Source organism: Manis pentadactyla, chromosome 14 (genome assembly GCF_030020395.1).
Source record: "Manis pentadactyla isolate mManPen7 chromosome 14, mManPen7.hap1, whole genome shotgun sequence".
NCBI lineage: Eukaryota > Metazoa > Chordata > Mammalia > Pholidota > Manidae > Manis > Manis pentadactyla.
The window spans coordinates 65,165,345-65,301,718 of NC_080032.1; the positions used below are offsets into that span (position 1 = coordinate 65,165,345).

At 39.2% G+C, this 136,374-nt stretch overlaps 4 protein-coding genes and 2 long non-coding RNA genes across 7 annotated transcripts; 3 read left to right on the forward strand and 3 right to left on the reverse strand.

Annotated features, from left to right (window-relative positions):
• Nucleotides 1-1,500: 1,500 nt before the first annotated feature.
• On the reverse strand, nucleotides 1,501-61,112 carry LOC130680820 (uncharacterized). Its single transcript, XR_008993868.1, has 5 exons — nucleotides 61,021-61,112; nucleotides 59,739-59,871; nucleotides 54,661-57,793; nucleotides 53,613-53,692; nucleotides 1,501-3,946 (listed from the first exon to the last, which is right to left on the reverse strand). It is a non-coding gene; the product is annotated as an uncharacterized LOC130680820 (long non-coding RNA).
• Nucleotides 61,113-61,400: 288 nt separating this feature from the next.
• On the forward strand, nucleotides 61,401-65,680 carry LOC130680821 (uncharacterized). Its single transcript, XR_008993869.1, has 3 exons — nucleotides 61,401-61,530; nucleotides 62,823-62,913; nucleotides 65,066-65,680. It is a non-coding gene; the product is annotated as an uncharacterized LOC130680821 (long non-coding RNA).
• A 9,859-nt stretch (nucleotides 65,681-75,539) lies between these two features.
• On the reverse strand, nucleotides 75,540-84,262 carry LOC118924825 (proline-rich protein HaeIII subfamily 1-like). Of its 2 annotated transcripts, none has more exons than XM_057492316.1 (4): nucleotides 83,955-84,262; nucleotides 83,117-83,391; nucleotides 82,222-82,330; nucleotides 75,540-76,225 (listed from the first exon to the last, which is right to left on the reverse strand). In XM_057492316.1, exons 1-2 carry the CDS (start codon nucleotides 84,245-84,247, stop codon nucleotides 83,244-83,246), a joined length of 441 nt encoding a protein of 146 aa, XP_057348299.1. In that variant the 5' UTR covers nucleotides 84,248-84,262; the 3' UTR covers nucleotides 75,540-76,225; nucleotides 82,222-82,330; nucleotides 83,117-83,243. The 2 variants fall into 2 exon arrangements, with proteins under 2 accessions (XP_057348299.1, XP_057348300.1); XM_057492317.1 differs by lacking the exon at nucleotides 75,540-76,225 and adding an exon at nucleotides 82,503-82,630.
• LOC118924777 (lysine-specific demethylase 4D-like) lies at nucleotides 76,232-78,943 on the forward strand. The gene has a single exon (XM_036909880.2). It carries the CDS (start codon nucleotides 77,372-77,374, stop codon nucleotides 78,941-78,943), a length of 1,572 nt encoding a protein of 523 aa, XP_036765775.2. The 5' UTR covers nucleotides 76,232-77,371.
• A 16,164-nt stretch (nucleotides 84,263-100,426) lies between the features above and the next one.
• Nucleotides 100,427-107,061, forward strand: CLEC4E (C-type lectin domain family 4 member E). Its single transcript, XM_036909943.2, has 6 exons — nucleotides 100,427-100,621; nucleotides 101,485-101,577; nucleotides 102,162-102,251; nucleotides 103,211-103,362; nucleotides 104,020-104,135; nucleotides 105,163-107,061. Exons 1-6 carry the CDS (start codon nucleotides 100,585-100,587, stop codon nucleotides 105,338-105,340), a joined length of 666 nt encoding a protein of 221 aa, XP_036765838.2. The 5' UTR covers nucleotides 100,427-100,584; the 3' UTR covers nucleotides 105,341-107,061.
• A 1,124-nt stretch (nucleotides 107,062-108,185) lies between these two features.
• CLEC4D (C-type lectin domain family 4 member D) lies at nucleotides 108,186-117,312 on the reverse strand. The gene is made up of 6 exons (XM_036909944.2): nucleotides 117,052-117,312; nucleotides 115,545-115,631; nucleotides 113,279-113,383; nucleotides 112,382-112,533; nucleotides 111,175-111,290; nucleotides 108,186-110,896 (listed from the first exon to the last, which is right to left on the reverse strand). Exons 1-6 carry the CDS (start codon nucleotides 117,077-117,079, stop codon nucleotides 110,749-110,751), a joined length of 636 nt encoding a protein of 211 aa, XP_036765839.2. The 5' UTR covers nucleotides 117,080-117,312; the 3' UTR covers nucleotides 108,186-110,748.
• Nucleotides 117,313-136,374: the final 19,062 nt, after the last annotated feature.

Genomic DNA, 136,374 nt, shown 5'->3' on the forward strand with positions numbered 1-136,374 from the left:
AAAGCTCAGTATAGACTAGCTTGAGTGTTAAAAATTCTGATAAGGATCAGTTTCAGGGATTCTCCAGTCTTTCTTGAGTTTAAACTTAAGGAGCCCTATCAGGTTCTTACTTTAAGATCAGAGAAAAATCTCTTGCACCCAGTGAAGGAAGGGGAAAAGTAACCATTTTGAAATATGGACAGAGCTCTCTGTTCTCCTTAACAAGGTCTACTATTCAGGTCATTTTTTCATTCTTCAAAGGATACAGCTAAAAGATTGGAAACACAATTATTTCTGGGAGAAAATAATTGTGCATCATATGTTCAATAATAAACTTGTTCCACAATAAAGAATTCTTATAACTCAATTAAAAAGGGACAAAAATATTTGAACAGATACTTCTCCAAAGATGTACAGATGAAAATTAAACATATGAAAACATGCTCAACATCAGCAGCCATGAGAAATGCAAATCACAATGAGGTGCCCATACACACAGGCAGGAACAGCTAAAATAAGGAGACTTGAGAATGCCACATAATGGCAAGGATGAAGAGCAACTAGAAATACCACATGTTCTTTAAATGTAAAATGTACCACCATTTGGGAAACAATTTGGCAGTTTCTTAAAAAGGTAAACACAAATGAACCACATGGCTTGGAGATCCCACTTCAAATAAAATGAAAACTTTTGTTCACACAAAAGCCTGTACATGATTGTTTATAGGTAGCTTTATATGTAACTATCCCAAACTGGAAGCAACCCAAATATCTCTCAACTGTCTAATGGATAAACAAGTTACAGTATATCCGGTCAATGAAATACTATATAGCAATAAAAGGAACAATTATCTATACATGCTAAGATATTGATAAATCTTAAATATGTCAAGTGAAAGAAATGAGACCCAAATATTATATACTGTATGAATCCACTTATATGACATTCTGAAAAATATAAAAATATAGAGACAGAAAACAAAGGACATGGCAGAGGAAGAGTTGATTACAATGGGGCACAAGGGGATTTCTGTTGTGATGAAATGGTTCTACATGTTGATTTTGATAGTGGTTATACTACTGTATGCCTTTGTCAACCTTTATGGAACTACACATTAAAAAAAGGATTTCCCTATATTATGCATTAATACAAAGTATAAGAAAAGGTAAAATAATAAAATTTCAGAAGAAAACAAACATCTTCGTGATATTGGAGTAAGTTGTTTTCTTAAATAGCACACAAAACCCACAAACTTGACAGTTGACAGGAAATAAACACAAATTTCAACCATATTAAGATGAAGAATTTCTGTGTGTTAAAAGACACTATGAAGAAAGTGAAAAGTCATCCCTCAGAGTGGAGGAAGATATTTGCAATTCACATATCTATGAGGGACTCATATCCAGAATATATAAAGGACTCCTATAATTCAATGAAGAAAGACAAATAGCTTATTTGTGAAAGACAGGCAAAAGACTTGAACCAGCACTTTACAAAAGATGATTTTCAAATGGCCAAAGAACATTTGAAGTTTGCTCAACTTCATTAATCAGCAAGGAAATGCAAATTAAATCCACAGTGCAATGCAATTACATACCTACCAGAAGAGCTACAATGGAAAACATTTACCAGCTGTTGGTGAGGATGTGTAATAAATAGATCTCTCACACTTGTGGTAGTGTAACTAATAAATCAAAAGACATGCACCAAGCTGTCATAATGGCACTCTTCATAACAGTCCCAAACTGAAAATTAAACTGAATTTTTAAAATGTGGTGTATTCACACAATGGAATACTACATAGCAAAGAGAATGAAAACCACAGTGATAACTCAACAATTTATTATAGATAGAGCTAACAAAAAATATATAAAAATCAAACAATCCAGACACAAAATTTTATATACTTTATGATTCATTTATATACATTTCCAAAGCAAGTGAGGTATATTGTTGGAGGTCTAGATATTGGACACATCGTGGAGAACAGTAACTCAGAAATGTACAAATGGGGCTTTGGGGACATTGATACCATTCTTGATCTGGAGGACAATTACTTGAGTGTGCTCATTCTTTGGAATTCATGGAGCTGAATAATGTAATGTGTACTCTTTTGTTCTATTTACACTACAAAAATAAGTTCAAAGCATACTAGGAAATCTACTCAAGAAGCTAGAAAAATAATTCAAGTAACCTAAAAAGTTAGGAGGGGATACTGGGAATATTTCAGTATAAATGCATCTTGTCTCCCCTCCCATTTTAATTTCAGTTTGTTGCCCTCTCCTAAGCTGAGCAACAGCTAGAATCAGCAGTCCAGTAGGCCTTCAGCAGAACCAGTAAGTCTTCAGGCTCTGTAGGAATCCGCATAGAAAACACTGATGCCAGCCTGAACTTCTCTGTATTAAATGACACTATTTTCAGAGAGTTCCAGGGCAAGTATTAAGCCTAGTGTGTTCTAGGAAATGCATGGCTTTCCAGGATTGTGACCCCAAAGATGAAAGGAAAGCCCTGCTCTCTGTATGGCTTATCTCCCCAGCCTCCAAAGATCTGAAGAGGATTATTGCTAGTTGCCTTTTCCAGAAGCAGATGTTGAGACAGAATTGAGGGTACAAAATATTTATTAGGGATTAATACCTTTGAAGGGAAGCAGGGCAGGAATATGTGAGATAAAACTGGACGGAATAAAGGAGGCAGGCCCCCAAATGTTTCAGCCACCTGGTAGGGAAGGCTGGAGCAAGTATTGACTGTCAGAGTATTATAACAATAAATTGTTTCTAGTTCATAAGTGAGAAAGTGAATTACATAAAACACAGAAGTCACAGTACACTTACTGAAAAAGAAAGCACTCTTCACACCACCAGAGCTGTAACTAAAGGCAAAACCTGACACATTCAAACTCATTTTCTTTAATTAGAACTGTGTTTATGCTCAAGATATCCATGAATCAGTGAAAATTTCAAAAGTGCAGCAGAATGTAATGCAAATAAGAAATTTAAGCTGTTCCCCCAGTAGAAGGCGATTACATATCCATCCATCCATCTTGGTTGGTGAATCAGAAACAGATTTGAGACTGGCGATGGGGTTTAGAAAGGTTGGGTTCAGGAGGAGCCCCAGTCGACCAGTCAGTCCAGCTCCCCAGGCTCAGGCAGGGACATCCGGGAGACGGGTGGCGGAGACTCACCTTTAAGCACACACACTGAGATCCCCCTGGGGACTCTATGACAGCTGGAACTGTGCTCTTGGCTAGAGTGGGTAGATTGTCACAGTTTGGTACATAGATTATAAAAAGAAGTAAATCACACAGAGTTTGTGATGAGAGCAAACGGGACAGATGGCTTCACACAGGGCTCAATGAATTAACTGTGGGAAGAGGCTGGGAAAGGAAATGACATAGGGAGGAGAGACTGATATGGGAAAATTAGAAAAAGAGTAAGTGAAAGAATGAGAAATTTTATTAAACAGACATATTTCTTTTGGACACTTTCTCAAACTTCCGTTGGAGTTCTCCTTTGAACTAACACAACTGGGACCCTCACAGAGAACACCTACTAAGCAAACAGCAGGGACTGTAGAAATGGACTAAAATACAGTCTTTTTTCTTCCTAATGCTACTTTGCTTTCATTTTCCTAGATTTCAAGATGGCTGAGAGCACGAGGTTCTGGGGTATGGTACCCACCATACTGAAGATGAGCAAAGACCCCAACAAACTTCTATATAGAGCGATCTCCTGGCTTGATCAGGCCGAAGACTTCCAGGGTCACGGGAATATCTCCAAAGCCTGTGCCGCTGAGTGCTGTGGGAATCCCTTCACGAGGCCTGTCCTGGGAGTTTGGTAAGTGATTGGCTTTGTCTTTTCCTCTTTTTTGTGATGGAGTTTTTGGTCTCGCAGAGTGTGCATAAGCAAATCAAGATGTTGAAGAAGCAATCTTTAGAAGAGGAGTCCAGCGACACTGACTATGAAGATCCTGTTAAGAGAAAAGATGATGAAATCTTTGACTTATCCCGGAAAAAGCCACTGTTGGCAATGCATCTCGTCTACTTTCTCGCACAGTTGTCTGTACAGGTGGTCTTGTTGGTCATCCTTACTCACTATCACATGCCACTGATTAAAAAACCTATTTGGTGCAGTACCCACCTGTGTCAGGGCCCTTACACATATGTGATAATGGGGACACAGGAAAAGATGATGTCCTTGGTAATTCTGGCTAGTTTCTCAGTGGTTATCGTGGTTTTCTGCACCATGTTCTTCCTGTACACTGCTGAAGTCTACCTAGTCACAGGGAAGAGTCTTGTCTAAGAGACACATAAGCTCTATAAAATCCTGACAGGAGCCCTGCTGATCATCACTGAGTACAGAACATGGCGTGGATGGGAAAGAGGCCAACAGCCATCTTGCACTGAAATAATACATACTTAGTTCATGTTCCCAGAACATCTTTATCGTAGAAAATAAAACTTGGAAGTGCGACAAGCCTGCTTTCTTCTCATATGGGTGATCGTTTTATTTCATAAAGAAAAAAACTGGAAGAGGTTCCAGAGTATTTTAAAGTGAGGGCATTTCTCCCTGCCAATTTTGATATCCCATCACAATGAAATTTTAAAGTTTTTCATTTAGTTGATTATTAACTTAAGACTGGGGTTAAGAGAATTTACATAATAAGAATTTTAGAGGAAATGACACAGTGGAAAATTACATATGATCAAACATTATAGCTCCTTAAATATGTTAATACAGTAGCTATTGCCACTTAGTGTATTCTTAAAATAAGAAAATACAACTATAATCTTCTAGGGGTTCTTACTTAAGTAAACCCCAATGTGGATGTTTCAAAAGGGGGTGATACCAAATATTTTGTATAAGTAGAGAGGGTAAATGAATAAGAGAAAGGAAATAGTGTGTTTTCAGAGCTTCAAAGGAAAGGATTGAGTTTCAGATATGCATTAATGAAAGGAAAAGAAAGACAACAGAAACAGCAAATACACTGCTCTGCTTGAACAGCATCTATTTCCCTTTGGCACTTTATTTCATTATTACCAACTATGTTTCAGCAAGCTGAACTCATAGATGTCAAAGTGTTTAAAATTTGAAAAGCCAGTTCTTCATAGAACAATTGATGATTCTACACTGGCAGAAGACTTAAGTTGTAAAGATAGCCACAGCTGCTCTTAGTGGGGCATGGATACATTTGGGGGCCAGAGAAGTATCATATGGACATTCAAAGAGCAAGAGAAACAGCTCCTTATGAACCAGGATGATTCATCACAAAATAGCAACTTAGAACACAAGATTATATGATATTGTATGGATATACATACTTGTAGAGGTAGGCATTGACATGCAGTGTTAGAATGGCAGCCTGAGGACCCCTTTTAATGTGTGGTGAACTCCACCAATGAAGTCAATGAGTTCAATTGGCAAAGTCGTCTTCTGGTGATTGGTGTGCCCCTCCCACAGGCTCCTCTCAAACTAGCTATGGATTATGCTTCAGATGATCCCAGATGTCTATAATTTGTGACACAGAAATACAAGTCACAAGCAAAATGGTATCTGTGGCCCATTTCAGAAGCACCAGATCATATCTTCTCAGTAGAAATTAAATACCTGCCATGTTATGAATTTTCCATGTGTAGGTAAATTCTCCTCAGATCTAATATCTGTCCAGTTTTTCCCATTCAGTCCTTAGTATTATGTGATCATATCTCACTGGATTTCAGTAACAGCTGCCTGTCCTCGACCCTCCCATTCTCCCCACTGCTGCCCCAGGTTTTCTGTGGCAAACATTGTTTTGCCACTTCCATGCTTTGGCTCCTCGTCGTTCTAAGCAAAAACTTAAACTCTTTTAACATGACTTATGAAACCCTGTTTTTAAGTCCCTTTTTAGCAATCCGATCTTACATTTGGCCATGACCTCCCAACAGGTCTACACTTCCTGCTCCGACTGTTGGAGCACCTTTCATATGCAGTGTTCCCTGATCTCTCAGCTTCCAGGCATGTGCTTTACTTTCCAACTGTGATGCTTTTCAGAACGACCCTCATTCTAACTCTCTTTATCTACCTAACTTCCACTAATGACTAATTCTCAATTTACATGTCACTTTCTGCAGGAGGACATCCTTGCTCTTCTCAGTCTGAATTAAGAGGTCTTACTCTGAGTTCTTATCCAAGTCACAGCACTTACAACAATGCCTGTTGAGTTGCCTCTATCATCCACCAAGACACAACTTCTTCATAATAAGGAATATGTCTAATTTGCTTCCTCACTTATATGCAAGGCTAAAACACATCATATATGTTGAATAACCATTTGCAGATAAAATTCTTAAATGAAACATCACTGTTGCCCATGGGATAAAAGTGAAACACCAGTATTTCATTTAAAGAAATTAGTAGATGAAATAATGTTTTAAAGTTCCATATACACATTAAGAATACTGATTGAGATCTTAGAAGCCAAAATTCACTTACATGGCATGGAAAGGGACATATATGGGACCTAATTGCTTTTTATGTTTTATTTGTGTTAGCATATATACATTCAAATTTACTCTTTTTCATGTACAGTTCTGGGTGCTGACAAGTGTATAGAATGGAATAACTACTATCATAATCAAGATACAGAACAGTTACATTAGCCCAAATATTTCTCTCATGCTGTCCCTTTGTGGTTAACCTCTCTCCCCACTCTAAACAATTGACAATTACTTATCCATTCTCCATACCTATCATTTTGTCTTTCCCAGAATGTCATATAAATGAAGTAAGTAAAGTATACACTGTTGAGTTGGGCTTCTTCTACTTATCATAGTGCATTTAGGATTTATTTACATCACGGAGTCTTAAGTTTGTTCCTTTTTAGGGATAAATGATACTCCACTGTAAGGATGAATGGATATCCATTCAACCAGCCTAAGTACATTTTCAGTCACATCCAAAGGGAGCCATTATAAATAAAGCTGCTACAATTACTATGAACACTCATGAACAGGTTTTTGTGTGAGCATAAATTTTCATTTTTCTTGGGCAAACACTTTAGAATGGGATTGTGGAGTCATTTATAAATATATGTTTAACTTTATGAGATACTGCCAAACTGTTTTCCAAAGTGGTTTACCATCTTGATCTTCACTAGCCATATATAAGAATTCCAGTTCCTTTGCATCTTGCCAAAATTTGGAATTGTTAATTTTTTTACTTAGTGATTCAAATAGTTGTTCAGTGATATGTTATTGTGGTTTCAATTCATGTTTTTCCAGTGACAAATGATATTAAGCATCTTTTATGGGCTTGCTTACCTTCTATTTATTTCTCTAACTAAAAAATTTTCCCCCATTTTTTTTGGATTGTTTTTTATTGTTATTAGTGAGTTTTGAGCATTCTTTAAATATCTTGGCTGCAAGTTCTTCATCAGACACATAATTTGCAAATATTTTTCTTAATCTGGCTTATCTTTGTATTCTATTAACAGTGCCTTTCACTGGTTCATAACTACCACTATGAATGGCCAGTCATGGCTGTTCTATATACTTTCACATGTAATTTGGAACATGCTTTGGGGCAAAAATAAAAGCTTAAATAAATTTTATTGGTTCTGAGAATCAGGAATGATTAGAAAACATGGAAGAGAGGCTAAGTAAGCCAGAGTTTTTTCCTGAGTTTACAGACCAAATTTGGTTGGGAAGAAGATTGATAAAAGTAAGTTGAAACAAGTGTACTGTTTCTGAAGTTTTATCCTTTTATTGACCTTTTCCCCAAAATATTTAATATTTTCTGTCACACAGCACTATATTTGAGAGACAATATATTGGAGTGGTTAAGAGCTAAGCTTCTAGCATAAGATTACAGGTCTAAATTCAGTTTCTAACATTTTGGCTATATTAACTTGGCAAATTGCTAAGTTATTTAACTGCAAAGTGGAAATGAAATAATAGTAACTCCGTACTTGTAACTTTGTAAGATTTAAATGATCACATATCATTTGTTAGCATACTTGGAATATAGCAACAACTATGCAAGTACTAGCTACTATTAATACTTGGATTGTAATATCTTCAGTGTAAGACAAAATAGTATTTTTCATTGTTATATTTAGATATATGTGAAATTTTATTATGAACATTTTTTATTATTTTACTAAGAACACTAACATGAGATTTACCCTAGTAACAGTTTTTAAGTGTACAATATAACATCATTATAAAACCACAACTAATTTTTTGTATGTAGCTTTTGTACCCTGCAACACTAATGAATTTATTAGTTCTAGCAGTTTTTTGGTGGAGTCTTTATGGTTTTCTACATATATGCTCATGTCATTTGCAAATAAAACAAGTTATTTCTTTCTGATCTAGATACTTTTTATTTCTTTTTCTTGCCTCAGGCTAGGACTTACAGTACTATGTTGAATAGGAGTGGTGAGAGTAGACACCATTGTCATATTCTTGGGCTCAGAGGAAAAGCTTTCAACCTTTCACCATTGAGTATGATGTTAGCTGTGGAATTGTCATATACGGCTTTTATTATGTTGAGGTACAATTCTTTATACCCACTTTCTTGAGAGGTTTTGAATCATAAAAGGATGTTGGATTTGGTCAAGTGCTTTTTATGCATCTATCAAGATGATCATATGATTTTTAACTTTCTATGAACGTGGTGTACCACATTTATTTATTTATATATGTTGAACTGTTCCTCCATCCCAGGGATAAATCCCCCTTGATCACAGTGTACAGTCCTTTTAATGTGCATTTAATTCAGTTTACTAGAATTGTGTTTGGAATCTTTACATAAAAATCATCAAGGATATTGGCCTGGAGTTTCTTTTCTCGTAGTGTCCTTGCCTGGCTTTGGTATCACAGTAGGGAGTGTTCCCTTCTCTTCAATTTTTTGCAAGAATTTGAGAAGGATTGACATGAATTTAAAAAATTTTTTTGGTAGAATTTACTTGTGAAGCTACCTGGTCCTGGGTTTTCTTTGTTGGGAGATTTTTATTATTGATTCAGTCTTCTTACTCATTATTGGTCAGTTAAGATTTTATATTTCTTCATGATTCAGTCTTGGTAAGTTATATATGTATAGGAATTCATCCAATTTCCTCTAGGTTATCCAATTGTTAGCATATAATTTTTCATAGTGATCTCTTATGAGCCTTTATATTTCTGCGATATCAGTTATAATGCTTCCGCTTTCATTTGCAATTTTATTTACTTTAGTCCTTTCTTTTTTTCTTGGTAAGGCTTGCTAAAGTATGTCAATTTTGTTTCTTTTTTCAAAAAACCAAAGCTTAGTTTCATTGGCCTTTTCTATTGTTTCTGTATTCTCTATTTCATTTATTTCTGCTCTTATCTTTGGTATCTTCTTCTTTCTGCTAACTTTGGGCTTAGATTATCCTCTCTTCTAGCTCCTTCAGGTATAAACTTAAGTTGTTTATTTGAGACCTTTCTTTGTCTTAAATGTGAACTTTAGAACTATAAACTATGAAACATTTTAAGAAACACCTTATAACAGTAAATTACTTGAAAATTTTACCTTGAGAAAAAACTATAATGTATTAAAATAAAGAAAGAAATAAGAGCTGGCAGAGCCAAGATGGCGGCACGAGTAGAACAGTGGGAATCTCCTCCCAAAAACATACATATTTTTGAAAATAAAACAAATACAACTATCCCTAAAAGAGAGACCAGAAGATACAGGACAACAGCCAGACCACATCCACACCCGCGAGAACCCAGCGCCCCATTAAGGGGGTAAGATACAAGCCAAGGCCTGGCAGGACCCGCGCCCCTCATCCCAGCTCCCGGCGGTAGGAGAGGAGTTGGAGCGGGGAGGGAGAGGGAGCCCAGGACTGCTAAATAGCCAGCCCTAGCCATCCACACCCAGGCGTGGAGTGCTGGAAACTAGGGAAACAGGACAGTAAGACCTGTGAGTGGGTGCCCGCAGCCGGCGCCCCTGGGACAAAGAAAAGCAAGTGCTTTTTGAAAGTCTTAAAGGGACAGGGGTCTCACAGCTGGACAGAAGCATCCAGGGATACTTAGCACAGCAGCTGGAAATCCTGGGGAACTCCAGACACACTAACCCCCTGGGCAGCAGCTCTGAGACCCCTCAAGGCGATAAACAGCACCCCTCGTCTGTTCCCCCTCCGGCACCCCGCTATAGCAGAGCAGTGGCCTGAGGCTGGCCATACCCACAGCAAGCAAGGGAGCTTCCTCCATAGCGGCTGGGCAATAAAACAGACCCAGTCTACGCGCAACTACCCAACACAAACCGCTAGGGGTCGCCGTTGTCCCAGTAAAGAAAGGCCAGGAGCAAGTGGAAAAGGCGTTGGCTCTTCCAGCTGACAGACAAGTCAATAGCATACCACTGCATCTATCAACATGAAAAGGCAAAAAAATTTGATTCAGACAAGACTAACCCAGACAGCTTCGACATCCTCTCCTGAGAAGGAATCTGGGGAGGTAGATTTAACCAATCTTCCTGAAAAAGAATTCAAAACAAAAGTCACAACCATGCTGATGGACTTGCAGAGAAATATGCAAGAACTAAGGAGGGAGAATGTAGAAATAAAACAATCTCTGGAAGGACTTCAAAGCAGAATGGACGAAATGCAAAAGACCATTAATGGACTAGAAAACAGAGAACAGGAACACAGAGAAGCTGATGCAGAGGGAGATAAAAGGATCTCCAGGAATGAAAGAATATTAAGAGAACTGTGTGACCAATCCAAAAGGAACAATATTCGCATCATAGGAGTACCAGAAGAAAAAGAGAGAGAAAAAGGGATAGAAAGTGTTTTTGAAGAAATAATTGCTGAAAAATTCCCCAAACTAGGTGAGGAAATGGCCTCTCAGACCACAGAAACACACAGAACTCCCATGACAAGAGACTCAGGAGGGCAACACCAAGACACATAATAACTAAAATGGCAAAGATCAAAGACAAGGACAGAGTATTAAAGGAAGCCAGAGAGAAAAAAAAGGTAACCTACAAAGGAAAACCCATCAGGCTATCATGAGACTTCTCAACAGAAACCTTACAGGCCAGAAGAGAATGGCATGATATATTTAATGCAATGAAACAGAAAGGCCTTGAACAAAGAATACTGTATCCAGCATGATCATCATTTAAATATGAAGGAGGGATTAAACAATTCCCAGACAAGAAAAAGTTGACGGAATTTGCCTCCCACAAACCACCTCTACAGGGTATCTTAGAGGGACTGTTCTAGATGGGAACACTCCTAAAAGAGCACAGAAAAAAAACCCCAACATATGAAAAATGGAGGAGGAGGAATAAGAAGGGAGAGAAATAAAGAATCAACAGACAGTGTTTATAATAGCTCAATAAGTGAGTTAAGTTAGACAGTAAGATAGTAAAGAAGCTAACCTTGAACCTCTGGTAACCACAAACTTAAAGCCTGCAATGGCAATAAGTACATATCTTTCAATAATCACTCTAAATGTAAATGGACTGAATGCACCAATCAAAAGACACAGAGTAATAGAATGGATAAAAAAGCAAAACCCACCTATATGCTGCTTACAAGAGACTCACCTCAAACCCAAAGACATGTACAGATTGAAAGTCAAGGGATGGAAAAAGATATTTCACGCAAACAACAGGAAGAAAAAAAGCAGGTGTTGCAATACTAGTATCAGACAAAATAGACTTCAAAATAAAGAAAGTAACAAGAGTTAAAGAAGGACATTACATAATTATAAAGGGCTCAGTCCAACAAGAGGATATAACCATTATAAATATATATGCACCCAATACAGGAGCACCAACATATGTGAAACAAATACTAACAGAATTAAAGGAGGAAATAGAATGCAATGCATTCATTTTGGAAGACTTCAACACACCACTCACTCCAAAGGACAGATCCACCAGACATAAAATAAGTAAGGACACAGAGGCACTGAACAACACACTAGAACAGATGGACCTAATAGACATCTATAGAACTCTACATCCAAAAGCAACAGGATACACATTCTTCTCAAGTGCACATGGAACATTCTCCAGAATAGACCACATACAAGGCCACAAAAAGAGCCTCAGTAAATTCCAAATGATTGAAACCCTACCAACTAACTTTTCAGACCACAAAGGTATAAAACTAGAAATAAATTCTACAAAGAAAGCAAAAACGCTCACAAACACATGGAGGCTTAACAACATGCTCCTAAATAATCAATGGACCAATGACCAAATTAAAATGGAGTTCCAGCAATATATGGAAACAAATGACAACAACACAAAGCCCCAACTACTGTGGGACGCAGCGAAAGCAGTTTTAAGGGGAAACTATATAGCAATCCAGGCATAATTAAGGAAGGAAGAACAATCAGAAATGAATAGTCTAATGTCACAATCATCAAAACTGGAAAAAGAAGAACAAATGAGGCCTAAGGTCAACAGAAGGAGGGACATAATAAAGATCAGAGAAGAAATCAATAAAATTGAGAAGAATAAAACAATAGCAAAAATCAATGAAACCAAGAGCTGGTTCTTTGAGAGAATAAACAAAATAGATAAGCCTCAACACACATCAACAGAATCAGAAACGAGAAAGGAAAAATCACGACGGACCCAACAGAAATACAAAGAATTATTAGAGAATACTGTGAAAACCTATATATGCTAACAAGCTGGAAAACCTAGGAGAAATGGACAACTTCCTAGAAAAATGCAACCTTCCAAGACTGATCCCGAAAGAAACAGAAAATCTAAACAGACCAATTACCAGCAATGAAATTGAAGCAGTAATCAAAAAACTACCCAAGAACAAAACCCCCGGGCCAGATGGATTTACCTCGGAATTTTATCAGACATACAGAGAAGACATAATACCCATTCTCCTTAAAGTTTTCCAAAAAATAGAAGAGGAGGGAATACTCCCAAACTCATTCTATGAAGTCAACATCACGCTAATACCAAAACCAGGCAAAGACCCCACCAAAAAAGAAAATTACAAACCAATATCCCTGATAAATGTAGATGCAAAAATACTCAACAAAATATTAGCAAACCGAATTCAAAAATACATGAAGACGATCATACACCATGACCAAGTGGGATTCATCCCAGGGATACAAGGATGGTACAACATTCAAAAATCCATCAACATCATCCACCACATCAACAAAAAGAAAGACAAAAACCACATGATCATCTCCATAGATGCTGAAAAAGCATTCGACAAAATTCAACATCCATTCATGATAAAAACTCTCAACAAAATGGGCATAGAGGGCAAGTACCTCAACATAAGAAAGGCCATATATGATAAACCGACAGCCAACATCATACTGAACAGCGAGATGCTGAAAGCTTTTCCTCAGATCGGTAACAAGACAGGGATGCCCACTCTCCCCACTGTTATTCAACGTAGTACTGGAGGTCCTAGCCATGGCAATTATACAAAACAAAGAAATACAAGGAACCCAGATTGGTAAAGAAGAAGTTAAATTGTCACTATTTGCAGATGACATGATATTGTACATAAAAAACCCTAAAGACTCCACTCCAAAACTACTAGAACTGATATCAGAATTCAGCAAAGTTGCAGGATACAAAATCAACACACAGAAATCTGTGGCTTTCCTATACACTAACAATGAACTAATAGAAAGAGAAATCAGGAACACAATTCCATTCACAATAGCATCAAAAAGAGTAAAATACCAAGGAATAAACCTAACCAAGGAAGTGAAAGACCTATACCCTCAAAACTACAAGATACTCTTAAGAGAAATTAAAGAGGTCACTAACAAATGGAAACTCATCCCATGCTCCTGGCTGGGAAGAATTAATATCATCAAAATGGCCATCCTGCCCAAAGCAATATACAGATTCAATGCAATCCCTATCAAATTACCAACAGCATTCTTCAATGAACTGGAACAAATAATTCAAAAATTCATATGGAAGCACCAAAGACCCCGAATAGCCAAAGCAATCCTGAGAAAGAAGAATAAAGTAGGGGGGGTCTCACTCCCCAACTTCAATGAACTGGAACAAATAGTTCAAAAATTCATATGGAAACACCAAAGACCCCAAATAGTCAAAGCAATCCTGAGAAGGAAGAATAAAGTGGGGGGGACCTCGCTCCCCAACTTCAAGCTCTACTACAAAGCCACAGTAATCAAGACAATTTGGTACTGGCACAAGAACAGAGCCACAGACCAATGGAACAGAATAGAGACTCCAAACACTAACCCAAACATATATGGTCAACTAATATTCGATAAAGGAGCCAAGGACATACAATGGGGAAATGACAGCCTCTTCAACAGATGGTGCTGGCAAAACTGGACAGCTACATGTAAGAGAATGAAACTGGATCACTGTCTAACCCCATACACAAAAGTAAATTCGAAATGAATTAAAGACTTGAACGTAAGTCATGAAACCATAAAACTCTTAGAAAAAAACATAGGCAAAAATCTCATGGACATAAACATGAGCGACCTCTTTTTGAACATATCTCCCCGGCCAAGGGAAACAAAAGCAAAAATGACAAGTGGGACTATATCAAGCTGAAAAGCTTCTGTACAGCAAAGGACACCATGAATAGAACAAAAAGGTATCCTACAGTATGGGAGAATATATTCATAAATCACAGATCCGATAAAGGGTTGACATCCAAAATATATAAAGAGCTCACACACCTCAACAAACAAAAAACAAATAACCCAATTAAAAAATGGGCAGAGGAGCTGAATAGACAGTTCTCTAAAGAAGAAATTCAGATGGCCAACAGACACATGAAAAGATGCTCCACATCGCTTGTCATCAGAGAAATGCAAATTAAAACCTCAATGAGATATCACCTCACACCAGTAAGGATCGCCATCATCGAAAAGACAAACAACAACAAATGTTGGCGAGGTTGTGGAGAAAGGGGAACCCTCCTACACTGCTGGTGGGAATGTAAATTAGTTCAACCATTGTGGAAAGCAGTATGGAGGTTCCTCAAAATGCTCAAAATAGAAATACCATTTGACCCAGGAATTCCACTTCTAGAAATTCACCCTAAGAATGCAGCACTCCAGTTTGAAAAAGACAGATGCACCCCTATGTTTATTGCTGCACTATTTACAATAGCCAAGATATGGAAGCAACCTAAGTGTTCATCAGTAGATGAATGGATAAAGAAGATGTGGTACATATACACAATGGAATATTACTCAGCTATAAGAAAAAAACAGATCCTACCATTTGCAACATGGATGGAGCTAGAGGGTATTATGCTCAGTGAAATAAGCCAGGCGGAGAAAGACAAGTACCATATGATTTCACTGATATGTGTAGTATAAGAACAAAGAAAAACTGAAGGAACAAAACAGCAGCAGAATCACAGAACCCAAGAATGGACTGAGAGTTACCAAAGGGAAAGGGACTGGGGAGGATGGGTGGGAAGGGAGGGATAAAGGCGGGGAAAAAGAAAGGGGCATTATGATTAGCATGTATAGTGGGGGGGCACGGGGAGGGTTGTGCAACACAGAGAAGACAAATAGTGATTTTACAGCATCTTACTATGCTGATGGACAGCAACTGTGAAGGGGTATGTGGGGAGGACTTGGTGAAGGGGGGAGCCTAGTAAACATAATGTCTTTCATGTAATTGTAGATTAATGATACCAAAATTTTAAAAAAATGAAATAAAGTAAAAAGCAGCTCCTGACATCTGCAAGCTGGCCTGACACTCTTAGCTTGACCTCGGTTTTCTCCTGTTGAACATAAAAAATTTCACAGATCAAATTAGAGAAGGCCACTCTATGACTATGATGGATCAAGATAAAAAAGACCACTCCACAATCACGAACACACAACAAAAGCAGAAAAGAATGAACATAATTCGAACCACAAAAATTAACACACTTCCTTCTGTACTGGTAATAGGAGTGACTGCTGCTTCTTTGCCAAATAAGGCTTCATTTGTTTTCCTTTCCTCTAAGATCCATTAAGATTTCCAGTCATAGAATTATCTACATTTCTTGACACAATCTAATGCAGAGTAGAGCTCTGCGTCCTTAAAAATCTCTTCAAAATTATCCAACACAAGCTCAAACCTCATAATAATTTCTAAAATCCCAACAAGAGGCACCACAAAGTTCGCATGGTGTGCACTTTCCCTCCCTGTGAAGAGAAACAGGCACACTTGTTAACTACAGGGTGTTCCTGGTGTCTTTGGATGGAGGACATTGACAGAGGGTAGAGTGGTATGCTGGTTAGGGAACCGCTGTCATTTAAATCCTGGCTTCACCAATCAACAGCTTGATTTTAAGCAAGTTAACCTCTCTCAACCTCAATACTCTAATTTGTAGAAAAAAAATAGCATAATAAAAATATGTTTTTTAGAGGGGGCGGAAGATGGCGGCGTGAGTAGAGCAGCGGAAATCTCCTCCCAAAACCACATATATCTATGAAAATATAACAAAGACAACCCTTCCTAGAATAAAGACCAGAGGACACAGGACAATATCCAGACCACATCCGCACCTGAGAGAACCCAGCGCCTCGCGAAGGGGGTAAGATACAAGCCCCGGCCCGGCGGGAGCCGAGCGCCCATCCCCCCAGCTCCCGGCGGGAGAAGAGCAGGCAGAGCGGGAGGGAGACGGAGCCCAGGACTGCCGAACACCCAGCCCAGCCATCCGGGCCAGAGCGCAGACACAGTACGTGCACAGGGGGCCCTGGATGCTAGGGAAACAGGGCAGCAAGAACAGTGAGGGGGCACCAGAGGCCGAGTGCTGGAGGACATAAGAAAAGCGCAAGACCATTTCTTTTTTTTTTTTTTTTGCTGTTTTGTTTTGGTGAGGGCTTTTTGGAAGTCTTAAAGGGATAGGGACCCCAATACTAGGGAAACAGGGCAGCAAGACCGGTGAGCAGATGCCTGAGGCTGGCGCCGGAGAATAAAGAAAAACGAGAGGCCACTTTTTTTGTTTTTTTTTTAATTAAAAAAATTTTTTTTTTTTTTTTTTGTGGTCGTTGTTTTGTTTTGGCGGGTGCTTTTTGGAAGTCTTAAAGGGACAGGGTGGGACACTTAATCCAGAGGTAGGGAATCCGGGGATCTCTGGGCACCCTAACCCCTGGGCTGCAGGGAGCAGGGAGGCCCCTTACGGAGATAAATAGCCTCCAGGCCGCTCCTCCTCCAACGCGACTCCACCATTTTGGAGTAGCTGCCCGAGCCAGGCCACGCCCACAGCAACAGCGGAGATTAACTCCATAGCAGCCGGGCAGGAAGCAGAAACCCTGTCTGCGCGCAGCTACGCAGCACAAGCCACTAGAGGTCGCTGTTCTCCCAGGAGAGGAGGGCCACAAACCAACAAGAAGAAAAGTCCTTCCAGCCGTCACTCGTCCCAGCTCTGCAAACTATTCCTATCACCATGAAAAGGCAAAGCTACAGGCAGACAAAGATCACAGAGACAACACCAGAGAAGGAGACAGACCTAACCAGTCTCCCTGACAAAGAATTCAAAATAAGAATCATAAACATGCTGACAGAGATGCAGAGAAATACGCAAGAGAAATGGGATGAAGTCCGGAGGGAGATCACAGATACCAGAAAGGAGATCGCAGAAATGAAACAAACTCTGGAAGGGTTTATAAGCAGAATGGATAGGATGCAAGAGGCCATTGATGGAATTGAAACCAGAGAACAGGAACGCATAGAAGCTGACATAGAGAGAGATAAAAGGATCTCCAGGAATGAAACAATGTTAAGAGAACTGTGTGACCAATCCAAAAGGAACAATATCCATATTATAGGGGATCCAGAAGAAGAAGAGAGAGGAAAAGAGATGGAAAGTATCTTAGAAGAAATAATTGCTGAAAACTTCCCCAAACTGGGGGAGTAAGTAATCGAACAGACCACGGAAATACACAGAACCCCCAACAGAAAGGATCCAAGGAGGACAACACCAAGACACATAATAATTAAAATGGCAAAGATCAAGGACAAAGAAAGAGTTTTAAAGGCAGCTAGAGAGAAAAAGGTCACCTATAAAGGAAAACCCATCAGACTAACATCAGACTTCTCGACAGAAACCCTACAGGCCAGAAGAGAATAGCATGATATATTTAATACAATGAAACAGAAGGGCCTTGAACCAAGGATACTGTATCCAGCACGACTGTCATTCAAATATGATGGTCGGATTAAACAATTCCCAGAAAAACAAAAGCTGAGGGAATTTGCTTTCCACAAACCACCTCTACAGAACATCTTACAGGGACTGCTCTAGATGGGAGCACTCCTAGAAAGAGCACAGCACAAAACACCCAACATATGAAGAATTGAGGAGGAGGAACAAGAAGGGAGAGAAGAAAAGAATCTCCAGACAGTGTATATAACAGCTCAATAAGCGAGCTAAGGTAGGCAGTAAGATACTAAAGAGGCTAACCTTGAACCTTTGGTAACCACAAATTTAAAGCCTGCAATGGCAATAAGTACATATCTTTCAATAGTCACCCTAAATGTTAATGGGCTGAATGCACCAATCAAAAGACACAGAGTAATAGAATGGATAAAAAAGCAAGAGCCATCTATATGCTGCTTACAAGAAACTTACCTCAAACCCAAAGACATGTACAGACTAAAAGTCAAGGGATGGAAAAACATATTTCAAGCAAACAACAGCGAGAAGAAAGCAGGGGTTGCAGTACTAATATCAGACAAAATAGACTTCAAAACAAAGAAAGTAACAAGAGATAAAGAAGGACACTACATAATGATAAAGGGCTCAGTCCAACAAGAGGATATAACCATTCTAAATATATATGCACCCAACACAGGAGCACCAGCATATGTGAAACAAATACTAACAGAACTAAAGGGGGAAATAGACTGCAATGCATTCATTCTAGGAGATTTCAACACACCATTCACCTCAAAGGATAGATCCACTGGGCAGAAAATAAGTAAGGACACAGAAGCACTGAACAACACAGTAGAGCAGATGGACCTAATAGACATCTATAGAACTCTACATCCAAAAGCAACAGGATATACATTCTTCTCAAGTGCACATGAAACATTCTCCAGAATAGACCACATAGTAGGCCACAAAAAGAGCCTCAGAAAATTCCAAAAGATTGAAATAATACCAACCAACTTTTCAGACCACAAAGGCATAAAACTAGAAATAAACTGTACAAAGAAAGCAAAGAGGCTCACAAACACATGGAGGCTTAACAACACACTCCTAAATAATCAATGGATCAATGACCAAATCAAAATGGAGATCCAGCAATATATGGAAACAAATGACAACAACAACACTAAGCCCCAACTTCTGTGGGACGCAGCAAAAGCAGTCTTAAGAGGAAAGTATATAGCAATCCAAGCATATTTAAAAAAGGAAGAACAATCCCAAATGAATGGTCTAATGTCACAATTATCAATTGTGGAAATTGGAAAAAGAAGAACAAATGAGGCCTAAGGTGAGCAGAAGGAGGGACATAATAAAGATCAGAGAAGAAATCAATAAAATTGAGAAGAATAAAACAATAGCAAAAATCAATGAAACCAAGAGCTGGTTCTTCGAGAAAATAAACAAAATAGGTAAGCCTCTAGCCAGACTTATTAAGAAGAAAAGAGAGTCAACACAAATCAACAGTATCAGAAACGAGAAAGGAAAAATCACGACGGACCCAACAGAAATACAAAGAATTATTAGAGTATACTATGAAAACCTATATGCTAACAAGCTGGGAAACCTAGGAGAAATGGACAACTTCCTAGAAAAATACAACCGTCCAAGACTGACCCAGAAAGAAACAGAAAATCTAAACAGACCAATTACCAGCAACGAAATTGAAGTGGTAATCAAAAAACTACACAAGAACAAAACCCCCGGGCCAGATGGATTTACCTCGGAATTTTATCAGACATACAGGGAAGACATAATACCCATTCTCCTTAGAGTTTTCCAAAAAATAGAGGAGGAGGGGATACTCCCAAACTCATTCTATGAAGCTAACATCACCTTAATACCAAAACCAGGCAAAGACCCCACCAAAAAAGAAAACTACAGACCAATATCCCTGATGAACGTAGATGCAAAAATACTCAACAAAATATTAGCAAACCGAATTCAAAAATACATCAAAAGGATCATACACCATGACCAAGTGGGATTCATCCCAGGGATGCAAGGATGGTACAACATTCGAAAGTCCATCAACATCATCCACCACATCAACAAAAAGAAAGACAAAAACCACATGATCATCTCCATAGATGCTGAAAAAGCATTTGACAAAGTTCAACATCCATTCATGATAAAAACTCTCAGCAAAATGGGAATAGAGGGCAAGTACCTCAACACACTAAAGGCCATATATGATAAACCCACAGCCAACATTATATTCAACAGCGAGAAGCTGAAAGCATTTCCTCTGAGATCGGGAACTAGACAGGGATGCCCACTCTCTCCACTTTTATTTAACCTAGTACTGGAGGTCCTAGCCACGGCAATCAGACAAAACAAAGAAATACAAGGAATCCAGATTGGTAAAGAAGAAGTTAAACTGTCACTATTTGCAGATGACATGATACTGTACATAAAAAACCCTAAGGACTCCACCCCAAAACTACTAGAACTGATATCGGAATACAGCAAAGTTGCAGGATACAAAATCAACACACAGAAATCTGTGGCTTTCCTATACACTAACAATGAACCAACAGAAAGAGAAATCAGGAAAACAACTCCATTCACAATGGCATAAAAAAAAAAAATACCTAGGAATAAACCTAACCAAGGAAGTGAAAGGCTTATATTCTGAAAACTACAAGTCACTCTTAAGAGAAATTAAAGGGGACACTAACAGATGGAAACGCATCCCATGCTCGTGGCTAGGAAGAATTAATATCGTCAAAATGGCCATCCTGCCCAAAGCAATATACAGATTTGATGCAATCCCTATGAAACTACCAGCAACATTCTTCAATGAACTGGAACAAATAATTCAAAAATTCATATGGAAGCACCAAAGACCCCGAATAGCCAAAGCAATCCTGAGAAGGAAGAATAAAGTAGGGGGGATCTCACTCCCCAACTTCAAGCTCTTCTATAAAGCCATAGTAATCAAGACAATTTGGTACTGGCAGAAGAGCAGAGCCACAGACCAATGGAACAGACTAGAGAATCCAGACATTAACCCAGACATATATGGTCAATTAATATTTGATAAAGGAGCCATGGACATACAATGGTGAAATGACAGTCTCTTCAACAGATGCTGCTGGCAAAACTGGACAGCTACATGTAGGAGAATGAAACTGGACCATTGTCTAACCCCATATACAAAAGTAAACTCAAAATGGATCAAAGACCTGAATGTAAGTCATGAAACCATTAAACTCTTGGAAGAAAACATAGGCAAAAACCTCTTAGACATAAACATGAGTGACCTCTTCTTGAACATATCTCCCCGGGCAAGGAAAACAACAGCAACAATGAATAAGCGGGACTATATTAAGCTGAAAAGCTTCTGTACAGCAAAAGACACCATCAATAGAACAAAAAGGAGCCCTACAGTATGGGAGAATATATTTGAAAATGACACATCCGATAAAAGCTTGACGTCCAGAAAAAAAAGAGCTCACACACCTCAACAAACAAAAAACAAATAACCCAATTAAAAAATGGGCAGAGGAACTGAACAGACAGTTCTCCAAAAAAGAAATACAGATGGCCAACAGACACATGAAAAGATGCTCCACATCGCTAATTATCAGAGAAATGCAAATTAAAACTACAATGAGGTATCACCTCACACCAGTAAGGATGGCTGCCATCCAAAAGACAAACAACAACAAATGTTGGCGAGGCTGTGGAGAAAGGGGAACCCTCCTACACTGCTGGTGGGAATGTAAGTTAGTTCAACCATTGTGGAAAGCAGTATGGAGGTACATCAAAATGCTCAAAACAGACTTACCATTTGACCCAGGAATTCCACTCCTAGGAATTTACCCTAAGAACGCAGCAATCAAGTTTGAGAAAGACAGATGCACCCCTATGTTTATTGCAGCACTATTTACAATAGCCAAGAATTGGAAGCAACCTAAATGTCCATCGATAGATGAATGGATAAAGAAGAAGTGGTACATATACACAATGGAATACTACTCAGCCATAAGAAAAGGGCAAATCCAACCATTTGCAGCAACATGGATGGAGCTGGAGGGTATTATGCTCAGTGAAACAAGCCAAGCAGAGAAAGAGAAATACCAAATGATTTCACTCATCTGTGGAATATAAGAACAAAGGAAAAACTGAAGGAACAAAACAGCAACAGAATCACAGAACTCAAGAATGGACTAACAGGTACCAAAGGGAAAGGGACTGGGAAGGATGGGTGGGTAGGGAGGGATAAGGGGGGGGAGAAAAAGAGGGGTATTAAGATTAGCATCCATAGTGGGGTGGGAGAAAGGGGAGGGCTGTACAACACAGAGAAGACAAGTAGTGATTCTACAACAGTTTGCTACGCTGATGGACAGTGACTGTAAAGGAGTATATAGGGGGGACCTGGTATAGGGGAGAGCCTAGTAAACAAAGTATTCGTCATGTAAGTGTAGATTAATGATAAAAAAAAAAAAAGCAGTTCCTGTGTGGTGACCTCCAATGAGTTCTACACAATGATATAAAGGGCATATAAAAGTGTAGGCAACGGGTCTGTTTGTGTTTATACAGAGGATCAAAGCCTAATTGGGCTACCCCGAAAATGAACTAAGATATGATATGAAAAAGAACTTCCAACATCAGCACTCTCTGGAAGACTCATGCCAGAAGATGATCATCAAAAAACCCCAACAAAGATTCACGCACTGCTACAGCTGTAGATGTACTCATCCCACCAGTTCCTGGACTTGCCATGGGAATGAGGAAGGAGACATCTAAGCTGGCCTGCGCATACAGTAAAACAACAAATTTGACTGGATCTATACTGTTGGAACTCAACCAAGAATTAGGAGAAGTGCAAATTGTAGCGCTCCAAGATCTTATAACTACAGACTATTTACTGTTAAAAGAACATAAGGGATGTGAACATTCCCCAGAAATGGGTTGTTTTAATTTGTCTGATTTCTCTCAGACTGCTCAAGTTCAGTTGGACAATATCCACCATATCATAGATAAGTTTTCACAAATGCCTAAGGTGCCTAACTGGTTTTCTTGGTTTCACTGGAGATGGCTGGTAATTACAGGTATGCTTTGGTTATGTAACTATACTCCTATTATGTTAATGTGTGTGCACAATTTAAGTAGTAGCTTAAAACCTATACATGCTGAAGTTACTCTACAAGAAGATATGTCAAAGAAATAATCAATCTTCCCATGTTTTCTGCCGCCTGCTACTTCTATAGCTTTTCTTCTTCCTTCCTAATTACGACCCTTAAATAGAATTCGTGCCTCATATCAAATTTACCGAGTATCATAATTCTTCCAAGTGGTAAAGATACCTCAAGACAAATGCTGGGCATAGAAGCTACAGGGCCTAAATATGCAAAGAAATAAAAAGCTAACCATTTCAAACAATAAGGCTTCTCTCTCACTTACCAACTTTACATTTCCCTGTATGGCCCCAGAAGATGACTGGTTAGCCAGAGACGGGTAAGATTCCTCAAGGGAGGAACAACCTAAGACAGGCACAGTCGCAGGGGGGCCATCAGGTGAGAAATTGGGGATCAACAGAGGTGAGGCTTAGAACCTCAACCCCCCTGTTTGGAGAGAAATCTTCTGCATCCGTGGATGTTTTGTTGCCCTCGTCTAGCTTGGATTAATACTTAGTCTATAGGCACACACCTGATCATCTACATTTGCCCTCTTACAACACTAAACTATGTTGTCTACCTTTATCTTGCGTCTACCTACCACTTCAGCATTTTATTTAAAATAATAATAATAATAATAATAATAAGGGAGAAATGTGGGATTCACATATAAATCAAGTATAAAAATCAAACAAATATTCATATTTGACCTGACTGTTTATAGTTCATGATGCGTGATCAAAATCGAAAGTTTCTGTGATGCCTGCCCTTGCACTGTTCACCATGTAAGAACTTATTCACTATGTAAGAATTTGTTCACCATGTAAGAACTTGTTCGTTATGCTTCAGAAGATTGGAGACTGTTGAGAATTAGGCTTGGGGTTGATTAATGATTGTGCATTGAGTCCCCTATACAAAATTCTATTGTTGTTAACAACCATTTGATCAATAAATATGAGAGATGCCCTCTCAAAAAAAAAAAAAAAAAAAAACAAGTGGGACCATATCAAAGTAAACAGCTTCTGCACAGCAAAAGAAACCATCAACAAAATGAAAAGAAAACCTCTGTTCTATGTGTGGGTAACATGGCACGAGGAGTGTGAGAAAAAAAAATTTCAAACGATATATCTTGTAAGGAGTTAATTTCCAGAATATATAAAGAACTCATCCAACTCAATAGCAACAAAACAATCCATTTAAAAATGGGCAAAGGACCTAAATAGACATTTTTCCAAAGAAGATATATGAATGGCCCATATATGGCCCATGAAAAGGTGCTCAACATCAGTGATCTTCAGGGAAATGCAAATCAAAGCCACAATGAGATGGTACCTCATGCCTGTTAGAATGGTTGCCATCAAAAAAACAGGTGTCAAATGCTGACAAGAATATGGAACAAGAGGAACCGTGGTGCACTGTTTTTAGGATTATAAATTGGAACAGCCACTATGGAAAACAGTAAGAAGGTTCCTCAAAAAATTAAAAATAGAAATTCCATATGATCCAGCAATTCCACTTCTGGGTATTTATCTGAAAAGGAAATGAAAACATCAATCTGAAAAGCTATCTGCACCCCCATAGTCATTGCTGCATGATTCACAATAGCCAAGATATGGAAAAACTTACGTGTCCATCAACCAATGAATGGATAAAGAAAATGTGGTATATTATACAATAGAATAGTATTCAGCAATGAAAAAGAAACAAATCCTGCTATTTGCAACAACACAGATGTACCTTGAAGGCCTTATGATAAGTGAAATAAACCAGATAAAGACAAACACTGTATGAGGTCATTTATACATGGAATTTAAAAGAAAGAAAAAACAAGCAAGCAAGCAAGAATCTTACAGAAAAAGAGATCAGATTTATGGTTGCCAGGGATTGGGGGTGGGGGAATACGGAATTAGATGAAGGTGGTCAGAAGATACAAATTTCCAGTTATAGGATAAATAAGTACTAGGGATACAACGTACAACATGATGACTATAGTTAACTGCTGCATGGTATATATGAAAGTTGTTGAGAGTAAATCCTAAGAATTCTCATTACAAAGAAATAAAATCTTTTTTTGTACATGTGTAAGTCAGTAGGTATTAATTGTGGTAATCATTCCACATTATATGTAAGTCAAATCCTTATGCTGTACACCTTAAATTTATACAGTGTTGTATGTCAATTATATCTCAATAAAACTGGAAGGAAAGAAATATAATAGGACTTGTAATAGGACAAAAAAGTTAGTCTCAGGACATGATTACTAGTGTGAGTTAAAAGGGGAAGATTAGAGAAAAAGATAATGTGAATAGCACCCTTCCATGAGATCATCCCAGTAAGAGGTTCCTTCCAAACTGTAAAGTTCCTACAATGTATAATCCAGTCCCTCACCCCAGTCCTCCCATGGTAGACTGTTGGTTTTAATCCAAAATCCATTCTCCCTTTCTTCCTGACACTTGGCTACCTAGGTAGAGGCCCCATTTTCTGGCTTTCTTGGCATTTAAGTGTGATCATATGATTGAATGCTTGACAATACCTGAGTGAGGGTTGAAATACAATTTTGACCTTGTTTTCCTAAAGGGAGTCGTTGTCCTGAACTTCCTTGTTTCCCCTTCCTGTGGGCTGGACTATTCATGGCAGTGACCTAGCTCTGGCCATGCAGACAGGGACAAGGCACTAGGGCAGCCTTTCTCAACATGGCTTCCAGAGAATTCCCTACAGAAAATTATTTGAATGACCATTTTCTCAATGCCTCAAGGATAATGCATAGCTAGGACTACTTTGTATGCATAGGAGATAATTAATCACATATAATGAATGTACTAGGCATTAATTCTCTTCCAGGGCTTAATTCTCTCCAAGATCAGGTTGAGAAGAGATCGTGGAGCTCTAAGGTAGAAGGAACCTGCATCCTCGAATTACCTCACAGAGCAAAGCTACCTAGCTGGTCTAGACATGTCAGTTTGGTACTCTGGCATATAGAAGAAATAAAACTTCTATCTTATTAGTCTCCAGTATTTATGTGTATTTTGTTATCTCAGTGTAGCATTTATTCTCCCAACTAAATATGTTTTCTTATTTGTTTTAAGGAGGATATATCTCAATGCACTGTAGTATATTGGGACAGGCTAGATTGATTCAACATTAGCTCATAAATGGTTTGGATACTAAGGTGTTTTTACCCTTGATCAGTAATGGATGGATTTTGAATGATTACTGGGTATGGATTCTGACTCTAACCCGTCCCCTACTAGATCACAGCAAGATGAAAAGAGTAAATCATTTATTTCTGTAACCTAACTCTCCCTTGGACATCACTTCCATAGTTGTCCCTACTGACAGACCTTGACAGCAGTTATGATATCATAGGAAGTGACAACATTTATATAGAAGGACAAAAAAGAGAAGCCACAGAGGACATAATAGGGTAAGAAGGGAGGTATGAGGAAGGAGTGAGTGATGGTCAGAACAGAAAGGAGGGAGACAGTAAAAAGGAAAAGAGAAACATGGACTCAAAACAGACTAAATCTGAGGAGACACAGCAAAAAAACAAAACAAACCCTGTGAAAAACTAGAAAATCTTTCAGTTCAGTAATTTAACAGGTTATGCTGTGGCAACAAATAACGTCAAAGTCTCGGTGGCTGAAAACCATAAAATATGTATTTCTGGCTCACACTACACACCCAACAAGGATCAGGGGAATGAGTAATATGAAGCTCTACTCCATATAGTCATTCAAGGCCTTGGGCTGACCAATGTTCTCTTATCAGTTGGGGTGCACATCTCAGCAGCAGGCTTCAGACTTTGCTGTAGCCAGGTGAGTACTGGAGGATCTTACTAGCAATTTACTTATCTTTTCTTGGGTAAATACTGAGGAGTGGAATGGCCTTTGTATATACATATAATTTCAAGTGTATATTTAATTTTTTAAGAGACTTCCAAATGGTTTTACAAAGTGGATGTGTTATTTTACATTCTCAGCAACAATGTATGAGAGTTCCAGTTACTCCACATCCTTGCCAATATTCAGTGTAGTCAAACTTTTAAATTATGCATTTTAATAGATACATAATGATATCACATTAAGGTTTTAATTTGTATGTCTCAAACAATTACTCGTGTGGAGCTTCTTTTCATCTGCTTATTTCCTATCTGTATATCTTCTTTGGTGAAATGTCTAGTTCAAGTCTTGCCCCTTTGAAAAATTGCATTGCCTGTTTTCTGATTGTTGAGTTCTGAGCATTCTTTATATATCTGGATACAAGTCCTTTATCTGATATATAATCTGCAAGTATTTTCTTCCAATCTGTGGCTTATCTTTTCATTTTCTGAATAGTGTCATTTAAATATTAACAAATATAAACTGAATTAAATTAAATTAATTAAATATTAACAAATATTAACTGAAATGCTTCTTTGGGGCTGTTGAAACATTAAGAATATAAGCAATTTTGGATTGCTTATATATGATACTAAGCTTTCTCTTAAATTATGCCCCCCTTACTGAGGTGATAATTGATGCTGTGATTACAAAAAAATACAAAGTGTTTAGACACCTTATGTGACTTTATTATTGGAGCGACCCCATGATACGAGGGAAGCTATCATGGATCTCCTAGCTCATCTCCTGCATATGGGCTTAATGAGAAGGCGAGGATTTGAATCATTCAGAAATAAGAGGGAAATAAAAATAAAGTGGACAAATCTCAGGACAATTAAATTGGGTAAAAGTGTTGAGATGTTTGCTTAAGAATTGCATGAGACAGCATCCAGATCTTGGTTTCTAATGCCATTCTCTAACAAACAGTACCAGGGCTCCTGGAGAAATGGATGATACCCATACTGGAGCAGGCCATAAACAAGATAAGCCTGGAGCATCTCATAGAGCCAGGAAACAAGAAAATGCTCAAACATAATAATGGGCATATGTCAAAGGGACACAGTTATCAACCGAAAGAGGCCTGATGCCCAAGCTGGCTGACCAAAGTAACAAAATAAAGTAGCATTGGACAGCACCCCAAAGTATACATCAAATACCCAGGAATCCTTGCTGATACAAATAAATGTTTGAATAAATGATTAAATGTGGGGGAATAAACAAATCTCCTAGGCAAAGAGTTATAAAAAGAGAGAAGATAGAGTAACTTTACAGCGAAGAAACCAAACACTACCTCAGCCAAGTGTTCAAGGTTGGCATCAGTAGTGATGTCATGCAGATAGCAGGTGCCCTTGATTTGTGACGTGAATGATGCTTTGCTTTTGTAATCTTCCTCCCCAAACTCACAGACCTAGTCGAATCATGAGGAAAACATCAGACTAACCCCAACTGAGGCACATTCTATGAAGTCCCTGACCTGACCAGTATTCCTCAAGACTTTCAAGGTCATCACAACCAAAGCAAGTCTGAGAAACTGCCATAGCCAAGGATCCTGAATGGGATTCTGGAACAGAAAAGGGACATTAGGTAAAACTAAGGAGATCTGAATTAAGTATAGACTTTTGTTAATAATAATGTATCAATATTGATCCATCAGTTATGACAAATGTGCCATATTACTGTGAGAAGTTGATAATAGGGGAACTGAATGTGTAGCACAGGGGAATGCTCTGTATTATCTTTACAATTTTTCTGTATATCTGAAATTATTCCAAAATAAAAAGCATATCCCAAAAGTTACTTCGAATATTTTTAAATGGCATGAGAAACAGAGCAGCATTTAAAATTTTAATGGGTCGCTGTAAGAGAGTAGGTGGTTCAGCTTTCCCACCAACTCCTCAAACTGTTAGAGGGACCACAACAGATTTTTACAGATTACTCTAACGTTGATTTTAAAATCTGATGATGGCATTTTTAGGAGTATATAATCCCTTCAGAGCCAGTGTGAATTAAAACAGTTCAAGATAAAGGAGGGGATTATGATTCTGAGTAACAGGTGGGCCAGAGTCTCTTTATTTAATTTTTTAAGAAACTTCCAAATGGTTTTGCAAAGTGGATGCATTATTTCACATTCTTAGCAACAATATATGAGAGTTCCGGTTACTCCACTTCCCCCAGGAGGTGGGTACAGTCTCAGGAGACACAAGGCCATGTGCATTGTTAGGGGTAAAATGGTCTGAGGGTGGTAAAGAAATTTTATTGGGATTGCTGAACACTGGTGCTCAATGTAATGTCATACTTAAACCTTGCAAGGAAAAATAGAAAATAATATAATTAAATTAAGAGTGTTTTATAAAGATGGATGTGATGTCTGAATAGAGGACTCTTCCCTTACCTACAGTGTTGGGAAAGAGTTGTACAAAATTTGCTCTTCATCCAATTTTAAAGATGAGAAACTTTAGAATGACCCAAATCCGTTCAAATGGTTAATTTAAAACAATATAGGGTGGGGAGAGGGAGGAATTACAGTTCAAATTAAGGCTGTTAGATGCAGGCACATTAGTGTCCACAAATGTAGCAATGCCTGGTATGGTATCAATAATCCAAGCTTTGCCAAAGCCGAAGCTAAAAGAGAGTGATAGTCTGTGATCCATTTGCCTAAAGCCTTATTTTCTATTTCTATTTGGAAAAAAGATAAAGCTAATAACATTTCTTGAGTTTAGCACATGTGTAACAATGGAGATATTGCGAGACCCAAGTACATTTTTCTTATGCCTGTCTCCTCACTGGATCTATTTTGCTCAGAGTTACTTGGAGTCTTACCTTAGGTTAATCCACCTGGAATATCCTCTCCCTCTATCAAAAGCCAGATATTTATTCTGGAACCATTTAAGTCCTCCCTCTCCCATGAAATTTTAACTTACCACCGTAACCTTTTTCTTGTACACAGAACAATAATTTGTCTGCTTTTTTGGGACCTATAAATTGCTTTGCTTCAGAAAATACATTTGGGGAAAAATAGACTTAGATTTAAAATCCTCTTCTTCACAATTTCAAAAAAATACAGTCATATATATATATCCATATTAAAGTTTCAATTAAATTAAAAAAGTCATATGCCTATTTCATGTATGAATGTTATCACAATAGAAGATAGAACAAGATTCTATCAAATAATCAAGCAACTGTCCCCACTAAGGGTTGTGATAAACTATCATAAATTAATAATAGTAAAAACTTATAGAAAAACCTAAATGTTCACCAATAGGGGAACAGTTGAATTACTGCACAGGAGTATAATGGAGTACTATGTTTCTATTAACAAGTACAGTAAAAATATATGAGGAAATGTTCATGATAATGGTAAAGAGGGGAAAAACAATATCAAACTATAAGTCTATGTACATGACTACACATGTAAATCTCAACTGACCTTCAAAATCTAAACCAATATTATAAAAAAAAGCAAAACAACAGAATACACCAATTCCATATGGTAGGTTGCTGTATTTTCCAAATTTTCAGTATTAGCAAATATTGTTTACATAATCAAACATGTTATTTTAATAGTGACTATCTCTATTAATATCAAGCCTATACAAAAACAGGACTGTACATCATCTATACATGCTTACTGTCAGTATACTTCTGAAAGTCTAAGTTTCTGCTACACATTAAAGAAAATTCACTTGTATACTAGCTGCATGACCTAGAGCAAATCTCTTACCTTCCCTGGTCCTAACCTTGGTCATCTGTGAACCATTGAGCTACCCTCAATATTCTTTTTGTACTTCTTACATAGTAATCACGAGCATCCTGGTTTCAGAAGAATCCAGAGAAGAAAAGAAATTCACTTTGGCTACATCTATTCATGCGATCTTTCTGAGTGTATTGTTTATAAGTAGGGAGCACAGGGTTGGTATCATTTTGACAGCAGACTCTCCCTAGTGGCTAACTTGAAGGCAGGAAGTTCTATGTCAGGGCTTATTGAATTCTCTCCTTTGATAAAACTGCTCTGGCTTGTGGGTTTCTGCATCAGCCTTGGAAGATGGCCAATTGGGTAGATGGCCATCCAGCATGGAAACAGGCTTATTTCTATTAGAGGCAAGCAGAATCATTTATTTGGAAATGCATAATTCACAGAATGATAGAGTGTTAGAATTGGAAGAAATCTGGAATAGCAAAACTCAAGATCTACTTTCTGGGTGAAAACTCTCACCTGCAGAAGGATTAAGCCATGCCGTGTTTCACTAACAGCAGTCCAGAAGAGAGTTAAAGATAAGGTTCCCTGAGTTGAATCTGGACACTTCCAATTCATGCTACGATATTCACCAAATAATGTTAGTTCTCTGAGCTTCAATTTCTTAATCTGTCAAATAAGATTATTAATACTCTACTAAAATAAAACATCTTCTCAAGTATTAAGTCACTCTTACGTGTATGTTTGGCTGGTGACAAGGCTTAGAAAAGAAGTTACTTCTCATTGCATTTTTATGTACAGCTTCTTTCAACTCAATTTATGGAAAAGGCACTTTTTTTTTAACTTTATTTGTGTCCTACCACATATTTAAAAATCCTTGACCCAGTAATTCCATTTCTAGGAATCTACACTAAGAATGCAGCAGCCCAGTTTGAAAAAGACATATGCACCCCTATGTTTATTGCAGCATTATTTACAATAGCCAAGAAATGGAAGCAACCTAAGTGTCCATCAGCAGATGAATGGATAAAGAAGATGTGGTACATATGCACAATGGAATATTATTCAGCCATAAGAAGAAAACAAATCCTACCATTTGCAACAACATGGATGGAGCTAGAGGGTATTATGCTCAGTGAAATAAGCCAGGCGGAGAAAGACAAGTACCAAATGATTTCACTCATATGTGGAGTATAAGAACAAAGAAAAAACTGAAGAAACAAAACAGCAGCAGAATTACAGAACCCAAGAATGGACTAACCTACCTAAGGGAAAGGGACTGGGGAGGATGGGTGGGATGGGAGGGATAAGGGGGGCAGAGAAAGGGGGCATTATGATAAGCATGTATAATGTGGGGGGGCATAGGGAGGGCCGTGCAACACAGAGAGAAGACAAGTAGTGATTCTACAGCATCTTACTACGCTGATGGACAGTGACTGTAATGGGGTTTGTCAGGGGGACTTGGCGATGGCAGGAGTCTAGTAAACATAATGTTCCTCATGTAATTGTAGATTAATGATACCAAAATAAGAAAAATAGAGAAAAAAATTCCTTTCTCTGGGCATCTTTCTCCACTAAACTCTCTTTGCCACATAGTCTCAAAATCCTAAAGAGATACTTCTTTTTTGTATCTAGGTTATGTGCTTTCATGAGTAGAGAATTGAAAAGTACCAGAAAAAAAAAATCCATGGGTTGTGTCTTTAAATAAATGTTCTGTTGTTTTCCCGTAGAAAAAACTATATTCCAATATAGCTCTCCCTGTTTCAGTTCTCCCCAGCTTAAGATGTCATTTCTCAGCACCTAGAATTACAGTGGCCTGGGGAAAGAAATGTAGTAAGTAGAAGTCTTAGAAACAGTGGTTCTTCACAGAAGAGGAACAGTAAATAATGACATGAATTACACGTGATTTGTATTTATAAATTTTGTGTAGTTGATTCAAAGGAAAATCCCTTCAGAAGCAGAAACATTTACAGGTTTATAGAAAACCAGTTACTAAGGGAGCACAGCAGGTACAGAGCACATGGGAAAATGGCAAGGACCATATGTAAGAAGAAGAGACTTTAACAAAAGGAGTGCGAGTCAATGTGTGTCAAAGCAAGTTTCACTGGAGAAACTTTCTTTCCTATCAACCAAAAGGCATGACTGATATCCCTTCAATTTTGTGGATTAGCCTTTTGAGGTCCTATGTTAGGTGGGTCATATGTGACTCTGGGTGTCAGTAATAGTGAAAGACAGCTCAGCTCAGTCAGTGGACATAAGTCTGGAAGAAACAGGATAAGCAACAATTGGTTGTGATTTAAAGGCTTAATTTAATTTAATCTAACTTAGTTCAGTTTAGCTTGATTTAATTTAAAGGCTTGATTTCCCTGCTTCTGGTTTTAAGTGATGTAGAGGACCGGAAAATGGAGGGTTACCCCAAAAGGCAGGGCCTGCACATCCATGAGGCATTAGAAAGTCATAGAACAGAAATAAAGTCTCTGTCCAGACTAGAAAAACATGTGCCATCAAACAGAAACGGCACAAAGTGATGTATATGCTGAAACAAGCTTCAGCAACTTCATAATTAGGCCCAGGGAAAGGCTTCCTCTGAGAATATACCTGAACACTTTGCTGAAAACTGATGCATGAGTTGGCACTTCCCACAGGGCCTGTGATGTCCAACATTTTATTGGTTTCATTAATTTCACTCTTTTTTTTCCTCCTTCTACCTCCAGACAAAAATTACAGTGCTTAAGAAATCTCAGCTCTGTGCTTCCTCACCTGCCTTCAATTAGAATAGAGACCGTGGATGGAAAATATGTTTCGGACATTCCAGACCTCTAGAGGACAGCGACTGCCTTTGGCTAGTGGGAGGCCAAGGAGGAGTTGTGGGTGGGATTCTCAACTTTTTCTTTCAAGCTTCAACATGCCTGAAGTTTCAAATTGTTGCCTGGAGGTTGATGCAGAATAAAGTCAAAAGGTCTTAAAGTACAAGCTAACAGCTAAAAACGTTCTTTGAATCACTAAGCCAAAGCCATAAAATCATTTGGTAAATTCAAACAATGGTTAATCCAATAGGAACAACAACAACAAAAAAGCAGGCAAACCCTTTTTGGACTAAATGATTCACTTTTACTGATTGGTAAATTTACTAGAAAAATATTCCACCTACTATTTTTGTTGAACTATCCTGGAAGCGCAAATTGACATCAAAAAAGAATTCTTTTTCTCTTTGAACCAGAACAAAACTATTACATGAGATAACTCTTCTGTCTTGCCAGTGGGTTTCAGACCCAGGCCAGTCACTCTTAGTTCAGTGAGACTGAAAAATAACAATGGAACATTTTTGGGGTGAAAGGTTTTATACTCAACTTTAGTCACACGGTAGCAGGTCAAGCACTAGAATTCCGTCCACTCAAAGCAAGTTAGCATGCAGCAAGCCGGTCTCTGCCTCTGGGTCTCTCCATCCCTGCAGCCTTTCAGTCTCTGTCCTGGGCGCTGCCACCACTCCAGCCTCTGCTCTCCCAGAGCACTGGGAGGGGTTCTTTATATAGAGTCAGTAATAACCGATTGCCCACAGGTGTGCAGTGAGCAAGCTGACCAGGGTCAGGTGAGAATCCTGGCCGCAGGAACCATTTTCTCCACACCTTCTTCTCCCAGTCCCTCAAAATATACATTTGAGGAAAAGCTTATTGGTTGAGGTCATTAATTTTCTACCTAAAACTAGTAGAAACTCTCTAGGCAAAGCCAGGCCCAAAGAGAACCCTGTTTAAGCATTATTACTGGATATGAACTCATTAAAATAAAAATTTCACAGCAACAAAAATGTACAATTGTAAAAGTGAAGTTCAAGTCCAAATGACTAGGTTAGTGCTTACTTCAGTGTAAGTGGAACTCCACGTAAACATTATCCGTTCTCAGTGGCCAAATAACTAAAACTCCACTATTAGAAAGCTAGATAAATATCTTTAAGGTAAAGATTATCCATTTCCCTCATGAAAGCAGAAGTCAGGACATCACAAACTAACTGGGCATCTTGAAGAGTAGATGAGAAAGACTGAAATAAAAGAAAAATGGAAAAAGTTCACCCACTTTACAGACTGCCCTGTGTCTTTGAAGTAATTTTTGGACAAAGGAATAATGGATCATTCTATTATGGGAACTCCTTAAATTATTGTTTTGTTGAGGAAGGCTCCACTGAGATCCATGCTTCATCATTATACATGAATTTGATTCATGTATACATTATACATTTAATTTTATATATTTGCTTTGCATCCAGTGATCTTCCTAAACTTACTTTTACTTGTAATAGTTTGTCTATGAATACTTTTAGACTTTCTGCATACAAAACTATCTTCTGTTGATAATGTATTTCCTTTGTATAATTCTTATCTTCTTTATCCTTATCCTATGTATATGTATTTTTTAATTTAACATTTATTACATAATAATTGTAGATTCACATACAATTGTAAGAAATAATCTTACATTTCTGCAGTTTGTGTGTATTTAGTTCTATGCAATTTTTTAAAATAAGGTATCATTGCTATACACTCTTATGAAGGTTTCACATGAAAAAACATTATAGTTATTACATTCACCCATATTATCAAGTACCCTCCATACCCCACTAAAGTCACTGTCCATCAGTGTACAAGATGCCACAGAGTCCCTATTTGTCTTCTCTGTACTACACTGTCTTCCCTGTGAATCCCCCGACACCATGTGTACTAATCATAATACCCCTCAATCCACTTCTCCCTCCTCTCCACCCGTCCTCCCACACCCCTCCCCTCTGGTAACTGCTAGTCCCTTCTTGGGTTCTGTGAGTCTGCTGCTGTTTTGTTCCTTCAGTTCTGCTTCGTTGTTACACCCCACAAATGAGGGCAATTATTCGGTTCTTGTCTTTCTCCACCTGGCTTACATCACTGAGCATAATACCCTCTAGCTCCATCCACGCTGTTGCAAATGGTAGGATTTGTTTTCTTCTTATGGCTGAATAGTATTTCATTGTGTATATGTACACCTCTTCTTTATCCATTCATCTATTGATGGACACTTAGGTTGCTTCCATAACTTGGCTATTGTAAATAGTGCTGCAATAAGCATAGGGTGCATATGTCTTATGAATCTGAGAACTTGTTTTCTTTGGGTAAATTCCTAGGAGTGGATTTCCCAGGTCAAATGGTATTTCTATTTTTAGTTTTTTGAGGAACCTCCATATTGCTTTCCACAATGGTTGAACTAGTTTACATTCCCACCAACAGTGTAGAAGGGTTCCCCTTTCTCCACATCCTCGCCAGCATTTGTTGTTCCTAGTCTTTTGGATGTTGGCCATCCTTACTGGTGTGAGGTAATATCTCATTGTGGTTTTAATTTGTATTTCTCTGATAATTAGTGATATGGAGCATCTTTTCATGTGCCTGTTGGCCAACTGAATTTCTTCTTTAAAGAAGTGTCTGTTCATAACCTCCACCCATTTTTTTAAATAGGGTTATTCAGTTTTTGGGCATTAAGGCACATGAGTTCTTAATGTATTTTTAATGTTAACCCCTTGTTGGATATGTAATTTACAAATATATTCTCCCATATTGTAGGATGCCTTTTTGTTCTGCAGATGGTGTCCTTTGCTGTACAGAAGTTTTTTAGTTTGATGTAGTCCCATTTGTTCATTTTTTATTTTGTTTCCCTTGCCTGAGGAGATGCATTCAGGAAAAAGTTGCTCATGTTTATATTCAAGAGATTTTTGCCTATGTTTTCTTCTAAGAGTTTTATGGTTTCATGACTTACATTCAGGTCTTTGATCCATTTCGAGTTCACGTTTGTATATGGAGTTAGACAATAATCCAGTTTCATTGTTCTCTTACATGTAGCTGTCCAGTTTTGCCAACACCAGTTGTTGTAGAGGCTGTCATTTCCCCACTGTATATCCATGGCTCCTTTATCGTATATTAATTGACCATATGTATGCTCGGGTTTATATCTGGGCTCTCTAGTCTGTTGCATTGATTTATGGGTCTGTTCTTCTGTTAGTACCAAATTGTCTTGATTACTGTGACTTTGTCGTAGAGTTTGAAGTCAGGGAACATAATCTCCCCAGCTTTATTCTTCCTTCTCAGGATTACTTTGGCTATTCAGCATCTTTTGTGGTTCCATAGGAATTTTAGAGTTATTTGTTCTAGTTCATTGAAGAATGCTACTGCTATTTTGATAGGGATTGCATTGAATCTGTAGATTGCTTTAGGCAGGATGGCCATTTTGACAATATTAATTCTTCCTATCCATGAGCATGGGATGTATTTCCATTTATTGGTATCTTCTTTAATTTCTCTCATATGTGTCTTGTAGTTTTCAGAGTATAGGTCTTTCACCTCCTTGGTTAGGTTTATTCCTAGGTATTTTATTCTTTTGGATGCAATTGTAAATGGAGTTGTGTTCCTGATTTCTCTTTCTGCTGGTTCATCGTTAGTACATAGGAATGCAACAGATTTCTGTGTATTAATTTTGTATCCTGCAACTTTGCTGAATTCAGTTATTAGTTCTAGTAGTTTGAGAGTGGATGCTTTTAAGGTTTTTTATGTACAATATCATGTCAGCTGCAAACAATGACAGTTTAACTTCTTCCTTACCAATCTGGGTGCCTTTTATTTCTTTGTGTTGTTTGATTGCCATGGCTAGGACCTCCAGTACTATGTTGAATAAAAGTGGAGAGTGGGCATCCTTGTCTTGTTCCTGATCTTGAAGGAAAAGCTTTCAGCTTTTCTCTGTTAAATATGATATTGGCTACGGGTTTGTCATATATGGCCATATTATGTTGAGGTACTTGCCCTCTATACCCATTTGTTGAGAGTTTTTATCATGAGTGGATGTTGAATTTTGTTGAATGCTTTTTCAGCATCTATTGAGATGATCGTGTGATTTTTGTCCTTTTTATTGATGTGGTGTTTGATGTTGATGGATTTTCAAATATTGTACCATCCTTGCATCCCTGGAATAAATCCTACTTGGTCATGATGGATGATCTTTTTAATGTATTTTTAAATTTGATTTGCTAATATTTTGTTGAGTATTTTTACATCTATGTTTATCAGGGATATTGGTCTGTAATTTTCTTTTTTGTGTATTAGAGTGATGCAGGCCTCTTAGAATGAGTTTGGAAGTATTCTTTCCTATTCTACTTTTTGGAAAACTTTAAGGAGAATGGGTATTAGGTCTTCTCTAAATGTTTGACAGAATTCAGTGGTGAAGCCATTTGATAAAGGGTTTTTTTTCTTAGGTAGTTTTTTGATTACCAATTCAACTTCATTACTGGTAATTGGTCTGTGTGTTAGTATGTGTGTTAGATAATTTCATTCAGACATTAGCTATGGTGTTTTAGGCAGCATGAATGTTATAATGTTAATGAATCAACAATGCAATTAAATAAGCCTTCCTTTAGCACAAAACACATTAAAAGATTATGTAGTGTTCAGCTGATAAAAACATGATCAAAGGCTCACAGAAACTAAAGCTTATTTTCTCTAAGAGCAGTGGTTCAGTACTCACAGTTCAGGGTTTTCAGTGAATTTGTACAATATAGGTATCATGAATAATGGGAATCTACTGTGTACACACTGACACACACATACACATGTCTGCATGCACACAGATGTTCTACTACCAAATTAATAATGCTACTTCCCAAAAGAAAAAAAAGCTAAAATTTTTTCACAAAAATCTATGTCTTATAATACAGAGTGAGATGAAAATTTACTTAATGTGAATTTCTATGTTATAATTTAGTGTTAACATAAAAATATGTCATAGCATTTCACAGTCTTGACTGAATTTCAGAAGCATTGAAAAGTAGTGAATTGGCAGAAATCTACTGCCACAAGAGGGAACCATTACTCAAGAAATGAAACATCATAAACCAAATAATTCATGGGGAAAATTTTGCCTGTATTTGCTCTTCATCCTCTTCTCATCATTTATCTATTTTGTTCAATTATACAGCACTTACAGCTCTCAAAATATTGTTTAGCACATGAAATATTTAAATATTTAAATAAATATTGATGGACCCAGTGAATAATTCCTTGGGTTCAATATTAAATAGAGTTAAAAACATTGAACCAAATCTGAGAATTACTGTGGTCTATGAATTGAGATTTCTTAGTTTCGGTCTCCTTAAGCTGATAGGAAATGCAGCATGACACCACAATGGAGGGAAATTGGAGCTATTTCATGACAACCTGAGCTTGGTGACCCTGTGAGAAAGGGGACAGTGAAAGAAACACTTGATGGGCAACCCAATGGGAACTTATTAGAACTGTGGCACCAGCTAATGACAGAACAGCAGTTACAGCCACTGAGAACCAGGACATGGAAGCTGGAAGGAAAGCCCCATATGTCCCTGCAAGACTTCCTGGGAGATGGTACTCAGGATACACCCAGGCCCTAGCCACACAGGAGGATGATTATTGTGGTATGGCTGAGGGGGAGTAGAGGCCCCCACCATGGGGGATGTGGTGGGGACCAGAGGCGACACGTAGAATGAGCAACTCATTAGTCCCCTATGAAAGTACGTGCCCTGGCACTGATGGACACAGGAGCTGAATGTTTTCTGATTTATGGCAACCATGAACATTTTCCTGGGATCCCTGCTGTGATAGATGGCTGTGGGGGTAAGGCAATTAGAGTGAAAAAAGCCCAAATCCCACTGGGGATAGGGAATTTCCCCAAAGGATATATCATGTATATTTCTCCCATCCCTGAATATATTTCAGGGGTAGATATTGCAGGACCTGTGGTTACAGACCACTGCAGCTGAGTTCAGACCAAGGGTACAAGTGGTAAAGGCAGTTCTGAGGGGACATGCTAAGCACCCACCTGTAGCTCTTCCTGTACCTCAGTGGGTGAAAAACACTAAGCAGTGTAAATTTCCTGGGGAACACAAGTAAATTGAAGAAACTCTATAGCAGTTGGAGAAGGTGGGCATCATAAAGCCCATTCATAGTCCTTTTAATTCCCCGGTGTGAACAGTTAAAAAGCCAGATGGCTCCTGGCATATGACTATGTATTACTGGGAATTGAATAAAGTCACACCCCCTTTGCATGCTGCTGTCCCCTCTACAGCAGCCCTTATGCCCATCCTCATTTATGAACTAGGGATGTATCATTATATTGTGGACCTTGCTAATGCTTTCTTCTCTATTGGCATAGCACAAGGAAGTCAGGAAGTTTGACTTCATGTGGGAAGGCCGGCAGTGGGCATTCACTGTCCTCCCACAGGGATACCTCCACAGCCCCACCATTTGCCACATACTTGGAGCCCAGGACTTCGCCACATGGAAGAAAATGTAAACGGTGCTGCTGTATCTCCATGCTGATGATATTATGCTCACATCTGATTCTCTTGCAGATTTAGAAGGGGAAGTTCCTAGACTGCTGCAACATCTTCAGGAGAAAGGATGGGCTGTTAACAGCACCAAGGCTCAGGGAACTGGTTTGTCAGTAAAGTTCTTGTGGGTTGTCTGGTCAGGTAAAAATAGAAGTTATCCCAGAAGCAGTCATAAGCAAGGTCCAGGCTTTCCCTCCCCCTACCACTGTGGCAGTATTACAAGAGTTTTGGGGTCTTTTGGGTTACTGGAGAGTGTTTATCCCACAGTTGGCACAAATTCTGAAGCCCTTATACCAGTTGGTATAAAGGGCATCAGGTGGGACTGGGATGAAACATGTGTAGCAGCTTTTACTGCTGCCAAGCAGACAGTCAAGGCCGTCCGCACTGAGTGTAATGGACTCACTAAGGCCCTGTGAGCTAGATGTTCATGTAACCAAAGATGGTTACGGATGGGACCTTTGGCAGCGGTTTGAATGGACAAGCCAACCTATTGGATTCTGGTCACAACTATGGAAAGGAGCAGAGGTCTGGTACACCTTGATAGAGATGCAACTGGCTGCTGTGTACCACGCCTTGCTGGCTACGGAGCCCATCACTGGAACAGCTCCAACCAAGGTAATAACCACCTCCCTCATCATGGGATGTGTGCGAGACTGGACCCAAAGGCCATGTAGTGGCGTGGCACAGATGCCTGCACTGGCCAAATGGGGTGTGTATTTGCAGCAATGTAGTGCTCTCTCTACTAGCCCCTTAAGTGGAGAACTGCAACGCTTACTGGGGCCAGTGAGGTATACCATTGGAAAGCAGGAAGAATTTGCTTTTGAGCCACTGGTAGCCAAGAGTCCCTATCAGGAAGGAGAAGCCCCTATACCTGAATATGCTTGGTATACAGATGGCTCAAGTCATGGGTAATCCCAGAGGTAGAGCGCTGTGGCTTTCCATGCTAAGACAGACAATATGGATGGAGGATGGAGAAGGGAAGAACAGCCAATGGGCTGAGTTGCGGGCAGTATAGCTCTGATCACCCAGGAGCCCTCCCCTCTAGTTGTCTGCACTGACAGCTGGGCCATCTATCAGGGCTTGACCCTGTGGCTACCAACATGGTGCCATGCCAACTAGATGGTTGGATACCAGCCCCTTTGGGAACAACAGTTGTGGCAAAACCTATGGGCTTCTGGTCACACTAAGACTGTTACCATATATCATTTGACTGGTCATTTGCCTTTGGCATCCCCAGGGAATGACGAAGCAGACACACTGCCCCAGGTTCAGTGGCTAGAAGGAAAGTCTGCTTCTGATGTGGCCCAATGGCTTCACCAGCGTTTGTTGCACGCGGGGCAAAAGCCAATGTGAGCTGTAGCCTGTCAGTGGGGCTTGCCATTGACCTTTGAAGAAGTCAGCAGAGCCCAGAAGGAGTGCCTTGTGTGCTCTAAGAGGAACTTATACCGAGTCCCACACCAACATGGAACAATAGTTAGGGGGCCGATATCCCTTGTCAGGTGGCAGATACACTACATCAGGCCTCTGCCCATATCAGAAGGATATCGGTATGCCATGACTTGTGTGGACACAGCTACTGGACTGTTGCTTGCTTTTCCTGCATGTTGTGCAGATCAGAAAACCCCAAAATGGGCCTAGAACATCTCTTTGCAGCCTATGGCCAGCCACAGGTGATTGAGGGTGATCAAGGAACCCACTTTACTGGACATGCATTACAAGAATGGGTGCAGCAATTAGGAGTAAATTGGAAGTTTCATTTACCATATAACCCTACTGGGGAAGGCATGACAGAGAGATACAATGGTTTGTTGAAATCTGACCTGAAGTCGGACATCAATAGTCTATGCGGCTGGTCAGTTCGCTTATGGACAGTGCTACGGCATTTGAATCAGATGTCCCAAAAAGGAGCCTTGAGCCCTGTGGACATGCTAACACACATTGCTGCCTCTCTTATATATGTGCAAACCAAAGAGATGTTACTGAAGCCAGGATATGGCCAGCCGAGTAACATCCTGCTGGCAGCCCCTGCTGCATTAAACCCTGGAGACACTGTTGAATGGCCATGGCCCTGGGCATTTTGACACATGGACTAGCGATGGCTGGCACTTCTGGCACTTTGCAGAAAAGGCCTGGAAGATGACCTCCTGTGTGTTTCTGGAGTAATAGCAGAGTGGCCCCCAAAGATCATGGTATTATACCCAGAATGGCCAGGAGGTAAGAGCATCTTACAGGGAAGTTTTGTTTTACCTTTATGGTCAGTACATGTACCTCCCATAGCCCTATATATTGACCTATATGTAACTCCCACAGGGAGGGAGTGGAAGTCTGGTATACTAGAGCAGGAAGAGATCCCATTCCTTCCACTGTCCTCTCACAGGACCACTCTCTTGCATGCATCCTACCTGAAGGACAAGATTTGCCTATGCTGGTGTTGTTAAAACATGTATCTTATCACCCTTAAGGTTATATTCTTCTGCAGTCCCTGTGGCCTGGACCCGCCCCCTGGCTGTAGCTGCTGCATCATGTGTTCACTGAACTCCCTACCTGTTCAGCAAGTGGCCTGCTGTGGAACAGGCAGGCTATGGACTTAATCTGCATAGGACTTTGAACCTAGATGAATCCTCTGGTTTTAGGATTATCATGACTTTTTTGCTGTTTTTATTGTATGTTATTATTCTGGTTACAGTGCTCCAGTTTTCTCACATGGGGTCCACTGTGGAAGATGTGGAGCAAGGAGATTGTGAGGTGAGAATTCTGGAGAGGTAGGCTGTGGGTAAAATTTCAATACTTCCAGAATCTCTTAACCTGGCTTTAGTGCATCTCCATATCAATAAGTGATTACAAGGGTGAGGGGATCGAGGGTATATCTGGATCAGAGGGGTTTGGTCCGGTCCCTTTTTGCAGCCAGGTGGTAAGAAACATGGACAAACAGAAGTGGATGACTGCTTAAAAGCAATAAATGGGTTTCTCCAACTTTACTTCTCCCTTAGACTGATTTTGGTTTCAAAGGTAACTTGCCTTGGCCTGGGAGAAAGATTTCCCCCCTGACCCATTACAAACTGAAATGAAAAATACAATAGAGGGATTGAATCATTGATTGCTGGAAGTAGAGGAAAGAATCAGTGAGATAGAATATAGAGAACAGGAAATCAGTGAAGCTGAGGAACAGAGAGAAAAAAAGATTTCTAAAAATGAGAGGATCCTAAGAGAGATGTGCAACAACTCCAAGTGAAACAATATTTGCATAATCAGGGCCCCAGAAGGATAAGAGGAACAGAAAGTTTCTTTAAAGAAGTAACTGCTGAGGAAAATGCAAATTAAAACCACAATGAGCTATCACCTCACACTAGTAAGGATGGCCAGCAACAAAAAGACTGAGAACAACAAATGCTGGTGAGGATGTGAAGAAAGGGGAACCCTCCTACACTGCTGGTGGGAATGTAAGCTAGTTCAACCATTTGGAAAGCAATATGGAGGTTCCTCAAAAAACTAAAAATAGAAATACCATTTGAGCCTGGAATCCCACTCCTTGGAATTTACCCAAAGAATACAACTTCTCAGATTCAAAAAGACATATGCACCCCTATGTTTATCACAGCACTTTTTACAATAGCCAAGATATGGAAGCAACCTAAGTGTCCACCAGTAGATGAATGGATAAAGAAGATGTGCTACATATATACAATGGAATACTATTCAGCCATAAGAAAGAAACAAATCCTACCATTTGCCACAACATGGATGGAGCTGGAGGACATTATGCTCAGTGAAATAAGCCAGGTGGAGAAAGACAAATGCCAAATGATTTCCCTCATTTGTGGAGTATAACAATGAAGCAAAACTGAAGGAACAAAATGGCAGCAGACTCACAGACTCCAAGAATGAACTAGTGGTTACCAAAGGGGAGGGGTGTGGGAGGGCGGGTGGGGAGAGAGGGAGAAGGGGACTGAGAGGTATTATATTTAGTACATATGGTGTGGGGGATCATGGGGAGAATAGTGTTTCACAGAGAAGGGACGTAGTGGATCTCTGGCAACTTGCTGCACTGATGGACAGTGACTGCATTGGGGTATGGACGGGGACTTGATAATATGGGTAAATGTAGTAACCATGTTGTTTTTTCATGTGAAACTTTCATAAGAGTGTATATCAATCATAGCTTAATAAAAAATTAAAAGACCAAAAAAATAAATAAATAACTTCTGAAAACTTCCCCAATCTGGGGAGGGAAATAGATACCCAGGTTCTGGAAACACAGAGAGCCCCTAACAAAAGGAACCCCATGAAGACAATGCCAACACATATAGTAATTAAAATGGCAAAGATTAAAAATAAAGAAAGAATCTGAAAGGCAGCAAGAGACAGGCAGAGCATTACCTATAAGGAAAACTCCACAAAGCTATCAGCAGATTTCTCAGCAGAAACTTGACAGGCTAGAAGGGTGTGGCATAACATATTCAAAATATTGGAAGGGAAGTACCTACAACCAAGAATCTGCTACCCAGTAAGGTTACCATTCAGAATTGAAAAGAGATTGAAGTTTCCCAGATAAATGAAGGTTTAAAGAATTCACCACCACTAAAGTAGCCTTACAGGGTATGTTAAAGAGACTCTTGTAGATAGAAATATTCTTAAGCCTAAATATTTTTCACTAGGGAAAATGAACCTACAGTAAAAGTAGCAGACCAATTACTTAATAAGCAAGTATGAAATTAAAAGAAGTAAAATCAACTACAGACAAAATCAGTCAAGGGATACACAAGAGATACAGATTATGATATATTATACATAAAGAGGAAGAAGAATAAAAAAGAAGTACTTTTAGATTGTGTTTGAAATAGACTGACCATCAACTTAATATAGACTGTTTTTTATTTAGGAAATTATGAACTTTATGGTAACCACAAATCTAAAGATGCCATGGAATGAAACTTCCAGAAACCCCTCAATTGCCACTCCCTTGATAAAATACTGTTTATATATCAAATAAAAATATGGTTCCATTGAACTATTACTGTCTCTCCATATGATCTTCATATATCATTTAAATGTCAACAACTCCACATTTGTCTCCTTTAATTATTTATATAATATTTTGGTTCATTAAATTAATCATAGAGTTTCAAACATTGTTTTAAATATAAAAGCAAATACTCAAATATATATTTAAATACCTCACTCATAATTATTGAAGCGGTATTTTTTCCTGATGTTTATCTGTACAAGGGGTCATAAACAGACTTTATATGAAAAAGAATAAAAATAATGAACACAGCTCTGCATAAGGAGGGAAGAGCTTTTTGGAGGAAAAAAAATGTGCTGGAGACATAGAGCATCTTGAGGCCTAAAACAGCTGCCCATAAGCAATCAAGGTCTTTCTGTGGAAAGTATTTGAAATGAAAAAAAACAAAAACTTAGTTGATATTGTTTTTCTAGTGATTATTAGTAACAGTAAGAAAAACAATCAACTATGTTTCATTTCAGCTTCCAAACATGAATTTTAATCTCAATAAATATTCTTAAAATTTAGGTTGTAAATTTTTGTTTCTGAGAATGCCCTCAAAATAAAGCCAATTAAACTGCACAGACATCTTGGTTCCCTGTTTCCATCCCATGAAATCAGGAAGTCACTTTGACTCTCAGGTCATCATTTCCTTTTTGTTCCATTTGCTTAACTGCTATTCTTCCTCTCTAATGCTCCCTGAAGGATTCCCCCGTTATGGCAGCCCATCATGACCTTTTGCCTTTTCTTCCGGGGGCTTTATTTCCTCAGTTGGAGGAGCAGCCCTCACAGGGCAGTACTGATGCTTCCTATTTCTTGTCCTAGCTAGTACTGGGCACACTGTTTGTTAGGCAGTGTTGTGGTGTCTGTGATTTCTCTTTGTTGTTTTGGGTGTGAAACAGGAGACAACACTGCTGTGGACCTTGAGGTGCTTGTGTTTGTGAACCTTGAGAGGTAACACACGCTCATGGCAGGTGGAGATTAAGCATGAGGGTCCCTGAAGATGGTGTGGACCAAGTGTTGCAAGCTGGCAAAGATGATGGAGTCACACTGGCATCTGGTCAGCAGGGCTGCACTGGTTCCCTTAGAGCAGGTTGAGTTTGACCAGACATGGAGGTCGCTGTGTTCCCCAGGGGTGTGTGTGTGTGTGATGGGGCAGCACTCCCTGGGGCAGTGGGTCGGGAATCTCTGAGGAAAGTGATGAAGCAGGAGGCAACATCTGTTGTCAGGTGCTCTGTTGAGCAGTGGAGAATGGATTGATCTGAATTTTCTGTTAAATGTTAGGTGGGTTTCTGTGGTAGATTAGGAAATAGGAGATACTGCTTCAAAGGAAATTGCATTTGTGAGCAAGGCTGTACTTTTCTTTTTGCAAATAGTGAAACTTTTTTATTAAAGTATCATCTTATGATGGTTTCACATAAATGGCACTGTGGTTTCAACATTCACCCACATTATCAAGTCCCCCCCATCCCATTGCAGTCACTGTCCATCAGTGTAGTAAGATGCTACAGTCATTCCTTTCTTCTCTGTGCTGTACTGCCTTCCTGGTGACCTACCTATATTGTGAGTGACACTTTTAATGCCCCTTGATCCCCTTCCCTACCCATCGTCCCTAACCTCTTCCTTTTGGTAACTGCTAGTCTCTTGGAGTCTGTGAGTCTGCTACTGCTTTGTTCCTTCAGTTTTGCTTTGTTGTTATACTCCACAAATGAGGGAAATCATTTGATACTTGTCTTTCTCTGTCTGGCTTATTTCACTGAGCATAATACCCTCTAGCTCCATCCATGTTGTTGCAAATGGTGGGATTTGCTTCTTTCTTATGGCTGAATAGTATTGCATTGTGTATATGTACCACCTCTTCTTTATCCATTCATCTAATGATGGACACAGGTTGCTTCCATATCTTGGCTATTGTAAATAGTGCTGGGATTAACATAGGGATGTATATGCCTTTTTGAATCTGACAAGTTGTTTTCTTTGGGTAAATTTCTAGGAGTGGAATTCCATGGTCAAATGGTATTTCAATTTTTATTTTTTTGAGGAACCTCCACATTGCTTTCCACAATGGTTGAACTAATTTACATCCCCACCAGCAGTGCAGGAGGGTTCCCCTTTCTCCACATCCTCGCCAGCATTTGTTGTTCCTAGTCTTTTCTATGTTGGCCATCCTAACTGGTGTAAGGTGATATCACACTGTGGCTTTAATTTACATTTCCCTGATAATTAGTGATGTGTAGCATCTTTTCATGTGCCTGTCGGCTATTTGAATTTCTGCTCTGGAGAATTGTCTGCTCATATCCTCAGCCCATCTTTTAATTGGGTTATTTGCTTTTTGGGTGTTGAGGCATGGGAGTTCTTTATATATTGTGGATATTAACAACCCCTTATCAGATAAGTCATTTACAAATATATTCTCCAGTAATGTAGGTGCCTTTTTGTTCTGCTGATGGTGTCCTTTGCTGTACAGAAGCTTTTTAGCTTGATGTAGTCTCATTTGTTCATTTTTGCTTTTGTTTCCCTTGCCCAAGGACTTGTGTTCAGGAAAAAGTTGCTCATGTTTATATTCAAGAGATTTTTGCCTATGTTTGCTTCTAAGAATTTCATGGTTTCATGAATTACATTCAGGTCTTTGATCCGTTTTGAGTTTACTTTCGTGTATGGGGTTAGACAATGATTCAGTTTCATTCCCTTACATGTAGCTGTCCAGTTTTGCCAACACCAGCTGTTGAATAGGCTGTCATTTCCCCACTGTATATCCATGGCTCCTTTATCGTGTATTAATTGACCATATATGCTTGGGTTTATATCTGGGCTCTCTATTCTATTCCACTGATCTATGGGTCTGTTCTTGTGCCAATACCAAATTGTTTTGATTACTGTGGCTTTGTAGTAGAGCTTTAAGTTAGGGAGTTTAATCCCTCCAGCTTTGTCTTTCCTTCTCAGGATTGCTTTGGCTGTTCGGGGTCTTTTGTGGTTCCATATGAATTTTAGACCTATTTTTTCTAGTTCGTTGAAGAATGTTGTTGGCATTTTGATAGAGATTGCACTGAATCTGTAGATTGCTTCAGGCAGGACAGCCATTTTGACAATATTAATTCTTCCTACATCTGGATTTTGTCTTCAGGAAAATTCAATCTTCACTCATTCTCTGACTTAGATATCTTTTCCTCTAAATAAAGGGGCACAATAATTCACAATCACAATATACATTTATCATGGGGAGTGTTGAGCCACTGTAATGTATATTGGAAACCAACAAAAGATTATATATTAATGGTACTTTAATAATAATAAAATAATAATGGAGAAATTTAAATAAATAAATAAAGCTGGCTTGAAGGCTAAAGGAACAGGCTATTATTCCTTTATATGTAGATTCGATTCCAGTGCAGAAATTGTCATCTGAGTATTTGTTTATGAGTTCTTCCCTCTTTCTAGTCAAGTTTAGATACGGTAACATTTTGGGGTCCACTGAGGTTTTTATAGAACTGAAGGTATCTAATTTTATCCCATGTTTCATTTATGTTATAGAGAGGCTACAGCTTGGCCAATCCGTGCTGAGACATCCATCACCCCCACCCCATTGTCCCTCAAACTGTGACTTCATCATCCTGATCACATGAAAGGTGACAGAGCTGGGACAGAGAATTCCTTTATCCTCACACACATCTTCATATGTGACTTTCTGTCAGATACCGGTGTACACCTGAATGTGGCCTTCTGGCTATATGTCCTACTTGCAATGACCATCTGTTCCATTTTTCCCCTTCTTAAGTGAGGTGGATGAACACATCAAGAAATGTAAGTATCAGTTTGAAGCCTAAAAAATGCCTATACTGAAGGAGGGGAATGGATTCACTGAAATATAAATACTTGAAAATACATTCCTTAGTAAGTGATCTAGGCAAACAATTCCTCTTCTCTGGGATTAAAACCTTTCAATGACCCTGGCTAACAATTCTCAGAAATCATACTTTGATGTATGATAGAAATACCTGAGGTACAGAGGTCAGGGCTGGGCTGGGAAGTCCATTCCTGGTAAATATGTGGAGTCGAAGGAAGTATCTGGGGCCCTGACTAAGCTTAGGTTAACATCAGGGTATGGAAACACAACAGAACTTGGGGATCTGTGAGAGTTCCCAGACACTTATTTCTGACTCAGGGAACTTTGTCTTAGTCTTGCTCAGTTACAGATATTCCCCGTGTAACATTATGTATAAGGATAAAGGTGCTAATACTATAAAGATGGGCCATCTGGGAAGCCAGGTGAGTATTCTTTGCCTTGCATGTCTGGGATTTTCTGCCCTTAGTCTGGCGCTCTAGTCTGTTCCAATCCATGCAATAGATAGTTGGAGACATCTTGCACAAACGTGGGCTCAGTGAGGAAGGCCCCTCTGTTCTGCATATAACCTCCCTGTCCTCTCAACTAAGCCCTACACCTCTGAGCCTTTTCTCTGGGGAGAACATTTATTAAGTTGAATTTTCATTCTGAGCTCTCATTAACTCCCGTGGATAGAAACATTTCTCCTTTATGTTGATTCTGTGATGTTTCTCTTTCTATTAAAGGTTCCTTTCAACTGATTCAGTGTTGAATTTCCATGTTACATGGTAGAGAGTGAAAGGAAAGGTGTTTTGAATCTTTTTACAACAGAGGATATACACTTGATTTTAAAATTGGAATGAGGATAAAAGGATTGTGTCATCTGTAGAGTGAGACTTTCAGAGAAACATTGAAAATCCAGTTTCGTGGAGACCATTTGTTGATCTTAACTCCTATAGGCTGTGTATGTGAGGAGACATGCCCCATCAGCTCCTCCCTCCTTTGTGCTGTTCTATGAGTGCTCATGATGTTACAGGGAGAGAACACACTGGATTCCTGGGTTCTGTGTCCACCATATCACTCCCCAATATGAACATTATGTACAGTGTTTTACAGACTCACTGACCAGCACGCCTCACACAAAATTTAAATGCCTGTATGTTAAAGGTTGTTGTGTTGCTTTAAGGTAGGTAAAACAGGTGGAAAATAAATTTTGACTGAATAAATATTTGGATGTGAGAAATTTTTTGCTTATTCAGTCAAGGGAAGAATGGTAACGTATATTTGCATTTGTCCCATCCCCAACATAACCAAGGTATAAAATGGTTTTAATTGTAAACAACCAGAATGTCTAACCCAACCCTGCCATTAAATGATGAGGATATATAATTTATAATGCAAGTATATAATTAATTTCTGTAGTTGGAATTGTTAAGTGAATTGCCCCAAATTTCACATGAAGTCACTGCAACTCTCAGTCATTTGTGCAAATGTCTCCACTTCTCCAATTCATGACCCTTGCTTGCCCTGAGAGCCCAAGGTCAGAGCAACAGTGCCCCAGGTGGTGGCTTTGTGTGAAACCTTTCCTAGGGCAGACGTGAGTGCAGGGTGCCTCCCTCATGGAGGGATAGACAGACACAGGCTTATTATCTCGGGCTTCTTCTAGGCGACCAAGGAGAAGTGTGGTTAGGACAGCTGGCCTTTCCTCAGAAAGGAAATCTGAGTGGGCTGCTGTGTCTCTCATACATCAGCTTGGCCCTTTCTAAAGCATTTCTGCCATTTCTGTGTCCACACGGGGGTTGGGTATGTCTTGGGTTCTGTGGTTCTCCCGCCTGCCCGCCCCGGTTCTCGGACTGATGCAGGCAGGGCACTGCTGTGGCCATAGTTCTCAAGTTTGAACACTAGTTCCTCAGAGGGTCATGTTTTGTGTGTGTGTGTGTGTGTGTGTGTGTGCTGACTCTGGGTGCAGTGAAGTCTGGAGAATCAATTTAGATGCTAAAATATTGGTATGCTTGTGGTATGTTGGACTTATGGGGATCATGGACCCCTGTCATTTAGATTGACTTTCCTGATAAATACATGGTGTCAATGAGTTAGATATCAGATGTGAGGAGAGAATTATTGCAAATTTTATTGTAGATATGTAGAGTTACAGCTAGAAGGAACCACAGAAAATACAAGCCCTAATCTTTCCAATTACAGATTAGAAAACTCTCTTTTCCTCTGAGCTATGTGGGTAAGATGAGAATTGCTGGGTTTTGGGACTTTTAATCTTAGAGCTCAAGTAATCAACCGTATTTGGGATAAATTAATAAGGTCGGGATTATCCACCTGGAAATTTTGGCAAATCAGACAGGACCACAGAGGAAGACAATGGCTGTCATTCAGGAATGAGGGATCTGAAGGGGTGTTTTCCTACCTTCCACTCCCTGAGAAATTTATTCTATTACATTTTGCAAAGAAAATGTTCTAGTGTTCACTCTCCTGTCCTTGCTGATTATGTAGACAGGGAGATAGTTCTGTATACGGTTGTTATCTGGCAATAATCTTCTGTGATAAGTAGTTACCACACTGTGGCCTGTGAGCCACATGATTCTGTCCTAATATAAATGTTCTGACATACTTGCTGATGCTCTGGAATATTTGCAACCCAAGTTTTTACAGTGTTTTCTGCCTAATAAGTGTACTTCATTTTGCTGCATTAAGTGACAGCCCGTAAGTGCTCTTTCTCTTTCAGGCTGCCCTCTTCAGTTCCCTGGAAGAGAAGCTCTGAGAGGGGAGGAAAGTGGGATGAGAGAAGATCACTCATTCACAATGAAGGGGGCAGGACGGCAAACCCAGGAAGTCTGCCCAGAGTAGCTGAACATATGCGAAATCCCTCATGACATCATGTCTTAGAGGGGAGAGCATTTCTGAGACCCTCATTATCTGTTGGTACTGAAATGAAGTTAATAATAAATACTTTGATACTCACAGAAAAATGCTGTGTTATAAGGCATTCTTTCCTGAACTTCTTTCCTCATTCATCCACTTTCTTTAGTGAATCAAAATCCCAAGCACGCTTTGGTTGCCCAGGTGAAGCCTTAGGTAAGTGACCTGTGCTCTCTTTCCTCAAGGCAGTATGTGGTTCCACTCTCACAGATGAAGAGATGCTCATGGCTTTCATCAGAATAGGCAGGCACTGAGTCCAGGACCACAGTGAGCTCTTTCTTGCTCTCTGTCCAGAATGATTTCACAGCTAAATCACCTCAGCATTCTAAAGTGTTTTGTCTAGATCACATCATTTCTTGTAAAACTGTTGTGCTTCTCCCCCATCCTACCCTGGAATGTGGGTTCCTGGATGGATGTGTCAGGAAGGAATTGCTAAAGATTTACTTTTTTCTGCCCTAGTTTCATGCACCACCCCCACCAAATTACTCTTCTACTACCAAGTTAACTAATTTTCATCTCTCTTCCACATCAGCAAACAAATCCCCATCATTTCACCTACCTCATGCACTTATTTACCAAGCCCTATGGGTTTTTGCTTTTCCCCTCTGTCTACCTCTCTTAACCACATGATATTTTGTAGTCCTGAAGTATTTTACTGTTTGCCTGTATAATTATAATTGCTTAACAAAATCTGTTTATTGTCCCTGTTCCTTACCATGCTCCACATTTCATCATATTTACCTTAAACATAATGTTTCAGCTTGTCCCTTCTTTGTATAAAAGTCTCCGTTGGCTCTCCATAAACTTCCATTGTGGCATTCAATGGATCAACTTTCATAGGAAAAAGAATGAAGATTCCCTGGTATCATCTCTATAATTTTGATCCAATTGATGTGGGGCAAAACCCAAGAACATGCATTTTAAGGAGCACATGTGACAAGGACTCTTGGCTGTCTCCCCAAATCTGTGCTGCTTTTCCTCTTGGGCACACGGCTCTGAAGAGGCTGTGTTTCTTAATTTCCTCTGCAGCAAGTAGTAGCTGTTTGACTTAACCAGAGAAATGATGCTGCTAAATCCATGTCACTGGCTAAGAGGAAAATGCTTTCTCTGCTCTTGAGCTGGAAACGGAGCCAAATGAGGTTACCTTAGCCCTGTTTGCAGTAAGGAAAGCTGCTTCCTTAGCCAGGGTTCTTGGATTAGTTTGTAGAGCAGAGACCACCTCTTGTTCTTACACACTTCCCTTAGAGAGAATTAATGTCTTTGTTCATTAACCAACCATACTTTTTTTTGCCTCTTTATTAGTTACTTGACTTCTATCATAACTGGCATACCACTTGGTGGTCAGTATGTCACAAGAATGGTTGACCCAGAGTTAAAAACACCACGGTTCTTACCATACAAGGACTGCCACAATCTGACTCAGTTTACCTAACATGTAGTTTAGGCACCAGCCCAGACATATTTACTGTTATTTGAGCACTTTAGTCCTTTCCTCAACCTCATACATGTGTTCGTCATTCCTTTCCCTGGTTGATCTTCTCTATAAATGTCCTGTCTCTCTCCTCCTTCTCAGACCCCCTTTTTCATCTAATAGGTAGTTTTCGAATGTATAATGCTCAACAACAAAATAACTTTGTTATTCACTTACATAACAGTCTTACTTGGTGCTGCTGATCAGTGGGACTTCATTGCATCCTGTGAATCCTCCTCTGTTAGGGTGTGTCAGTCATTTGTATCCACTCTGTGGAAGGGGAACAAGCGTGGGCGATGCATGGAAGAGGCCCATATCGTATCTGTTCACATTCCATGGCTGAGACCCAGTCACATAATCATACCTTATTGTAACGAAGGCTGAGGAATATAGCTAATGTATGTACACAGCTAAAATCATATTACTTAGAAGGAGGGAAATTACCTACAAGAATGTACGTGGACAGAAGTAGGTTTCTTGGTCATGTGTCTATATTCCATTCTAAAAATTAATGCTTCACCCTAGTGTTAGAACATAACATGATACTTAGTATATTGTGTTATTACGTCAGACTGCATGGGTTTGAATGTAACCTCTCTATGTATAAGCTTTGTGACCTTTAGCAACTTATCTTTCTGAGCCTCAGTTGCTGTTTTATTAACTGAAAAATGAGAATTATAATACTACCTCCCTCACAGAGTTACTGGGCTTTAACGTGCAGTAAAATACACAAAGTACTTGGGGGGTGTGACAAACAGTAAGTTGGTGGAATAGGAGTTTTCTGTTCTATTTCCTCAAAGAACTCCAGTTTTGACAATTACCCATAAGTGAAAGTGTCTGTGGAAATCTGGGGGTCCGGCAGACAGGCTCTAGCATATTGCTAGAGCAAAAAACAAATAACAATAACAAAAACCCCAAGGTTGGTCACATTGAAAAGGGAAAGAGGAGCAGGTTCACATCACCTGCATCACCTGTTCCCCCCAGGTGGTACAGCTCAGTGTCAAGTGGGACCCTCTTGGCCCGTGATTTCTCCCACAGGGGAATCTGAGAGGGTGGGAGTGAGTGCCCAGCTTCTCCACTTGTGCAGGATGCTGCCAAAGAGGACCACTTCTGTCTTACCCCATCCAGATTACTGAGGCATGCCACACAGCTGAGTGAATCAAAAGTGTGTGGATCCTACTAATCCCTTCATGGACTCTATCAGAAAGCCTGTCTGTGAGCTGCAGGGGATGCCTCACCTGTGGATCCCTCCAGCTGACACACGGGCACACCGAGTACTCTGTGCACTTCATCCACATACACCCACAAACTAAAAAACGAGGCATGATAGAAACAGGAAAGTTTCATCGATACTGTTGAAGAAAAACAACAGCAATCAATGGAAACTATCTCTGAGTGGTCAAGATGCTGGACTGAGGAGACCAGGACCTCAAAGCAACTGCTCTGGATAAGTTTGAAGAACTAAAGAAAACTGTGTTTATAGAATTAAAGGAAAGTATGATGACAATGACTCAACAAATAAGTGATAGACTCAAAAATAAGTAAATAGAAATTCCGGAATTGAAATATATAATAACTGTAATGATAAATTTATTAAAGTGGCTTAATAGCAGATTTGAAAGTGTGGGAGAAATAATCAGTAAACTTGAACACAGATCAGTAGAAACTACCCAGTCTTAAGAACATAGGTTAAAAAAAAGATTTCAGAAAAATGAACACAGCCTGCATGTAAGCCCACACGCAATGGGAGGCATAGAAAGAGAAGAGAGAAAAAAAGAAGCAAAAAATATTTGAAGAAATGATTGAAAACTCCCCCAAATTTGATGAAAAACATTAATTTAGAAATCCAAGAACTTCAATGAATCCCAAAGAGGACAAATATAAAGAAATTCTGACATAGATACATCACAATCAAACTGCTGAAAAGCAAAGAAAATCTTAAAAACAGCAAGACAAAAATGACTCACCCAAATATAAGAGCACAATATGATTGATGCTAGACTTAATGAAATTCTGTGAAAAATAATGTAATAAGAATGAATATTTATTTTACATAGATGAACAATATACACTTTTATTCAAGAGAAACCAGATAGCCAAAAGATTGACAGAAATTCTAAAATGTTAATAGTTATTCCAGAATGCTAGAATTAGAGTATTTATTTTTGTCCTTTTAATATTCTCCATATTCCTTATACAACATTTATTTTCTAACTTACAAAAACCCTAAAGTTTCCTTCCATAGAAATAGGGATATTTCTGCATTTTATATAGGAACCCATAATACTTTTACTGAAGGACAAATATTAAACACATTTAATTGGTCAGGGTTAAATTTTAATATTTAAACTCAGTACTACATTTTCCTTATATTTGCTGCAAACATAATGCATGGCAAGGCCCTGGAATTCCCTGCAAGTCCAAGATCTTGCTCTTGTTTGAGAAGAAACTTTCAAAATAAACTTCTCTTTGAATTGGGCATATTATTATTATTATTTTTTTTTGTAGATAATTATTTTTTATTGAAGGGTAGTTGACGCACAGTATTACATTACTGTGTAATTAGTTTCAGGTGTACAACACAGTGATTCAACATTTATATACATGGCAATTCTAGGTACCAGCTATCACCCTACTAAGCTGTTAACAATATCTTGACTATATTCCTTATGCTATACATTACATCCCGGTTACTTATTTATTTTACCATTGGAAGTCTGTACTTTTTTTTTTTTTCTTTTGTGAGGGCATCTCTCATATTTATTGATCAAATGGTTGTTAACAACAATAAAATTCTGTATAGGGGAGTCAATGCTCAATGCACAATCATTAATACACCCCAAGCCTAATTTTTGTCAGTCTCCAATCTTCTGAGGCATAACAAACAAGTTCTTACATGGAGAACAAATTCTTACATAATGAATAAGTTACATAGTGAACAGTACAAGGGCAGTCATCACAGAAACTTTCGGTTTTGCTCATGCATTATGAACTATAAACAGTCAGTTCAAATATGAATACTCATTTGATTTTTATACTTGATTTATATGTGGATACCACATTTCTCTCTTTATTATTATTATTTTTAATAAAATGCTGAAGTGGTAGATAGATACAAGATAAAGGTAGAAAACATAGTTTAGTGTTGTAAGGGAGCAAATGTAGATGATGAGGTGTGTGCCTGTAGACTATGTGTTAATCCAAGCTAGACAAGGGCAATAAAACATCCACGTATGCAGAAGATTTCTCTCAGAACAGGGGGGGGAGGTTCTAAGCCTCACCTCTGTTGATCCCCAATTTCTCATCTGATGACCCCCCTGCGACTGTGCCTGTCTTAGGCTGTTCCTCCCTTGAGGAATCTTACCCATCTCTGGCTGGGCATATTATTCTTTCTGATCAGATTTATGGATCAAAATGTCCTGGTTTACAGAATCCCCAACTCCCTGAGAACAGAAACCCGAAGTAAGCAAAAGCTGTTTGGGTCTTAAGAATTTAGAAATTTCCTTTATCATAACCTGGTCATCCTTTTCTATTTTTACATGGCTTATAAGAACTTAAAAAAGCCTATTGCTTTTTCCAAAATTATTTTACTTTTGAGATAAGTATTTATTACTGGAATGTATTTGTTCTAATTCATATGGGAACAATAATGTACTCAGAATCTGAGGAAGCTAAGCCAGAAGCAAGGACAACTGAGTAAAGCTATCATGAGTACATTTACGAGGATAAAAATAAAGATGACTATTCTGACATTCGGTTTTGAAAGTGATGCTTTCCACATTCAAACCTATGGAATTAAACATCTGAACCATAAGAACAGCCGTTAGTCACCCTCAAATAATGTTTTTCATTGTTTAGTTTATTACAGTAAGAGGGTTGTCTTTGTCAGTTCCGGCTGCTATAATAGAATACAGACTGGTGAGCTTATAAACACAAATTTATTTCTCACAGCTCTGGAAGCTGGGAGTCTGAGATCGTGGTGCTTGTGTGGTTGTTGGTTGCAGACTGCCAACTTCTGGTATCCTCACATGGTGAAAAGAGATTAAGAACACTTTCTGGGGTCCCTTTTCATTAGGACACAAATTCCTAATTAATTCCCAGAGGAAGGACTTATTTCCTAAAGGCCCTACCTTCAAATGCCATCACATTGGGAGTTAAGATTTCAATATAAGAATGGGGGAAGGAAGCACAACATTGAGTATATAACAGTGATACACCTAATTTAACTTTTATTGTCTATCACCACTCTGTATCAATTTAGCCGTTTTTATTCATCAGGAAGCACTGCTTGGCCCAGCTTTCCATAGGGTGAGTTGACTTCTTCACTCACTTAAAAGCTGCTATCTCTTTCAAAGACACTTGGAAGCTTGTCTGAAATTATGAAACAAGAGGCAATAAGCTCCTACTCTTTTAAATAAAGTTGCTTAGATGTATGGAGATAAACAGGCACACACACAGAGACTCAGAAGAATTTATTTGGATAAATTTAGCTGGTGTTACATCCTGACATTTCTTTCGATACCCAGATCTTGGGCTATTTTCTTACTGCCCCATAGTTAATCTAGTTAATCTGAGTCCCTGAATGTAATAACATAATTTATTTGTCAAAAAAAAAAAAGGGTGCAAAATAACATCAAAATGGAAGAAGAAGGTAAAACTGTATGTCGTTTTGCTTTTGAAATGTTTCTGGAAATTAATATTGGAAAGTCTTTAGTTTGGACTCAATCAACTCATAATTTATGATTCATGAGGTTTAGATGGGGAAAAGGTGCCCTTGGTATCATATAATAATAGACTTATCAAGTGTTATGGGCTGAATTATGTCCCCCAAAATTTGTAAGTTGAAGTCCTACTCCCCAATACCTTAGATGCAACTGCATTTGGAGACACAGTCCTTAAAGAGATAATTAGGTAAAATGATGTCAATTAGATGAACCCTAATCCAATACGGCTGGTGTCCTTGTAAGAAGGGAACATTAGGACGCAGACAGCTCAAAAACCCAGGGGTGAGCATGTGAGGACACAGAGAAATGGCCACCTGCAAGCCAAGGAAAGAGGCTTCAGAATAAAACAAACTTGCTGATGCTATGATCTTGGACTTTTAGCCTACAAAACGGTGAGACAGTGAATTTCTGTTGCTTAAGCCACCCTGTCTGTGGTACTTTGCTATGGCAACCTTGCAAACTAATATACTAAACACAATAAAAAACCAAACAGAATTGCTAAGGGAAAATGTTTTCTAATATGAAAACTTAATTTCAAGTATTTTAAAACAACACTTGCATCTATTTGTAAAGAATAATTGCTAATATGAATTACTGCTTATTAAAATTTGTTTAGAATAATCTAAACTCAATCCTTTATTCTTTACATCACGTAGATGAAACATCATAAGATACCCTTTGTATGAAGAGGAAAGAGTTTCCAATCATAAATACAAATACATTCTGGTGTTACTTAGTACTGTCACTGCTAAATTACATTGGGGCTAGTTTCCATCTAAATGGTTTTCATCTGCTTTGCCTCAGATTTTTCTAATATTTTTCTCATTTGGTAATTTAATATACTGGGGAATAAAAAGGTAAACTCAAGCTCATTCACTCAGCTCCTTGGGTCAAATCTGAAACAGTTATGTGCTATTGATGCCTAAATATTCTATAAAAAAATGAGGAGTTAGGACGTATGTCAGCACCCTGGCATTTATTCCCATAAAAATATCCAGCATTGGCTCTTCCCAGAATTGCTAGTTCACCCATGCTAGGAATTAGAAAGCTTTTTCAATGCTGTTTATAAAATATTGTGTTTTCTAGTCCTGTGACATCATCAAGTTCAGTTTCTCTCTCCACTATACCTGGACATCCACTCTACTCTGGGTGCAAGCAATGAATAAACAGGTCTTGTTCAACCTTGGGATTCCTTGACACTTTAACAAAAAGCACCAGCAAGCTGTAATTCTAATAAGCAGTGATCTTAGAACTTGAGGGAAAGCACTGCTCTTTTTATGTCAGACTTCCTAGTTGACTTTGACTTTTTTCTCTTTGCTCTGGCACTGGTCGGTGTTTTAGAATTGCCCTTCAAATACATGTAGGCAGCATCATCATATAATAAGTGCTTGTTTTTCTATATCTCTAATGCATGATTCCACTGTTGGTTATATGAATGTTTTCTCACCAGACGAAGCCACCTAATATTGAACACCTATCATGTGCTAGTAGGCACTGGAGATAAACAATAAATAGCAGTATTAATGCATGAATCTGGGCTGTACTTAAGAGAATTAATGTGAACACCCATCAAGAAAAAAAGTCTTCATTACCTGTATTTGATCTTTGTAGAAGGCAGGTCTCTACTTGAATACTGCTTTGAGAGTTGGCTCAAATCACCTTCTCCTTTTCCTCTTCCGCCTCTTGCAAGTTCAAAAGTTGGCCTAGCTGATGTCATCTTTTACACTTTGAAGAAAAATAGTATCAAGTTATTCCCGTATCATAAACTTTTATTATATAAAGTATTGACAAATATCCAACTTGTGAAATCATTTCCAAAACTCGTTCTCTAAATTTACTTTCATCTCAAACAAAAGCTCTCAAGAAAACAAATAATGAGTCTCAGGAATACAGCTTCTTAAGCAGTTCTTAATTAGTGCAAACAATTCTGTCATGAAGATGAGCTTGTTTCTTGTTCTCCTCGCTCTGTGGCCCTGGGCAAGTTACCTAATGTAAGTTCCTGTGGAATGGGGATATTCCTAATGGGATTACTGTAAGAGTTATTATTAGACTTGACATATCAAAGCCTTGTAAATTCAGTACAGCTATGACTGAGTTTTAAAAATTCTCAACTCAACATTACTCCACCAGACTCCCTAAAGTTTGCACCTCATTACAACAGAAAATAGGCTACAAAAACAAAAAAAATACTTTGAAAATCTCTGGACAAAGTTCTTGGAGAAAAACGTGCCAAATTTCAATCACAGTTACATAGGCAAAATTCTCCAACAACTTTCTGTTGATGCAATCTTCTCCTACAGCAACCATCGTAATAAAAATCTTGTATTTTGCAGGTTATAATTTACTGAATGTCCAAAAGACAGGAACCTCACCCTAAATGATTCTGTTAACCAAAAGTTTTCATGGTGCTTCAGGGTTTGAGCAGCCAAAAGTGTACCGCCCAGCAGATATGGCTCCCCAAACCCGTCAAATGTTGGAAAAGCAAGTGTGTGGGGAAGCTAGGAGAATTGGTTTACTTCTCCAGATTTTCAGGACAGGGAAGAGGATGCACCCAGAGAGGGAGTCACAGGGTTTTCTGCCCCGGGGACACCACTGCCTCCCACGTCGCCCCCACCGGTGAATAATCATCACTCCCTCTTCGGGGCAGGGAGCCTTCGGGCTGTCCTCGGGGGTCGCCGACTCCTCACCAAGGCCGGTGAATCCCGCTTAGCCCCGCGCACAGCTGCCTTCCCGCGGCGCGGCGCCCGACAGCCGCTGCCACCGGGCTCCGCCGCTGCCCGCAGCTCCCGAGCATCCTTCTCCGCCGACCCCGAACCCACAGCCCTTTCCGCCCCGCACGTGGACAAGACAACCCGCCAGCCTCCTGCTGCTCACGTTGGCCGAGGTGCCACGCAGCGACGCCGCACTTCACGCAGACACCATGACGACTCGCAACTCCCAGAAACCCCTGCGCCAAAGCCCAAGACCCGGAAGCAAACTCGGGCTCTTCGAACGCACGTCATAGGCGGAATCCGCGGAATCCAAGCTGTACGTTGGATGACGACGGCGGAGGCCCGAGCCTAAGCGTTCGACTGGGCGGGCGTTTGAAACCAGTGCTTCAGAGTAGACAGACTGTAAGCACGGTTTCATACCTTAGAGGACCAATTGCTTAATGTCTCTTCCGTCTTTTCCTTCCCGGATCCCCTCCTAGACTCTTCCGTGGACAGAAAGCTCCGGGTAGCCGACTCCACATCCTGGCTAGCGACAGAGAGCCACCGGCTCCTGCTTCGTTTCTGCTGAGCTAGACCCAGCGGGCCTAGAGAGTTGGGCTACGGAAGAACTAGCATTTTCATTTAATCGAATTTAAAGAAAGAATATACGGGGGCAGCCACGATCTTTATAAAGGTACCATTCCTGCAGAAATATTAGTCTTCAAAGCAATGGTTATATTTATATTGTTGGTTAAAGGTTTTATTTTTAAAGAAGCCTAAGTTCTAGTGGGAGGGGAGGTGTCACTATTGGAGATTCTTTGATTAACGCGGCATGGAGCACCCAGAACGGTGGGCCCAACTGCCAGGACCAGGAAAGATTCCACTGTGCTGTCTACGCACGTCATAGGCGGAGGCAGCCACCAATCCGCGGAAACCAAGCTGTACGTTGGCATGACGACGGCGGAGGCCCAAGCCTAAGTGTTCCACTGGGCGGGCGTTTGACACCAGTGCTTCAGAGTAGACAGACTGTAAGCACGGTTTCATACCTTAGAGGACCAATTGCTTAATGTCCCTTCCGTCTTTTCCTTCCCCGACCCCCTCCTAGACTCTTCCGTGGACAGAAAGCTCCGGGTAGCCGACTCCACATCTCAGCTAGCGACAGAGAGCCACCGGCTCCTGCTTCGTTTCTGCTGGGCTAGACCCAGCGGGCCTAGAGAGTTGGGCTACGGAAGAACTAGCATTTTCATTTAATCGAATTTAAAGAAAGAATATACGGGGGCAGCCACGATCTTTAAAAAGGCACCATTCCTGCAGAAATATTAGTCTTCAAAGCAATGGTTATATTTATATTGTTGGTTAAAGGTTTTATTTTTAAAGAAGCCTAAGTTCTAGTGGGAGGGGAGGTGTCACATTCTTTTATTAACGCAACATGGAGCACCCAGAACGGTGGGCCCAACTGCCAGGACCAGGAAAGATTCCACTGTGCTGTCTTTGCTCTGCTGCCTGTGTCCCACAAGAACAGATCACCATCCTTCAGGTCTCAGCTCAGATGTCACCTCCATGAGTTTTTCCCTCATATCTACATTTTCACCTCCAACACAAAAATACCGTCGCATCACCCTTTATTATTTTTTCATAGTACTAAACAATCCTGAACTTAACTCTGTTCATTGTTTACTGCCATTTTTCTTGTCTGAGAGGAAGCATAGCAGAGTCATTAAGAGAAAGAGTTCTACAGCCTGACTCTCTCAGTTTGAAATTCCAGCTCTGCCCTCTGCTAGCTCTGTGACCTTAGGCAGGTTATTTTCCTTTTCTGTGCCCTGTTTCCTCATGTACAGAATGAAGATAATTCTAGTCTCTACCTTACAATGCTGTAAGAATTAAATGAATACTTACAAAGTGCTTAAAACTGTCTCAAGAAACAATACTTGCTAAATGTCAGCTGTTATTAATATTTTATTATTATTGTCTATCTTCCTGTATTAGAACATAAGTTCCAGGAAAACAGGAACCTTGTCTCTTTGTTCACCTGTATCCTCCGCATATAGAACAGTGCGTGGCACATAATAGGTGCTGAGTAAGTATTTGTTGAATGAATGAATGAATGAATGATTGATGCACTATGAAGTGGAGGAATGAAGTAATAATGACAAGGTGCTGACACCATTACAGAAAATACCCTTGGTTTTTGTTCCAGTGGCCTTTATCAGCTCTGAATTAATGACCCTGATTCATTTAACATCTAGCCCACCACCTAATCTTTTGATAACCAACCATGATTAAATAACCACTCCTGTAATTTCAATAACAGCAACATATCATCAGTCCATGAAATTTAAAGCTTTGACTTAATGGTCTGAAAGTATTAATAAAAAATAAGAATATTAAAGTGTTAATAAGTATTAAGTAAAGTTTACATAAGTAAGTGATTTTAAAGTACTAGTAAGAAAACCACGAAGATGTTGCCTTAAATATTTTGAAAGTATTAGAAAAAGAAACCAAAATTAAGTTTACTAAAAACTTAAAATTCATCCTATCAGCTGCCTTTGCTGGCAAAAATCTTATATAACCGCCCAAGAATTCTCATTTTAAACCCATTAATACAATAATCTATTTGAACCCTTAATTCTCCTGCTAATCCTCTTATACTCTTAATTTTTTATTCCCACTCTGCAATATGATTTCCCACATTCCCTTTGCTCAAGTCCACACCCCTCTTCCACCCACTTTTCCCTCCTGACCCTCCTTCCCGAGAGTCGATGATGCTCTGACTTCTCTGGGAAAAGAAGCTCTTCAGCAAGGACTACTTATCTCCCCCAGGCAAACCTACCAAGCTGCCTCTGAGTTTGCCCAAACCCTCAGTTTTCCACGGGTGGGGACCCCAAACCCTCTCCTCTGTTCTCTGGATTACAAGTTCTCTGGCTTTCCTAGTGACTGGCATCCTGCTGTATTTCCTGTCTTTCATTGTCTGTGAATCCATCCCCTTCAGATCATTCTTACCAGCTTTTGGATATGCTGTAGTATTATCTTAGCCTTAAAAAATGCTCCTTCAAAATGAAAAAGAAGAAAAAAAAAATTTAGCCTAAACATGCCTACAAGGGGAGCTTCACAAAACAGAATGAATAAATCATTAGGCAACTGTCAAAAAAAAAATGCTCCTTCATTTTAATATGACATTACTATTTTAATCAATGTAAAAAGGATGTTTTATATAATAGCTGTGATTACAAAACTGATTATTCTTATGGCAGGATGTAGGAATTCCAGTTTCAATGCTTATACAAACACTATATCCAGTTGAATTAAACATCCAAAAGAAAAAAAAAACTATAAAAATTTAAAAAGGAAATATAAGAGACTATTTGTACAACCTAGGGTTTGTAAAGACTTTTTGATCAAGGCAGGACACCTAAGAGCTATAAGAGAAATAACTTAAAATTTTTATCTATATAAGAATTAAATTTTATGGCAGAAGATGCCCCAAATTAAGTCAAGAGATAAATATTCAATTAGCAGGTAAATGCTGTTATGCCTATAACATATAAAACTTTACTACTACTAGTACTACTACTAATAGTAATACACATAACAGATACAACCCAGTAAAAAAATAGGCAAAGAATATAAAGAAGCCATCCAGAAACAGCAATTCCAAATAGACAACAAACATAAAAGACACTCAACTTCCCTATTATGAAAATGGAAGTAAACTAACAATGAATTACCACATTACAGCATCAAACTGGCAATAATTCTTTTAAATTAATATTATTACTGAATGGGATTGGGAGAAAAGGGGATAAAATCAGACAGTGGGGAGACATTGGCTCCCCATTCCCCTTACAGTAAAAGTCAAAGGACTCACACTAACCTACAAAAGACTCTCCCCTGTCTAGTTGACCTCCTGTGTTGCTTGTGCCTCTCTTGGTGTTGTCTGAACACAGCTCGTGTCTTAGGGCCTTTGCACTAGCCATTTCCTCAGCCAAGAATACTCTTACTTGTCTTACTCAAGTCTTTGTTCAAATCAGGTCAACCAACCATGACAGCCCTATTTAAAGTTTCAGCCATCCTCTACCTTGGTCCCCAACCTCCTGCACTCCTTATCTCCCTTAACCTGTTCTACTTTTCTTTTTTGTGTAGCACATATCATGCATGATCCTGTATAGTATATGATCCTTATTCAAACCTATATAAATTTGTTTTATTATTTCTTTCTCTGTCCCATACAGAATATAACTTTTACAAATGCAAGAATCTTTGTACTGCCCAGTGATGTAAGCCAAGCATCTGAGACAGTGCCTGGAACCAATAGGTGCCCATAATGATTTTAAAATGAGTGAATGAGTGAATGAATGAATGAGTTTTAACAGGAAAATGTCATTTTTAGGTAAAAAGTTATTGTCTTAACCTTTTTTATATTTTAAAGAAAAAAAATAATTAACATCCTCCTAGTCCGAAATTCAGATTTGCAGTGAAGATATGCCAAGACACAGAAAGATGATTTCTTTTCAGGAAAGATTCTCTAAATGAAAATAATGTGATTATTAGGCTCTATACATACTGTCAAACTTCTAATTCGGCCAGCCACACCCTGAATCCAGTCACAACTCTAATTTTATTCACTTCCCTCCTCTTCTAATTGAATCACTTTCTCTAATTCTAGTAAACCCTTTCATTACAAAGTTACCAGCCCACAAAATGTGAAATTTTGCTTGAGGCTTTTAGTAAGAAAATGGAGGAAAAAAACTCAGTGCTCACAAGTTAGAAATTACACTTAAAGTAGTATAAATGATAGCATCTGTTCTATTTTTAACCTAAAAATGATTAACTTTCTAATATAAAAAGCTGGTGCTTTAATCTATTTTGATATGTGAAAATGATAGAAAAATAAAGTAGCTTGCCTTCTACCAACAAATCCTGATTTAATTCAAGATATTTTGGGACCCAGAGAGATGATTTACTGGGAACAGCCTCAAAATGAAATTTGCTGATGGTCCAGGCTAGATTACTAGATAATATTATAATTTAACCACCTCTTACCCAATCTAAGCACAAAGCTACCTATCACTTGCTGGCCACTCCATTATTACTAAGACAATTAAAAGCAAGCATATTAAAAAAAGTTAAAATGAAAGAATTAAAATATAGAAAATAAAGGGATAGAAAAAGACGTACCAGGGAAATCCTAAAAAACAACAAAAAACTTTGTGTAGCAAATTATCAAAAGCATTCTTTGAGTAGCATTAACAAGGACATTTGTGGATAATCTTACTGCATTCCAAAGAAAAATCTAGGAAAACATTAAATCATGAACATGTATGTAACTAATTGCATGGTCTGGAAAAATTTGAAGCAATAATAAAGAATTAAAAGGTAAAACTGACACATCTGTAAGGGTGTAAGGGGGGGAATTTTTTTAAATGGCAATCTCTCCAAGATTAAACAAATTAGCAACATTGATGCATTGTGCGCATAGATACGTATGCTTACTGTATTTGTATTTGCAAATATATTTATACGTCGCATTTATATATGTATATAAAGTCCTTCAACCAAGAGAAATACACATTCTTTTAAAAAAATGTTGGACATTCACAAAATTAACTGTAAAGCCCCCAAATAAATTTCAATAAATGCCTATGTACTCATTTCTAAATGATATATAGTTTTCTAATTTTTGAACTTTATGTAATATTCAAAATGTTTATGTAAATGAATTGTATGGTTTCTTTTATGTTTTCCTTTTATATAGCTGTTGTATACTATATAGAATTTAATTGGGTAAAAATACAGAGTGTACTGGGCTGTTTATACTCTGCACCCTGATTCCCAACACCAAGCTACCCCCATGAGGACTTCTGGGCCCAACAGCTTGGGAGGAAGAATGATTATTTATTAATTTAAAAAATTATTTCCAGTTTATTTCATAGTTACTTTTCTCAATGATGTCAATTAAAATATTTCAAAATTAGCTTCCTTTTAATATCATGTATTTTCCTAAAATACAATGTTACTGTACCTTTTTTCTTATTCCTGCTTTATCACTTATTCCTACCACACATGATTTTTTTCCCTCTTGACTAGGTTTGCTTTTGCAGGGGTCTATCTTTTTGGATCTATTTACCATTAAACTTTTACAAATACTAACCAATTCATTAATTTCTAGTCTTAATGTCACTTATTCCTTCCACCAGTTTTTCTTATATTTATATTACTTGTTCTTCTAATTCTATAATAAAGTGCTCAATTAAAACAAAATACATAGTAAAATTTATTCTAATAATTATGTTTCCAGTATGGTGATATTACAAATAATGCCACTATGTACATTTTTGTAAATGTGTAGAGGTGCATGGGTATACATTTCATTTATATATCCCATCAGCAGGTTGAGTTCTCCTTGTTCTGTAATCTCACCACACTTGATATTGTCCAACTTTTCAATTCTAGGTAATCTGGTGGGTTTATAGTGATATCTTATGGAGGTCTTAGTTTGCTTTTCCTTCATTGCTAATCACTTTATTTCTGTTTATTGTTCACTTGAATTTCTTCTTTTGTGGGATATCTGTTTAAGTCTTTCTACTGAATTATCTCCTTTTTAGATTGATTTCTTTGAGTTCTTAATACTTTGGGTACCAGTTCTCTGTCACTTATTTGTGCTACATATATATTTACCACTTCTTTGCTTTTCTTTTTGGTATATTTTGATCTACAAAACCATTAATATTAGGGTAATTCAGTTTATCAGTCTTTTCCTTTTTGCTTAGTGCATGGCATTTCTTAAGAAATTCCTGCCTACTTTGAGGTTACATTGGTATTGTCAGATACTATCTTCTGAAGGGTTTATAGTCATGCCTTTCACAGGACCATCAGAAATTCGTTCTATGCGTGGTGTGATGGAGGCTCTTGGAATAATCCTGTGATGCAAGACTGGCCTTGTCCCTCTCTTCTGAGTGCTGGGCTCTTCTTGGCCCTTTGTGCTTAAATATAAAATCTTAAATGTTACATTTTACAAAATTACTTTTGGGATTTTGATTGGGATAACTGAATCTCAATTTAAGAACAAATTGATAGTTCTTCAATATTGAGTCTTCAAATCTATTAACAAGTTATGTCTTTCCATTTATTTAGGTCTTCTTTAATGGCTTCTAAATAAATTTATATTATTGTTTCCATAGAAATCTTGTAAATTTTTGTTAGCGTTAGCCTTAGGTGCTGCTCAATTTTTAATGCTTTAATAAGTGGCCTCGTTCTTAATTTGATTGTCCAATTGTTTGTTGCTAGTATATGTAACTATAATTTTTTATATATTGTATTTTAAATGCAGAGACCTTGCTAAACCCTCTTATTAATTAGAATAGTTAACTCATAACGATTTGTGATTTTTTATGTAAACAGTCATATCTATGAAGAAGGATACCTTTCTCTCTCCTTCCCAGTCTTTTTCCCACTCCTTTTATTTCAGGCTCTCAATTCTATTCCTTTCAACTGTGAGTGTCCAGGCTCCCTGCCCAGGGCCTGCTCACCCCTCACCACTGTCCTCCCTTGTGCCCACTGCTTCCTTCTTGGCATTCTGCCTTTCCCACCCTGTGCTCATTAACCGCTGGAGGCTGGGGCTCAGGACCCCCGTGGGTGCCTGCCCCGCTCCCTTGCAGTGCTTCACACTCTCCTGTCACTTTGTCAGCCTCTGTACGTGCTGGTGTAGGAAATAAAAGGACATGTGTGCTCTCTGGAAAAAAAAAAAAAGTCAAGTTCCCATCTTTGTCATGATTTAATCTGTGCTCTTCCAACTATGTCACAGTTTAGTCTATGCTGTTCATGCCTGACACTTCCTGCCATGAGTCTTTATATCTACATTCCTGGATATTCCTAAATAGAAAATCAACACCAAATATTGGACTTAGACGCACAAAGTATACAGAAAAAGTCACCTTTTTATCTTAACTTTTCCATGTAGCTTATCAAGAAGGGAATGTTGAAGCTTGTGAGGCAGAAACATGAAAATACCTTGGAGAGAAACGCAAGCACATCTCGTGGAAGGAATTTATTACTTTAGATAAGTGCCCATTAGAGGTGAAAGGAATATTCTGGAGAGCTCCCATCTCAGCAACTTGTATTAAGCACCAAATAAATGGCCTAAGCAAATAGTACTCATGGAATGTGGAAGAAAGAATCTTCACCAAGGTCTAGGACTGGTAGGGAAAAGTCCCTCAAGTAGGACCTATATCAGGAAGGTAGAGGTAATAACTTAGAAAAGAGAAGTGAGGGAGAGAGAGCATCCAGTCAGAGACAATGGCTAGGAGTATTTGTAGCCAAGGGTTTGTGGAAGGAGCTACTGAGAGATACATTTGGGAAAACAAAGAGTAACAGATGGTGACACAATCATTTACTTTGCTCCCTCCAAACTCCACTGAAGTGACAGTATTAGGATTTTTAAGAACTGTCACAAAGAGAGCATATGGTAAAGGAAATAAGATAGTAGTACATTTTGAAAATGGACAAATAGAAACCGATTTATCAAACCCTAGAAATTGGCAGAGAGAAAAGCTAAGAAGGAACACAACTGTGTCCACAGACTCCAAAAGGCTTAGGACTTCATGGTATTAGCTACCTCTGGATGTGGATGGAGGCTAAGGAAGATTTGTTGAAAGTCCAAGAAGCAGTTGGAGCCTCAGACTCCCTCGCATTCTCTAGTAGCAGGATAAACTGCTCCTCTCTCATCTTGATGGAAAACCAAGTTTCATTTCCTAGAGCAAGTGGAAAAGGTAGTCTCTGAACTGAGAATTTCCAGGAACCACTGGCACTGTAGTTGTCATCGGGAAAACAAATTGATTTGGTGAGTTTCACAAGTTGGATATTGGAAATTTCAGGATCTTTTTCCATGTGGTGGGGAAGCCAGGCCTGTCCCTTCCAGGAAGAATATTGCAAGATCCTTCACTGCTGCATATGACCAGCTCTTAGAGATGCCAGTGTCAGCGTTTCACCCAGGACACAGCCCAGCCAGATCACCATTCAGGGAAGCATAATCACCAAACCTATCCAAACACCCAGTTTTGAATCAACTTCTTTTTGTGCTATACTCATATATGAACCAACTACTAAGGATCATCAGACATTTGAGGAAAGCCTTACATCTGATAGAAAACAAAATGAAAAAAAATGTAAAAATAAATTTCAAAGAAACAGACCATGCAGGGGGAAAAAAACACTTCAAAAGCACTGACATTTTAGTATTTTCAGAGAGATTCAAGAAGTGCACCTGTGAAACAACAGGACAATAAGACTGGGGGGAAAAAAGGGTGGGGGAAGGTACATATACACAAAAAAAGCTAAGGGATCAGAAATGACCTGTTGGAAATTAAAATTTTGATAGGGGAAATGAAAAAGACACAGTTGAAGGAGCTTAGGGAGGTAAAGATGAGGGCATTTTTCAAAAGAGAGAGTGTAGTGGTAAAGGGATAGAAAAGTGGGAGAAGAAAAGATACAAAAATTAAGGTCCAATCCATGAGGTCCAATATCCAAATAACAGGAGTTAATGTGCATAGGAAAAATGTAGAGGAAGTCATCAAAGTAACTTAAAAAATGTCTTAAAACCAAAGCACCTGAATTTTGAGACTGAAAAAATTTAAAAACACTGGGACAGCAAAAAGCTTCTATAAACAGAGAAAACACAGAGCAAACAGGTCATATATAGAGGCCTGTGGACCAGTTTCATCTTCCTTACTCCTCACACCATACACACAAGACAATAAAATGAATTAATAAAATAAACCAGTTAGAATGAAAGGTATAATTAAAATCAGAATTAAAGGTAAAATTAATGTGTAAAAAGGAAAACACCATGAAGTGATACTTATCTGCCTCTGGACAGGGAAGTAACTTACTGAATATAAAAGACATGAAAGACCTCACAAAGGAAAAGGTCAACAGCACCGTAAGACATTGAAATGTATGTCAAAAACATTTCTAATGAAATAGAATTAAAGTTATAAACTAAATGGCAAACTGGGAAAAACCTATGAGCATATATAACAAAGGGCTTATTTTAATATGCAAAATATTCATATGAGCAATATTTAAATAGTCAATTATGTAAAATAATGTGAAATATGCATATAAGTAATATGTAAAATGTTAGTGTAAGTAGATGAGAAAAAAAAGCACTAGAATCCTATTAAAGGAAAATGGGTAGAAGATATGAACCAATACATACCATGAAATTCAATGGCTGATAATTGTGAAAGAAAAAATAGCATCCTTCATGGTAATCCAAGAAAGGTAAATTAAAACTAGAGCTACACTTTTTCGCTTACCAAATTAGGAAAGCTTTTTTCCCCCTAAGTGAAGTTACTCAGTGGTGAGAACATGAAATGACATATTCTTTCTGAAAAGTTTTGGCAACATGTGTTAGGATCTTAAAAACATTTAAATACTAAAATGCAGTAATTCCATTCCTAGTAACTAGTCTAAGGAATTTCATTCATTCAACCAATATTTTACTGTATATACTGTTTTAGGCGCTGAAATATAGGATAAATATAACTGATTAGTATTAGTTGTGGAAAGTAAAAATAACTGTCCAATAAGAGGAGGAAATTGAGCCATTTGCCTTAATAAAATAGAATTTATTCAGCCATCAAATAAAGTTTTTGTTGAACACAATTTAGATATTGTCAGCAGAGACAGTGGCCAACGCCTGAGGCATTTTGTCAAACAATCCCCATTTGACATAATAGAATTGAAATATGTACACAGCATGAAAGACGAAAAGGCTTTCCTGCTATCCTGAAACTGGTGTGCAATCTGGACACTGAAGTGAAAGGGACTTTAAAATTTATTCATTTCCCTCCTCACCTTCTCTAGCTGAAAACACCCCCCCACACACACACATACACACCCACACAAATACACTCCCCCCCACACACATACACACAAGTTTGGAGGAATTATTTTTAAAAGACAGAGGAAAGACTTTGTAATTTCCAGAGATCCTTTAAGTTTAAGAGACCAGGTATTATTTTTTTAATCATTTTGATAAGACAATACCTTCCCTCCATTGTAAGAACTGTCAAGTTTCCTTAAAGAATTTCTGTGTTTACTGTGGATACCATGGATAAGGATATGTGTATCTGAAGTGAAAGTGTATTTATTTATTCTCAATCAGTACCTGTAGCACAGCTTGAAAGTAGCAAGAAGGCAGTCTCATGGTTAAAGCAAGCAGCAGAAAGAGACAGCCATGGAGCAATCAGAAAAAGTTCTAGTAATGGAGAGCAGACACTGTTGAATTAAATATACATTTTTCTACATTCCATTTTCTACTCCACTGATTGGGGGGTAATAGTGCCGACTTCATAAACTAGCTGTGAGGTTTTAGTGAGATATTATATAGAAAGTGCGTAATAACAGGCCTGGCAAAGTGAAGTGCTAAAGGTGACTCTTGCTGCTTATATTATATAACATATAAATTATAAGTGCTAAACAAGAACTACAAGAGGTGGAAGAAGAGATGGTGCTTTGTTGGGTCAGTAAGGGAAGATATGGGATCAAGTTGATGTACTTGAGAAATGATGGAATTTAAGGACAAAGATGGAAGGGAAATATGGGAGAAATAATGGTGGAAGAGGAGGGCAGTTTAAAGTTGAACAGCATAAAGTGAAAGGGAAAATCTGAAGACATCAGTAAGACAGTTAAAAAATGTTTCAAGCATCCCATTCTCTTTCTAGCTTACATTTCCCAGTGTTCTAAGAGAATTATTTGACCTAATGGAAAAATTCAGCCCACAAATCAAGTACTCTTTCATTCTCCATCTCTACCCTCATGTTCTCATTTCCTTTTTACCCAGGATAAATTTAACTCTGCATGGTTATAATCACTCTTTTGTCCCTCCATCCAGTCACCAGTACCCTTGTTTCTCTCTCCCTGAAATACCTGCCTAGAAAAACCCTAAGCCTGCTGGAAGCTTACTATTTAAATGCTTCTATTCTGGGGAATAATTCTGTCATTGGTCCTTGTGGAGTTGTCAATAGTTGTGCAAAGTATGGGGATAAATACCACAGTTATATAGTATGAATTAAGGACTTGATACACTTGTAAGAGTGTGTCAAAACAAGGCAGTCTTCCCATTTCTTCAGAATTCCAGAGAGAGGTATCCCTTTTTCGGGAGGGATCCTGGCTGTGTCTTGGGTTTTGTTCTAAGGGAGGGGCCCTTTTCCCCATTGCTCTTCCTTCATATAGGGCTTTGATGACAGCAACCCTACCAGGAAAGGGACATACAGACTTGGGGAATCAAGTAGCCTAGAAGTCATGCCAACCATATACAGGAGCTGTCTGGGAAGGTCAGAAGCCCTCTGCTTTATGAGGTAGCCTGGGGTCTTCAAGTTTCTTGGGATAGTGCAGTCCCCCGGCCATGGGAAGGGAGCCACTGTTCCCATAGGAATCTGAACTTGAGCATTTTCCTTCCAGCTGGGAGAATATCTAGGATCACTTTTGGACAATGCTGCTCCCTTATAACAACCTATCCCCAAACTCTGAGTGTTCATTAGGTGTATCGGGAAAAGGAAGAGGGAGATCTTCTTTAGAGTCTAAATATGTCCTACAAAGCCCTGGAGATAGTTTCACCAGCTGTGACCCTCCATCCGTCCTCTGATGTTCAAGTTGGAAAAGGAGAAGAGTGTATTGATCCTCCTTATCCCACTTTTTGCAGATTCTTTGGTGCATGAGGGTCCAGCTAAGGCAGAGGTCACTTATTGCCCACTTCAAGTGTCCCTGCCATTAGTATTCATGTCAGCAGCAAACAATGGTTTAATACACTTACAAAAGCCACAGCAGGGGTCACAGAGAGCAAGTCCTTCCTTTGCTATTTTTGCCCCAAACCCTAGACCCAAAGGAAGAAGGGATTATATTTAGTCAAAGAAGCCAAACTGGCTACCCGCCTGGGGGCGGTAGTAGTAGAGGAAGGGGCCCCAGAACCAGCTTCCTTTTATCTGAATGGACCTCCAATAAGGAAAGACAGATGCTTGGGGACCACAGGAGGTACAGAGGGTGTTACTATTCTACGCTGTGGCAGGGAAGCTGATTTTTTGAAGTCTTATTGGGGAGACTGCAGGGCGAGGAAGATTAAATGCCTGGACCTCTAAAGGGAATGGGGTTCCCTCCTCCTGACCCCATTTCCTTGGCCTGACTTTCATCTCCCCATGGCTCTGTGCACACCCCAGTACCAATGGTGTTTTGTGCCCTGACAACAGTGCTATCTTTACTCCACTACTTTCCCTCCCATCCCGGGAGCTTTCCCAGGGAAATCTTTCCATTCCAAAGAAGACTCTGAAATTTGTATTATCTTCAGACCCCACAAAACCTGGATCTGCTCTTGGTTTCTGACAAATTTTCAGAGAATTTGTCTAGAACCAGTAACTCACAAATTCCCAATAATTCTGTAAGGTGACTCCAAGTGGATTCGGAATCTCTAGGAATCTAGTCTCCTCTGATTTCATACACCAACTTAAGATAGGAGTAGGCATGTTTCTCCTCTTAACAGGTGTGTCTTTTATTCCGAGGTCTCTCATTCCTTTGGGGCTGCTTTCTGGGGCAAAGGAAAGGCTTGCTCTCTGTGACCCTTGCTAGTGGCTTTTGTAAGACTGTATCAAACCAATGCATGCTGCAGACCTGAGCTCTAGTCTCTGTAACTCTGGCTGTAGAGGGAAGCCATTTGAGCTTACAAGTTTTTTTTATTTTTAAAATATGATTTCAGATTTGTTGAGGGTTGGCAGTCCTCTTTCCCTTTTCTATTTTCTTATAAGAAATCTCAGAGAAAAGATTCAGCAAAACACCAATGTATTGTGGGCTGATAACACTGAAAAGTATGCCATTTACTAGAACAAGGAAGGGTAGTTCAATTGGAAGACCTGGTTGGATAGCTGATTGGATTCAGTTTTGATTAGGGATGATGGAAATGGGGTGGGGCTGATTTGATTAGAATTTTGAGGACTTATAAATCCTGATCAGCAGTATGTTTCATTTGGAGAGGTTTTCTTGAGGAGAGTATATGTTTTCATGAGAGAAAATAATCTCTAATTTTATCCTAAACAACTACCAGAAGAGACCTCACTGAACAGATCACATTTTAGCTCAGCCTTGATGGGGTAGGGGAGCTGCCCATGTGTAAAGAGCATCAGGTAGGAGGAGTGCAGGCTCTTCTGAGACACAGCCAGGAATAGGAGAAAGCCAGGGGAAGGGGTGATGGTGGCCCAGATCACACAGGGACGTTCATAACATTTGGAGGACTCTAAGTAGGATGGAGTAAGCATGTCCAAAGTTTAAGGTAAAAACAGAGTATTTGTAGAGGAGAAAAACTAGGAAATTAGAAGGACCACTTGAGATCATGCTAATGAAAGAGTTTGCTGATGTATCTGTTTTTCTACCTAAAACAAGAGAATGTTTCTCTTGTTTCACTGTTAAGGATACTTGCTATTTGTTTTTACATTGAAACACTTTATCTTCCTGTAAAAATTTTTCTGAATGGTTTTCAAGTGAAGAGTTTTCAAATCATGAATGAATGTTCAGTTTTATGAAATCCTTTATTGGTACCTATAAGATGATGTTACTTTTCTTTTCCTTCATTAATATTCTGATTATATCATTAGATCTTGTGATGTTGAATCATCCTTGCATTCCTGAGATAGTCTATTTGGTCACGATGTATTATTCTTAGCATATTGCTTTATTGGTTAGATGATGTTGTATTTAGCAAGCTTTCATTTATGCTTTATTTTCTGTTGTCCTTTTCCAGTTTTGCTATAAGTATAGCCTCATCTGAGTAGCTTTACAACCTTCTCTATAGCATGAAAGATTTGTATAATCAGTTGTTTTCTTAAAAATTTGCTAGGTTCACCTATAAATGCTGTGTCTCAGGGTTTTTGGGGGGTCATATTTTGATCCAGATTCTTATTTGGGACATTTGAGCTTTCTTGTTTTTTCTTGGATCCATTTTCTGTGTTTCCTCTCTAGAAAATTGTCTTATCTGTTGAAAATGTTGATGTCAGATGCTCATAAGATTCTCTTGATTTAGAAAAATTCTCTACTATATTACTAGATCTGTGCACTGTTTAATTCCTAGTATTGTTTATTTCCACTTTCTAGCCTTTCTTATCAGTTATGCTCATGGTTTGTTGCATTTCTTAGTCTCTTCAAATGACATTTTTGGCCATCATCCTTCTGTTTTGTATGTATTATTTTTCATTCATTTCATCTTTATTCTTTCTTATTTCTTTACTCCTCCTTCTTCCATTTCCTAGCTTCTTCAATTATGTTTAGTTCATTTATTTTCATTCTTCCTTTTTCTTTTAATACAATGAAATATGTGTCTTAGTCTTCAGTGCTTCTCACTCTAAACTCTGTTGTTAAATAAACATATGGAAATTTGTGAAAATCATAACAGCCTGATGAATTATCACAATTAGCTATTCTGATGGCTGTGTAACCAGCACCAAGATTCCAAACAAAATATCAACGTTTCTTCAGAGACCCCCCTCATGTTCCCACTCACAAACTCTCTTTCTCAAAGGTAACCACTGCTCTGACTCTAACAGATTACTTTACCTCCTTCTTTATATATACTTATATAAAAAGATGAAATTTCATCTAAAATTGGAATAATGGATTTGATATTCTTTTAGGTCTGGATAATACTGCCCAATATTATGTTTGCAAAATTATCCCTATATATATGTTCATGTAATTTGCAGTGCTCTATTGTATTCCACTGTAGGACTGTACCACAATGTATTTGTCCATTCTACTGTTGATGGACATTTGGGTCGTCTCCAGTATTTCCTACTAGAAATAATATTGTTATGAGCGTTATTGGAGGTGACTTTCCATGCACAGCTGTAAAGATTACCTAGACAGGTGGTAACAGTTGAATCACAGCACCTGCGTATGTCCTACCTTACACATGCATAAGTTCAATTTTAGTAGATACTGTCCAAATAGTTTCCCAAAGTGTGATTTCCATTCCCTCTATGAGGTGTGAGAATTCCCATTGTTCTACATCAACACCACATCCTATATTGTCAATCTTGTAAAATTTTAGCCTTTCTTTGAGTGTGGGATAATATCCCATGGTGGGATCCCATGGTATTTTACTTGTACCTCCTGAATGACTTTGTCCAAACATTAATGTTCAAGCTTTTGTATTCTTTCTTCTAGGTTTTTGTTTTAAACACTGTCCTGGAGACAGTACATTTGGAACACCATACACCCAGGACTGGGTGAGTCAGGAGGCCTCAGAGAACAAACCCCAGTGCCAGCTGAGGAACGTCACAGAGTTGCACGTTCAGCCTCCTGTATCAGCTTCTGCCCAGAGGGCAGTCGGCTGGTGAATCAGCAAGCCCAAAAACATTATCAAATCATTTGCATCAAAGTCCACGGGTAGTTCTTGCTGACTCAAAGACACTCAAACTAATTTTGGAATAACAGCATTTTCCACCATCCTCATCTATCCAGACCATACCTGAAGACTTGAGAGTTTGTTCTTCGTTATGGAAGCTATGAAGTCGCAGGCAAACTGTACCCAGAACCCAAGTTGTAGAATCATGACCTTCTACCCAACTGAAGAAGAGTTTAATAATTTTGAGAAATACATTACTTATATGGAATCTCAAGGTGCACACCGAGCAGGTGTGGCCAAGATAATCCCCCCCAAGGGGTGGGAAGCCAGGAAGACCTACGATGGCATCAGTGACATCCTAATCCCCACTCCCCTCCAGCAGGCTGTCTCGGGCGGGGCTGGTGTGTTCACTCAGTACTCCAAGAAGAAGAAGGCCATGACGGTCGGGGAGTATCGCTACCTGGCGAACAGTGCTAAATATCAGGCACCACCACACTCGGATTTTGACGATTTGGAGCGAAAATTTTGGAAAACCCGGCTCTATAGTTCACCGATCTATGGCGCTGACATCAACGGCTCCTTATTTGATAAAAAAACTAAGCCGTGGAACCTCAGACACCTGGGAACCATTCAGGACCTGCTGGAGCAGGAGTGTGGGGTGGTCATCGAAGGCGTCAACACACCCTACCTGTACTTCGGCATGTGGAAGACCATGTTCGCATGGCATACGGAGGACATGGACTTGTACAGTATCAACTATGTGCACTTCGGGGAGCCCAAAACGTGGTACGCGGTGCCCCCAGAGCATGGCTGGCAACTTGAACGCCTGGCCAAGGAGCTCTTCCCGGCCAGTGCCCACAGCTGCGGGGCCTTCCTGCGGCACAAGGTGGCCCTCATGTGGCCCACTGTCCTCAGGGACAACAGGATCCCCTTCAGTCGGGTCACGCAGGAGGCTGGCGAGTTCATAGTGACATTTCCCTACGGCTACCACGCTGGCTTCAACCACGGCTTCAACTGCGCGGAGGCCATCAACTTCGCCACGCCGCGCTGGATTGATTATGGCAAAGCGGCCTCTCAGTGCAGCTGCGGGGAGGCCACGGTCAGCTTTCCAATGGATGTCTTCGTGCGCACCCTGCAGCCCGAGCGCTATGAGCTCTGGAAGTGCGGGCAGGACCAGGCAGCAGTGAACCACGTTGCGCCCGCAGCCACGGGCAGCCAGGAGCTGGGCACCAGGAAGGAGTTGTGGGCAACCAGGAGAGCCGCGCTGGGCCTCCGGGCCCTGCTGCCCCGCCGCTCACTGAGCCCTGCCAGGCAGGTGGCCGCGGGGCGAGGGGGCCACCACTGCACCCCTAGGCTGCCCACATCTCGGCGCCGCGTGTGGGCCTCTGATCCTACCTCTGCAGCTCAGGGCAGGGACGCCGTTTGTCACTCCCCAGAGCACAGCTCAGCCCTGCTGACAACCTCGGGTCCATCCGACCTGGGTCTCCACCCAACTGGCAGGCGTGGTCCTGGCCGTCGTCCTCGGGAGCAGGGGACTCAGGAGCTGACTGACCAGGCCCCGGCCAAGAAGCGCCTCTTGCTGAGCACAGCATGCGCAGCTCAGGATCCCGATGCTCAGGCCCTGTCTTCGGACGGACCCTCACTGGACAACGCTGCACCACCAAGCCCTGCGTCCCCGCATTCTGCTCAGGCTTCCAGGTGCTGCTGTGTCCCTGCACCCTAAGCCCAGGGGACGTTTTGGTAGCCCACTACTCTTATGCATGGAGGCTCCCTGAGACTGGGCACGTGAACACCTCAGAGCCTTCCCAACATGTGGTGCTGCCACGGGACCTGCTGAGTCCACAGTATTTACAACATACAGCTTATTCTTCCTCTCAGACACCGTTACCTCTTCCTACACTGATGATTTCTCTGTTATCAAAGAGGTTTCATGCACTGGATGCTTGTCTCTGCAAATGAGGCTGTACAGACACTGCCAAAGCCTGATCTGCACCTAAACCCCCATTCTCTCAGCCAGCTCTGGGTGCTGCTGCGATTTGGATGAATCCTGGACTTTGGTTCCCCTCTGATCTCTTCCCTTCCCTCTCCTTCCCACTTTCTTAGAAGACTAGGCCCTTTTGACCAGTTTGGTCTGTAGAGGCTCAGAAAATAATTATGTTTCTGAGTCACTGGTGCCTTTAATCATCATGAATACATGCTATCATATGCATGAAGCATGGAGAAGGGAGAGTAAAAACTTAATACCATCAGAATGCATCTGAAATTAATTTCATGTGGCAGTGTACACTTAGGATATTATAGGGGAACCTCAAGGTATCCACAAGCTAAAAACCTAGAGCTGATACAGAGAAAAGAATCCAAGCAAGATACTAAAAAAAACTATACCAATCACCAAGAGAGTAATGAACAGAGAAAGACTACAAAAAAATAAAACAATTCACAAAGTGAAAATAAGGATGGAGCTATCAATAATCACTATAAATATAAGAATCTAAATGCTCTAATCAAAAGATACAGGATGACTAATTGGATGAAAAAACAAGACCATCTCTATGCTCTTAGCAAGAGATTCACTTCATTTAAGGACACAAACGGACTAAAAGTGAAGGAATGGGAAAAGATACACTATGTAAGTGAAACTAAAAAAAAAAAAAAAGAAAAGGATGAGAAGCAATACTACTATCAGACATGGGAAGACTTTAAGACAAAGGACATACAACAGAGAAGGCGTTACATAACAATAAAGCCATCAATGTAGCAAGAAGACATAGAAACTATAAGTATCTATGCACCCAACAGAGAAGTGCCTTAACATATAAAACAAATATGAACAAACATAAAGGGAGAAAAACAGTGTAATGCAATAAGAGCAGGGAATTTATAACACCCTACAGATGAACATCAAAGAATTGACCATCTATGCAGAAAATTGAAAATGAAACAGGAGCTCTGAACAAGTCATTAGACCAGATGGACTTAACCAACGTATACACAAGAATCCATCCTCAAACAAACAATACATATTTTTAAATGTGCACTTTCCAAGAGATATCACACATCAGGCAGAAACCAAATCTCAATAAACTTAAGAGTCAAATTCTATGAAGCATCTTTTCCCAACCACAGTGGAAGGTAAGCTAGTAATCAGTTACAGGAAAAAACTGGAAAAAAACACAAATACATGAAGGCAAAACAGCATGATGCTAAACAACCAATGCTGCAACAGGTACATCTAAGAGGAAAACCAAAAGTACCTGAAAACTGAATAAAGATAGAAAAAGAACAGGCAAACATCTTTAGGACACAGCAAACCCTTCTGAGACAGACATTTCTAGCAATACAGGACTACCTCCTGAAACAAGAAAAATTTCAAATAGGCAGTCTAAAATTACCTCTAAAGGCATCAGAAAAAGAACAAAGCACCAAGTGAGAAGGAAGAAAATAATAAAGGCAGGAGGATTAAATGATGTATAGTATTACAAAAATATAAAAAAAAGTTTCTTCTCCAAAGAGACAAAAATGATAAACCTCTAGTGAGACTCATTAGAAAAAGATAGAACACTCAAACACAATCAGTGCTGAAAGAGACATTAAAATATAAACTATATAAGTACAAAGGATTCAAAGACATTACTAGGAAAAATTACATGCCAATAAATTGGGCAACCTAGAAGAAATGGATAGGTTCCTAGAAACCAGCACTTTCCCAAGTCTGAAGTAGGATGAAATACAAAATCTGAAGAGACTGATCATTCATAACAAAAATGAATTGGTAATAATAAAAAAAACTCCAAAGAAAAAAGCCCACCACCAAATGACTTCACAGCTCAATTCTATGAAACATGTACAGAAAAGGGCTGCTATATGTACTCAAAAATGTGAGGAATAAAGCACTTCCAAATTCATTCTACAAGGCAAGCATTACACTGACATCAAAACCAAGAAAAAAAGAAACACTAGAAAAATAGAAAATTACAGCCCAATAGCCCTGATGAACATAGATGCAACAATATTCAACAAAACAAGCAGCTGGAATTCAAAAATGCATTGAAAGGATCACTGACCATGACCAAGTGAGATGTTTTCCAAGGAAGCAATGATGGATCAGTTATCAACAAATTACTCGATGAGATACACATTACAAAAGGAAGGGTGAAAACTCTACGATCATCTTGAAACGCAGAAAAAAGCATTTGGCAAAATTCAACATCAACTCATGATAAATATCTCTAAAAACAAAGTGGGTTGAGAGGGAACATGACTCAATATTTTAAGGAAAGATAGGACTAACCCACAGCCAAAATCATAATGGTGAAAAGCAGAAAATGTTCCCTATAGGATCAAGAACAGGACAAGGATGTCCACTCTCAACACAGTACCTCAAGTCCCAGCCACAGCAATCAGAAAGAAAAAGTCAGACAAGAAAAAGAAAAAAAGTTTCCCAAACTGGTACGGAGGAAGTAAAATTGCCATTTGCAGATGGCATGACACTCTATCTAGAAAACACTAACAAATCCAACAAAAACGATTAAAACTAAGCAATGAATTCAGTAAAACTGCAGAATACAAAATGAATATACAGAAATAAATAAAAAAACAAATTTGCAGAAAGAGAATGTAAGAAAACAATCCCACTTGTAGTTGCAGCAAAAGCAGTAAGAGATCTGGAGGATGTTTAACCAAGGATGTGAAAGAGCTGTACTCTGAAGATGCTAAGATACTGAGGCAAGAAACTGAAGGTGACACAAGTTAATGGAAAGCACCTCATACTTAAGGAATGCAAGAATTAAAATGGTTGATATTAACGTTAAAATAAAAATTAGTAGTATTGTTAAAACTACCTGCAGCTCTGGGAGGAAATTGCAAGTTGGTGCAGCCACCATGGAAAGCAGGATGGAGGTTTCTCAGGGAACAGCTGTGCTCTCTGTAATGCTATTGGGATGAACACTGGGAAGGACACTGAATGGTGGCTTGCTGAGGATGCTAAAAGGAGTTACCTACCTGCCTCGTGTGACCCTGGAGGTAGAGAGCAGCAGATGTTTGCAGAAATGGGTCAAGTAGAACTTTCATGAGTTGAGTTCAGAGAGATGAAGTTGTTCCCTGTGGAGACCTTGTAGGGAAAACAAAAATTAAGAGGGTGAACCTGACCCACTGGGCTTCTCCACTAAGAAGGGACAGTCCACTAGCAGTTTCTTTTCCGAAGCAGGGAGGGTGGGTCACAGGGGAAGCCCTGATTTGCAGGCAACCTGCCTAGTGGAAGGGGGTGGGAAGGATGCTCTCACCTGTGACTATTCATGCTCCAGGGGCCTCCCTGCTGAGCTCAATCTCCCCAGCAGCCTGCCCCAAAGTCTCCCCATCTGACTTCTCTGTTAGGCGGTTGTGGTGAGCCAGCTGCCTTCCTGAAGTTCTCCTAGTGCACAGGCACCCAGAGACACACACTGTGCCAGGCCGCACAGGGCCCTAACACACACACAACACCACACCTGCAAGAGCTACCACACACACAGACACATAGAGGGGAGCCGACACCACGCGATGTACTCACCAGGGGGCCAGGCCACTGCCACACAGCCGCAGAGACCTTGACACCCCCTCTGAACTCCTGCGCGCTGACCCGTTTGGGAAGCACAGAAGGCCCCCAGCCCCTGCGGATGCACCCTCGCAGCGCCCATGCCCGCGTACCCACGGACCGGACACCCGAACCATTACTTGCAGTCAGAGAAGCTGGCGGGCTTGGGAAGCTCCTGGATAAGACCTGGTCACCTTCCTGGCTGGGTAGTGCCTGCGCTGCCCATGGCTTTCCAACGCCCACGCACAGCTTCCCACTTTCCTCCCAGAGCCCATGCAACCCCCCCAAACTCCCTGTCAAAAAGCCAACGTGGCGGCAGCTACTTACTATGAGCTGAGGCTGCTGCAAGTTGGCGAGGCCTGCGTGAGAACGAGGGAGCCGGGTCCCTGGCAAGAGAGCCTCTGGTGGCGGCGGCAGGAGTCTGAGGGCGTCTGGCAGCGGACAGCGCTGGGGGTCAGTGAGCGCTGGCGAAGGCAGCGAAGGTCAGCGTCAGAGGGAAGAAGGCATTGGACGGCGGTGGTGGCGGCAGGTGGCAGGCACGGGTGTCAGCGGGAGGCACCGGCTGGCGGGGACAGGCGGGAGGTGGGCTCCGGGGATGGTAGCTGCGATTTGGTGAAAGGAAGCGGCGTCGGAGGCCCTTGGCTTTGGCTGGTGGGGGCTGGGCGTCGGTTGCTGGCAGACTCCGTCCCCTTACGACGTTGCCGCCCCTGCACCCCGGAACCGACACCAAAGCGACACCGCCAGCCGCCGCCAACCTCAGAGATCTCCGCGCACAGACACCCGCGCCTCCCGCAGCTGCAGACGCCACGGCCCACGATGGAGCGCAGCCCGTCCACACGGCGGCCCACTGCAGACCTCGCTCCCCGCCGCCTCGCCCCCGCCTCTGGCTGCACCACCTGCCGACGGCAGCCTCGGAGGTCCGCCCCGCGCACAGACACCCGCGCCTCCCGCAGCTGCAGACGACACGGCCCTCCGTGGAGGCAGCCCGTCCACGCGGCTGCCCGCTGCCGCTTCTCGGGGCGCACCTGCAGACGGCGAGGTGGACCTGCGCCCGGCCGCAGACCCCGCAGCGAGGCGCCCCAGCCTGCAGCCTCCCGCAGCGGACACCTTCCCCGCCCGATCCCTCCCGTACCCGATGCCGCCCGCCGCGAGGGTGGCCGCTTACCGTGAGCTGCCGCTGCGAGGAGCACAGGCCTGCGTGAGGAAGAGGGCGCCGGTCCCTGGCGAGGGAGGCCCCTGGAGCCGGCGGGAGGAGCCCGCGGTCGGTCGCTGTTGGAGGGCGCCTGGGCTTTGGCGAGCGCCGGTGGCGTCAGCGGGAGAAGGCCTTGGCAGCGGCGGGGCGAGAGGCACCGGCGGGCGCGCGCAGGCGGGAAGCTTCCTCTGCTGCTGCTTCTTCCACTTTTGGAAGATGCATGGCGGGCACCGGAAGCGGGCGGTGCCGGCCGGCGGGACGAGCATGCGCGGCGTCGGCTGCGAGCGGACCCCGCCCCCTCAGGGCGCTGCCCCGCCCCACAACAACGGAGAGCCGGCGCAGCAATCCTACCCTCCCCTCTCGGTGCAGCGTCCTTGTGAAATAAAAGGAGATGAGAAAACTGCAAGAGGAAACCGAGGAGGAGTTTATCTAGAAGATAGAGAATTAAGGGGCAGGTGCTGTGAGAGCAAAAGCGAATAACTTTTCAGATTGCATGTACGGGAATGTTTAGTAATAATCTTCAGAACTGCCATCAAGTAAATGAAATTAGGCATGGAAAAGTGATCTTGAGAAAAGTCATTTCTGGTAATTAAATAATCTTTCCTAAAATTCTTCATGAGATACCAATAAAGATAGAGAGCCCCTTCTAATTACTCATGGTTTCACACCTGTGCATCTATGAAAGCAATTCAGTTTGGCAGTGTGACCCTATGGAGTGTTAGAATATTTCAGGGTATCACTGAACTGACCCAACACAAACTCACTATCATTCCCCTCTGATGCCAGTGCCAAAGTACACATCGTCTTATGTTCTGAATCCTGGGAAAAATCATTAGTATCTGCCCAGTTCCAGAGAAAAAGCCCTTATTTTACTTGTCTCTCCCCTTAAGGGAACCTGATTATTTAATTACACTGTTTATAGATTCCATAAACTTCTTTCCAGTTCATTCAAATTGTGGCCCCCACAGTCCTGGGCTATGGTCCAGGTTGCAGACCTCTCTGACCTGCAGTACCCAAAGCTTCTAAATGCTCATTTCCCTCTCCTTTGTCTCTTAACCTTCAGTCTGTTCTTTACAATGAAATAGCCAATATGATCTTCACCATTCTATATATCTGATGGTGACGTTCTATTGCTCCAAAAAACTTCAGTGATTTCTTGCTCTTTGGGAGGAGTTCAAGGTCCCTTCACCTTGTTCTTATCTCTGAAGCTTCATACCTCACTGGTCACCACCTCAGATTGTTAACTCCTTGACATACCAAATATTTTCTCTTCTCCAGCTAGCCATGCTCTCTTCAGCTTGTGAGACAGTGTCCTCTTTGTGTAAAATGCACTTATTCTCCCCACCTCACGCCTACCTTACCTGACCTTGCTCGTGCCCATTGTTCAGGGTCCCATCCACGGTGCCATCCTTGAAAGAAGCCTCCACCGTCCTTCTCTCTCAGGTCTGATTAAGTGCCCCCTTTCTGCGTTCTGATCATTGTGGCCATGTTTAATTGTCTTCTTCACCAGACTGAAGCTCTGTAGGAACACAGGTCATGTATTTCTTATTTAGGATTGTGAAGAAACAAACAGAAGAACAAAACCCACAAAAACAACAGTGAAACTCTGTGAGGGACTCATCTAGCACTCAATAAACATTTGTTGATGTAAAATTAAACTTCATGTATTCTGCCTTTCCATGCAATAGTAAATATGCCAAATGCTAAGTTAAATGCATCTATCACTTCCCTGCTAGCCTGGGATTGGCTGAGACTTTGTTACTTGTCAGTGTGTCTCAAAACAAAATTGATCAGGCTCACTGTTGTGTGCTAGACAAATACATACTGAATGCTGGTACATAGTAGGCATTAAAGAATAATTGCTTTCCAAGGAGCAGTACAAAAGAACATTTTTTCATTAGCTTATTATTAGGAGCACAAGAATAATCAAACCTTAACAAACAAATAATATTCTTAAGTAATTTGTCAGAATACAGTATTTAATTTCCCCAGTGAAGTTGCACTTGTCAGCCCTAGGTTTCTGAGACCTCTTTATAAGATTGTATATCAACTGTACTCAATTTTAAAAAAAAGCTAAGCAGAGGGGCACTGAGTCATAAAGACTCACAAATTGAAAACTTCCTTTTGAATAGGCAAACAAATGGGCAAGACTAATACTTTCTTAAGATTTGTGAAAAACTTTCTAACATTATACACTCATATCCAATATCCCTATGTATGTATCATCTCCACAGTGATTAGTCTTTAGTAATAATGAAGGAGAATAATTTGTGTGATAACATAGATATTGAGATTAATTATAAAACTGATCAGCACAATAGCACCTGTTATCCAAGCTGGATCGGAGCAAGGAGAGAAAATATTGCTCCTACTCGCTCTTGAACTTAACCATATATTTAAGATGTTGTTAAACATTAGAAAAGCAAAGCCAACAAGTATCTTACTTTAGAAATAATACAGATCTAATCTATTACAACATAGAATATATTTAAATACGTTAAATAAGTTAAATGGTTAAATATTAATTTATCTGTAACTATTTGAGTTTTATTGCATAAAATATATTCATTTTGTTACCACATAAATATCCAAAAAGTAAGGCTATCAATATAATTCTGTTCTTCAAAAGGAAATGCTTAAAGTATTTCAATTAGCAATCTCCTAGATAACTACCTTTATAGTAAAATAAATACTGATTAATATGCTAATTTTGGCAATTAATTGATACTCAATCAACTCAGTATAGTTATTTTGTTAGACACCAGTTAAACGTACAAATTCTTTGCAAAATGTATGAATTAGGGCAATAAAGCACATTTAATGTTTTCTGTGTTGAGATAATTATATGGCAAGTGAATTAACACTCTTATTCCTTTAAGTTTATTACAATGTCATAGATATTTATAATTTTCATATGCCTCTTTTTGGATTGATCCCTTTATCATTATGTAATACCCTTCTTTGTCTGTTGCTACTTTCTTTGTTTTGAAGTCTATTTTGTCTGATAAAAGTACTGCTACTCCTGCTTTTTTCTCCCTATTATTTGCATGAAATATCTTTTATCATCCTTTCACTTTCAATCTATGCACGTCTTTAGGTCTGAAACGAGTCTCTTATAGGCAGCATATAGATGGGTCTTGTTTCTTAATACATTCTGCACTCTTCTTTTGATTAATGCATTCAGTCCATTCACATGTAAAGTAGTTATTGATAGGTATGTACTTACTGCCATTTTATTGTTTTCTGGTTGTTTTTGTAGTTTCTCTCTTAAATTCTTCTCCTTTTATTTGACAGGTTTCTTTAGTGTTATGATTGGATTTCTTTTTTGAAAAGATGTTTGTGTATCTATTATAGGCTTTAGGTTTGTTGTTACCATAAAGTTCATGGATAGTTTCCTATATATATAACCATCTATATTAAGTTGATAGTCACTCTTTTTCAAACATAGTCTAAAACTACTTTTTTTATTCTTCTTCCTCTTCCACACCTTATATATTAGATGTCATAATCAGCATGTTTTGTGTATCCCTTGACTGATCTTGTGTATAGTTGCTTTTATGACTTTTGATATTTCACACCACTCCCTTCTTGCCTGTAAAGTTTCTGCTGAGAAGTCTGCTAACAGCCTGATGGAGTTTCCCTTATAAGTTAATTTTTGTCTCTCTCTAGCTGTTTTCAATACCCTGTCTCTATCGTTTTCTCTGTCATTTCAATTATTATGTGTCTTGGTGTTGTCTTCCTGGGGTTCCTTTTGTTAGAGTTTCTCTGCACTTCCAGGACATGGGTGTCTATTTTCCTCTCCAAACTGGGGAAGTTTTCAGTTATTATTTCTTCAAAGAGATTTTCTACCCTTTGTCTCTCTCTTCTTCTGGTACCCCTATTGTGTGAATATTGGTTTTTTTCCAAGTTGCCACACAACTCTGAGTCCTCTTTTTTCTAGAGATTCTTTTGTCTATCTGTTTCTCAGCTTTATTGTGTTCCTATTCTCTAATTTCCATCTTACTGACTGTCTCTTCTACTTGCAACAATCTATTATTCCCTCCATTGAATATTTCATTTCAGTTACTGTATTCTTCAGCTCCAAGCGGCTCATTTTCAAGTCTTCTACCTCTTTTATGAAGTCTTCCCTGAGATCAGTGAACATATTTTTGACTGTTACTTTGAAATCTTTTTCAAGAAGATTGGTGATCTCCTTTTCATTTAGCCCTCTTTTTCATTGTTTTATCCTGTACTTTTGTTTGGAACATAGTCCTAGTTTTGTCACTGTTTCTGTGTTTCTTCCTTTGTATTAGATAAATCCCCTAGGCCTCCTGATCTAGGGAGTAATGTTTTACAAAGAAGGCATCCTGTAGTGCCCAGAAGCTCAAGACTCTTTACTCACCAGTGCCTGTTTCTCTGTTGCAGTAGAGCCCCAGTTGCAATTGGTGGGCTATGGGTATGGCTGCCTTTCTGCCTGTCTTCCAGCAGTGGCTGATCTCGGTCAGCAGAGGGTAGCAGCTCTCCTCAGCTGGCCCCTTCTGGGCTGAGCAGCTGTTCTTGTGCTGGAGTTGTGAGTGTGGCTGCCATCTGCCTGCCCTGCAGTGATGGCAATACTGCTGGGCTGTCTGGGTGGGCTGGGTTGGTGTGCAAGGGTTTTGGCATGGTGCTGGGCCACCAGCAAGGAGTAAGGAGCACTCAGAGCCGACAGGCACCATGGGCCGAACCACCAGCAAGGGGCTTGGAGCATGTGGGGCTCCCATGAGCCCTGACCAGTTGGGCAGAGGGGCAGTTGGGGAAAGTGTCATCTACCTGCCCTTTCCCCTGCACAGAGAACTCTGTGCAGCCCTCGCCCCACTGGCACCATTCCCACTACTGGTAAATCTTTCACACTGCCACTTCTGTGTTGGTTCTCAGCAACACTGGCAGAGAATGCCTGTCCTCCAAAAGCGGCAGGCGTCTCAGCCTCCTAGCATGCTCCAGTGCTCCCTGCTGCCCGGACCTATTAATCATGAAAACCCAGTGCAATGGGGACTTGTTTTCCCAGAGTAGATCTCCAGGGCCAGGTGTGCAGAGTTCCTGAGCACTTATTTCTTCCCCACTCTGTTCCTCTCCTTCCTGCCTATGGACTGGGATTGGGGAAAGGCTTGGGTTCTGACTGATCATGGCTCTGCCACTTTACCCTTCTCTGTGTGGTTTTCTCTTCTTCACCAGGTGTAGATGGTCTGTTCTGCTGTCTTTAGTTAATTTTCAGAGTTAGTTGTACTTTCTGTAGTTGCTTCCTCACTGCGCGTGTGGGAGGAGGTTTCCACCTTGTCTTCCTCCGCCATCTTTTTCCCCCTCTCCAACCCTATTTTTCACTAAGGCGTCCTTCTTCTTCAATGTCTTTTCTGGATTCAATAGTCCTGTTTATCCATGAAGACTCCTTTATGTCCTATTTTCACATTTGTCTTGGAATGTTAGTTATAATTAGTTGAAGGAGAGGCTGGCAGTTTATGCGATTTTGATTGGCATCAGAAATCTAATGATGTGTTTTGAAATTATCAGCGTCATTGGTGGTTTTCTGATATCCAAGGTGAATTGTGGCAATTGTAGCTAGTTCACTGATGGAACAGTTTGTTTGGTTTGGGGAAAGAATTACCAAAAGCTCAGCTATCTTTTCCTCCTGACCTTTTAATAGTCGTATAAATAGATAATAGTTTTATTAAATTTTCTTCATTTCAAAATACGTTGATCAGTCCCTGAAAGTCAATTCAGATTTTTACAGCCCCTTTCTCCTTAAATAAGAAGAATGTCAGTTTTGTCATTATGGACCATAGGACAGTTATGAAGCCCAAATGATAAAGTCCTTGTAGGGGCCGGCCTACGGCCGAGGCTGAGTCCCACTATGGCTGAACACCGCCTTTCCACTCTAGTTGACCAATGCCCTAAGGTGGCGCACGCTTCCTGGGCGCCACCCTGCCTGGTTAGGTGGCATTAGCATAAGGAAGTTGCTCCTATAGGCTTGATCACCATAGGCCAGCTTCCTTTATATAAGGCATAAGCAGGAAAGAAGCACTGACTCTCTTTCCCACTCTCTCAATCTCTGTCTCCCTCTCTCCCCTCATTCTTCTTCTCATTCGCTCCCCCCGGCTGTTGCTTCTTCTCACTCACCTTCTCCCGGCCTTCCGAGCAACAATAAAGAACTGAAGTGAACCAGGTCTGTGTACGTATCGCTGTCGTCACCGCAACAAGGGGCGAACGCGGTATCTGGTGCCGAAACCCGGGAACTTTTCTCCAACCACCCAGAGGAGAAACTAGTGGACGCAGACGCCATAGAGCTTCTTACCCTGAAGCAGTACCTGTGGACTCCGTTCGGAAGGATTGCTCGGGAAGGCGCCTCAGATGAGAAGGGTGAGTGGACCAACGAGCAAAGCAAATGTAGGAGTAGGAAAGGAGATAGCAAGCGGCTGTGGTGGGGATTTCTGTTTTGTCTGTCCGTCATAGTGTTCTTTGTTGTACTGTTTTGTTTTGTCAAAAATGTTATGAAAAGTTAGGGCGCCAGTGAAAGTTCGCGGGATAGCGACGAAGCCAGGAAAGTTCGCGGGAAAGCGACGAAGCCAGGAAAGTTCGCGGGAAAGCGACGAAGCAAGGAAAGTTCGCGGTATAGCGACGAATGCAGGTTAGCGATAAGAGTTCCCTTTACCCATAAACTTAGAAGTAGCCTTTTATCCTTTAATCGCTAACATGGGATCTGAAGAGTCTCGAATTAGAGTAGAAGAGCCTTTGAGAGCACTCCTGAGGGCCAACGGAACCTCATTAAAAACAAAAACCGCAAGGGCTTTCCTCCACACGGTGGAGAAGCATGCTCCGTGGTTCCTAGATGCAGGAAGAATCACTACCCCCGTGTGGGAAAAGTTAGGCGAGGATCTGCGCAGCGCAGATCGCAGGGAGCCGCTCCCGGCTGGGACGCTCCCCATATGGGGGCTGGTTAAGAGCTGCCTAAAGGAGAATAAACCTAGTTGTAGAGAAGCCATAAGGGAGGGAGAGGAGATTCTTGAGGAAGTGAAAGAGGAAAGAGCCTCTGCGAGAGCATCTGAAAGTGGATCTACACAGGGGGGGTCCTCTGATGAGGAAGAGGACCAAGAATTATCAGGAGAAGAGTTAGAGGCTAGGGCTGCTCAGAGAGGACATCGGCCCACATTGTACCCCTCACTGAGCCAACTGAGAATAAGCAGAGAGGAAGGAGAGACTAGCTCAGCCCCTCTCCCCAATAAGAGCAGTAAGGTAGAAGAGATTGTGTCAACCGCCCCAAATTATCCATTTTGCTCTCCAACCTATAGAGCAGAGCCACCCCTTTACCAGAGTTACTCATATTGTGGTGGCCAGGGGTGCCAAGAACAATTGGGAAAGAATAGATGGAGGGAATGGCTAACCATGGAGGGGAATGCAGCCTTCCCAGTAATAGAAGATCCAAACACCCAGCAAAGATAACATCAAGCCCTAGATTTTAAGCTTGTTAAAAGCCTTAAGGAAGCTGCCATCACCTATGGAGTGCAAGCAGCGTTCACTGTGGCCATAGTGGAGTCATTAGCCACTCAGAATCTAACACCAGATGATTGGGCTAATGTAGCCAGAGCATGCCTTACTGGAGGTCAGTACCTGCTATTCAAAACTACGTGGGCAGAGCTTTCTCAAGACACTGCCCGGCGCAATGCTGCCACAGGGAACAATCAGTGGAACCTAGAGATGCTAATGCGCACAGGACCTTACCTAGGACAGCATAATCAGATAAATTACCCGCCTGCTGTGTATATGCAAATAGCTATAGCAGCTGTCAAGGCCTGGAAAACACTCCAGGGCATTGGTGATTTACAGGGTCAATTATCTAAAGTACTCCAAGGACCAAATGAGCCTTATGCAGACTTCTTGGCAAGGTTGATGCAAACTGCAGGCCGTATATTTGGAGATGTTGACACAGCAATTCCCCTAGTAAAACAGTTGGCCTATGAGCAAGCAAATAGATGGTGCAAGGAGGCTATCAGGCCTTGGAAAAATAAAGATTTAAATGTGTACCTCAAAGTTTGCAGGGACATCAATGACACTGTAGTGCAAGGACAGGTAATGGCTGCAGCCATAACTCAGGGACTGCAAAATGCACGCAGCAGGGCTACCCCTTCCGGGGCATGCTTCCATTGCAAGCAGATGGTTCATTTAAAGCGAAATTGCCTGAAATTATGGCGATCAGAGGAGCCCGTGTGGGTTCCTCAGTGGCCCCTTAGAAAAAAGAAGCAGCCCAAACTTCCCTCCCAGGACCCATTGCTGAGGGAAACAGATGTGCCGATGCCCTGACCCGTGAGTTTAACATCTTAGCTCTATTTGACCCTGTAGAACAAGCTGCTCAATTTCACAAACAATTCCATGTCAATGCACATACCCTTCGCCTAAAATATAATATTACTAGAGACCAAGCAAGAGCCATAGTAGTCAGTTGCAAATGGTGTGTCACACTCCTACCCTCCATCTCAGAAGGAGTTAATCCAAAGGGGCTACTCCCCAATCACATTTGGCAAATGGATGTTACCCATATTCCAGAATTCGGTAAGATGAAATATGTCCATGTGTCTGTAGACACCTGCTCAGGCATCATTTTTTCCTCTTGCCATACAGGAGAAAAATCAAGAGATATCATATCTCACTGCCTCCAGGCATTTTCGGCCTGGGGAAAGCCCAAACATTTAAAAACTGACAATGGGCCAGCATATACATCCCAATCGCTCCTCAGCTTTTTAAAAGCAATGGATATCACCCACACCACGGGCATTCCCTATAACCCTCAAGGGCAAGGCGTGGTAGAGCGCGCCAACCTGACCCTTAAAAATGCTCTCTATAAACAAAAAGGGGGAATAGGGGCAGACTTCAGATCCCCCAGAGACAAACTTAACATCATATTGTTCATTTTAAATTTTTTAACATTGGACAAAGATGGCCACAGTGCAGCAGAGCGGCATAATCGCCGTTCCAGGCCTAAAGACATGCCCGCAGTTATGTGGAAGGATGTATTGGAAGGATCATGGAAAGGCCCGGATCCAGTGTTAATCTGGAACCGAGGCTCTGTTTGTGTTTCCCCACAGGACCGAAACAATCCCATCTGGGTGCCTGAACGCCTGACACGGAGAGTGGCAAGACCAGAACCGGAAGTGCGAGATGCCGATGCCACTGATGCTCATCCTGCTACTGATTCTTCAGCAGGCGATAGCGGAACCCAGAGAACTATGGGGTCTGGTGAAGGCTTGGCCTCTTCCACTCCCGGTGACTGAAACTGCACATACCTTTCCTGCCTTTTTCTCTACCTATAGTACACTTAATCTCCCATATCTGCCTTTTGACAGCTCTATGTGTTACTGGCATTCCTTTCATAACCTCTCTAAAGCTGCCAATCTGTCCAGGGAATTAGGCAAGATGTTATCCACAAATTGGTCCAGTGAGTTTGATGTGCTCACCACTCAGCTATGGCAAGAAATATTGAATGTTAGTCCCCAAAAGTTAGAGGCGCTGTCTGTAGCTCAGTTTGCTGAAGCCGTGCTAAATGCCACCAAAGCCTGGTCAGGCATGGGTGTTCTGTTCCATGCAACGGCAACATCGGAGAGTGCGGATGGCTCTGGTGCAGGCCATGGCAGCTATAGAAGAAGGCATCTCCCCTAGGGTGTAGCACAATATGTTGGACCAGTAGTCAAAGACGGGTAAGATCAGGAGGTACGCATACCAACCTAAGACAGGGCGCAGACCTTAGCTGTCTGTTGCCTTATGACGGGTAAGGATGCTGCACCTCCCTGACAACCTAAGACAGGCATGGTCCCCGAGCCTCATTGTGCTAAAAAACAAAAAAGGGGGAGATGTAGGGGCCGGCCTACGGCCGAGGCTGAGTCCCACTATGGCTGAACACCGCCCTTCCACTCTAGTTGACCAATGCCCTAAGGTGGCGCACGCTTCCTGGGCGCCACCCTGCCTGGTTAGGTGGCATTAGCATAAGGAAGTTGCTCCTATAGGCTTGATCACCATAGGCCAGCTTCCTTTATATAAGGCATAAGCAGGAAAGAAGCACTGACTCTCTTTCCCACTCTCTCAATCTCTGTCTCCCTCTCTCCCCTCATTCTTCTTCTCATTCGCTCCCCCCGGCTGTTGCTTCTTCTCACTCACCTTCTCCCGGCCTTCCGAGCAACAATAAAGAACTGAAGTGAACCAGGTCTGTGTACGTATCGCTGTCGTCACCGCAACAAGGGGCGAACGCGGTAGTCCTGGCTGTCGTTATGTGATCTCTTATAGATTGACTGCTTCTTAAATGATTCATTCATACTATCAAACCATTCTGAGCACTTTGGGAGAGTACAATTATTACTCACCAAAACAACTAAGTCAGCACATTATTTTAGTAGATAAAATCAATGAGTCTGTAAATAAACAATAGTTTTGCAGCTAAATCTGCTTGATTGTTTAATGTCACAGCCCACTGTTTTTGAACTTAGCATTATATAAATATTAAGAGAAAAGACATGAATGAAAGGAACCATTAGTAATTTCCTTCTGACTTTGGTCAAATATGTAAATTTTCACATAGACAAATTATATTTATAAATGCATTTTGAATTCACCTTTCAGAAATTGGGATTTAAGAAAGGTTGAATAGAAGTCAACTCATTATTGTTATTATTCCACCACTTTGTCTCTCACCTATCATGATAATAATAATAATAATAATAATAGTAATCATTCACTGGGGTAGTAGAAGTGATATTTAAAGTTCTACACACAGTGTCTGGCATATCAGTAGGCACTCAGTATCTACTAGGCCTCGATATCTTTCAATCACTTTAAGGATATTATAATAGTTGTTATTATTATTGCTTGAAAATTAAGTGATTATTTTGGAGTAATTAATTAACTTAAATTGTGCCTATTACATCATCCTTTTTTTATATAGTGCACATTTCATTTTTCTATGATTGTGTTTTATATAATTTGATGTTTTTAATACATGTTCATTACATTAACTTCAGTGTGAGAAGTACTTATAGTTTCAAAAACACATTGCAGAATCTTCTGATTAAACATCTCACCTAGATCAGAAATGACCTTTTGTCTATCATCATTTAATTGACTTTTGTCTTTCAGTCAGATCAACACTCTGATGACCTTCTGGAGAAAAAGAAGAAAACTGTCAAGCATATCCTTGAAGTCCCTTGAACAATACTGTTTTTTTTTTTCTTTTTCTTTTTTTTTAAGTAATCTGTTTTGGTACAAAAGCAAAGTCCCAGGAAAATTCCATAGTTAATGGAAGGATTGATTTACTACGTATTTCCTCGATCCTTGAACAACATCCTTTTATGTACTTGCAAGCAGGCATTTATTTATTATCCCTTCCAGAAACCTAGAAAATTATCAGTTTGGTGAACCACAAGACCTGAAATTAATTCGTGTATCGTCAGGCAATTATTACCTAGTGACTTTCAGTAATGTAATTGTTTATTTCTTCTTGCTTATCCAGTAATTATAGTGTTAGCAAGACTTTTAAAATATTTTTTTTCAGTTCTTTATCTTCTAAAGGACAATATATATTTATAAAAGGAAATGATTCACTGAATCTATGTTGTCAAAGTATTTTTAGATAGTTTTTTTATTCACAGATCATTGACCCAATAAACTGGAGTCAGCTTCTTTGGAGTCCATTCGATGCCAGACATGTGTGGTCATAGCTTAATTCAGTTCTTGAAGTGAAGGCACAAATGTTCTGCTTGTAAAGATCAAGTTTGCGGTGGCTGAAGCAAATGTGCCAAGTAAGCATATCAAAAATAGTGCGCCCTCCTTCAGATTTAGAGATGAAGTGTTGACTCACCTTCCATAGTATGCTGATGTTCCAGCTCTCTTATGTCTACGTCAGTCTTCTTATGTCTAATAGCATGCATTTTTGAGCCTCCCAGCTGATGTAAATGTTCAGTACTTTGTTATAAATAAAGGAGAGTGTTTAGCTCCTAGAGTTTTATTCATTTCTGTGGCCTGAGCTAGGAATATATGCATAGTATCTTTAAAAAGCATAATTAATATGGAAATGTATGGTGATATAAGGTTTGTGTATCCATTCTGGATGATGTCAAAAGAACTTTTTAAGGTTCTTCTGTTTAAAGTTAAACCCAAGTTTCTCCTAGTCCTGGGGATACCTGGATGGGTAAAACAAACAAACGCCAAGTACAAGAGTATTCTTAATTCTAGTTTTACTCACCAAATTATGAGACCTCCTTTGCCTTCAGATACCTTATGGCTACTAACAAGAATTTTCCAGGGCCTGTTATATTCTGTTCTCAGTATGTTCTATCCTGTATTAACCAGCTTGTATTCAAATTATCTCTCTTGTGATGTTGTCTCCAGTGATTTCAGATTGTTGATAAAACTCCGGACCTGCAGCTATATAATTAATGATCCATAATAATGCTCTTGAATTTATTTCTCTTTTTTTCAATTTATGATTTCCCTCAGCTTTATTAATAAAAAAATAAAATCATATATATTTAAATTATGCAACACAGTGATTTGATGTACTTATAATTGCGAATGATTATCACAATCAAGACAATTATTACTTCCATGATACAGTACTATTCACTACAGTCACCACGCTGTATATTAGAGAGACCCAAAATTTATTAATCTGTAACTGAAAGTTCATGCACCCTGACAAACATCTACCCTTTTCCCCCATTCCCCAGCCTTGACAACCACCATTGTATGATCTCATTCATACACAGAACCTAAAATGAAAAAACAAAAAAAAAAGTCAAACTCAGGAAAATGGAGAGTAAAGTTGCCCTTGGACTTTACATATTGCAATACGTTTGATAGTTTTCTAGGAGCAGGGATCATATCTATATATATTTTGTAAACATTTGTATCCTCAATACCAAATGTAACATTTGAATATTATCTTAATACAATTGCATTGATTCAACATTCCATACCTTCCATCCCCTTATCAGTATTAGAAAATAATACATATGCTCTTATTCCACTTGTGCTGTTTTCAGGCATTTAAATTCAAACCATTCTATTAGATTCTGGGTTCATTACAAATACCTACAATCTACACCTCTTTACTTAATTCCTTTTTCTATTCTTCCATTCTAAAGCCTTTGGTGTAAGTATTATTATCTCTTGTTTGATAAGAAACATTCTTCCTTGAAGAGGAAGAGATTATTTCTAAATTCCTTCGAATAATGAAATTAGATTCTGAATCTTGTTCACTTCCACAGAAAGCACACCATTTTCTTCAGAGAGGCAAAGAAAGAGTTTGATACAGCCTCTATTTATAAAATGAAAATGGATCTCTGGCTAAAATTTCATAAATATTCTTGGACTCTAGAACATCAAAGGTCATGGGAGCCAGGAGGCCTACTGTGTTTCAGTTTTGGATCTCTTTAGCAAAATATTAAATGCCTTTATGATATGTTATTTAACATTGGTGCCGTTCAATAAAATATTCATTTATTTTTAAAACAGTGACTTAGAAAATGGTGAGTTCTACTTATTGATATATTAGACCTAATTCAAATGTTACTTACTGTAATTTTCCTATGCATAGGTAGAAATAGGAGTGGATGGTGGCTAATAAATTGAAAGACGTAAGATCTTTATATTGCCCTTAAGAAAGTACAAAAGTTGTACATATAGCATGATATGTATATAGGCATTGGGAAACTAAGAAGAAAATACTTCTTTCTTATTTTTCTGATCCTATTTTTATTGTAATGAAAAGTCACCTCAGGTTTCCTTTTGAAAGGTTTTTTTTAACCCATATGTAACCATTTCAGAATAATTAGTTGGTGTTTAGTAACCTCAGTAATGACCAATGAAGTTTTATTTTGTTGTAGCTTATTTTCATTATGGATAGACCAATTTTTTATAAATTCAGTGTACTTTAAACAATTGCTTCTTAACTATTTCTGATATCCCAAATATCTTTTATCTCATTTGAGCCACATAGGCTGACTCTTGGATTTTGTTGATAAAATCTTATTCAAATCTTGTCTTGCAAATTTTCTGTTCCAAATCAAGAGTGCATTTTATTGCATTACATCTATAAAAAAACTGATAATTTAATTTAAAAATAAAACTCTTACAATGAAATAAATTCATTTTTTGTTATTTAATTTCCTTTTAGGCTATAAGTCTTTTAAGATAAATTCTATTTGAGATTTTTTATGTCTTACAGGGATGAACTAAAAGCAGAATTATCTATTTCACCACCTGAAAATTTCGTAAGGGAAAAAAATTCCAAAATTTTATTCAATAAAAATCCATGAAAAATCATGTTACAGGGAAAGTTTTTTTATTGTTGTTAAAGAGTATGAATAAGAAGGGATTAGAGAAAAGTGAAGTATCCAAAAATATCTTGTTCCCTATTCTCTCACTATGAAAAGGAAGTGTTTGTCTCATATGGAAAATTTTCAGCATACTGATCACAAGAACAGAGTATCAGCCGCACTCCTGATTACCATTCTTATTCCGTAATATTATTGTGTTACATCTCCCTAATAAAGTTTTAATATTAAATTTCAATGAGAATTGCCTTCAGACTAAGTTTAGATTTTGGTTTATATGCAGAACGTTTTTCTGTGATGAAGACTCAAGCCAAATATTGGTTTTTAACATTTGGCGTGGGTCGTTGAGCCAAAAAGTGTGCTCCTTCAAAAATGTGTTAAGACAGTCATTGCTTCATTTGTTTGAGGAAAGAAATACTAGAAATTAGTTGTGCCTGGTCTATCGATTATGGAAAAATTTAACCAGTAGAATTAAGAAGGTAGATGTCCAAGTACATTGATGAACAGAAAGGTAATTTTCAAAACGTAAAAGGCTGTATGGCATGATCTTATTTGCATATAAATAAATAAATGACATATACAAAATACCATTTCTATAAGCTTAGAAAATATCTCCAAGTATATATAAGAAATCAGGGTATCAACTATACTTCAGCTTTAAAATATCATAAATCAATAAATATTTGAAACATTTCTCTCCCACCCTCAAGAAAATTGCTAAAGGTGCTTAACTTGAGAAGAGTAGACTAAGGATAGAGGGAAAGCCTACCTGTCAGATTCTTCTTATATCATTAACCATAAAAATATTACTTTTATAATTGAGAAAAAGTGATAAAACAAAGGATAAAAACATATACATATTTTAGCTGGTAAAAGTATTATTGATTTATAAACTATTAATATCTAGTTAATTGCATATTCATAAAATTAGTCATCTATAATTATGTTTTAGTATTGATTATTACTGATTGGTCATAATAAATGACTGTAGTTGTTATGATTCATCATTTAATAATTCATAAAACTCATCCACTAGATAATTTCTCTCTTTTTACTGGTCAAAAGACATTTGCTGATAGTACACATTATGAAATATGTATATATTCTATAATATATACAAGTATAGTTTTTAAGCATTCTTTAATAAATCTATAAATTGTAAATTGGAAAGTGCAGAGAAAATTGACCAATACATTGAAACAATGAAAAGCCCCTTTGAGAACAGGGATATTTTCTAACACATGGGAAGTCTGTGAGTCATTGGGTGTGGGGATTACCAGGTCATACATTTATTACTAATGTCTCCTGACATTTGCAAAATCAAATCAACAGAGACGAGTTTGATCTTATTCTTAAGTATTTTAATGAAGAAGATGAAACATTACTATAACTAACCTAGAGATGCATTATATTCTAATGTCTAATTGAATTTGCTTCTTCTGACAAATTCGTTTCTCCTGATGGAGGCTATGAAATAAAATGAAAATCCCCAAATAATTCAGCTTAGAGCTAAAGTGCATCTCTGAGGCTTCAGACACTGTGTTACAATGGAGGAACTGATCTGCATTTCAAAGTAGCCCTGCCACACCAGGCTGTTTAATTGAGGTGGACCTGTGAAACAGCCTGGTGGCCAGCACTTCGATAAAAGGTATACAAATACACAGTACTGGAATGTTCAAGAGATGCAAACAAAGGAGGAAGAAAAAAACATAAAAGGTGAAAAGAAATTCACATTTCTAAATTATAAATACATGTAACTATGTGCCCAACTCTGGGCTAAGTGTTGCAAAGATTTAGAGTTGGTCTTCTTTTCCGTTAACAAGTGTGTGGTATCAAAGAACAAAAGTGAAATTGTGAGTTCAGAGGTGGGCCCCACAAAGTCAAGGAAAAAATTAAGGGATGTGTCAGGCCTGTAAGAAAGCAGAGAAATTCTATCCACCAAAATAAAACAAATGTTTTTTAAGCTCCTCATATTTCCCCATGGTCAACCTATTTCTAATGATATTTACTATGTCATCATTTCCCCATTTTGCTGTTTTCTGGAATGAGGAGACCAACTTTTGCTCGGTAAACAACCTTGTCCTCCTTGTGCAAGAAAGGAAATCCTGCCTTAAACACATAACCACAGAACAAGGTTATATTCTTATGTCTTAGGGTGGAACTTCCTAACATACAAGAAAGGGCTCATTCTTCAAGAATCATTTTCCTTGAATCTCACCAACAAAACACTCCTGGGCTCAGAAACTGTTGAGACAGAAAGAAGAAGAGGGAGAGAAAGAATGAATTCATCTAAATCATCTGCATCACAGTGCACAGGTAAACATTTGTAACTACCCTTTTTTTCATAGATCTGTTTTTTTTCTTTTCTTTTCTTTTTTGGACAGGTAGTAAATGTGTGGAGTGACAGGACAAGAGAAAAGTACCCAATAAAGTAAAAGAGGAGATAAAGATACACAGAGACAGAAAATGGAAGACAGGAGAATACAAGAGAATGTTGAGAGGACTTTACGTTGCCAGAAAGATTCCTGGGTTTGAGTTCAGGGAGAGCTCCCTGACTGCTGTGTCTACCCTTCCACTGTGTCCCGTTGGGCAAGTCACTTTGCTTCTCTGAAATTCTCTGGAATTACCTTATCTGTAAAGTGTGCATTGGGAGGGAGGAGAAAAGGAACTGCCAGATGATTGTTGATGTTTTACTTGATTGGTTTACAAAAGGCTCAGATAATGGGACACTGAAAAGAGGAGACTAGGAGAGAGACCAGAAAAACAGAGAGGGTGAGAGGGACAAAAGGAGAGAGAAAGATAGGGAACGAAGGGGAGAGAATATGGGATATTGACAAAGGAAAAATTGCACATCTGTCTGAGGTCATGAGTCAGTCTTAAAATGAGTAATGAATTACTCCAGGGCTTCTAAAAGTGTGGTCCCCAGACCAGCAGCAGCAGCAGCTGGGAACTTGTCCATTTCTTACCAGCTCTACTCAATTGTTAACTCTGGGGGTGAGGCCCCATCAAATATGTATGTGTTTTAATAAGACTTCTAGATGTCTGTGATGCATGCTGAAGTTTGAGGATTGCTCAAGAGAGACGAAGCCAGTGGAAATAAGTGAGGTTGAATGAGAATCTCTCGTATCTCTTTCATAGCTGGCTTAGGGAAGATTGACAGGGTTTGTGTATTTCTCCAGAGAGAGGATGCTTCTCTTCCGAAGTGTTTGTGTGGGCTCTTGCTGGCGTCTCCATCCTACTGCTCAGTGCCTGCTTTATCGCCAGATGTGTCGGTGAGTTCTGAAGGTCAAGTTCAGTCTCCCTGGTGAAGGCTAGGAGTAACTTCTTTCCTGCCACCTATGGATTCTCTTCTCCCACAAAGGGCAGTTCTATTCCACTTTTTTCCTGTTTATCTCCAAGTTGTTTCTCAAGCCAGAAACCCCAACTAGAACAGAACTGTTACCAAATTTCAGTGACCTCTGATCCATTTTTATGATAGACACCCTTGGTGGCTTTGAGTGCCCTCCTTCTCATGAGGGTGACCCTGTCTATGAGATCATAGCCAGAAACACAACATACCACTTTTTGGAAGAAAGTTAGAGACAGTTAGACTTGGTGTAAAAGAAAATACAAACGTGTATGTTTTCACTGGGCCTTTGGGACTGAAATAAAGAACAATCATCTTTGTAAGTCAGAAAAAACATGAAATGTGAATTCCCTCTCCCTTCTTTGAGTAAGTAAATCTCAGCACCTAAGGGAAGGTAGATAGTAAGAAAATATCCTGATTATTATTGGAACTTGGGTTATAAATACAAAAATGTTAAAGTTTATTTTTTGTCAAAAGAGGCATGAATATTAACTGTGCCCCTTCCTTTAGTGACATATCACATCTCTCAACTCTGTGATGAGAAAACTTCCCAGTCACATGAAAATTTCATGGAGCTCTCCTGCAACAATGATGGATCAGGTATAAGAGGCTTCAAATTTGAACATCACAATTGACATATCAGCATTTCCTGGCTTCTAGATTGCTTTGGGATAAGTAATATAGTTGGATAGGTCCTGTTTTTTGAAAACAAAACATAAAATCTTGCCTGAACCATAAGAGACTGATGAAGAATTCATAAGAGGTCAGGAAAAGAACTTTGGAAATGCAATGAGCATTGGAGCAAGAAATCTTGGGGACATTCGAGCAAGCTTTTAGAATAAATTTGAGATACATGTCTGAACAGTAAGTCTGGAAGTGGAAAGTGTTATCCCCAGTAATGCACTTTTTTCATTCATCACTTGCTTCCAAAATGAAATGAAAGAGGAAACAAATGTATAGAGGAGGGGATTAGGAAATGCCTCAGAAATATACTCCCTGTACTCTTAAACATGTAGTCCTTCCTGTTCTAAGTGTTAGCAAAATGCAACACAACATTAGAAAATGCTTTCCTTTTCTGGGCTATAATATCCTCACCATTAAATTGAGAGAGATTGGACTACTTATTTTGAATAAACTTTAAAAGCTTAAATTCCATAATTCTAAGAAATGTAGCCCATCTGTACAACCAGTTTGGAGATTTTGTTGAGGGTACATTGTTTGGGCAACGTGACAGGTAGTTGCTTGGGTGAAATGTATAACTTTCTCTGACTCGGCATTCTAAGAACAAATAACAGAGTTCTATATTAATAGCATAACTGAGGTTGATGGCATGTATGGTTGCACTTACTGGCACATCTAGAAAACAAGGATAATGTCTCCAAAGACAAGAAAATTGTTGTGTTTATTGATATAAAATAATCTGAAGTCTTAAACAGTAAGATGGGTGGGTGTGGGGAGGCATGTACCACGAGTTCCAGGGCTTCTGACTGCAAACGATGGACTTCACGGGGCCAGAAGCAGCTTTCTGTTTTCTCGCTTAGCTCGTTCTCTCCTCCTAGGTTCAGTCAGGAATTGCTGTCCATTGGACTGGATATATTTTCAATCTAGCTGCTACTTCTTTTCTACTAACACCATGTCCTGGACATCAAGTTTAAAAAACTGCTCAAACATGGGAGCCCATCTGGTGGTTATCAACACACAGGAGGAACAGGTAGTTGGGGGTACGACCTCCCCCAAGGTCCATGTGACATTCTTCCCAGAATCTATCCCTTTTTCCAAATGTGTACAGTGTTGAGCCCAAAAATACTATTTGTTAAATGAATGTACTGGAATGTGCCCTATTCCTACTCTTTCTGTACATTAACACCTACTCTAATTTATCTTCATTACTAGAAGAGCCTAAGAAAAAAGGAAATTCTGTGTTCAGTTCCTTTATTAGTAAGTCAGGAGAAAAAGGGCTCAGAGTTCATTTTCAAATGACCGTTATGTTTATGAATAATATAACATAAATAATCATATGAAAGAGGGAAAGTGCTCTTCATTATCTTTAAGCTGTGCTTAATAATGTTTGTGCTAGATATACATGGTAGATTTTGCAACAAATAACAGTAGATAAATTTTGAATGAGTTATCAAAAACTTTCTCTGTTGAAGGTTCTATTTTTGCTGGTTTAATTATGTGTTGTTTATATTTTTACCACATACACAAAAAAATCAGGAGATAATCATCCATGATCTTACAATTTCGGGACTATTTGTCTGTCATCTCTAGTCCAGATCTTACTTTATCTCTTTTAATAGCAATTAGCTTCAACTTTTGTTCAGAATTGCAATAATTGATCTATTTTTTCATTGTGTATCTTCCATAGGAATTCCTTTTCAGTACAAAACCTATAAAGAAAGAGTTTTATATTGGGCTGACAGACCAGGTGATTGAGGGTCAGTGGCAATGGGTAGACGGCACACCTTTCAAAGAGTCTCTAAGGTAATTTCCTTCTTGTAGAAATATAACATTAGCATAAATCCTGAAGTTAGACCCTTGTGGAGGGGCGTTCTCAGAACCTCCTCCTTCTGTTCCATGAGACATATTCAGGCCCCTCCTTGGTGGTACTAGAAGGGAGAAGACAGAGAAGAGAAACATGAAGATCTACTGCCCCCATTTTCTAAGACTATCTTGCTAATAAAGGGAAATAACAGATGAAAATAAGAAAAGAATTAGGATTGAAGACAATTCATTGGAAATGCAGCAGAGACAAGCAGGGAAATTCAGAGTCCTATGCCCCCAAACTGTAGTAAATGAGACAAAAATAGTGATTTAAGAAAGAGCAAGTTCTCATGAAGTGAAAGTGGGAACCCCCTTGATAATGTCTCTTTTCACCTTAACAATGGCTTTACATTTAGAGCGCAGCATCTTGGAGTTTTCAAAGTTTTTATCTCATTCATTATCATTTCGCCTACATTATACCTCTCTGATTTACATTTATACTATTCATCTTCACTTAGCATTTGAAGAAACTAAAGATCAGGAAGGTTAAATCAGTTCTAAGAGCACAGCCCAGATGCTCTGGTACTTGAGAAAGCCTCTTTCACTACAGCAGTACAAAACCACTGAAGCAGGCACCTAAGTGAATAGAAACTCAGTAGAATAAAGAGAATCAAACATAATATGAAATATGGGTGCAGAGGAAACAAATCCATCAGGGCGTCAATTCCTGTAACTTCCCATTCTGGGTCTAAAGCCATGAAGGAGCATGACAGAGTAGAAAGTCAGAAATACCCAGTTCAGTTTCACTTCATAAACTCTGTGACTTACACAAATGGTTTAGCTTTTCTGAGATTCCTTTTCTTCATTAAGAAAATGGATTTTTAAATTTTCGTTTTTTTATTTTATTTAATTTTATCTCACCAAATCGTGGTGAAGTTAAAAGACGCAAATGTAATTTGCCTAGCATATTAAATTAAATCACCTCTTGTAGCTGGGATTTAAAATCTCCCGTGTGGCTCTCTTCCAGCTTCTGGGATGTCGGGGAGCCCAACAACATAGTCACAGTGGAGGACTGCGCCACCATTAGAGACTCTTCAAATCCAAGACGAAGTTGGAATGATGTGCCCTGTTTCTTCAATATGTACCGGATTTGCGAAATACCAGAAGTAAATATTTTTAATACAGAAAAATCTCTAAGAAGATAAGGCACAACTTAAATGTATAAATGAAGAGGAGTAACAGCCTGAACACAGTCAGAACTCCAGCACAAGAAAAGTGTGCCTAACGCTTCACAAGGATTTCAAAAGCGTTTACTGCTTTGGTATAAATACAAAGAAGTAGTTCTGAATGTTGTGATTCATGATACTGAGCGAAGTGCCCTTTTCTCTGTATTAGTCTCGGGGCTTCTGAGAACTTACTGAGCAATTCTCTAGCAAATGCTATGAGAAGAAAGGCGTGTGCGGCTTTTGGTATATTTACCTTACTTGTGAGCAATTGTGTGACGACATGGGGCCTCTGAGCAAGCACAGAGTCCTGCAAAGAAAAGGATTTTGGAAAGTGCGTTTGAACAATCACCTCAATGCAGGCTCGGTGTCGATTCCTTTTCTGGCTCCTGAAATATCAGTCTACTCTTCTTGATTTCCTACTGTTTTTAGCCCCTGCCCAGGTATATATTCTCACTATGTGCTCTTGAACAATGACTCAGAAACTTCTTCAAGGCACGAAATGTTTTCCTGGTCAAAGGACTGCTCCGGGTTTCTGGGCTGGAGCTTTTACTGCACTTTCTGAGGGAAGGACGGTGCTAGCCCTTCAGCACCGAACAGACTGCCACCCGGCCCCCACACACCAGCAACTCCCTTCTCTCTCTATTCCTGTTGACTAACTGGATCTCACTTCAATTAGTATCTGCTGTTCAGCTAGGCCAGAGTCCAATCGTCGAATTATTCAAAGAGAACATGTAGCTCGGCACTTCCCTGTGTCAAGCCTATCCATTTACTTATTGCATAATAGTCTATCGATACTGATAAGGTTATTCAAGAATATGTAAATAACATGTTACAAACATGTTTCTTGCACATACCATCATAAAGAAACCCTCAAAATTCATACTTTGGAATTAATGGTGTAATAATTAAATGGGAAAATTCGACTGAACAAGTGAATATAACGTATCAGTTTTCCTTACAAATGTTTATTTTTCTAAGGTCATAAGTGACAATTTGTGCTTTTGAAACCAATAAACCTTTAAGCCAAAAGTCATTCAACCTAAAAGAAAGGCAATCTTCAACTTTCTAAAGAATGTATCTTCAACTTTCTAATTCCCCTTTTCCAAATCATAAATGTCAGTGAAGAAACACTGCAGGACATACGGGGATTTTTTTTGTTCACTGTTGTTTCCCTGCATTGGCTATAATTTGAATATTTTAAATTTTACTTCAATATTGAAAGATATGAAACTATTACTGTATATTATCTCACCATGTATTTATAATTTAAGTTAAGCAATTAACTTTGTCTTCAAAGTTTGGCAAAAAAAGAAATCATAGGAGTTTAGTGGTTAAAGATCATTAGAACCTAATTATCCATTTGGAAAATTTGTGTTTGGGAAATATATCATCCAGCTGAAACTATTTTAAAATGTGATTAAAAACATATATATATAACATTTTAAAATATAATATTTTATACAAATACTTAGGCATCTGAAAACCCAGAAAGTTACAATAAATAAGAGTATTCCCAAGACAACATTCCCAAAATAAACAACTGATAAGATGTAAATTACCATTTGAGACCCTAATTTTTTTAAAGAAAAGTCACTCAAATACATTTTGTAAAGTTGATACATATTTATTATCAAAACTGTAAGAGCACAACTGTATAAGGTGAAAGTGAAAAATAAATCCAAAACTGAAGTTACAAATAATTATCATGAACATTAGTTGAACATCACTCAAGAAAACTTTCTATGATTTCAAAAGTTAAATGGAAGGATGGAAAGACAAATGGGTGGAAAACAAATAAATAAATACACACACGCACACACACACACACACACACACACACAATTTAGAAAGGAAGCACATAACAGGTGACACTTCAAAAATATTAAATTGAATTTCACTTTGAATTTAATAAGTGAAAAATTTAAACAAAGTTACAGAATTCTTGAACTTCAAGAATTCTATAGGCTTTATAGATTACCACAAAAAATAATTTCCTAAGAGATCCCTCTGCAGTAAAGAAAAATTAAGAATCACGTAAACCATTCTTGCTCTTCTAGGTCCTCTTCTCCTCAATCCCCTTTCCTCTTTTTCCTTTTTTAATAATACCATCCTAAAATCATTCATCAGACGGGGCAGAGCAAGGTAGCTTTCACATGTGTGTACATGTGTGCGAGGGGGGGTAGGGTGTGCGAAGGGGAGTGTGATTACCCTACAGTAAGTGAGAGCTTGCATAAGGTGAGTCTGTGTAAGGGGAAGGGTTGGAAGTGGGAAGGGCTTAAGGGTTAGGGGCCCAGTGGACTTGGCAGGGACTGGGGTGGAAGAGGTCTTGGTGGAGAGGCAGAATGGCCCATATTGCCAAAGCCTGAGCTGATTTGAGCCATATAGGGTATGAGCCCAAGTAAGAGGAGAGACAGGAAAATCCAGTGTAAGGGAGAAGTCACACAGCCAAGCCCCAGCAAATTAGTTTACAGGTCCTGCAACCAAGTTTATCCTTTCTTCCATAAAACTCACACGCACATTTTGGTCATTTATTCTTGGGTATTGTAGAGTTGTATTGTTATTGTAAATGTAATATTTTATATAAAAATACATTTTCTACATTTTGCAAGTATTACATGGGAATATTGTTAACTTGTATGTTGATAATTTATCCAGAAACATAGCTGAACTCTGCTGTTATTTTTTCACATTTTGGCTATGGGTTCACTTGTATCTTCTATGTACATATTTATACTGTCCACGTACTGAGCTATCCAGTACCTTAGCTACTGAACATTGAACTCTAGTCCTAGTTGAGATAAGCTGGGAAGTGTAAAATACGCACCAGATTTTCAAGGACTTTATTTGAATATGTAAATATTATTCACAGCTAAGTCATGCCCTGTATCATGAGTATATCTACTTTCTTAAACACATTTTGCTCTTCATATAGCTAATATTGGCATCATTTTTCATATTTATCTAGTTTTCTATGTGTTAACAACTCATTCCTTAGCTATCCAGAATTGTACTTCGCTTCTCAGTGCCTTCAAATGCATTCTACATGTCCCATATTTTCATGGAGAAAAGAAATCCTCGTGGAACTAACTGTCTTCCCTTTGTGATCTAAACTGGGATTGCTTTCATGGTTTGTTTTACAGCCATTATTTTGTTGATTTTTATTGCATAAAGAAAATACTTTGTCATTTTAAGGTTATTTCAAATTATGATTTACCAATACAACTAAACATGATTTACTTTGTAAGGAGCAAGGTATAAAATATTTTCCAACTATACTGTCAAGTAAAAAAAATGCAAGCTGTTTAAGACTATGTAGACAGTGTTTTTATTAGTGTAAAAAACTATAGGTTATATATGTATATTTATCCTTATACAACACATATAAACACATATGGAAATACATACAAGAAACTAATAATCACAGTTACTCTGAAGAGACATTTAAGGGACTGGAGTTCAGGGTAGAAAAGAGTTTTATCTTAAACTTTTATTAATGTTTTTACTATTTGCTTTTTTAACACAAATAAAATTACTTTACCAGAGATAAGAACAGTATTTAAGATTTTTAAGTGTTTCAAACTTCTAGGACTGCCACAGTCTACCAAAAAAAATTAGCATTTATTTTTATGAAATTGCTATCAGCTGTCTTAAAGAAATTGTGAAGAATAGGAGAGGTGTCATGAGAATTGAGGAAAGGCTAAAAAGGTCTAAGGGTAGAAACAGAAAGACCAGTCAGAAGGCAGGGCAATAATCTAGGTAAAAGAGATGGTGGCTTGGTCTGTGCTGGTAGCTATGGACATAATGGAAAATGATCCACGTGGTGAGAAATATCAGAGATACGTATGTTGACATCGATGTACACAATCACAAAAACGTCACATTTGATTGACAACTGAACCTTTGCCTATATATGTGTATATATATATATACATTTGTATACAAATGTAAAAAATAATATTAATTATACAAAGCCTATTAGTATTTACATGAAGTTATTTCAACAAGTTTTGTAGATTTTGTGCTATATAATTTAACGAGTATGCCAACACAACTAATGTCACCTAGTTCTACTTCAGTTAAAAGTATCAGCTTTAAATGCAGACACACACGCACATATGATCAAGCAAACACTAATATTCTAAATTCAGAAAATCACTAATTTACAAAATAAATACTGGTTTTAAAAACAGTGGTAAGGAAGTTAGGTTAAAAAACTGTTGCATGAAATTTTGTAGCTTCGATCCTGGAATCATCTGCAAACTGAGAATCTTAAGGCCACCAGATTTTGTTGATGTGAGATATGACTGTTTCATATTTAGTACTACATACATCACCAGAAACGTAATTTCTGCTGAAAACAAGGACTCCCTTGCTGGCTTGAACCATAGCTTTATAGCTCTATAGAAACATGCAGCAATTTACCTAAGTGGGTTGAAAATATGATTTTTTTGTCTGATTTAAATTAAAAATATAGAAACACTAGTAAAATGTTACTTTCAATAATTAAGAACCTTTTTCTGTCTGTTGGCCAGAGTCCAAGTCACCACCAGTGACTTTCCTATAACATCAAAGGGAATACATCTCCCCTCTTATGAAAGGTGATCTGGTCGCTTAGTCCTGTTTTTGTCTTGAACTAACAATGTGAAGATGAGCCCTTTGGCTTCCCAGGGTTTTGTCTCCTTGATTATAGAATTGAAGGAATTAGGATAAGGTGGCCTGAAAGGACCTTTTCCACTCAAAAAGAAATTAAGCCAGCTAGGGACGCCATGTTTTGGGAGAACATTTAAGGTGGAGTAGAAAGTGAATTTTTTGAAAGGTAAATAGCCTTTTTTTTCCCCCCTACCTGGGCAATACCATAATTCAGAACTATTGTATATACTGTTGTTCAAAAAATAATTCACTCATGGACTTTCAATCTAATAACTGATACTATTAAAAGTTCTGAAAATGAGACATCAAACTACAACAAAAAAGCTATTTTAAAACTTTCAGTTGTGTGATATTTGGGTTAAAAAATGGTATAGCACACTACTAATTGAAATACCCCACGTTTGAATTTTAAGAACTAAGAATCTGAGCAGATGCAAAAATGACTAAGAGATTATGTCATTGAAGACTTTCTGGTAGATGTGTGATCAATGCACACCGATAGAAAAGAAAATACTGTGAAATACTACCAGAAAGCAAAGTTAATGAAAACTGATTCTCACAGTCCCTCCACCAAAACACCATGTAAAAACACATTATCGTGAATGTATTCAGCTACATAATAAATAAGGCTGTCAGGTCTGCAATGTTCTATGACCCAGAACGATGCACAGACATCCTGCCCTAGTCTGGCTGGTTCTTCTTCTCTGCGCTCTTCACTAGGACCCCTCTGTGGGTCTCTAGCTGAATGCTGTTCCAGGTATCTTACAAATCCTACTTGCCTCAAAGTCACAGGGAAAATCATTCCAGGCCCATTTGTCTTGAACATTAGCAAGGACAACACAGTTTTCTATCTGATGGTTGTTGGGTTCATTCTCACGCCAGAATCTGAAATGAAAAAAAACAAAAAACAAAAAATTGTATGTAGGGGGTTGGGGGGCTTGGGGGGCAGGGGACAATGCAGAGAAAATGGCCCTGGTGAAAAATTCTGAGCTGCACTATCCAATAAAAGCATAGAAGGATACTAGTAAAAAGGTCACTCATCACACAGTGCTCTGTTCTGAGTAAGCACTTTTACAGGGTCACCCCACCCCAAATGAATCCTGCTTACAACCTTCTTCTCGCCTCTGCCTGTAAAGCTCTTCCACCCAAGTCAAAATGCTCACCCCGTGCGTGGGTTAAATGGTGTCTTGTCCACCCAGTACCACTGGCCTTCAGAGTTTTCATCCGTAAGCCCCAGGAAATATGAAAATTGTCTATCCAAAAATTGCAAAATAAAGTTCTGTAAAAAGAAGGTACATTTTTATAGGTATATTTGCATTTATCATGAGTGATGGCTATTATGTTAGGAAAATAGGAATGAGGTCAAATAGATTACTCATTAAGCACAAAAGCACTGTCATCGGACAGATCTGTTCTCAAATCTTGCCTCTGTCAAGTCTCATGTAATGTTAGGAAGGACTTTCCTCTCATCAACCCAAAGTCTTCTCACCTCCAGGATGTACAACTCCACTACGGCCACAGAGTTCCAGGGAAGAGTGAATGAGGTCATACCGGCAGATCCCTTGGCATAATGCTTACTAGGATCCGATTTTTAGGAAGTTTTATTTTTAAAATTGCCTTCTTAATTGCTTGTGTATTTCATTAAATTTCACTTTATTCAAAGAATCAGAACCTATAGATTGCAAAGCCTCCAGCAAACCCGGCTAGCCAAGAAAAGAGCAGATGAGCTCTTACCTCATCTGAGTCGTGATACTACGTGCTACCAATATATGGAAATATATTACATGAGGAAATAAATTTCAGTTTTTAAAGAATTAAATTAACCTTGAGATTTTTTTTAAAAAAAGTATTACCACTCTACATCTGAACTATATGTTTCCTGTCTTTTTATCCTGAGAAACTATTTCAGTTTGGATTAACCATTCATTTATTCACTTACCCGCCAAACATTTATCAAGACTGACCCAGGGTGTTTAGCACTGCACAGGACACTGAGGTGCAAAGGTGAGTAAATCGTGGCCCCAGCCGTCTACAGAGCAGGGGTCACTGGAAGAGGTGGAACAGTGAACAGACAATTGTGGTCCACTGAAGTAAGTGCCACGACCATACAATGCACAAAGTGCCAGCGAAGTATCTCCAATTTATAATAGGCAAGATGAATTCAAGTACATGGTGAGGGTAGTTTTCTGGAGGAGATATCATGAATCAAATTTAGAAGACCCAAAGACGTTAGCCGCCTGAATTAAAAATGAGAAGGAAAGAAAAGATTTTCCGGGCAGGTGGAATAGATGCACAGAGGCATAGCAGAGCCATCTCTCTGGCTCTGAGATTCAAACCAGCAGAGATACTGATGTGAGTTTCCCAGCCTACCTGCTCAGCCTTTGTGCTGAGGGAGGCCAGATGAGCCCCCAGTCCTGTACAGTTCCTTTCACTCTCAGCCCATGTCTTATTGTCATGAAAAGGAAAATAGCAGTTGGATTGGAAGGCCCTCCATCCATCAGGACAGCAATTCCAGGTGCTCCCTTACATGGAAATTGAAATGAAAATTAGTTACAAAGGAACATTCTTCGGTAACAGATCGGCTAACTGTTCTGCTACCTAGTATCCTGTTAACATTTGTGGGAATAATATACTAGGATTACCAAACTCATTCTGTTCCCCCTTTTAAAAGGAATCTGGAAAATTACACTTCTAAATATCTTCTAAACAAAAGTATCTGAATCACATAATGACTCTAAGAAACAAGGTATTCTCTCAGAAGACATAATCATTTTTCAATGTCCCTACACATCTTTACTTGCATAATGTGTTGCCATAAAAAAAGCCTTTTGCCGGACATTTTACATGAAGCAGGCGAAAAACCTGCTAAAACTCTCAAACATTTCCCCATTCTTCTACATAGGACTTCACAAATTCCAGAAAAATACAAGAGACAAAGACACTGCAGCAAATATATTTTCTAGGAATATATGTGTTCTAGGGGGAAACAGTATCTATGATATGTCTGAATAAAAAGAAATGGAACTAAATTAATGTTATGTTTTGGATGCCAAAAGTGGCCCCTAAATGTGTTGTTACATTCTTGTTATTTAACTGATTTGAGTCATGAAAAGTAAATCTATCTCAACTTACTGATGTTCCCTCTTGTGCCAGATTCTCATCTTATGTTAAGCTCTCCTGGTTTACTACTGATGTACTGTCAGATTATGAGTTTGAAAAGCAATGGAAATAAGAAAGCGATTCTTTTATGCTCTCTGCTCTCTGTACCATTGAGTTCTGTTTTCTCTCTGATGCATGTCAGCTTCGCGTGGCGTTCCGGTAACTTGAAGGCTCCCCTGCCTCTCTTACAGCGTAGAGAAGTGTGATGAGTCACTGTCAAAGAGGAAAATGTTAGTTTCCTTTCCTGTATGACCACTTAATTAGGGAAATGGGGGCCAACCGCTCTAACCGTTCTCCTATGGTAACAGTTAAGATTTTCACAATCTCTTTTCTTCCTATGCAGTTAATTTGTTCCAGCTCCAGGCAAATTGTTTGAAAGGAATTGTTGAAAATTAATATTGCTATTATGATAGTGTCCATTTTGTGCTTTATGGGGTTGTTTTGCAAATCTTTACATGCATGTGTTTAAGTAGATTATTTTACCAGAATTTCTGTTAGGGTAGAGATTGTTGGTGAACACTGGGATAGTTCTGCAAAACTTTATGAGCCTTATATATTTATCTTTCAAATATTTTCTACTTTGAAATATAGCCAAATGTAAAGAAGAGAAAAACACATATGTACAGTTTATCAAATTATTTAAAGTGAACACTCCAGGCAAGAACTGCTTAGCTCAAGAAACACAACATTGCTAACACCGCACGGGATCTTCACTTCCCAAATGCAACCCGCTCCCTGTATGTTAAATACCCAAGCCATGGCTTTTAAAGTAATCATTTTGCACTTTGCTTCACAACTTTACCACTTAACAACATAGCCCTAAATCATACAGGTCAGATTTACCTGCTTTTGAACTTGATGTAAAATGAAATCATACAGTATGTATCCTTTTGGTTCTTTAGTTCAGCATTGTTTCTGAAATGTATCCATATTGTTACATGCAACTATAATTCATCCATTTCCATTGCTAAAAGTGATCTATTGTCTTAATGCACTAAAGTGTATTTATCCTTCTGGTGGATGTTCACATTGTTTCCAGTGTTTGGCTGTTGTGAGTTTTGCTGCTCTGAGCATCATTGGTCTCATACCCTAGGGCAGATAAGCATGCATTTCTGCAGGGCATATGCCTAGGAGCGGAATTGCTAGTTATAGGATATGCATATCGCCATCTGTGATTGTGGCAAACTTTTCCAGACTGATTGTACTACTTTATATCCCCACCAGCAGCAATTCATTGAAAGGTCAGTTGCTCTGTAACGTCATCAGTATTCGGTAGTGCCAGACTCCTTAGTTATTGCTATCCTGGTATGTTTGCAGTATATCTTGTGAGATGAATTTACATTTCCCTGAAAACTAATGAGGTTGAGATTTTTTAGGTTTATTAGACATGTTTTTTTTACAGTGCCTATTCAAGTGCCACTTTTCTATTTGTATAATCAGTATTTTTCCTATTGATCTGAAAGAATTGTTTATATACTCTATACACTAATCCTTTATCAATTATATGCATTATAAACATCTTCTATGGCTTTCTGTTTAAACTCTTAGTAGCAATTTTTGTTGTATAGTAATTTTTACTTTAATATAGTATAAACTTGTTATGGGCTACCACATTTTGTGGCTTATTTAAGAAATCATTCCCCATCTGAAAGTCACAAATATATTCTACATTTATCTCTTCCAAAAAACGTTATTGGTTTGTTCTTCATATTTTGGCCAATAACCCACCTTGGGTTGGTTTTTCTACATGATAAATGAAGAACAATTTCATTTTTAAAATATGAATAATCAATGCTCTTTACATACTAATTGAACAAAACTGTCCTTTCCCTATACCTGAAATATCCCCTTCTGTTTTATATGTGAGCATTTTTTATGTATGAGAGTTCATGTATGCAGACTCTGTAACTAAGCTCTCTATTCTCGTCCTCAGGTCTGTTTGTCTCTACTAGCACCTATACTACATTACTTTAATTATAATAACTTTATACAATCTCTTATATCAGAAAGAACAAGTCTTCCAACTGTTCTTTTGAAAGCCAGACTGTAATCCATCCAAAGTTGTTTTTTTCTGTTTACACTTCACTCATAAATCGCAGCCCTTTGTAATTCCAGTCCCAAATGATGGATGATTTACTAAGTCACCAACCTTCATATGTATAGAAAAGGATCTAAATTCCATCTTTAATTCCTTGATACAAAGCAGCACCATCAAAGAATAAAGACTAAATGGTCAAGTGTGTAGTTCTAAATTTTAAATCCAAGACCTTGAAGAATGTTATGGATTGATATGTTGGGGAAAATTAAGAAAACAAAAGATGTAGAACTTTATGAAAGTTGTTTGGGAAAATAATTCAAGGAGAGTTCCACTTACACCAACAACTTGCAATAAAACAGGCACCAAGAAGTGAGATGAAAACAATCGCAATGGCCCAAGGGGTCAGGTGGGAATGCTGGCCTCCTAGTGGGACAAAAAGGAAGTTCAATAGGTTTTCCTCTTCTCAGCCATAAGAACTAGGGAATTAGCAAGTTAAATACAAGATCACCCAAAAATATTTTAGACCCTGAGGAGAGCTTAAAGATTACCTCTGAACAAATTAATTTTAGGGCTTACTGATAAATAAATAAAATGTAAACAATTTTTTTTGTTTTTTTCAATTAGGAAATACTTTTTATGAGCAACACATGAAACCTAAAAATTACCAAAAAAATGATAATTTTAAGTACCTAAAATTAAAACCTCTGTATAACACAAACAAAATTAACACACAAGGAACATATGAAAGAAAAACCTTGTCACAATATTAATATCCAGACTGTATAAAGAATTTCAAAAATGTATTAGAAAACTGAGCAAAAAGTGGGGTAGGAAATATGCTGAAAATTTAATTGGCTGAAATTACAAATGGCCCTTAAACCAAAAAAAGGTATGCTCAAAGAAATGTAAACTACAATACTATGGTATGATTTTTTTCACATATCATATTTTAAAAAGTAAATTGAAAATATGCAGAGTTGGTAAGGCTGAGGGAGAATAAACACTTTTGGTGAGGAAATAAATGCTATTATTGAACTGTAAATTAGAAACCCCATGAGACAGATCAAGTTAGCAACATTTTATCAGTTTTTAAATGCATTACATGTGCTACAATAAGGTCAATTCTAGAGATCTATCTTATAGAAATAACTGAACTTATTTACATAAAAGGATATTCATTGTAGTACTTTTGGAAATAGAAAAACACTAGAACCTAATACTTGCATGTATACTATCAACAGTAGAGATTCTAAATTTTGGTGAATCTATACAATGGAATTCTATTTGCCAATTAAAATAATCATGTATATTAAATCCTGTATATCAGTATGTCTGAAGAGAAAAAATTTCCAGGACATATTGTTATATAAAGAGTTGTTTTACAAGTTCATTGTACTTTGCGGTTGTACTTAGGTTGGCCATGGTGGGGTGATGAGATGAGGCAAACATTAATTTTAAAATTATATACTTCTGCATTAATTCTATATATTTCTCAAAAATATTATTTAATATTCTCTTAGTACAAATCCATTTGTGTCAGTTAAGTAAAACATAAAGTGAGGTAAAAGTCAGAGCCTCAGGTACACTATGAGTCTTGATAAGCATGTTTTCTTTCAAACACTTTATCTTCTCTCTTGGCCCAACTTTCATTTTATAAAGCATAAAGCATTTTCTGTTACCTAACATAGTAAATCTATCTGTGGCTGTCCTCCTCACCAAAGTCATCCTCCCTGTCATCCTCATCTTCTATCCCCACAACTACAACCACCCTCAATTCGTATTTGTCAATCTTAGCCATAATTATATCTGCCTCTTAAAAACTGAAAGAAGAGAAAGTACTCACGTTTACTTTGAGGTTCTTCTTGTCCCATAGTGTGTTAATGCTCTTTCCGCCCAGGGGTGGGGAGGACCAGAAGCCTCCTATATTTCATCCCCAGGATATATTTCTATGGGTGCAGGAATGTATGCTCAGAACTACTTGAGACTGAACATCAGTATTACTTACTCTGGTGAGATTAATAAATTCCCAATATGAAACACAGTTCAAAAGAAGTCTTTTCAGATTAGGGTTTTCTCTCCTTCACTGAGGAAGATAAAGCAAAGAAAAAAGGAAATTGAGAAAGCGACACCCAAAAACAGTTAGTAGAAATTTCCATAAGTCTAGTTCAGTGCGTCATGTGGAATTTCTAAATTTGTTTTCATTCAAACAAAAAATTTAGCAATGCCCTAAAAGGATAATCATTATATCTAATAAAAATGTAATAAACATTCCCACATCTTTCTCTTTTCTTGAATATTCTATTTTCAAAGGCAGTTTTATGCTTGAGGCAAACTGCCCTACAAAGTTCTTGGAGCTGTGTAAGTTGTGTATAAGGTGGCAAAAGACAATGTGAACAATGAGTAAAAGTTTTTTAATATCCAGTATATGTAAATTTTTGTAAAGACACAAGGACTTTTGGTGTTGAAGAAGAGGTGGTAGTGGTAGAGATGCTGATTAAATCCCCAAATCTTCCTAGATGAGAGAAAACAGTCTTCTTAAGCCAAAGGAAAAGAAAATGCAACTTTGTGTAACATCAGGGTCACTGCAAATGTTAGTGACCCCATAGCTGGCCCTGCCTTGTCACCTGCTTTGGCCCCATTAACACAAGTTTTTGCAAGTGACCTTGGCCACTACTTTGTCCCAGCAGTTGGCCTCCATAGCTGAGGGTGAATACACCACTGGCCTCAGCCACCACTACTGTCTGCCCTACTCCCTAGTGACCAGTCCTGGAAACACCACTTTGGAGCCCAAGAACCCTTACAGTGACTGCAATCCCCCTGCCATGCTTGCCAAGAACCACAGAGTTATCAATGCTGTGAATTCCAATAGCTTGAGCTGAAGAGACAGCACAATCCGCTCAGGCCAAGCACTATCACAAGTCCCCACACTTCGAACCCAAAACCACTAGACCAGAGCACAATCTGGTACGCCCCCAACTGCAGGCGAGGGCTTCCCTTACTCAGGTCAGTCCATACCGTCTGTAAAAGGAGACCTATGTCTTCTAGTGCACTGACACCTAGAATTGTGATGCAGATTTATTTCTGTTAGCATAAACATATTAATGATTTCCTCATTTCTATTTTCCTAACACTAAGATTATCCACAATGATGGTACTCTGATTGTTTTTCAAGAACTCTCAATTCATCACTCATGTCGGGGTGTGGTTTTCTAGGACTCTGGGCAAAGAGGCTATCAGCACCAAATAATTTTTTTCCTGGAACATTTAAAAATACTTTATTTTCTTTTCCAGTAGTTTTTTTCTCACAAAATTGCTTTAAATTGTCTAAATTCATGTGTTCCTGTCATTCTATGTAATGCTTTGCTCTTAACACGATTCAGCCATTCAATTTGGGGCCAGTAAGAAACAAACTGAAGGCATGATCCCCAGGTGCCCAGTCACTAGTGAATTACCCTTTATTCCCTAGGGAATGGTCTCAGTTTCCACTCCATCTCTGTACTGACACGTCAAATTGAAGAGCGTTAATGAAGTTCCAATTTGCAGTCGGCTGTGATGAAGATGGTGGTGGTGTTCTGTAATCTGTAAGTTTTTTGTCCTATTTTTGTAAAAAGCTGTTAAAATGGGATCTTTGTCTCAGTTTTTACTGGTGAGACAATATAATAGTTATCAGATACCAAAGTAAGCATGAAATTGAGCACTTAATGCGTGTTTTCTAAAACACTAAGATCTTTACATGCATTGTTTCATTTCAAAATCATAACTTTATGGATCTTCATAATCATAGTTTACTACCGAGGAAATAAAATGCCAAAGTGTTTGTGACTTGCCCAATATCTCCAGCATTTTCCTGTCTACCTTCAGACCCTAGTTTGAACTGCAGTCTCCATTAGTTTATGATGACTGGAATCTTACACAGTTGCTCATTTGTTATTCTCATACACCGCAAGAGAACAGATATAGTGTGAACATGCAGTTTGCATACATATGTCCTGAAAACATTCACTGGAGAAGCTGAACATCCTGTCTAGAAAAATTGTTTTCAGAAATATTCCAGTGATGGGCACATTAGGTTAGGAGTCAAATCTGTTATTAGTATCGGAGCCTGAAGACTTTCAATAAATCAAGATTATTAGAAACTTCCTCTTTTAAGACAGCATGATTTCCCTGAGGCATGATTTTCCTTACCACAAGTGAGAGTTGTGCAAAGAGACTCCTGTTATATGATTGCAGCCACCTCAGAGGCTGAGGCAGAAAGGGCCAGTTAAGCCACCCACCAATTCCTAACACACCCACAGAAACAATGTGAGAGAATAGATGCTTATTGTAGTGTTAAGCTGCTAAACTTGGAACTAATTTATTATGTATTAATTAGATAACTAATTAATGTAGCTTTTTAGATTTCTCATTGGACTTGCTCTTAAATAAAAGTTAATTTCTGGGAAAAAAAAGTCTCCTGCTAAAATCATTTGTTTTCTGAGCATTAAGAAGATGGCTAAAAGCAGAATAAGCTTTTTAGCTCTTCACAGGGTCAATCTGGAATACAGTGAACAGCCAGTACATTTCCTTTAAAATAAGTCATATGCTTGCTGGTGGGAGGAAGCAAGCAAACTTTAAAGGTAGCTTTTTGCTTACAAATCTGCAATATAAAATAAGGTGGTCACCATTTTTTCAAAACTTGAACTTAGTACTAAGATTGCTTAACTTTTCTTTATGGGTTTCCTGATTGATTCAGAAGGGGGTGGATTGGTTCTTGAACCGTTCTCACCATCACTGGAGCCAAGAGCTGAACTCAACCGGGGTGGGCTTCCTATTCCCTGCTTGGGAAACTGATGGCCTAGCTTAGGTAATCAGACTGAACCTCCGGTGGTTTGTTGAGAACATTTCTACAGGATGCAATTGCCACACAGATATTGCAAAGGAAGAAAGTATTCACAACTCAGATTAGTTTCAGAATGCTGTCTTTTTCAACTTTAAGATTTCTTTATGTAAGAATCTCAGGCAATATTATTGGTTATATTCTGTATGTTGCCCTTCCATTCCTATGTCTAACCTATTTTACAATTTGCAGTTAGTACCTTTTTACCCCTTCCCCTATTTACCAATCCCCCAACCCCTTCCCTATGATAACCAACAGTCTGTTGTCTGTATTTGTGTGTCTGTTTCTTATTTGTTTGTTTTGTATTTTATGATCCACATATAAGTGAAATCATATGGCATTTGTCTCCTCTGACTGGCTTATTTCACTAAGCATACCTTCTAGGTCCATGTTGTCACAAATGGCAAGATTTCCTTTTTATGGCTGAGTAATATTCCATTGTGTATGTTCCACATCTTCTTTATCCAGTCACCTATTGTTGGGCACTTGGGTTGCTTCTATATCTTGGCTATTGTAAATAATATGGTGATAAATATAGTTGTGAATAGATCTTTTCTAATTACTGATTTTGTTTTCTTCAGGTAAATTCCCTTAAGTGGAATTACTGGGTCATATGATTACTGTTTTTAGTTTTTTAAGGAACATCCAGTGGCTGAGTCAATTTACATCCCCACCAACATCTCTTTTTTGCCACATCCTTGCCAATACTTGTTATTTGTCTTTTGGAGAGTACTATTTTGACTGGTGTGAGATGATGTCTCATTGTGGTTTTGATTTGCGTTTCCCTGATGATTAGTGACATTGAGCATCTTTTTATGTGTCTGTTGTCCATCTGTATGACTTATTTAGAAAATTATCTCTTCATGTCCTCTGCCCATTTTTTAATTGAATTATTTAGGGGTTTTTTTGTTGCTGAGTTGTATGAGTCCTTTATATATTTTGGGTATTAGCCCCTTATGATTTGCAAATATATTCTTCTATATGGTAGGTTGCCCTTTTGTTTTGTTAATGGTTTTTTGCTCTGCAGATTTTAGTTTGATGTAGTTCCATCCTTTGATTTTTGCTTTCTTTTCCCTTGCTTGAGTAGGTGTATCTATAAAGAAATTTCTCATTCTGATGTTCATTAGACTCTTGCCTATGTTTTCTTCTAAGAGTTTTGTAGTTTCATGTCCTACATTTAGGTCTTTAACCCATTTAAAGTTTACTTTTGGGTGTAAGACAGTGATGGAGTTACAATCTCTTAAATGTAGCTGTCCAGTTTTCCCAACATCTTTTATTGAAGAGACTGTCTTTTCCCCATTGTATAGTCATGACTCCTTTACCATATATTTATTAATGACCATATGTGCATAGGTTTATTTCTGTGCTCTCTGTTCTGTTCCATTCATCTATGGGTCTGTTCTCATGCCAGTATCATACTATTTTAATCACGCTAACTTTGTGTATAGATTGAACTTAGCGAGTGTGATATCCCAGCTTTATTCTTTCTCACGATTGCTTTGGCTATTTGGAGTTCTAAGGTTCCATATAAATTTTAAGATTATTTGTTCTACTTCAATGAAAATGCCATTAGTATTTTGATAGGGATTGCATTGAATCTGTAAGTTGCTTTGGGCATGATAGACATTTTGACAATATTAATTCTTCCTGTCCATGAGCACAGGATAGATTTTCATTTATTTGTGTCTTCTTTAGTTTCTCTCATGAGTGTCTTAGGGTTTTCAGAGTACAGGTCTTTCGCCTCCCTGGTTAGGTTTATTCCTAGGTGTTTTACTCTTTTTGATGCAATTGTAAATGAATTGTTTCCCTGATTTCTGTTTTTGCTAGTTCATTGTTAGTATATAGGAACACAACAGACTTTGGTGCATTAATTTTCTATCATGCAATGTTGCTGAATCCAGTTATTAGTTCTAATAGTTTTTTGGTGGAAGCTTTAGGGTTTTCTACATATAATATCATGTCATCTGCAAATAGTGACAGTTTAATTCTTCCCTACCAACTTGGCACTCTTCATCCTCTCTGAGTGCCATGGCTAGGACCTCCAGTACTATGTTCAATGATAGTAGTGAGAGTGGACATCCTTGTCTTGTTCCAATCTCAGAGGAAAGCTTTCAGCTTTTTGCCATTGAGTATGATGTTAGCTGTGGGTTTGTGGTATATGGCCTTTATTATGTTACAGTACATACCCTCTATATCCATTTTGTTGAGAGTTTTTATCATGAATAGATGTTGAATTTTGTCAAATGCTTTTTCAGCATCTATTGTTATGATCATGTCGTTTTTATCCTTCCTTTTATTAATGTGGTATACAATATTGATTGATTTATGAATATTATACCAGCCTTGATTACTGGAATAAATCCCACTTGGTCATGATGGATGATCCTTTTGATGTATTTTTGAATTAAGTTTGCTGATATATTGTTGAGGATTTTTGCATCTATGTTCATCAGGTCTGTAATTTTCCTTTTTTATGATGTCTTTGGTTTTGGTATTAGAGTGATACTGGCCTCATAGAATCAGTGTGGAAGTATTCCCTCCTCTTTTACGTTTTGGAATACTTTAAGAAGGGTGGGCATTAGCCATTCTTTAAATGTTTGGTAGAATCAGCTATGAAGCCATCTGATCTTGGACTTTTGTTTGTTGGGAGTTTTTTGTTTACCAGTTCAATTTCATTGCTGGTAATTGGTCTGTTCAGATTTTCTGTTTCTTCCTGGGTCAGTCTTAGAAGGTTGTATTTTTCTAGGAATTTTTCTATTTCTTCTAGGTTTTCCAATTTATTGGCATATAATTTTCTCATAGAATTCTCTATTAATTCTTGTGGTATCTGTTGGCACTATTCTTGTTTTGTTTCTGATTTTATTTGTGTACTCTCTCATTTTTTTCTTGGTAAGTCTGGCTAGGGGTTTATCTATTTCGTTTATTTTCTTAAAGAACCAGCTCATGGTTTCACTGATTTTTCCTATTGTTTTATTCTTCTCTATTTTATTTCTGCTCTGATCTTTATTATGTCCCTCCTTCTACTTTGGATTTCATTTGTTCTTTTTTCTCTAGTTTCTTTAATTGTGAGTTTAGACTGTTTATTTGGGATTGTTCTTGCTGAGGTAGGCCTGAATTGCTATATACTTCCCTGTTAGAACTGCTTTTACTATGGCCTACAGATTTTGGGCTGTTGTTTTTTTTTTTTTCATGTTTCTCCATGTCTTCCTTGATTTCTGTTTTAATTTGTTCATTAGTCCATTGATTTTTTTTAGAAACATGTTGCTTAGCCTCCATGTGTTTGTAGGCTTGTTTTCTTTGTGTAATTTCTAGTTTCATACCAATGTGATCTGAGAAGTTGCTTCATACAATTTCAATCTTTTTTAATTTATTGAGGCTCTTTTTGTCTCCTGGTATGGGATCTATTCTGGGGAACATTTCATGTACGCTTGAGAAAAATGTGTATCCTGCTGCTTTTGGGTGGAATGTTCTGTAGATATCTGTTAAGTCCATCTGATCTAATGTGTTGCTCAGTGCCCCTGTTTCCTTATTTATTTTCTGTCTGGTTGATTTATTAAAGTGAGTGGTGCATTAAAGTCTCCTAAAATGAATGTGTTGCAATCTATTTCCAATTTAATTCTGTTAGTATTTGTTTTACATATTTAGGTCCAATGTTGGGTAAATAGATATTCATAATGGTTATATCTTCTTGTTGGACTAACCCCTTTATCATTATGTAATGTCCTTCTTTGTCTTTTATTACTTTGTTTTGAAATATTTTGTCTGATATAAGTATTGCTATTCCTGCTTTTTTTCTTCCTATTATTTTCAAAAATATCTTTTTCTATCCATTCATTTTCAGTCTGTGTACATCTTTGGGTCTGAAATGGGTCTCTTATAGGCAGCATATAGATAGGTCTTATTTCTTTTTCCATTCTACCACTCTATGCCTTTTGATTGGTGCATTCAGTCCATTTACATTTAAGGTAATTATTGATAGACATGTACTTATTGCCATTTTATCAATTGTTTTCCAGTTGTTTTTATAGTTCCTCTCTGTTCCTTTCTCTTGTTATTTAATGATTTTCTTTAGTGTTATGACTGGGTTTCTCTTTTTTAATTTTTTGTGTATCTATTATAGGCTTTAGGTTCATGGTTACCATAAGGTTCAAAGATAGCTTCCTAACTATATAACAGTCTGTATTAAGTTGATGATTGTTCTACTTTAAACACAACCTAAAAGTACTCTTTTCTTCTTCTTCCTCCTCCACACTTTATGTATTAGATGTCATAATCTTCATTTTTGTGTGTATCCCATGACTGATTTTGTGTATAGTTAGTTTTACTACTTTTGTTTTGTTTTGTTTTTATTTCATACTTGCTTGGTAAATAATTGGTCTACTACCTTTGCTGTAGGCTTATTGTCACTAGTGAAAAATATTTAGGCTTAAGAACATTTCCATCTACAGCAGTCCCTTTAACATATCCAGTAATATGGTTTAGTAGTTATAAATTCTTTAAGCCTTTGTTCACCTGGGAAATGTTTAATCTCTGCTTAAAATTTGAACAATAATCTTGCAGGGTAGAGAATTCTTGTTTGAAGGACCTTCTCTTTCAATCCATTAAAATATTTCTTGCCACTCCCTTCTGGCCTGGAAAGTTTCTGTTGAGAAGTCTGAGCATAGCCTGATGGGGTTTCCTTCACAAGTAATCTTTTTTTCCTCTCTGACTGCTTTCAATACCCTCTCTTTAATCTTTGTCATTTTAATTATTAAATGTCTTGGTGTTGTCTTCCTGGGGTTCCTTTTGTTAGCAACTCTCTGTGCTTCCATGACCAGAGAGTCAATTTCCTTCCCCTGATTGGAGAAGTTTTCAACAAGTATTTCCTCAAAGAGACTTTCTATCCCTTTGTCTCTCTCTTCTCTTTCTGATACCCCTAGTATGTGAATACATTTCATTTTTATTGGTCACACAGCTCTCCTATCATTCTTTCATTCCTAGACATTCTTTTTTCTCTCTGTTCCTCAGTTTCTTTGTATTCCTGTTGTCTAATTTCCATTTCATTTATTGTCTCCTCTACTTGCAGCAATCTATTACTCATTCCCTCCATTCTCTATGTCATTTCAGTTACTGTATTTTTCAACTCTGAGTGGCTCTTTTTCAGCTCTTCTATCTCTTTGTTGACGTCTTCCCTGAGATCTTTGATACTTTTCCACAGATTAGTGAGCATGTTTATGACTGTTACTTTGAAATCTTTGTCAAGAAGGTTGGTGATCTCTGTTTCATTTAGCCCTCTTTTTGGTGTCTTGCCCTGTAGTTTTCTTTGGGAACTATTCTGCTGCTCTGCATTTTGTTAGGGTTTGTGTGTTTCTCCCTTTGCATTAGATGTATCTGCTATGCTTCCTGGTCTGTAGAGTAATGGCTTCATGAAGAAGGCATTGTGTGGTGTCCAGAAGCTCAGAACTCTTTACTCTCTAGTGCCTGGTTCTCCTTTGCAGTGGAGCCCCAGATGCTGTTGGTGGGATGTGGGCAGGGCTGCATTTCTGTCTGTCTGCCATGGTACTTTAACTCAGGTGATGCAGAACAGTGGTGCTTCTGCTGGGATGGTTATAGGCAGAGCTGCCCTCTGCCTGCCCTGCAGGGATGGTGGAGCTGCTGGGAAACAGAGTGGGTAGATGGTCCAGTGTTTCTGGGGAGGCACCATGGTGGCAGAGGGGTGTGACATTGGGCTTGGCTGCTCAAGAGGAGGTAGGAGCACTGGGAACCTGCTCCTGTAAAGGCCTCCCCACTTGGGCTGAGATAGGGCCATGAAAACTAGGAAATCTTCTCTCTGCCTGCCAGGCAGCAAAGTCTGACACTGTGGGCTGAGGGCACTGGCATGCAGGCAGTGCACAGTGAAGCATCTTGGGGCTGAGCTGCCAGTAAGGGGGATGGAGTGTCTGGAGTGCCAAGGAGTACGTGACCTGAGGGCTGGGGAAGTGCTTTCTACCTGCCCTTTCTGCTGGGGAGACAACTCCATCCAACCCTCACCACTCTGGTACCTCTCTCCCTGCTGGCAAATCTTTGAAAGTGCCGCCTCATTTTTGGGTCTCAACGAGACCAGTGGAGCATGCCTGTCCTCCACAAGCAGCTGGAGACTCAGTCTCCAAGGGTGTTCCACCTGTCCCTGATGTCCAGCCCCATTAATCATCAGAACCCAGTGCAATGTGAACTCATGCTCCCAGGGCAGATCTCCAGGGCCAGGTGTGCAGAGTTCCTGAGCACCTATCCTCTCCCCACTCTGTCCTTCTTCCCCCTGCCTGTGGGCTGAGATGGGGATGGGCTGGGGTCCCACCTGATCATGCCTCTGCCACTATACCCTTCTCTGTGTGATCTTCTCTTCTTCAGCAGGTATAGGTGGTCTGATCTGCAATCTTCAAGTAATTTCCAGGTTTAGTTGTATTTGCTGTAGTTGCTTCCTTGGTGTGCATGTGGAAGTAGGTTTCCACCTTGACTTCCTACTCCACCATCTTTTTTTCTCCTTTTATGGGAGATGGGTGAAATAGGAGAAGGGAATTAAAAGGTACAAACTTCTGGTTATAAAGTAAATAAGCCACAGGGATGCAATGCACAGTAGTGGGAATATACTTAATAATATTGTAACAAATTTGTATGGTAACAGATGATACCTAGATTTGTCTGCAGCAATCACTTTGTAATGCGCATAAACACTGAGTCATTATGTTGTACAGATGAAACTAATAATAATGCTGCATGGTGTGGAGACGAGCACTGTCTGCTTGTAAACTTTTGTCTCAGTATAACCATATGTCCCTATGTATGGCCCCTTCCTTTGGGTGGTATGCTAGGCACTTGATGGCCTGGGGCTAACCAAATCCAGGCCTACCTTATCGATGGAAACATCTTATTGGCACCTCTAACCAAGATTTTTTTCCTTGGGACAAGATCAGACAAGAATTCTCTCTCCTAGCAAAGCACATAGCCTTTGTCTCCTTGCCCCTGGCACAAATGTAGTCTTTGATCCCTCCCCCAATATAAGCAGTTCCCACTCAGTCCACAAATGCAGTGTGTGACCTCGTCCAGCCAGCTGCTCCTGGATGCCCTGTACATAAGTCCCAATAAACCCTCATGTCTCATATGGTGTCTCCAGGTCTTTTCTTTGGGCTCTTGAACCAGGCAATCGGACTTATGATCCCACATATGGCAACTGCTCTTAAATAAATAAATGTGTAAGTAAATTCACCAGTAAAGAGTTAACCTGCAAAGCCCTCCCTCACCCCTCACCCTCAAACCTCAGCCCTCAGAACGCTGAACCCTGGGCCTGCACTGTTTCTTTCTTTACCCATGACCTTGCGGTGTGGCCCCAGGCATGCTGTGTACCTTCCGGAACTTGTGAGTAATAAATCTTGTCTTTTACAAAGTTTCCTAATGGTTATTGCTGAGGGTGTCTTGTAGTCATAATAAGGACCACAAGGACTGTACCTGCCACAACATTGGTTCCCAAAGAGATGTCTGAGGGGAATTTTGGGGTCCAGGTGAGTGCTCCCATGTGTTTCTAGGCAATATCAGTATTGATAACTTGAGAACAGTATAGAACAAGGGGTAAAGAGAGGACATTGTTGAGAATAATTATTAGATTTATAATATGAGCACCTCCATTTGCTGAGCACTAAAAGAGTCAGCTTTTGGTAAAACCTAGGGGCTCATGCTAAGTTTGAAATGCTTACTTAACATCTCCAAGCAAACAGCAGGACCTACTCATTCGGAACTCAGAATGGAGTTCAAACTGAATAATTGAACATTAGAACAGGAAGTCTCATTACTCATGGCAAAGTGTTATCTTTCAATAGGATTGCATTTCACAAGCAAGTCATAAAAATGCCTTTACAATTTTCCATTACGCAAAGTTTTGATGAATCACTGGAAAAGGGGAAGGGAATTAGTTCCTCATATTTCATTGTGTCTTTCTCAAACTAGAGAGCTTCATGTTCTTATAAACCGTCAGAACACCAACCCTCTCACAGATAAGCTTACCCATGTTCTTCCACATCTATTCTCTCATTTGGTTTTAAGATTAAAATCTGCCAGCATGGTTCTGATGATGACTTAATGTCAACTCTCCCCAATCCTCCTAAATATGCTCATTCTTCTCTGAGCTCCACCTCAAGAAATAAAAGATTGCCATCTCAGAATTCACTTATATTTATTTATTTTGTGTATTTATTTATTCATAGGTTTACACGTTTTTCAGTGTCCATCCCATTGAAATGTAAGAGATACAATTTACAGCAGAGACTGTTAGGTACCCCACTATTTCCCTAACACCAGGAAAATAATCATTGTTCAAGAAAAATGTGTTGACTCACCAGCTGCCTACAACTCTGTATCTTATTATTCCTAAAGAAAACTCATGGCTGTACAACACAGAGAAGACAAGTAGTGATTCTACAACAGGTTGCTACGCTGATGGACAGTGACTGTAAAGGAGTATATAGGGGGGACCTGGTATAGGGGAGAGCCTAGTAAACAAAGTATTCGTCATGTAAGTGTAGATTAATGATTAAAAAAAAAAATGCAGTTCCTATGTGGTGACCTCTAATGAGTTCTACACAATGATATAAAGGACATATAAAAGTGTAGGCAAAGGGTCTGTTTGTGTTTATACAGAGGATCAAAGCCTAATTTGGCTACCCCGAAAATGAACTAAGAAACGATATGAAAGAGAACTTCCAACATCAGCACTCTCGGGAAGACTCATGACAGAAGATGATCATCAAAAAACCCCAACAAAGATCCACGCACTGCTACAGCTGTAGATGCACTCATCCCACCAGCTCCTGGACTTGCCATGGGAATGAAGGAGATATCTAAGCTGGCCTGTGCATACAGTAAAACAACAAATTTGACTGGATCTATACTGTTGGAACTCAACCAAGAATTAGGAGAAGTGCAAATTGTAGTGCTCCAAAATCTTACAACTACAGACTGTTTACTGTTAAAAGAACATATGGGATGTGAACAGTGCCCAGGAATGGGTTGTTTTAATTTGTCTGATTTTTCTCAAACTACTCAAATTCAGTTAGATAATAACCATAATATCATTGATAAGTTTTCACAAATGCCTAGGGTGCCTAACTGGTTTTCTTGGTTTCACTGGAGATGGCTGGTAATTACAGGTATGCTTTGGTTATGTAACTATACTCCTATTATGTTAATGTGTGTGCGCAATTTAAGTAGTAGCTTAAAATCTATACATGCTGAAGTTACTCTACAAGAAGATATGTCAAAGAAATAATCAATCTTCCCATGTTTTCTCCCGCCTGCTACTTCTATAGCTTTTCTTCTTTCTTCCTAATTACAACGAATTCTTAAATAGAATTCGTGCCTCATATCAAATTTACCGAGTATCATAACTCCTCCAAGTGGTAAAGATACCTCAAGACAAATGCTGGGCATAGAAGCCACAGGGCATAAATATGCAAAGAAATAAAAAGCTAACCATTTCAAACAATAAGGCTTCTCTCTCACTTACCAACTTAACATTTCCCTGTATGGCCCCGGAAGATGACTGGTTAGCCAGAGACGGGTAAGATTCCTCAAGGGAGGAACAACCTAAGACAGGCACAGTTGCAGGGGGGTCATCAGGTGAGAAATTGGGGATCAACAGAGGTGAGGCTTAGAACCTCACCCCCCCTGTTCTGAGAGAAATCTTCTGCATATGTGGATGTTTTATTGCCCTTGTCTAGCTTGGATTAACACATAGTCTACAGGCACACACCTGATCATCTACATTTGCTCTCTTACAACACTAAACTATGTTTTCTTCATCTTATTAAATGACATCTTCAGCATCTTATTAAAAATAATAAAGAGAGAAATGTGGTATCCACATATAAATCAAGTATAAAAATCAAATGTGTATTCATATTTGAACTGACTGTTTATAGTTCATAATGCATGAGCAAAACCAAAAGTTTCTGTGATGACTGCCCTTGTACTGTTCACCATGTAACTTATTCACTATGTAAGAATTTGTTCTCCATGTAAGAACTTGTTCGTTATGCTTCAGAAGATTGGAGACTGACGAATATTAGGCTTGGGGTGGATTAATGATTGTGCATTGAGCATTGACTCCCCTATACAGAATTTTATTGTTGTTAACAACCATTTGATCAATAAATATGAGAGATGCCCTAACAACAACAACCAAGAAAAAGTACACACTTCCAATTGTAAAATAAATAAGCAACCGGGATGTAATGTATAGCATAAGGAATATAGTCAAAATATTGTAACAACTTGGTATGGTGATAGATGGTACTTAGAATTATCATGTATATAAATGTTGAATCACTGTGTTGTACACCTGAAACTAATGTAATGTAATACTGTGTGTCAACTACCCTTCAATAAAAAATAATTATCTAAAAAAGAAAACTCATGGGCCTTTTGAGAGTTTCTGAAGTTTTCTGATTACTAGTAATGACAAAGAAATATAAGGTGTAAAAGAACAAACAAGTGAAAAATTCAATGCTTTGTGATATCTTAAATGTCTTACAATTTAAAAAAATCTTTGTTCTTTGTCAAGATGCACTAATCTCTCTCAGCCTCATTTTAATTTTCACTCCTTTAATTCACTTTCTTCTGATTTGGGAGACTCAAATCAATCTTATTCTTTGGTTGAAATACGGATTGCCTAATCTACTTTCCATATTTAATGAAATACCAACACTTAAATGAACTTTTCTCTCTAGTACTTGATCTGAAAAACTAAACTTGAGCTAACTTTAATAACAATGTTGTTTCTTTGGATTATGCTAAAGTCTGAGAGATTTTTTTTTAAACATTCAACAGAATGTCAGGTTGTCTAGATCACCATGTTTCCAATTCAATTCACATCAAAGGGTATCAGCCCAATTTAGAGAATTTTAGTGTCAAGAGAGATCCTCTCAGAGGAATTTTACTACCAACACCCTGCGCCCCATCAAGGGGAAAAAGAGTGGGAGAATCCCAGCAAGTCCCACCCCTGTGGATACTTGCAGCCTTTGTTCCAGAGGACTCCCGTAGTCCTCACCAGCACTGACCCCAGATGAAGGAGCTGCCCAGAGGCCCTGCTGCTGCCTCTCCTTGCCAGACTGGAGCTGTCCACAGTGGTGAGACCTGCCCCCAGGCACCCCAGTTACTGCTGTGCCCCATTTTCTGGGATCAGGATGCCACAGTGCCTTGCTATATACAGACCAGAGGTGCCGTCACTCTACACTGGGTCCCAAGTCATGCTTTCACTGCCATTACCAGGGTGAACTTCTGTGGCTCTGATGCCACCTTGGGGTTCCAGTTCTTGGCTTCGACCAGTCATTGCCAGGGCCAGGCTCTCACTGCTCTGGAACCTGCCCCATGGGTTCCAACATGTCCTTAATATGCCACCACCAGGGGATGCACTGTTGCCGTGCTGTGATTGGCCTGGGGGCAGTTGGTCTCTGACCCACCGTGGCCAGGCTGTGCTGCTCCTGGGCCCTGGGCCCAAGCCCACAGCACCATCATCCCAGGGCCTGTGCTCCTGCTGCATTCCCTCGTCCCCCATGTGAATCCATGCAGCAAGCCCTCAGCACGACGCAAATACATTTCCTTGCCTTTTCCAGCTTCTAGAAGCCACCTGCACTTCTTGGTTCGGGGCCCCCTCCATCTTCAAAGCCAGCTGTGCAGTACCTTCAAATCTCTAATCCTGACCCGTGCTTTTGTCACTACGTCTCCTACCCTGACTCTAATCCTTTTATTTTCCTCTTAAAAAGACCTATGTCATTACACTGGGCCCCTCCAGATAATCAGGATAATCTCTCCATCTCAAATCCTTATTTATTAATAACTGTAAAATCCTTTATGGCATATATGGTAACATATTCAGGAGCCTGGGAATAGCATGTAGAATTTTTGGGGAGTCATTATCCACCCCACTACAAGAAGGTTCAAAACATCTTCTTATCCCAGTAAAACTGTTGTCAGGAGACCTGTGCCAGAGAGATCTCATCTGTGCACCAGGGAAAGACCTCTGCATGGAGACAGCCACAGTCAGGTTCTTGATTCCAAACAAGAAAGAATTCATGAGCAGATCAAGCAGGTGCAAGTAAAGGGTAGTTTATTAAAGCAAAAGTACACACTCAGGGAGGGAGTGCGGGCATGATCCAGAGGTGAGCAGCATGGTGTCTGGGTTGGGTAGTCTTGCAGCTGGAATTTAAGCAGAGGATGGAATATGCATTGGGATAGGTGGGGTTTTCTTGGAATAGGAAGGGTTAAGAGCTACACCTTCTTTTTGCCATGATATGGTCAGCCTTGGAACTGTCATGGCTCCAATAGTGTCTGATTTTCAATATGTTAGTGGGCATATAATGAACTTTGGGGTAACTGTGGATTGCCTTTGCTCCCCCTCTAGAATCTAGCTGGTGTTTTTAAACTTAACGTGTTTTACTAGCTGGCCACAAACTGGCCTCAAGCTATGAATATCTGTGGTTTCTTGACTCACCCGGGGCCTGGCTCTCTTCCTGAATTATCCTGCCTATGTCAAAACATCAGATATTTAGGCTTCTATATTGATTATTGCAGACTTGGTAAACTGGACCAACCCTTCTGAGAAAGACATCTATAAAAAGCTAAATAAGATATACATCTAAGATATAAGAATTCAGAAAAATCAGAAATAGGGACAGAAGAAAGAAATACCTACAACACTAACATAAAGTTGGTATATCTATTTATAACAGGAGAAAAACTAAAGCCAAACATATTTATAAAGTCAAAGAAAGTAATATCCTATGATTAAAAGATTTAGTTTTCCAAGTACAAATAATAGCTCTAACCTTGTATATACCTAATACATGGCTTCAATATGCAGTTATCTCTACCTATATGAGGTTTCAATATCCAAATATTTACTAATGCCTGAAAAATTCTTAGCCAAAATTTCGATTCAAGAGGGGAAGAACTTGTAGAATCTGTAGATATGTCACAGCAAAAACTATTCAAGTTTCTTATAAATCCAGATGAAATGTACCATAGTAACTTCCCAATCCTTTACCCAGTTGTTTAGCTCTTTAGAGCTCTTGCTTCCTTCTGCTGATACCCAATCAATCCAGGCTCAATTTAGATGGATTGTTTTTCTCTTATAGTATTACCATTGCAATAAAGAAGGATAACATAATTCTATTGTGTAACATTTGCATATAAATGTACAAACTAATAAGTTTAATATGTTGCACTAAATATTAGGTAATTTGTTTTGAAGCGTGTTATAGAATGCAGAAATCCTTTTGGATTATGACTTTAATAATAAATATGTAATAAGGGCGGAGCCAACATGGCGGCGTGAGTAGGACAGTGGGAATCTCCTCCCAAAAACATATATACTTTTGAAAATACAACAAACACAACTAGCCCTAAAAGAGAGACCAGAAGACGCAGGACAGTGGCCAGACTGCAGCTACACCAGCGAGAACCCAGCGACTGGTGAAAGGGGTAAGATACAAGCCCCGGCCCTGCGGGACCCGAGCGCCCCTCCCCCCAGCTCCCGGCGGGAGAACAATAGGCAGAGCGGGAGGGAGACGGAGCCCAGGACTGCCGAACACCCAGCCCCAGCCATCCGGGCCAGAGCGCAGACACAGTATATGCCCAGGGGGCCCTGGATACTGGGAGAACAGGGGGTAGACCTCAGAGCGGGTGCTGAAGCTGATGCCCCTGTGACAAAGAAAAGCGGGGGCTTTTTTGAAAGTCTTAAAGGGACAGGGACTTAACAGCTTGACGGAAACAACCCAGGTCACAGTACAGCAGCTGGAAATTACAGGGAAAACCGGGTGCACTAACCCCCTGGGCAACAGCTCTGAGACCCCTCACGGAGGCAAACAGTCAAGCAGCCCCCCCATCCATCACCCCACCAGGCGCTGCGAAAGCAGAGAAGCAGCCTGAGACAAATTCCGCCCACAGAAAGGGAAATTTCTCCCTTCCGGCCAGGCAAGACACAAAGACCCACTCTACACGCAATTACCCAACACAAGCCACTAGGGGTCGCAGTTGCCCCAGTAAAGAAAGGCCAGTAGTAAGTGAAAATTTTGGCCCTCCCAGCTGACAGTCAATAGCACCTGTCAACATGAAAAGGCAAAAAAATATGATTCAGACAAGACTAACCCAGACAGCTTCGGCATCTGCTACATCTTCCCCTGAGAAGGAATCTGGGGAGATAGATTTAGCCAGTCTACCTGAAAAAGAATTCAAAACAAAAGTCATAACCATGCTGATGGACTTGCAGAGAAATATGCAAGAACTAAGGAAGGAGAATTCAGAAATAAAACAAGCTCTGGAAGGACTTCAAAACAGAATGGACGAGATGCAAGAGACCATTAATGGACTAGAAAACAGAGAACAGGAACGCAGAGAAGCTGATGCAGAGAGAGATAAAAGGATCTCCAGGAATGAAAGAATTTTAAGAGAGCTGAGTGATCAATATAAAAGAAATAATTTAAGAATCATAGGCATTCCAGAAGAAGTAGAGAGAGAAAAGGGGATAGAAAATGTCTTTGAAGAAATAATTGCTGAAAATTTCCCCAAACTAGGGGAAGAAATGGCCTCTCAGACCACAGAGGTACACAGAACTCCCATGACAAGGGATCCAAGGAGGGCAACACCAAGACACATAATAATTAAAATGGCAAAGATCAAAGACAAGGACAAAGTATTACAAGCAGCCAGAGAGAAAAAAAAGGTTACCTACAAAGGAAAACCCATCAGGCTATCATCAGACTTCTCAACAGAAACCCTACAGGCCAGAAGAGAATGGCATGATATACTTAATGCAATGAAACAGAAGGGCCTCGAACCAAGACTACTGTATCCAGCACGAATATCATTTAAATATGAAGGAGGGATTAAACAATTCCCAGACAAGCAAAAGTTGAGGGAATTTGCCTCCCACAAACCACCTCTACAGGGCATCCTACAGGGACTGCTCTAGATGGGAGCACTCCTAAAAAGAACACACAACAAAACACCCAACATATGAAGAAGGGAGGAGGAGGAATAAGAAGGGAGAGAAATAAAGAATCATCAGATTGTGTTTATAATAGCTCAACAAGCGAGTTAAGTTAGACAGTAAGACAGTAAAGAAGCTAACCCTAAACCTTTGGTAACCACAAACTTAAAGCCTGCAATGGCAATAAATTCATACCTTTCAATAATCACCCTAAATGTAAATGGACTGAATGCACCAATCAAAAGACACAGAGTAATAGAATGGATAAAAAAGCAAGATCCATCCATATGCTGCTTACAAGAGACTCACCTCAAACCCAAAGACGCGCACAGACTTAAAGTCAAGGGATGGAAAAAGATATTTCAAGCAAACAACAGAGAGAAGAAAGCAGGTGTTGCAATTCTGGTATCAGACAAAACAGACTTCAAAATAAAGAAAGTAACAAAAGACAAAGAAGGACATTACATAATGATAAAGGGCTCAGTCCATCAAGAGGATATAACCATTATAAATATATATGCACCCAATACAGGAGCACCAACATACCTGAAACAAATATTAACAGAACTAAAGGAGGAAATAGAATGCAATGCATTCATTCTAGGAGACTTCAACACACCACTCACTCCAAAGGACAGATCCACCAGACAGAAAATAAGTAAGGACACAGAGGCACTGAACAACACACTAGAACAGATGGACCTAATAGACATCTACAGAACTCTACATCCAAAAGCAACAGGATACACGTTCTTCTCAAGTGCACATAGAACATTCTCCAGAATAGACCACATACTAGGACACAAAAAGAGCCTCAGTAAATTCCAAAAGATTGAAATCCTACCAACCAACTTTTCAGACCACAAAGGCATTAAACTAGAAATAAACTGTTCAAAGAAAGCAAAGAGGCTCACAAACACATGGAGGCTAAACAACACGCTCCTAAATAATCAACGGATCAATGACCAGATCAAAATGGAGATCCAGCAATATATGGAAACAAATGACAACAACAACACTAAGCCCCAACTTCTGTGGGACGCAGCAAAAGCAGTCTTAAGAGGAAAGTATATAGCACTCCAAGCATATTTAAAAAAGGAAGAGCAATCCCAAATGAACGGTCTAATGTCACAACTATCAAAATTGGAAAAAGAAGAACAAATGAGGCCTAAGGTCAGCAGAAGGAGGGACATAATAAAGATCAGAGAAGAAATAAATAAAATTGAGAAGAATAAAACAATAGCAAAAATCAATGAAACCAAGAGCTGGTTCTTCGAGAAAATAAACAAAATAGATAA

What these genes read in the sequence shown, in the direction of transcription:
- LOC118924777 (XM_036909880.2), top strand. Translation starts at nt 77,372, where the DNA reads ATGGAAGCTATGAAGTCGCAGGCAAACTGTACCCAGAACCCAAGTTGT.
- LOC118924825 (XM_057492316.1), bottom strand. Translation starts at nt 84,247, where the DNA reads ATGCTCGTCCCGCCGGCCGGCACCGCCCGCTTCCGGTGCCCGCCATGC. An exon ending in CCTCGCAGCGGCAGCTCACG is followed by an intron (nt 83,392 to 83,954) that starts GTAAGCGGCCAC and finishes ACCAAATCGCAG; the next exon opens with CTACCATCCCCGGAGCCCAC.
- CLEC4E (XM_036909943.2), top strand. Translation starts at nt 100,585, where the DNA reads ATGAATTCATCTAAATCATCTGCATCACAGTGCACAG. An exon ending in TCAACACACAGGAGGAACAG is followed by an intron (nt 103,363 to 104,019) that starts GTAGTTGGGGGT and finishes TATCTTCCATAG; the next exon opens with GAATTCCTTTTCAGTACAAA. An exon ending in CCTTTCAAAGAGTCTCTAAG is followed by an intron (nt 104,136 to 105,162) that starts GTAATTTCCTTC and finishes GCTCTCTTCCAG; the next exon opens with CTTCTGGGATGTCGGGGAGC.
- CLEC4D (XM_036909944.2), bottom strand. Translation starts at nt 117,079, where the DNA reads ATGGGACAAGAAGAACCTCAAAGTAAAC. An exon ending in TCAGCACAAAGGCTGAGCAG is followed by an intron (nt 111,291 to 112,381) that starts GTAGGCTGGGAA and finishes TTCTTTTTACAG; the next exon opens with AACTTTATTTTGCAATTTTT. An exon ending in CCATTTAACCCACGCACGGG is followed by an intron (nt 110,897 to 111,174) that starts GTGAGCATTTTG and finishes TTTTCATTTCAG; the next exon opens with ATTCTGGCGTGAGAATGAAC.